The sequence below is a fragment of the Dama dama genome, chromosome 5, assembly GCF_033118175.1.
Source record: "Dama dama isolate Ldn47 chromosome 5, ASM3311817v1, whole genome shotgun sequence".
Lineage (NCBI taxonomy): Eukaryota > Metazoa > Chordata > Mammalia > Artiodactyla > Cervidae > Dama > Dama dama.
Window position 1 is genome coordinate 109,537,399 of NC_083685.1, and position 116,330 is coordinate 109,653,728.

Here is a 116,330-nt window from a genome sequence, read left to right on the forward strand (position 1 = left end):
GTACTTCTCTCATTTCCCGCTAGACCGTGAACTCCTAGAGGGCAGGTACTGGGTTTTGTTCAAGAAGGAATCTCCAATGTAAGTGTATTGGTTTCCCCAGACTGCTGTAACAAATTCCCACAACCTTGGTGACTTATAAGAGAAATGCATTCACTTACATTTCTGGAGGCCAGTGGTTCAACACCAGTTCCACTGGGCCAAAATCAAAGTGGAAGCTGAACTGACCTCTCTCTGTAGGTTCTCAGGGAGATTCTATTCTTTCAACTTCCAGTGGCTGCTGGCATTCCTTTGGTTGTGGGTGCATCATTCCAATTTCTGCCTCTGTCTCACATCGCCTTCTGCTCTTCTCTGTGTGTGTAATCTCCCCTGCCTCTCTCTTATAATGACACTGTGGCATTAGTGCCCACCCACGTGATCCTCCTGTTTCAAGATTCTTAGCTTAATCACACTTGCAAAAGACCCTTTTTCCAGATAAGGTGACATTCACAGTCACAGGTTTGAGGGACTAGGATGTGGACACATCTTTAGACTACCAAAATAAGTGAAGGTGGCTTTAAATGTACCATTTGATGAGCATTTTCCATGACACCAGATAGACATTTTTCTCATGCATTTAAGTCTCATGGTGAAGGTACTGTGAAAAGTAGATAGTAATGCCTCTACTCCACAAATAAGGAAACTGGATAAGGCTCAGAGAGACTGAATCCTCTGGCCAAACTCACATAGTTGATGACTGGACAGAGCAGGATTTAAAACCAGAGGGGCTTGGACTTCTTCCCTGGTGGCCCAGTGGTTAAGAATCAGCCTGCCAGTGCAGGGGACATAAGTTTGATCCCTGGTCTTGCCGCTGCGCCACAACACTGAGCCGGCGCTCTAGACCCCACGTGGCATAACTACTGAAGCATGCGCATCTCGAGCCCATGCTCCGAAACAAGAGAGGCCACCACAGTGAGCAGCCCCGGCACCACAGCTAGAGAAAGTCCACAAGCAGCAACAAAAACCCAGCGCAGCCAAAAATAAAACAAATTATTAATAGTTAATAATAATTTAAAAAAAAACAGATGAGCTTGGCTCCAAAGACAGCATGATTTTTGCCTCACCAACAGCTTCAGAGCCTACCTCAGGCCTGGCACAAACTTCTTCCCTGAAATGGATGTGCAGAAAGAGAAAGATAGGTGGGCAAGAGACAGGAAGATGAGGCCCAGCCTTCCTAATGATATTGACTCAGGTTTTCTTTTGCCAAAGATCCTTTACCTCCTCTTTAATCCTCCCCCATCACCCTTGACCCCTTGTTTCAGAAGCCTGGACTCTCCCCCAGTTTGTAGCCCCCTGCCAACTACTGCTGCCCAGAGGGGTGGCACAATGCCTGGACTTCAGGCAGGAGATATCAAATCACAGAATCAGAGGGACATCCGGAGGTCACCGCTTCTAGCCCTCTGCCCACACACAGGTCTACCCATGAGGACGGGGCAGACAGGGTCAGGGTAATGGGCAGCAGAAGTGAGAAGTAGCCATCTCTTATTTCAGGTACCCATTCTCCTCGCTTCTTACACGACTTGTGTGGGGAAGTCCTCACTCAAGTCTAACTTTCTAGACATCATGATGTATCGAAAAGTGGCCAGGGTAAGATGTCCTGTAAATCAGTCCTAGATTGTCCAAAACATAAAATGAGATTTTTACTAAGTCCCTTCACCTCTCTGAGCCTCTAATTCTTCATCTTTAAAATAGGATCGATAAGGATAATCACACCATCTCACAGAGCTGGTGGGGGGTGGGTAATAACAGAAAAGCAGCTAACCCACAGCTTGGAGCAAGGCAGGTGCTGTGAGAATATATTGTAACAGCCCCTCAGCCCTCCAGCGAAGCCGTTCATCCTAGGTAACACAAGGCTTTGCTCGCCTCAGCCAGTCTGGTCTGCCTTGCGCGCTAGACTGTGAACTCCTCTTGGCAGAACCTTGTTCAATTTTTAATCACTGCCCATTCCCCTCCCCAGTGTCTAGCCCGTGCTTGGGCGCATAGGCTCGATTTAAATTGGACGAACAAACGAGTGAGGGTATGAGTCGGACCCCCAAATTCCGAGAGGCACAGAGCTTGACTTCCACCACCAAGGGCACGACCCTTTCCCCTGGGACCCAGAAGGCGGCGGCGGCGGCGGCGGCGGCGGCGAGGAAAGAGGCTCTGCAGCTTTAAGATTTCTCTTGGGCGTCCCGGTTGTCAAGGCGCGGTTGCCAGGGGCCTGCGCAGGGCTGCGTCCGGCCTCCGCGCGCCGACTGCCGGCTCTCGTCTTCTGCGCCGCCACCGCCGCCGCAGCCGCCGCCGCCGCCGCCGGGCCGCGCAGGGCTCGGCTCCTCCGAACCGTCTGGCGGACTTGGCACCGGCCCCGGCTCTTCAGTGCCCCCGCGGTGCGTGGCAGGCTGCGGCTTCATTATCCTGATTGATTCCTCCTGCTCTCCGACACCGTGGGGGCCCCGGCCAAGGAAGGGGGGCCGAGGCGGCATCTGCGGGCCCCTTCCCCGGCCTTTGCCCCCAGTCGCTCCTCGGGCTGCCGGTTCCTCGATGCTCTGCTGCGACAGGCCAGGCAGGGCGGGGAGGGAGAGCCGGCCGGCCTTTGCCCCCTGGTGCGCCGGGAGGGCGAGGAGCGGAGCTGAGTCCGGCTCTGTACTCCCGCCCAAGGATCCAAGATGCCCTTTTTGGGCAACGAACAACGCTGCGCCGGCCTCCCGGCCTGCCCTCAGCAAAGGTTTTGCCCCTTCCCCAGGAGGGTGCAGATGGTTTGGGTGGGGAGGGAGCACAGTGATGGACTGAGAAATTCGGTAGAACAAACCTTGGCAAAATGGCAAAGGTGACATCTTCGAGGAGAACTGATCCATGGGCCAAGACAGGGTGGCACATGCCTTATCAGATATTTCCCTGGGTGCCTTACGTACTGTTCTTAGGGGAAGTGGGGACAGGGTCTGCACAAACCACACGGGACACTCAAGGATCTGAGCTCGAAGGAAGGCCAGGGGCGTCTAGAGAACCTGTTTCCACATCTAGCAGGAGGTGGTCTGGCTGTGAAATCTTCGCCCCAGGAAGCCAAGTGCTGAGGTGAGGCCTCCGTGGAAAGAGCATCTGGGGGCCAGACTTGAGATTAGAGGGTCTTCTTTGGTCAGCTACTTGATTTGTGACTTGGGCAAGTCACTTTACCTTTCTTAGCCTTTGTTTATTCATCTGTCCAATGGGGTTAAGACTTCCCTGACAGTTGTCAATGGCTGAATGGGATAATATGTTGATGGCCAGACCCTACTTAAATTCTCTGGCAAGAAAGAGAAAAGGAGAGGAAGGACTGGTTTCCCGTCCCTGTTGCTGTGTTGGGTGGATACCTGCTCTGTCCTTGAAGGAGGTAAGTTTCCCTTGAACCCATGTCTCTTACATCCCCTGCATTGGCAGGTGGGTTCTTTACCACTAGCACCACCTCATATGCTTAAATCCCTTTTTAATTTCAAGAACACCTGGAACATGCCAACCAGAGCTACTTCCTTGTCAGGGTAGAGGGGCAAAACTTCTCTCCACCTCACTGGCATGGCATGGCCTTAATTTCTTTCTCTCTCTTTACATTTACCAGTCTATTATAAAGAATGCAAAAGAATGGCAGAAAGCAAATGAAGAGGTACACAGTGCAAGGTCCAGAAGGGTCCCTGTGGAACTGGGGTGCACTACCTTCCCAGCACATGGATGCATTCATCAACCCAGAAGCTTGTCAGATCTTACTGTTGAGGAGCTTAATCCAGTGTAGACTTAATTTCTAAATTCACACCAGGCTCTCCACGCCTCTCTTGAGTGGGGCCTCTTTCCTGCAAACCATGACAGTCTCCCTCTAGTGCCTGGGCCCTGTCCTATCCAAGGGCCCAAACTGGAATATCTCTCATGCAGGAACTTACACTCCAGCCTTTAGCTTTCCTCAGCCCTGGGAAAGAGGAAGCTGGTGAAGGATTGGAGGCCAGTTTTTCCAGACCTGTGGCAGTCTCGTTTGTGAACCTGACCTGAGCCACTCTAGCAATGCAGTGTCTATCTCTGGGGGTGTTTCCTTGCCGGTGAGCTCATTAATTTATTCTTCCAGTTCATATGTCTTGGGTGACCACACTGTAGCACTCGGCAGGTGGGAGTGTGGGAGTAACACAGAGTGGGTGGGAAGAGCTCTACTCTGAAGCCGTTAATCTGGGGGGAAGACAGACAGACACACACATCAGCCTCTCCAGTACAGAGGTAGTTACTTCAAGTTTATAGAAGAGTCCACAGTGTCATGATGCTTCCCCCATCCTTCCCAAACACAGCAGATTCTTGCCCAGGACTCTTCAACCAAAGGCTGTTTGCCTTCCTTCAAAGGAAAAGACAGATCCTGAAATTTGAGCCTGGAGCTTTTATTTATTTTGTTTTATTGGGATAATCTTATTTCTATAACAATCATGTATTACTTTCATATTCAAGGTAAAAACACAATCAAAAACATTCCCAGTTTGGGGGAAAAAAAAAGATGTCAGGGAGGATTTTTTTCCCCTCAGGTGACCAGAGGCAGGTCAACACATGTATCAAGGCATGCCTGGCTGTCCAGGGCCTTGATCAGTGTGGCCCTGTGAGCGGCTGCCTCAGTCTACCTACTGACTGGCTGCTGAGCTGCCCCAGGCTGGCCCGCTCCATCCTCGGAGCTTATAGACCTGGGCTCACTTTCTATTCATACAAACCACGTGGGACCCTTGCTGTGGCGTCTGTTGTTGTCTCTAGGCAGAAGAGGGAGCCACAGCCGCCTAGTGGCTGCCAGGGAGGCTGGCAGGAAGGGGCATCTCCACCAGGCGTCTCCTGGGAAACCGCAAGTTCCCCAGAGAAGGGACATTTGGAAATAAAATTCTGCCTCTGTGTGTTTGTGTGTGTTGGGGTGGGAGAGTGAGTTAAGGAACCCCCCACCCAGCCTCTTCTGCCCTCCACTCTTCAGGGAAAGCCTCCCTCAGCCCCTGTCCTCACTAACTCCCAAAGCCCCAGTCCACTCCCCAGAAACAGGGTAGGTTCTGCTGGACAAGTGACCCAGAAAATGTCCCTTCAGACTCGCAATGTGGGTGGGGAAGATGAGTGGACTGAGCCAGAGGCCTGCATCCTCAGCTGCCCACCTCACCCTGTGGCCCTGGCCAGCTGTACCCCCTTTCTGAACCCTGGGTTCCTCCTCTGTAGAATGAGGGCACTGGATGAGATTTCCGGTCCTTCTTGGTCCCCACCTTGGAGCTCCTCCACAAAGCCCAAGAACACGTGAGGGCATTCTAGGCCATTCCTTCCTGTCTGTGGAGAAGGTACCTGACAGGAGCTAATGAGTCCTTGTGTGACCTTGGCTGTCACTTAAGGAAGCCTGCGCCCTTAATCTGCACATTTATTTATTCTCATATTTGTGGGTGTGTAACAGGAGTGAAGTCTACACTGAGAGGGTCCAGAAACAGCCCAGATTCCACAAGAAAGGCATCTCAGCCCCCTAGGCTGTTCTGCCCCAGGGAGCAGCGGCATGCTATGTTCCTTCCATGATTACCCCTTGACATGGAGAGGTCTGGAAACGTCTCCTCCCTCAGTGCCCCAAGTCAGCCAGAGGGGGGAGCCACGGTACCCCTTGGGGAACAGAGGTGGTGGCAGTGTCCTGCCCCCTCCCCTCTCTCACGTCCATCTGGCTCCCTTTGCCTTCCCTTGCTCTTGAGGGACCAAGCCCCCTCCTGACCCAATCTGCCCCTGCCCCAATAAATATGGGGTGCCCGGATCAGGGACACCCTTGGAGGAGCCCTTGGGAGTCCACAGGCAGAGGTCAGAGATGCCTGAGCAGAAGCAAGTGGCTCCCTCCCAGCTGGAGCGCCCCTCCTCCTGGCCTCACTTTCCAGAGAGCCCCTTCCTCAAGAGACCTTACCTTCCTGGCAGGGAGGGGATGGCCAAGAGAGCTCTCCATGCAGGCCTCAACCCCCACAACTTTTGGAGGAGACAGAGGAGCTCTGGGAAGGAGGAGGGCTGGGAGTCCTGCAGAGACCTGGGGACCCATTTGGGTGTCCTCTTAGGAGGAGATATTAACGCCCTCATGACCTGACCTGACCTTGTGGCTTCCCAGCCCCCTGCCTGCCTGAGGGAGGGGCCAGGGAGTTGGAGGTGGGAGAGAAGGATGGGGTTGGGGATGGGGGAGGGAGGAGGGGAAGCAGCAGAAGTGATCTGAGTTCTGAATTCTGACCGGCAGCTTTATTGAGCACCTACTGTGTGCCAGGCGATGGGCTCTGCCCCTGTTTTACCTGGATTGTCTCTTCCAGTCCCCACCCCAGCCCTGTGCCAGTGTTATTATCCTGCTCTGACAGAGAAGGAAACTGAGACTCAGAGGCGTTATGTAACTTGCCCAAGGTCACACAGCTCATCAGCAGTGAAGCCAGGATCCTAGCCCAGGTCTGTCGGCCTCCAGTGGGTTCTCTCTGCTGCCAGAAAGTCCTCCTCCTGGAAAAGCAGGTCTGGGGTTGGGGTTTTCAGTCACAGCTTATCAGGATCCCCAGAGGCAAATCTATTGTCATCTGCCCTCCTCCTCCTCACCCATCTGCCAGGCAAGTCGCAGGTGAGCCCCCTGCCACGGCCCCTGCCCCAGCCCCAGGTGCTCGCTCAGCTTTGCCTGGCTCCCTGCCTCTCCCTGGTGCCCCCAAGGTGGCTCTGAGGTCACCCCACACCCCAGTGCCTTCCATTCGGTGTTTCCAGATCTCAGGACACACAGGAAAAAGCAGGCAGATAGAGGAGGTTACTTGAAGGTTAGAAGCTGGGTTCTGGTCTTGGGCAAAAGATCGGGGGCCTGCTTATCTCCTTTGATTCAAATGAACCCTTTCCCCGACTCCCACCCTTCACCCCCAGAGGCAGCCAGAGCTTTGCTTAGTTAATGAAATACAAAGGAAGGAATCGGGGGGTGGGGGCGGCTGCAGAGCCCTGGAAAGCAAGGGAGAGAGGAAAAGTTGGGTCTTTTCCAAAGAGTTAATGTTCCACAGTATGATCGATTAGGTGTCAGATGTAATTTCAAACCAATACAAGATGAATGGCATAATTTTCCCTCTCTCATTTTAGACAGAATTAAGAATCCATTAGCTAACACAAATTTTTGGCAAGTTTAATAGGAGCTCAAATCTACATTTGGAGGAAACGCTCCCAAAAGCCTATTTCAAGCTTTTGCTCCTGAGGCCCGTGGCCTCCCACGTCCTCCGACCCTCACAGGCCCTCTGTTGTCTGTCCCCACGAGCAGTCCCCTCTCCCTTCTCCCTGTCCCCACTATGGGCCCTCCCCAGCCCAGCCCAAGATTAACTGGCCTGACCCCTCTCACAAAGGCTGGGCCTGCCCACCATTGTCTTCCAGTGGCAATGGGTTGGGGGGAAGGGGTGGAGGGGCTGGCAGTGGGCCCAGGAAAGAGGGAGGTTGTTGAATTGGCCCCAGGCTCCAGACAAACCCTAGGGAGAGAGGTGAACTGGGGCTTTGGGGCCTTTTGACTCATCTACTCCTCAGTTTCACCCCTAGAAAAGTTCTTGTTTTTATCCTAGACAAAGCATTATCCCATTCCTAATGGGGATTCCAACCTATTCTTCCTCAAGATCTCTCACATTTACTTATGTTGACCCACACCGTGAACCTGAGAGATGGGAAGAATAGCTATCACCCCATTTTAGAGATGAGGAAATTAAGGCTCAGAGGTGGGAGAAGGAGGGGTTGATTGGAATCAGCTGGGTACAAGAGTAGATCTTGATTCCACTGCTTCCTCACTTACTTGGGCCCCAAGGCATTTACCTCTGGGTCTCAATTTCCTCATCTGTAAAATGGGAAGAATATTAGTACCCAGCTCAGAATTACCCTAAGGGACAAACGAGAAAGTTCTTGATGAAGCAGAGCCTTCATGACTATCCATCCAAGTGAGGTGCCAAATGTCTCCTCTGTACCAGCCTATGATTGGTTTCCTGCCTTTATCCTATGAGCTCACAGTCTAGTGAGGGAGACACACATGTAGACCAAGCCTTGTCCCGAAAACAAGAGAGGCAGGAGTAATAATTATGACAACTTACCCTTACTGGGCACTTACTCTTTGCCACATGTGGGAGCAAATTCTTTGTACATAGTAACTCATTTGCTCCTCACACCATTATCAGAGAGGTACTGCTATCCTTACCCCACTTTTCAGATCAGGAAACTGAGGCCCAGACTGGTGAAGTAAGTTGCCTGAGGTCTCCCAGCTAAGAAGTGACAGAGCTAGAATTCCAACCCAGGCAACCTGGTCCTGGAGTATGTGATTCTAAACCCGACGCTGAGCAGAGGTCAGGCCTAGGATGGTGAAGCCCCAGAACGTGACTCAGCCTGCTCAGCAGCCTGGATAGTCTTCGCAGAGGGGCGAGGAGAGAAAGAGCATTCAAGACAGCGCGAACAGCATGGACAAAGGCCCTGAAGGACGTCTCAGCGTGGGGGATGGCAGCGCACTGTGCCAACCAAGACGTGGGGTTCATGGGGAGGATGGGGAGAAACAAGCTTGGACAGGCAGGTCAGCTGCTTCATCATGACAATCCTGCTCTATAAACTGGAAGTCTTTCCTATTGTCTAACTGGTTTAGACAACCTTGAGTGCCATTCTTAGGAGTTACAACTTTTTCATATTGTTAGAATAGGTGCAGTTAGCATCATCCATGGATCAAACACTTTATACCTATGCCTTGTTTCTTCATTCAAGCAGGTACTGTTATTTTATGTTTATGATGAGTAAACTGAGGCTCAGGGTTATTGAAAGTAACTTGCCCAAGAGGCACAGCTAGAAAGCAACAGAGCTGAGCAGCAAACCTAGTTCTGGGACTTCCCTGGTGATCCAGTAGTTAGGACTCCATGCTTCCAATACAGGGGACGCAGGTTTGATCCCTGGTCAGACAGGTAAGATCCCACCTGCCGCAGGGCAAGTGAGCCTGCACACTGTAGCTAGAGAAAGCCTGCCTGCCCCAATGAAGACCTAGCATAGCCAAAAGCAAACGGATAAACAAACAACCCCCGTCCCCCAGGTCTGGCCCCAGAGATCACACTCTTAATCCACTATGCTTCCTGTGTCCTGGTAGGCAGTGGGGAACTTGGGAGGAATTTTCAGAAGGGATTGATGGGTTTGGACTGAGGTTTAGAAACAGGATTCTGGCGGGGTGAAGAAACTGGATTGGAACAGAGTGAGACTGGAGACAGAGAAGCCAGTACTGAAATCGCTACTCTGGTCTAAATGGAGAGCAAGGGTGGGAACGGGGAGGCCTTCCCTCATCAATGGGGAGAAGATAAGGGCCTCTTGGAGCCTAAGTGATAAAAATTATAATAATTAAATGCCTACTCTGTGCCAGAAACTTCCCATGAGCCATCTCCAACTCATATAATGCCGTGGCTGTGGAGCAAATACTGTTAGTCCCATTTCACAGATGAGAAAACTGAGGCTCAGAGAGGTTGACCAACTTCTCTGGACAATACAGCTATGATCTGGAAGAGCTAGGACTGGCCTGAAGCCCTCCCTAGGCTTTCCTCCTGCCTCACTCCCAGAAGGTGGCTGGGCCACACGTCGGAAGTCATCTCTTCCCTCTTGACATGTCTTACTGTTCCCTGGGATACATAGGGAGCTGGCCCTCTGTTTTATCCCAGCAAGTGGCCTTGAGCTGAGGGATGCGGAAAAGGGGATGAGGAGGAGTAGAAAAGAGAAACTGGAGAGGGATGAGCTCTGGTGCTCTGAGGGGAGAGCTGGCAACCATATTTACCTGTGACTGGCCATTCAGGAAGATGTACAAGAAGGTATGCTGGGAGATGAGTGCATTTAATTCTCTGAGGCCTTAAGTGGGAAAGAGGTTTCATGCCTTTACTTCATTTCCTAACTTTCGGGGAGTCCTTCCTGCTATCTAACTCCCATCTCTCCTGATGGAGTCTGTTCTTGTTCAGTCACTCGGTCATGTCTGACTCTTTGCGACCCCGTGGACTGCAGCATGCCAGGCTTATCTGTCCTTCACCATCTCCCAGAGTGTGCCCATGTCCATTGAGTCAATGATGCCATCCAACCATCTCATCCTCTGTCACCCCCTTCTCCTCCTGCCCTCGATCTTTCTCAGCATCAGGGTCGTTTCCAATGAGTCAGAGTAGAGTGGGCCTCATGAATAACCCCAGTTGCCAGTTTTAGAGAAGTCCTGCACCTAGCCATGAGGATGTACCTCATCATCTTCCTCTTGGGGTGGGAGTCAGGGGATGGAGGAGGGAGGGTCTACCTACTTACCTTCGTGTCACTGCATCCCCAGAGGTGGGGTGGAGGTGGCTAGGCTCCCAGGATATCCCACTGAAAGGAAGAAATGACCAGGCCACCTGGTCCAACCCCTCCTCCTTAATGAGGAGTAGCAGTGTCTGATGAGGGAGAATTAAAGGAGAAGGGGAGACCTGCTGGGGCAACAGCCTAAAAAACAGACCTAAGGCTCCTGCCTTGAAGGGAGGAGGATCTCTGCATTTGGGTAAAAATTTAGTAAAATTCATGGGCATCATAGCCAAGTGCACATAAAAGAAGCCAGTTCTCTGCCTGGGCTAGAAATCACAGGAGCAGGGAATCCCTGGGTCAGCCCAGGGTCACCCTAAGGAAGAGAACTTTGGGAGGGGGCTGGAGAGAAAATGACAGGACTTCCCTGGTGGTCCAGCATGTAAGACCACACTCCCAAGGCAGGGGGGACCAGGTTCCATCTCTGGTCAGGCAACTAGAGCCCCCAAGCATGGTGCAACTAAGAGGCCATCATGCTACAACGAAGCTCCTGTGAGCTGCAACTAAGACCAGTGCAGCTGAAATAAATAATAATAGAGAGAGAATGACTTCAAGGGAAAGAACTTAGACTTTGGAAGCAAAGGGTCTCCAGTTAGAATCCAGCCCTACTCCTTCAGAGGCAGAAGTACCTGGAGCAGGTGTGCTCATTTATCCAACAGATTTTCACTGATATCCTGCCATGTGCCAGGTACTTCGTGAAGCTCTGGGATATTTCAGACAAAGACCCTTGCCTTCAGGGAACTTATATTCTGGCTGAGGAGACAGACATAATATATTAGTAAATAATACTTATGTTAATATTGCTGTTGTTCAGTCTCTAAGTCATGTCTGACTCTTTGCGACCCCATGGACTGCCGCACGCCAGGCTTCCCTGTCCTTCACTCTCTCCTGTAATTTGCTCAAACTCATGTCTGTTGAATTGATGATGCCATCCAACCATCTCATCCTGTGTCACCCCCTTCTCCTCCTGCCCTCAGTCTTTCCCAGCATCAGGGTCTTTTCCAATGAGTCAGCTCTTTGCATCAGGTGGCCAAAGCATTGGAGCTTCAGCTTCAGTATCAGTCCTTCCAATGAATATTCAGAATTTATTTCCTTTAAGATTGACTGGTGTGATGTATATTATCTATGGTGAAACAGGTCACCAGCCCAGGTGGGATGCATGAGACAAGTGCTCGGTCCTGGTGCACTGGGAAGACCCAGAGGAATCGGGTGGAGAGGGAGGTGGAAGGGGGGATCGGGATGGGGAATACGTGTAAATCTATTGCTGATTCATGTCAATGGATGACAAAACCCACTGAAAAAATAAATTAATTAATTAATTAAGATTGACTGGTGTGATCTCCTTGCTATCCAAAGGACTCTCAAGAGTCCTCTCTAGCACCACAATTCAAAAGCATTAGTTCTTTGGCACTCAGCCTTCTTTATTGTCCAACTCTCATATCCGTACATGACTACAGGAAAAACCACAGCTTTGACTATACAGACCTTTGTAGACAATGTGATGTCTCTGCTTTTTAATACACTAAGTTTGTCATAGTTTTCTTCCAAGGAGCAAGTGTCTTTTAATTTCATGGCTGCAGTCACCATCCACAGTGATTTTGGATCCTAAGAAAATAAAATCTGTCACTGTTTCCACTTTTTCCTCATCTTTGCCATGAAGTGATGGGACTGGATGCCATGATCTTCATTTTTGTTAATGTTGAGTGTTAAGCCAGCTTTTTTACTCTTCTCTTTCACCCTCATCAAGAGGCTCTTTAGTTCCTCCTTCCTTTCAGCCGTTAGAGTGGTATCATCTGCATATCTGTGGTTGTTGATATTTCTCCTGGCAATCTTGATTGCAGCTTGAGATTCATCCAGCCCAGCATTTTGCATGATGTACTCTGCATAGAAGTTAAATAAGCAGGGTAACAATATACAGTCTTGATGTATTCCTTTCCCAATTTTGAACCAGTCTGTTGTTCAAAATCCATGTCTGGTTCTAACTATTGCTTCTTGACCTGCATACCGGTTTTTCAGGAGACAGGTGAGGTAGTTTGGTATTCCAATCTCTTCGAGAATTTTTCACAGTTTGTTGTGATCCACGCAGTCAAAGGCTTTAGCATAGTCAAAGAAGCAGAAGTAGATGTCTTCCTGGAATTTCCCTGCTTTGTCTATAATCCAAAGTATGTTGGCAATTTGATCTCTGGTTCCTCTGCCTTTTCTAAATCCAGCTTGTACATCTGGAAGTTCTCCGTTCACATAACTGCTGAAGCCTACCTTGAAGGATTTTGATCATTACCTTGCCAGCATGTGAAATGAGGGCAATTGTACAGTAGTTTGAACATTCTTTGGCATTGCCTTTCTTTAGGATTGGAATAAAAAGTGACCTTTTCCAGTCCTGTGGCCAGTGCTGAGTTTTCCAAATTTGCTGACATATTGAGTGCAGCACTTTAGCAGCATCATCTTATAGATTTGATATAGTTCAGCTGGAATTCCATCACCTCCATTAGCTTTGTTCATGGTAATGCTTCCTAAGACCCACTTGACTTCACACTCCAGGATGCCTGGCTCTAAATGAGTGACTACCCCATCGTGATTATCCAGGTCATTAAGCCCTTTTTAGTGTAGTTCTGTGTATTCTTGCCATCTCTTCTTAATCTCTTCTGCTTCTGTTAAGTTCTTGCCATTTCTGTCCTTTATTGTGCCCATCTTTGCATGAAATGTTCCACTGGTATCTCCTATTTTCTTGAAGAGATCTCTAGACTTTGTCATTCTATTGTTTTTCTCTATTTCTTTACATTATTCACTTATCTTTCTTATCTCTCCTTGCTGTATATCTTTTCCTTTCTCCTTTGCCTTTTGCTTCTCTTCTTTTCTCAGCTATTTGTAAGGCCTCCTAAGAAAACCACTTGCCTTCTTGCATTTCTTTTTCTCTGGGATGGTTTTGGTCACTGCCTCCTGTATAATGTCACAAAACTCCATCCATAGTTCTTCAGACACTCTACCACATCTTATCCTTTGAATCTATTTGTCACCTCCACTGCATAATCATAAAGAATTTGATTTAGGTCATACATGAAAGGGCTAATGGTTTTCATTAGTTTCTTCAATTTAAGCCTGAATTTTGCATTAAGGAGTTCATGATCTGAGCCACAGTCCACTTCTGGTCTTGTTTTTGCTAACTGTATACAGCTTCTCTATCTTCAGCTGCAAAGAATATAATCAATCTGATTTTGGTAAAGACCATCTGATGATATCCATGTGTAGAGTCATCTCTTGTGTTGTTGGAAGAGGGTGTTTGCTATGATCAGTGTGTTCTCTTGGCAAAACTCTGTTAGCCTTTGCCCTGCTTCATTTTGTACTCCAAGGCCAAAGTTGCCTGTTATTCCAGGTATCTCTTGACTTCCTACTCTTGCATTCCAATCCCCTATGATGAAAAGGACATCTTTTTTGTATGTTAGTTCTAGATTTTAGGTCTGATTCGTAGAACCGTTCAGCTTCTTCTGCATTAGTGGTTGGGGCATAGACTTGAATTACTGTGATGCTGAATGGTTTGCCTTGGAAAAGAACTGAGATCATTCTATCGTTTTTGAGATTGCACCCAAGTACTGCATTTTGGACTCTTTTGTTGACTATGAGGGCTAGTTCTTTTCTTCTAAGGGATTCTTGCCCCAGCGGTAGACAAAATGGTCATCTGAATTAAATTTGTCCATTCCCATCCATTTTAGTTCACTGATTCCTGAGATGTCGATGTTCACTCTTGCCATCTCCTGCTTGACCACGTGCAATTTACCTTGATTTGTGGACCTCACATTCCGGTTCCTATGCAATGTTGTTCTTTACAGCATCAGACTTTATTTTCACCAGCAGACACATCCGCAACTGAGCATCATTTCCGCTTTGGCTCTGCCTCTTCATTCTTTCTGGAGCTATTTCTCCACTCTTTCTCAGTAGCATATTGGTTACCCACCAACCTGGGGGGGCTTATTTTCTGGGGTCATATTTTTTTGCCTTTTCATACTGTTTATGGGGTTCTCAAAGCAAGAATACTGGAGTGACTTGCCATTCTAATATTAATATTAGAAGGTAGTAAATGCTATGGTTGGGGGTGAGGTCATGAAAAGGTGATCTAGATTGAAGGGTAGGTCCCCCCAATGTGGGACTTTCCTTGTAGCTCACTTGATAAGGAATCTACATGCAATGCAGGAGGCCCAGGTTCGATCCCTGGGTTGGGAAGATCCCCTGGAGAAGGAAATGGCACCCCATTTCAGTATTCTTGCCTAGAGAATCCCATGGACAGAGGAGCCTGACAGGTTACAGTCCATGGGGTTGCAATAGTTGGACATGACCTAGCAACCAAACCACCACCACCACCACCCATTTTTAGCCACTCTTCATCTGTAAAATTGAGATGTTCTTACCTATTCCTCAAGATAATTGTAAGGATTAAATAAAATAACATGTTTTAACCCAATTGGAAGCCACTAACCACATGTGACTATTTAAACTTAAATAAATTAAAATTAAATAAAATTTATGGGACTCCCTTGGTGGTCCTGTGGTTAAGACTTTGCCTCCCAGTGCAGGGGATGGGAGTTTGATCCCTGGTCAGGAAGCTAAGATCCTACATGCCTCATGGCTAAAAAACCAAAACATAAAACCAAAGCAATATTGTAACACATTCAATAAAGACTTTAAAAAATGGACCATAAAAAAATCTTTAAAAAAAATTAGAAATAAAAGGGTCTTTAGGTTTTTTAAAAAATAAATAAATAAAATTAAATAAAATTTAAAATTTATTTCCTCAGTCACATTTAGCCACATTTAAAGTGGTTAATAATCTCATATAGCTGGTGACTACCATACTGAACAGAACAAAGATAGAGCATTTCCTAACAAATGCTGGAGAGGGTGTAGTGAAAAGGGTGTTGGTGGGAATGTAAATTGGTGTGACCACTATGGAAAACAGTATGGAGATTCCTTTAAAAACTAAAAATAGAGTTACCATTTAATCCAGCAATCCCACTCCTGGCCATAAATCCAGACTAAATGATAATTTTACAAGATACATGCACCCCTATGTTCATAGCAGCACCATCTACAATAGCCAACACATGGAAAAAAACCTAAATGTCCATCGATGGATGAATGGATAAAGATGTTGTGGTACATGTATACAATGGAATACTACTCACCTATAAGAAAAAAAATAAAATAATGCTATTTGCAGCAACATGGCTGGACCTAGAGATGATCATACTAAATGAAATATAAGTCATAAAGAGAAAGACAAATATCATATGATGTCACTTATATGGGGAATCTAAAATATTATACAAATGAACTTATCTACAAAATAGATTCATAGACCCTGAGAACAGATTTGGTTGCCAATGGGGAAAGGGTGTGGGGGAGGGATGGCACAGGAGTTTGGGATTAGCAGGTGGAAACTGTTATATACTGAATAGATAACCAACAAGGTCCTACTGTATAGCACAGGGAACTCTATTCAATATCCTGTGATAAGCCATAACTGAGCAATCACTTTGCTATACACAGAAATTAACACATAATTATAAATCAACCATGCTTGAAATAAATTTTAAGAAAAAGAAATAGAGCATTTCCATCATTGCAGAAAGTTCTATCTGAAAGCACTGGTCCAAAGTTCTCAACTCAGGGCCTGGCCCAAGTTGTGTGCAGAGTAAGTGAACCCTTACCGGAGGGTTCATCCCTCTTGAAAGACTCAAGCAATGAAACTGACTATTCTCCCAATAGCCTGCCAAAGAGTGTCCATTTGATGCTCTCCAGGATTGAGTCTGAAAACTGACATGGGGAAGAGCCAGGGGTTGGTCAGAGCAGAAAGACAGGAGGAGGAAGTTCAGATCTACAGTAGAGGGAATTTGTGTTAATTGCCCAGAGGGTGGAGGTGACGGGAATACGTGTCTGAGGCGGGAAAGAAAAGGAGGCAAGGAAGAGGGAGGAGAAAGAGAAATCCAGGCACCAAGAGCTGGCCCCCGTGAGTCGTTTTTTTTTCTTTTTGGATGACTCTTCACTGCCAGCCCCTAGAGAGAATTGAAGTCACTTTTGAAATCCTTGATCTCAACACCTGAATCACTGAGTTCATTCATTCATGCAACATTTGTTTACTGAGTACTATGTACCTGGTCCTAAGTGCTGGGAGTGCTACTGTGAATAAGGTCCCCACCCTCTGGGACCTTGTGTATGATGTGGAGTGGGGAAACTAGACAGTGAACATAATAAATGTGTAACATATGTAGTATTTTAGGTGGCAGAGTGTCCTAAAGGAAAAACAAAGCAAAGAAGGAAGAAAGGGAAAGGAGATGCAGTTTTGGATGTGGGGAGCTAGGAAAAGTTTCTTAGAGAAGGTGATGTTTTATTTTGGTTGCCTCGGTGGGAAATGGGGAGTGACTGCTAATGGGTATAGGTTTCTTTAGGGAGTGGTGAAAATGTTCAAAATTGATTGTGGTGATGGTCACATAGCTCTGTTAACACACTAAAAAACTATTGACTTGCATACTTTTAAGTAAGTAACTCATACCTTCATAAAGCTGTTATTTTGTTTGTTTGTTCAGGATCTTAATTCTCAGACCAGACCTGCAGTGGAACGGGGGCACCCTCCAGTGAAAGCATGGAGTCCTAACCACTGGACCAACAGATTCCCTAAAGCTTTTTTTTTTCCTTTGAAACTATTGTAATATTGTACACAACTGTATTTCAATTGAAAAAAAAATCGCTCTGGCTGCTACACCAAAAATAGACTGAAGGAGACCAAGGACAGAAGCTGTACACATCCAGGAGAGAGGGGCTGGCAGCTTGGCCCAGGGAGGTAGCAGAGGGGAGATGAGAGGTGCTCAGATTCTGGATTTATTTTGAAGGCAGAGCAGACAGATTTGCTTTTGAATCAGATGAGGGTGTAAAAGGGCGTTGTCAAGGATGACTCCAGAGTTTGGGGTTTGGGAAACCAGTACAGGTGAGGAACTAGAGTCCTGGAAAGGGAGAGGGGCTAGACAAAAGGCAGCACCAGGACTCTGGAAGGAGGCAATATTATGAGTTAGGTTCTAAGAACCTGGCCTTTTAATTTGGAATGTATCCCTACCGTATTGCAGAGCCTCTCGCAGCATCAGTTTTCTCAGCCTGTCTTCAGGGAGCTGCAAAGATGGATTTGGACAGACCTGACTCATGTAAGGTACTGGGAGAGCATTTGTTCCTTCTCTTTCCCTTTCCTTCCTCACCTGATACAGCTCTGAGCCAGGAGCCCAGGAAAGAATGAGGATGGGGAGTACTGCAGACCTCAGGCCCCCTGACACTAACCTGAAGGCAGTGTGTGTCCTGCACTTCCACCTTCTCTGGGGGCAGGAGAGCTGATGCTGACACATTTGGGATTGGCAGAGGATGCTCTCTGAGCCAGTTCTTCCCATGCCAGTGGGAGATCCTCAGAAGCCTTTAATTACTGCCTCAGAGTGGATGCTAGGTTAATGTGATGATTCGAAAGGTGTATTTTTCAATTACATTTAACGAAAAGATTTATAGTCAAGTAAAATATAATTAGGAGGCTGCCAGCAGACAGGCCCCCTGAGAGGAAGAAAGAGAAATGAGACAGACCCCTAATGGAGCAGGCCCCTAAGGGGGCAGGCTGGAGCCCAGGCTATAGGACCTGCTTACCCTCCCTGGCCCCTTTGAAGATGTCAAAGCACTCATCAGTTCAACCATTCAAACACATTGGCTAAGTACCTATTCCATGCTGTGCCCAGAGTTTCCCATGGGATCAGAACAGATACTTCAGTCCAGCCTGCCCTCAGAGAGTTTACAGGCCAACAGGAGAGACAGGCAGAAACCAACTCAAGAGTTAAGTGCTGCAAAGGAAATAACAAGATGCTGAACTAGAAAATAACCAGGGCACCATTTTGGATAAAGTCATCCAAAAAGGTTTTTCTAGGGAGTGAGGGGACAGTTAGAGACTTGAAGGGTGAAAGGGAGCCATTCAAAAAAAGAGTGGAAAGGAGGCAAGGAGATGGATGAGGCCAAGAAAGCAGCCAGTCCCTAGGGTGGGAAAGTGACCTTTCCAGTGCTTGCAGAGTGAAAAGAAAGGCCAATGAGGCTGGCTCATGAAGAGGGAGAGGCAAAAAACAACACTGGGGAGGGGAGCAGGGACCAGACCCAGCACGTAAGGAGTTTGGATTTTATTCTATGTGCTAAGAAAGTTGGTGGTGGTGATTTACTTGTGTCCGACTCTTGCAACCCCATGGACTATAGCCTACCAGGCTCCTCTGTCCATGGGATTCTCCAGGCAGGAATACTGGAGTGGGGTACCATTTCCTTCTCCAGGGAATCTTCCCAACCCGGGGATCAAACCCAGGACTCCTGCATTGCAGGCAGATTCTTTACCCTCTGAGCTATGAAGCTATTGCAGAGTTTAAGACAAGGAGGAGAAGGCCCAGCTTATGTTTTTAAAAGATTACCCTAGCTGCTCTGGGAGATTGGACTGCTGTGGGGCAAGGTGGGAGACAGGAGCAGAGACTCAGATGAGAAGTGACGTGACCTGGCTTAGTGGGGAAGCACTGAGGAAGGAGAGAAGAGTCTGGACTTTGAGTCTGTCAGTGGTTCTTGGTGAGAGTCTATATGGAGAATGAGAGGTAGGGAGAACTCGAGGATTCTGGCTTAGGCAACTAACTGGGTGGTGCCATCAACTGACGGTGAAGCCAAGAGAAGAAACAAGAGGGAAGGTACATGGACAGTGGATTCAGACTTGGAATGGAGACCCTCTAGAGGCTTCTGAAAATCTATGAAGAGCAGAGATCTGGATGCCCCACAACAAGGGGGTTCCCTCTCACTACCCTACTCCTTTGCTTCCTAGCTTGCCCTTCAACTTTTCTGCAGGTCTAACTTCCATTCCTCCCGCTGTGCTTTGGGAGTGCATGCCTCTCAAGTTTGGAGACAGAATACTGTCATTATCAATTCCCTTTAACTACCTAAATTCCTTGAATTCTGCCACTAAATCCATACTATATTTGTATTCATTGAGCACCCACTAAGGGTCAGATGCTGTGCTGGAAGCTTTAGCTACATTATTTCAACCAATCTGGCTTAACCATAGTATTAATATAATAATACTGACAGTGACCACTTAGTGACAGCTCTCTTGAGCTAAGCCTTTTACATAAACTGTCATTTTTAAACCTCACTGAGAAATAACCTGCCCAGGGTCACACAGCCAGTTAGTATTGAAATCAAGATGAGTCATCAAGGACTGTCTCCAATGCACCAGCCTCTCAGAGGGGGATGAAGACTGCATGACTGATGGGAAGGAGTTGCCATTTGGATGCCTTCCCCCTCCCTCTCACTCATTCTGTCCCAGCTGAAGCACAGAAGCAGTATTATCCTCCCAGACTTACCTGGGTGCAGAGGGCAGGTGCCCTTGATGACAACCCCAGGGCACCATTTGTTGGGGAAGGAGCAGTTGCTATAGGAGCTCCCAGACACTAAAAGTGGCTGCCTGGTGTCATTGGAAGGAAGTGCCCACCTACATGATGAGGGGTCCCATTCTTGACACAAAGGGGTGGTTCTTGCCTCCCCCTGCTGAGAATGGCTAAGGAGTTTGTGTCTGTGTGCGTGCCTTTGTACAGGACCTGGTACTAAAAGGGCCGGGGGATATGCACATGTGTGCAAGCGAGAAAAGGTCTGCCTCCCGTGCTTCAGGATATGTGTGTGTGAGATGGTTATCTGGCTCTCTAGGCACTCATGAAGGCAAATAATTTGTACATTTCTTCATTCCTGTAACTGTGAGTGGAGTTCACGCAGGATGGGAAGGGCCTGGCCCCAGAGTTGAGCTCTGAGCTCAGTTCCCCACCTCTTCTTGCTTGTCTGCAGCTCCCTGCTTCCCCCTCCACCTCCCCCCATTGCCGGGCAGAATGCCCTCAGCCTGTGCCGGCTGGCACACATGCCACATGGTGCCTGGCGCACGTCTGGGCAAGGATGACGCCCCCAGGCCCGGCTGGGATACCAAGCCACCCGCTGCCTCCCCCACCTCCAGAACAGAGCGTCCCCATCCCGTCCCCTTTCTCAACCAGGGACACAGGGAGCAGGCGGGGACACAGCACAGACAGATACAAACACACAGATGCACCCGGAGACGCCCACAGGCGTGTGCCCCAGAGAGGCACAGGCACAGGCATTCACGCAGGCTTGGGTACACACACACACACACGCACACACACACATGCACGCGCGCTCCCAAAGAAACTCTTGGGCAGTCGCCACTTGCACAGATCCCAGCAGGCAGAAGTAGACCCGCTGGGCTCTTGCCCGGGTCAGGCAAACCCACCCCGGGCCTCTGTCCGTGGTGCTGAAATCAGACTGCCCTCCTTACAGAAAGAAGAGAGGGAAATGAACCAGAAGGAAGAATGAAGGAGAGAGAAAAGAACGGAGAGAGAAATGCACATAAGGGGAAAGGGAGAAAGAGAAGTGGAGAGAGGTAGTTTAGAAAATACCAGGGGAACCAAAGTATTGTGAACACTGGCATTAGGACAGGGAGATGATAAACATAAGGTGATCTTAGCCTCCCCATTCCTGCCCAAGTGCAGTATCAGGCTCAAGTATTTATCTATCTTTGCCTTTCAGGGCCAAGAATGAGAAGAGTTTGGTAGAGGTACAATGGCATGTGAGGGATCCAGGATGTGTGGTTTCTGCTGACATCAACTTGTCCTTTTCAGGGTGCCTTCTTGCCCTGGAGGATCATAAAATAGAGGAAGGAGAAAGACACCAGGGAAACCTAATAATGACCCTGCAAATAGCTCCCTACATGATTCCTTATCCCAATTTGTGTTGGGCAAGTGGACAACAATGTTGATCTGGATTTGTTCTGGGGATTGCAGGGATTTAGTGACTGCTTAATGCTTATCCACAAGATTGGCTTATGGGTTCCTATCTCCCTCTCCAGAGATAAAAACTTCCCTCTGGTGGGATTGTCTAGTAAGAATGGATCTCCCACCAGCAGCATCTTAGTCATGAAATTTGTGGCACACGAATAATGTCCATGTTCCTGATTGGAAGGGAAGGATTTCAAGGGCCAAAATGTTTACCATATAATCTAGGCAAGAAAGAATGAAGGAGAAGATGAGAAAGAGAAAAAAGAGGGGAAGAGAAAGAATTGAGAATATGGACAGAAGGATGAAGGAAGGAAGGAAAGAGGATAGAGACTGGAGAAAGAGGAAGGAGGAGGGTGGAGATGCTGATGGCAGAAACGAAAGAGGGCATGAATGACCCAGACAGACTCCAGTATACAGGGAAAGGGCAGGGGAAGTATGCCAGGTGGAGCAAATTGCTTCCCTCAAGCTTCCCAGGGGCCCAGATTAGACTAGAAGTCCAGCCTGGTCCTGCAGCTGTTCACAATGGCGTCCTTCACCCAGGGCTTCAAGCAGAAATACCCCACGGACCAGGACTATGGATGTGAGGAGCAGCTGCCCTAGCAAAGAGGGTGGGTGGAGTCAGAGGCAATCAAATCTGCCTGTGTGGTTTCCCTGTGGGTGGGATGGGAAGGGCGGGTGCCTCCTTGGGAGTATTTCCACCTATTTGCACTAGTGGCAGGAAGAGAAAGCCACATGTGTGGATATTCACTGGAGAGTGGATACTTAACTGAGGGTGAGGAGCAGACAGAGGAAGAAGAGAGGCAGAAAGAGAGGAGTAAGTGGAAAAGAAAGGATACTGTATTCCTAAAATTTTTGGACTTCTTAATTATTGTTTCTTTTTTCCTATCAAAGGAAAAGCAGCAAAGGCTACGATTAAATCTGGGCCTATGTGCCCCAGTGTTCTTATTGTAGTATAGGTATAACAAGAGTCCCAACCTCATAGGGTGGTTGAGATGATCATCAGCTCATGTATAATGCTTGTCAGTTACTGATACATAATAGACTCCAAATATATGTTAGTTTCCATGTTGTTGTTTTATGTTGGTTTCATACTAGGATCAGCTGAGAAATCTTTCATGTTTGACTAGACCTTCTTGCTACAGTCTCAGGTCCAAACTTTAGGCATTGTGGAAGACTGTGATATTTCCAGCTATTCAACTTTACTCCTGAAGAGAAGGAGCCAGGATTATTTTCTGGGGTACCGGGGGGAACCTCATGGTCTTGGGAACAGGGTGCTCATCAGTGGCCATTGAGGATGTTTTCCTGGATTCCCGAAAAATCTGGCCCCTGGACCTACATCAGTGCCTCTCTGCCCAGGTTGGAGCCTCAGCACTCCACCCTCCTCAGTGCTGGTGCCCCAGCCCTGCTCAAGCCTGTTTGAATGTGGACATGTGGAGCATTTCTTCCAGCCTGCTCTTCCAACCCTGATCCCTTTGCCTTTTTTCTACCTACCCTCCTGCTTCTTTCTTGTCTCCCTCTTTCTTCTCAGGAATCTAGTTGGAGAAAAGGGATTCCCTCACTACCGAGAGGGGTGGGATTTCCCCACCCTTCACAGGCCGAATGGATGGTCTCATTCTGGAGGTCAAGGAAGCTTGTGGGGGCTGGCACAAGGAGAGGTGAGGGGTGGCAGGGCAGCCCCCATGTCCTCCCATTCCCCCCAGCTCCTGTCTCATCACTGTCACCATTCAATCATAGCAGATGGGCTGCAGCTGTGAGCGCCAGCCCGGCACACAGGCTGGTCCGTGCCACTTGGGAGAGAAGGAAGAGAAAGGGAGGGAGGGAGGGAAGGAGGAGGGATGAAGGGAGGAGGGAGAGAGGAAAGGGAAGAAGAGGAAGAGGAGGAGGAAAAGGAAGAGAGTGGAGGAGGAAAGAGATTACTTGAAAAGAGAAAAGACCTGGTATCTTTCATGCTTTTCCCTTCTCAGCAGGAGAGCAGAGGCCAGGGCTGGGCTCACAAGCTGGGCAGTGCCAGGCGAGATGGGCATATGCCCTTGATTACTACCAGGACTGCAGGCCAAGCCTCCGCCGCCGCCACGGCCTCATAAATCAGTTTTTAAGTAGCAACCACATGGACATTTCCCAGCTGAGAGGCCTGGCCTCTGCCGACCCAGTGAGGGCAGCCCTGGAGGAGGGGCAGGTGCCAGGCCAAGGCAGGAAAAGAGAGAGGTGGTCCTCAAGGCTTGATGGGAAATGGAGCTGACTCAGGGAAAATTTGGGTGCAGGGACTCCTGCCAATAAGGTGTAGGTAAGAAGATAACAAGTGCCTGTCATCAGTGAGTCTGGAACCCCAAACTCCACCCAGCTTTGGGGCTCCTAGACCCTGTCCTGGCTTCCCCTGGGGAAGCTGCTTATGAGGAGGAGGATGGTGCTGCCCCTGAAGCCTCCTCCCTCCAGGTGCCCCTCCCACTGAGAATCTGTGTGAATGTCAGAGCAGCACGTGCGCCTGTGCACTTGAGTATCTGAATGTGCTCACAGCTTCCGGTGGGTAAGAAGGTATGTCCCTAGTATCTAGCCCAGCCCCAGCACAGACCAAATATCTGTAAAACTGCTTGAATGAGTAAGTGATTGATTGAGTGTGAAGGAGGCCAGTTATGTGTGTTTTCAGGAATGGGAGCCTCAATATCCGAGTGTGTGTGTGTTTGTGGGGGGGGGGGGTGTCTGTGGGTGCTCTGGGAGATCTATTCTGACAGACGTGCCTCCCCCTTTTCAGGATCTCCCCCCTACTCAGCCCTCCCCTAGGCCCCGATTCTCCCCTTCTGGGGACCCGCCAGGAGGACAGCAGCTCCTGAATTCCACCCCCAGTCTGATCCCAAGCTTGGCGCCCCCTCCTTCCCGCTCTGCAGGCCAGCTTTGATAGCTGGGGGTAGGGGGCTTGGCTGAGGTTGGTGGGGAGTGAGGTGGGGACGGGAGTCCCGCCCTTGCCCCTGGAACCGCGGGCAGAGCCGGCGGGGTGGGGGCTCCCAGCCTTCTTGCGCCCGGTGTCTCCTCCGTGGGTGAACAGATGTCTCGGAATTTTCGATGTGCTCTCCGCCCCTCCTCGCAATACCCCCCCTCCAAGCTGGCACCGGCTGTGGCGCCCTCCCTTCCCCCACCTCCGACAGCAGAACCGGCTGATGGATCAGGGAGCGCGGCCGGAGGCCTGGGCCCGGGGCGGCGGAGGCCCGCGGGGTCGCGGCCGCGGGCTGGGCGGAGTCTCGGAGGCTCCCGGCGCCGGGGGAGCCGAGTCGGCGCTGCCCGGCCTCTCCGTTCCTCCCCTCCTGCCGCATCTCCTCAGCCCTGTTTCTCTTCGGCCCTCCGTCTCGATCTATGGTCTCTCTACCCAACCCCACCGCCCCGCCGCGTCTATGCAAACCCCCTCCACCCAGAACCTCACACTTCGCGACGGAAACTCCTCCTGGCAACTTCGGCGGAATTCTTCCCTCCAGAGACCCCTTTCTCTGCGTTCCGTGAGCCACCCCATCCCCAGCTGGCCGCCTGCCTGCCCTCAGTGGAAACCCGGAGTTTATCCGGAGAACATGGAGGAAGGGCAGGAGGGGAGCGCGGCTCGAGGTTAGGGAGGCCGAGGAGGCCGGTCGGCCCGGGCTGAGAGACACCCAAATTTTCTAATCACTGCTAATTAATGAGCAATCCAATTCCGTGGACCCTCAACTCAGGGAAGGGGGGCGGGGCCCGCTGAGGGCAGGAGGGGGCCTTGGCAGGGCTTGGCAGCCGGGTGGTGCCAGGCGCCCTCCCCCACCCCACCCCCACCCGCCAGCATTCCGAGGTAACAGGCATTTGTTACCCAGCTCGTGCCAGGAGCGATTGGCAGGTTCGAGTAGGCACAGTCATTCTGCACACAGATGTCCCTGCGCTCACTCTTCTGATATGAATTCTGTCAGCTCCAAATCTGAGGGAGATGAGCAGACAGCCACACAGACAGTTACAGACGGACACAGCACAATTGTCTGGAGGACACAGAACTCCATGGGTATTTATTTTTCTTCCCTGCGGGGGGGGGGGGGTGGGGGGGAGGAAATTGAATGAAAGAGAAATAAGAAAGGCTCCCACTAATTTGGGGAGACCTGTCTGAACGGAGAGTGGCCCTCACTCCTTCCATCCTCCGCTGGTTTTCCTCCCCTCCTCAAACTTTTCTGGTCTCCCTGAGGGCCCCACAACAGTATATCCGAACTTCAAATCACTGCAGCTAGAGTCAGTGCAACCAAAGCCAACCCAGTCTGGGAGGTCAGGGTCCTAACCCAGGACTCGGAATTTCTAAATCCCTGCAAGTTCTAGAATATCACCGAGGTGTAGGTTCCAGCCTTCTAGAAATGCTGGAATTCAAAATTCCAGAGCTCCTGCTCCAGGGCAATCTGTATCCACTGCCCAATCCCTGGATCATCTTCTCCATTAGAGAGGGGAGACCTGGGCTCTGTCTGGCACCCTGGAATGGAGGACCCCACATGTCTGGTACTCACCAGACAAAGCCCAACCTTGGCAACCAGCCCAAAACGCAGCCTGCCCTTTGAATGAGGAAGGTGGAAAGGTCAGATCAACGGACTCCTCCCCTTTCTGGCACGCTTTCCCAGCAACAGTTCCCATCCTGACCCTCCACATCTGACCTGGCTATCTCACCTCTGCCTGTCCTCCCTCCACCCTTACCCCGGCAACTGTGGGAGCAAGCTGGTTGGTCACTGGGCATCTGTGAGCAGGATGGGCATGAAGAGCCGCTGGGGTTTGGTTCTCCCGGGGCAGCTCATGCTGGTGGAAGAAGAGGCGGGCAAAGGGGGCAAAGAAACTCCACGATGTTGGAGGAGAGGGCACAGAAGGGTTTGGGTTGTGGTTTGTTGGATTGTGTTTTTTAATCTTTCTTTCTTTTTTAAAGAAAAAGCCCCCATCCTGTGTCATCATTTTTATGGGATCTGCAATTCTGGCAAAAATCTGTCTTTAATTTAGCTGTCCATATAAAAATCCTCACTGTATAATAATGAACAGATGCCATGGAATTTAAGCTGGAGCCTCGACTCCTCCCCGCTTTCCCCCCCGCGCCTGGCGCCGGGCACCGGCTGAGTGGCACAGACTGGCACCAACGCGCGGGCGAAGGGTGGGCAGGGGGCGACCTGGGCTCGTCGCCAGGGCGCTGGGGTAGTAAAGAGGTGTCCAGGCGCCGGGCTTGGCCAGTCGGGAGTTTTTCTCGTGGAAGCATCAAGGGAGAAGTGTCTGAGGAATTTTTCTGTCTTTTTCTACAAAATGATCAGTAGTTAAGGATTTTGTTTGGTTTTGCTTAGGTGCTGTGTGGTTCTCAGATAAAAAAAAAAAAAAAAAGCACATCCCTCCCCCCAGTATAAACCCAAATGTTTTCGATGTTTTAATTGAGTTGTTTTTAACCCACCCCCTGCGCCTCGCCCCGGCCTCTGCCTCAGAGCCCAGCCGAACGCTAGTTCGCTGCAAGCGGGATCCGTTCCGCACCCGGCCAGCCCGTGGTATCCTGGGCGCTGGCGCCTCCGGGGACTCCCCGGCACCTCCCGCGGGGCCGGAGTGCCCTGTTGCCCTCCAGGAGAGAGGCCAGATGTGGCATCTGATTAAGAAGCAGGACAGATGAAGGCAAAAGAGAAATCCGCACTTGCCCCTCACGATTCGCTCGCTTTTCCCAAGGGGAAAGAAAAAAACTCTGAGTCCAGTCCCTGCTGCCGCCGCCTGCGGTCGAGAAAGCAGGTATCGACTCGGGATTGAGGGGTTGGTTCTGAGCCCCACCACCCCCACCTCTCGCCTTTAATGCGACTCTGGCGAGAACAGATGTCCCAAGCCGGGCGGACTGCCCAGACCCCGCCCAGCTGTGCCCTTGGCGAAGACTTGGCTGAGGGTAGGAACTGGCACGCGGGTCCCCAAAGGGGCTCGGGGGGGCTCTCTCGGCCCTGGTGGGACCTGACCTCTCAGCCTTGCCCTCCTGGCTAGCCGCAGCCTCGGGCGAGAAGCGGAAGCGCCCCAGAAAGACCCGTTCCTAATTCAATTAATTTCGAAAAGAGGAATGAGACGCAGACAGAGGTGGAGAGAAGCCCAGAAAGGTCCGAATAACGGGACAGGCACACACTCGGCCGTGGAACTCTGCCGCCTTAGTCAACCCTGGGAGACTGTGCCGGGTTCCTGCGCTGGAGCGGGCAGGCGAGCTGGCTGCGCCAGAGCCACACCCAGGCGCGCATCTGGGCAGCGTCTCCACCCAACGCAGTGTCCCCGCTCCCTAGGCACAGCCAACATCCCTGGGGTTCCCTGGCTCTCTCCCCCTCGGAGCACCCCAGATTCCTCTCCCTGTACTAGGGGGCTGAGTTTCCCATCCCTTGGCATCTGCCCACAGGAAGCGGCTGCCTTCCTGCTTGTGAGCCCAGACTTGGTCAGGGCCTTCTCAGGCTGGCACTCCAGAGCAGGTGAGGTGCTCCTACCCTAGTGCTTGAGGGTGGAGAAAACTTGAGAGACCCTCCCAAGGTGTCTGCACCTTTTCTTACTGTTTCTCAAACAGGAAAACTTGGTCCAGAATTTTAAATGAATGTGGAATAGAAAGGCAGAAGCCACTTTTAGGATCTGGAAAAGCAGCAGTGTTTTAGGTTTTTTTTTTTTCACACCCCAGGTCGTCACGGGCCTGTGTGGCCAGTGCCTGGGCACCCAGTCCTAAAGAAAGAAAAGTGACCGTGTTTTGGGCTGTGAGCTGAGAAGCCTGTTGTGATGGCTGAACCCATTTGCCCCCTCCCACATCTCAGCAGAAGAAAAAGCTTTCTCCTTTAAGCACATAGGGGCAGGAATACTGGGCTGACCCCTGTTGTCACACGGTGAGCCTGAGAGTGGAGGTGAAGACCAAGGCTGGTCAGGCCTGGCCTCCACTGTCTCTTTCTTCCCACCTTCCTTGAGAATTAAACTGTGGAATCTAGAACTATCCCTCAGTCCCAATGTTCCCTCAAATCAACAGATTCCTCCAAGGAGCAGGTAACCTCAGGTTAAAGATTCTGGGGAAGAGGAAGAAGCAAAGTTGCCCAAGAGGGAATGAAATCTCTGACTTCTGTGAGAGATCCTTGCATCCCCAGCTTGTGGACTTCCCATAAAAGGGGAAAAAAGAAAAGTAAACACAAGCCAGTGGCATCTAGGGAGAGTCAGGACTTCCCTGTCTCTGACGCCAGTGGGGCTCGGTTTCCCTGGATTGTACTCAGTGATTTGTTGAGCTGTCCCTTTGGGTGATGAAACCAGAGCCAGGGGTTCACTGGGGCTTCACTGGGTGGGGGGGGGGGGTTCAGTGTTCAGATCCTGGGTGAAATAGGGTTAAACAGAGAGGAGACCATCAGCAGTGCTTTCCTCTCTGTTTCCCCTGATATACAAATGACCTGGACACAGAGACACTTCTATTTCCCAGTTGCTTCCAAACTCTGAACTTCGAACGGAGGTGAGAAAATCAAGGGGAGGACACCCTCCACATTGATCTCAGCTCCAGCCTCCAGTTTGGCTGCCCAGGAGCTGAGCCGAGCTGACTAGTTCCTGCTTGGAGATTCCTTTGCTCAGGTTAAGGCGTGAGGAAGGCGTCCTCTCTGCAACTTTTCCCCTTGCCCTCTCCCTCCCACTGCTCTGGCCCCTTTCTCCCCCGCCCCAACACACACACCTCCTTCTGTTCCTGGAGGTTCACTGTGTGTGCGTGCACAAGCGGGCCAGGAAAAGACCTACGAGGGGGAGTTTGGGGCCGCGTGTCGGCGTGCATCTTCTTCTCCTGCTCACCTCGCCATCTCACCAGAGAAGTTGAGTATTGGTGAGGGGGGCGATGGGAGGACAAATCGCAGCTAGAGAGCAGAGAGTGTGGGGGAAGGGTCAGTAATTGGGAAAGGGGCGGCTAGTGTGGATGTTGGATTCTCAGGAAGCAGAGGCACTAGGGATCCCCTCCCCCAAAGTGACCCCTCCCCCAAAGTGACCTGCCCAAAGTGACCACAGACACAGTGGCCCTAGAGTCATCAGCATCCTTGGAAGTGGGCTGGAATCCGGCTTCAAAAACAGAGTCAAGCTGCTTGGAGGAACCAGAGGAGCAAAGCGCTGGAGTCTGTGGTCTGCCCAGGGGAGCCAAGTAGAGGGATCTTTTGCCTCTGGTCCCAAGCCACTTGAATCCTGCCCAGACTGGGACTTCAGAGCAGGCTCTGGAAAACCAGCTTTGGGAGGGAAACCCAATTAACCTTGTTCTTAGAGCAGGATAAGACTCAGGTCTCGGGATGTGTACTGAGTTCCTTTTCTCTCCCATTTCCTGCCAGGCCATGCCCCATGCCATGAACAGATCTGACTCCTTCAGATTCGGGTCTGAGATGATCACTTTGGTCCATACTCCATGTAAGAAACGAGGGAGGTTGAAGGTGAACCGATTTCTTTCTCTCCCAAAGTAGGGGTGATTTTGAGGTCTATAAGACACCCACTCTTAGACCACTGAAAGGGGTGAATCCTCTGAACGAAAGGCCCAGTTCTAAATCTCACGCTAGAGAAGCAATCCTATGAGAATTCCAGAGAAGGAGGTGAAATGTTGAAAGGATTCCAGTGAAATTCTCCAAAAACTGCGGGAGAATTCTTTCCAGAATTCCGGCAGACCGGGCGTTGGGAAGGGGTCTCACGCTGTGCGGCGCTCCCCGGGGCCAGGGAACCTCGGCCTCCCTTTGGGGCGGGACAGCGAGAGGCTGAACGGGAGTCAGCACCCGGGAGTGGACAGCTCCCTGCCCGGTCCCAGCTCCGCCTCCAGCATTCTCGGGGCGGAGGAAGGAGAGCAAGGTCTCTACTGGGTTGGTCTTTTAGGGGAGCCGCGGAGCTCAAGGTCAGAGAGTATAATCCGATGGACCCTTTCGCGCCTAGTGAGTCCTTCAAGTGCCTTTCCCTTTCCTCCTTTGTCAGGGTGCTTGCATTTTGCGGTCTTGGGGCCAACCTTTAAAAGCCTCAGTGTGCCTGACTTCAAGCCCCAAACTCAACACTACAACCTCCATTTCAGCTCTAAAACGAGAAGTGTTTTTGAAAAAATAATTTAAATAAGCAGAGTCAGAAACAGGCCCATTGTGGTACTCCTAAGTGTGTTCAGGCTTTGGGATGGCCAGTGTTTGGGACTTAGACCCCTCTCCAAATATTCCAGTGAGCACTGGTGTCTGGATTGGAGTGGGGGGTACTGTTCTTTGCAGGGGAAGTCAGTTCAGAGCAGCCTCTGCTCCTGAGGCTCAGAGAAAGAGAACCCTGAGGTTACCTTGCCTGAGAGGAGGAAGAGGCTTGGGCCGTCTGCCTGAGGGCTTCCTTCGCCCGGGAGCAGCACCAGGCAGGAAGGGGGTTGTCCCGGTGTGGATCAGAAGGCTTCTCTCTGTCTGGTCAGGGGAAGCTAGTGGCTATGTCAGGCTCCACTCTATCTACCTCGCGGGCTCCTAGACTCATGCCCCTTCACAGAACTCTGGGGGTGTTCCATCAACTTCATCAACACCTCTACAAATTTCAATATTCTTGAGGTTGAAAATGGCTGATTCCCTTGAGTCCACTGAAATTTTAAATGTAAGACTGGAAAGACTTCTTCCATTAATATTTCATTCTCATAACCTGGTAGTTTTTCTATTTAAAAGCATCCCTGTCTGGCTCAAATGGTTGTCTCTTGATTTCTACACACTCATTTTTTTTGCAACAGTGGGCAAAGGATTGTAAAATGACCGACTGCTCTCATCTTGGTTATTTTTCAGTGATGAAAAGATATTTTGTTTTCAAAAGAGGTGCATGTGCATGTTGGGGAACTGAAGGAGTGTAATGAGTTTAGCGCAATGCTTTGTGCTGGGGGCGTGTGTGAGTCTGTGTAAGGTCTGTGAGGGGCAGCAAGTGCAGCTGTTTCGGTGCCCAGTGGGTGGGTGTGAGGGGGTTTGTAGTGTGGGAATCCTACCCAGGAATTTCCAGGGTTCCTCTACCTGGCCACCACACGGTCATTGACTCTGTTTTTTCATCACGCTGAGTCCCAGCTCAATGCCCGGAATGAAACGAGGCCACCGTGAAAAACCGGTCCGGCTTTGCATCTCATTTACATAAATATTTATTAATCGTCATTAAACTGAACAGAAACACGCAATGCACTTCGGGTGTCCGACGGGAGTTTCATCTTCGCTACAAGAGGAAGGTAAAATTGCGTGTGAGTGTGTGGGTGTTTCGCCTGTGGGTTTGCATTTTTGCATCGTGTGTTTGGATGTCTGATCTCCTGCCTCCGGTGGGGAGAGGTTCTCCTTTTGCCCCCTTTTTTTTGGGAAACCTCCAGGAGGAGTCCTCAGCCGTCTCCCTGCCCACCTGTCAGCCAGAGCCAAGAGGATGCCTCGGACAAAAACTCCCTCTCCAGCCACCGGAAATCGCCGGGCGCCTGAGGCCCAAAGAGGCACAGTCGGGAGGGGCTGCCTTCAGGTCTGGGTCTCCACCCTTGTCCCGGGAAGGGATAGAGTCGCCTGAGGAGGGTTGGGGGGCGGCGAGCTCTCCTCCCTCTGCCCCCCAACGCCGGCTCTGGGCCTGCGTGTGCGTGCGGTGTGGCGTGCGTGTGTGTCTTTCATGCAAACCCTCCCTCCCCAAACCGACCCCCCAACAGTTTGCCATTCCATACAAATTTGGAAACAGATTTTTAAAAAACAGCATGACGCACAACGGGGACGGGGCGGGGGAGGGCAGTGGCACTGGGGCCCCAAATCTCGGAGTCTCTGATTGTAAGAACCTGGGGAGGGGAGGGGGCAGCGCCGGCCCCCACTTCACCAAAGTGCACAGATCCGCGCTTGGGCGGCGCGGCCCGCGGGCCCGGAGGGGCATCCCGGGGCCGGGCCGGGCCGCTAGGCTCAGTCAGAACCTCCTTGCATAGATATTTGTGTCTTTTTATTATTGGTAGTAGTATTTTTTGCCTTTTATTGCTTCTAAAAGTTCTTACTGCGTTTTTTTCTGATCCGGACTCTGCGTTCGGCCTCCGTCGCCTCAGATTTTTTTTTTTTTTTTTGTATGTATGTTTGTTTAAAAAAGGAAAAGGGGGGAAATGGACTCTAGTTACAAATTATCTTGGCCTCTCTCTTTCCTCTCAATCCACATTCCCTCCCGCCAAAATTAAAATCACAAAACGCTGAGACTAGGGGTTGGGGGTGAGGGCTTCCAGGTCCAGGTTTGGCGCCCAGATTTATGCCCTTTTCAAGAAAGAGGGGGCGCCCAGCTCCTCGGCAGCTCGGTGACTGTTTCAATAATAATAATAATAATAATAGGAGGAAAACAGTATACCACAGCTCAGCTGCCCCCCTTACCAAAGCCTTTGGGCCTGCAGGGGGAAAGGGGAAGAGGAACAGTGCAGGAGTTGGGAATGGGGGGAGGGGTCTCCAGAGAGTGCCCGAAGACGGTCCCTGTAGAAGTATTCCCTGGGAAAGAGGAGGAGAGAACCCCTTGGGGAGAGAGAAGGCGAGTCCCCTGGGGGAAGCGAGGCCCCTAGGACGGGCACCCACAGATAAGAGGACCGCGCTGCCCAGGAGAGCGGCAGAACCGACGGCCCGCTCCCCGCACCCCGCGCTGGGGTAGGTGGGGGTGCCCCTGCGCTGGGGGGGTGGGGAGGTTGGGGGCAAGGGTGCGGGCAAAGGCCAAAAAAAAAAAAAAAAAAAGGAAGGGGCAGGCGCGAGGTCTCAGTTATGGAAAAACGCATTGAGCTCCTCGTACATGGGGCCCCGGTCGTGGTGAAGGTGCATATCGTAAGATAAGAGATTCTCCGAGTGGACGCCCCCGCGCACAGCCGACGAACCAAAGACCAGCCCGTGGCCCGTGGGCCGCGAGCCGGGCAGCGCCGAGTAGTGCATAGAGTAATGGTAGCTCTTCTCGTGGTCGGGCGACGAGTCCTGCTTGAGCGAGAAGTTGCCATTGAGGCAGAGCGGGGGGCTGAGCGGGCCCTCATACTCGGAGCTGTTGTAGTCCGGGCTCGCGCCGCCGCCGCCCGCCGCCGCGTACAGCGTCTCATAGGCGGCGCAGTAGCCGTGGGTCCGCAGGGCGTGCGCCGCGCCGCTGCCCAGGCCGCCCGCCGCCTGGCACTGTGCGCCCGCCAGGCGCGAGCACGGGTACGGGTAGGGGTGCATGGCGAACGGACCGCCCGAGCCGTGGAAGCGGCCCGTGCCGTCGGCGCCCTGCTCGGTGAGGAAGTTGCGCGAGTTGAGCTGCAGGCAGCCGGCCACCAGGTTGGTGGTGGGCTGCGACAGGCCCTTGCACAGCGTCTGCACGTAGGACACCAGGTCGGGCCGCTTGCCCGAGCGCAGGATCTCCGAGAGCGCCCAGATGTAGTTCTTGGCGAGGCGCAGCGTCTCGATCTTGGACAGCTTCTGGGTCTTGGAGTAGCAGGGCACCACCTTCCGCAGGTTGTCCAGCGCCGCGTTCAGGTCGTGCATGCGGTTGCGCTCCCGCGCGTTCGCCTTCTGCCGCCGCAGCTTGGAGCGCTCCAGGCGCGCCTTGGTCATCTTGCGCTTCTTGGGTCCGCGCTTCTTGGGCCGCTCGCCCTCGGCCTCGTCCAGCCCTTCCTCTTCCTCCTCTTCCTCCTCCTCCTCACCCCCCAGCTCGCCTTCCTCCTTGACCTCGGCCAGCGCGGCCTCCGGCACCTCGTCGGAACGGAGAGGGACGGGCTTGGCGGCCCGGGCGGGCCCCGGAGCCCCGGGCCCCGGCTGAGGCGGAGGCGGAGGCGGTGCGTCGCCCTTGTCGCTCCTCGGCTCGTCGTCGTCGCCGTCGCCCCAGCTGGCGAACTTGGGCACGTCCGAGAGGAGACCGGGCTCGCTGAACAGGCGGGTCAGCATGGTGCCTGAGGACGCCCGGCGGGCGGGAAGGGGAGACACAGAACACAGAGTTAGGGGCGCGCTGGGTTCATGCCGCGCCCCCTCCACCCGCCTCCACTCCCGAGTCCAGTGCGGATTCCTGCCCGGGGAGCCCTGGATGCCCACCTCCTCCGCCTGCCCCACCCCGAGCCTTCCCAACCCTGCCCCGGCCGCGCGCCCGGGATCTCGGCCCAGGCCCTTTCCCCAGCGCTGGGCCCCGGCTCCACCCCTCGCCTGAACGAGGGGCCGCTCCCCGCGCCGGGTCATCTCCGGGTGTGGTTGGGACGGAGCTGAGGCTTTAGGGAGCAGATCTCTTCGCCGGGGGGAGGCTGCACGATCACCCGGAAAGCCTGTTCTCTCCGGGTGTTGGAGGAAGGCTGGGCGGCCGCCGGTGGGGACAGCTGCCCCGCTCGGCGGCTCCGGCGGCCCGGGCCCCTCCGCCCTGCTCCCTCACCCTCCCGTGGCTCTCACCCCCACGCTCCCTAATCCAATTTGCAACTTGGCCGCGCGCCGCCCTCGGCTCGGCCCCCACCCCCGCAGCCCCAATTCTAGAGGCGGGAGGATCGTTTCCTCTAGCCGGGCGTCCCCAGCTCCCGGAGCCGGCTCGGGGCGGCGAGGGCTGAGAAACCCGGGCGTGGGGAGGAGACGGAGAGAAGCGAGCCCCGTCCGTCTCCCCTGCGGTCGGGGACCCCCTTCCCCCCTTTAAACTGCCTCCCTCCCACACGGCTCTTCAGATCTCGTTGTATTTCGGGATTGATAGGAAAAAAAAAAATCCAAATTTGTTTGTTTGCTTCTCTCTCTCTTTTTCCCGGTGGTAGGGAAAGGTCGAAGGTTCCTCCGGGACAACCATGGGGGGTTCCCATCTCAGGCTCTTCACGCCCCCCATGACCCTGCTTCCCCCTCCTCCCCAAGCCCAAGGCGGGCAGAGACGCCTCCCTCCGCAGCCCCCTGAGCTGCAGCCCCTTATGCGAGAGGAAACCTAGGGCTCCTCCGATGCCCACCCCATGAGGGGGCATCATCCCAGGAAGGGGGGATTTGGGGACCGTCCTGTCGGCCGAAGAAGCTGCCCCCCGCCCCCAATCAGCGGGTCAGATCTAGCTCCCTTTCGGACAACTTACCTCGGAGAGGAGTCAAGGGGAGAGGGGAGGGGAGGGGGGGGAGGGGGGCAAGAGAGAGAGGGGGGAGAAGAGGAATCTTCTCGCTTATTTCATTGTTCCCCCATCTTCAGGGAGCGGGGGCAGCGGCTCCTCAAGGCGGCAGGCGCCGGCGTCTTCAGAGCGCCATGCGAACCGCGGAGCGAGTGTGGCATCTCTACCAGGCGGGGTACCAGCCTCTATGCCAGGCCATATGGGCTTGGCACGTCACGGGCAGCAGCTATCACATGAGAGACGGTGATTGGCATGCGTCTGCATTGGGGGAGAGCCGGCTCCCCCGGGACCCGCCGCCATCTGTCACTCTCTACTCCAAAAAAAAAAAAAAAAAAAAAATTAAATAAATAAAGGAAATAAATAAATATCTCTGCCGCCCTCCCCTCCCCGCCCAACGCAGGGAAAGCAGGGATTGAGAGGGAGGTAGGAGGAGTTGCCCCCCTTGGATATAGAGTCCCCCACATGGGAACAATGGGGTGGCGAGGTTGGAAATTGGGGGGTTTTGATGTTCCCAATTCTGTGCTCCCTCCAGGGTCCTGCTCTGTCCATTTCTTTCCTTGCAGGCCCCCAAAGGTGGGTCAGGAACCAGAACCTAGGGTCTGGAGAGGGGACCTCTATGCTTGCCCCCACACCCCCCCAGGAGGATCCGCTTGACCACAAAGGGACAGCTGAGGCCTCCTCCCGGGGTGGGCGTGGGGGGCGTCCCTGGCCTAAGCCCCATAGGTAGATGTTGGCACCGTGCCATCCCTCATCCCTGTCTGCCCCTCCCCCACCCACCCTCACGCACACACAACATATGTGGCTGAACGAAATTCAAACCAAGGGAAAGACAGAGAAAAGGAAAGACTTGCCTGGATGTCTGTGCCTCTGCATGGGCGTGTGTGTGTGTGTCTGTGGGGACATGTGTGTATATCTGTGGAGTCAGCCGATGGGAAAGATTTCCTTGGGTGTTTGGGGGCACATGTAGGTTGGGATCTGGATGGAAAGCAGCCCCTGGGATAAGACTATGCACCCACCGTCTGGGGGTGGGGGAGAGGGTTGGGTCTGGATTCCTAACCCAGAAACCTCTCCCTCCTCTCCCCTCAATTCCCAGCCCCACATACCCTCCCCCTGCGAGACAAGTAGCCGTCCCACCAGTCTCTTTCTTTCCTGGCCTCTGACTTGGTTGTTTGAAGGAGGAGGGGGCTGGGCTGGGAATCGCCTCAAGTTCCTGAAGGAGATGCAAGCATTCCCCTCCCCCTTCAAAAAATCCTGAAAGTAGAGAAGCCAACTCCAGCAGTCCACCAGTGACCAGGGGGAGGTAGGTCAGACAGGTGCCTTGGTGAGGAAAGTAGGAAATTGCTGTTTTATCTTACAGCTCACCTTTCAACCCTCTCCCTGGGCCAGACACAGATGCATGGATTGAGGGAGGAAGCTTTACACACACACACACACACACACACACACACACACACACCTGTTCCTCACTCTGTGTGCAAAAAATGGATACACACCCCTACTCAGATAGAGTCTTGTGTGTAAGCAGGCAATCACAATCAGGTGTAGAGAGACCCTGGTCTACACCTTTATTCAGGAATTCATAGTGTGTTTCAGACCCACATTTCCTATCCCTCCCCATCCTCCAGCTTCCGTATGCTAAGACAACTTCAATTATACTTGACCACATTCACTTTGATGGCAACCGTGTGCCAAGTATTGGGTGGTGCAAAGACAGGGGTCTCATTCTCAGGCTGCACAGGAACACTTTTCTCCTTCTAGGACTTCAGGAAGGGGTCTTGGACTGGGAAGACACTGATTTGGTGTCTCGTAGAATGAATTAGGTTCTACACAGAGGCATACATGGTGGCGAAGGAGGCCTTGGGAGAGGGGGGCTGCATCTGTGTGAGGCTCAGAGGCACTGGACCAGGTACAGAAGGCATCTCGAAGAGTCCTGATGTGAAAGTGAAAGTGTTAGTCACTCAGTTGAGTCCGACTCTTTGGATTCCTGGACTGTAGCCTACCAGGCTTCTCTGTCCATGGGATTTCCCAGGCAAGAATACTGGAGTGGGTTGCAATTCCCTCCTCCAGGGGATCTTCCTGACCCAGGGACTGAACGCAGATCTCCTGCACTGCAGGCGGATTCTTGACTGTCTGAACCACCAGGGGATCCAAGTGTCCTTACACTGAGGCCCGTGGTGGGGGACTGACTTGCCCAGGGCTATGCAGTGGGTCACAGAACTGGATCTAGAACCAAGGGACTTGACTCCCAACCCAGTGCTCCTCCTATAGTCCCACAGTCTGCCTCAGGGGGCCCCAAGGATGAGAAGCCAATGTTAAGTCTTCCTCCATTCATACATCCTGGTCCTGGGAAGGCACATGATCTGGGGGCACTTGACATGGCAGAGGGGGCCAAAGGGTGGACCTCAGGTGGGGCAGAGATTCGGCAGTGCTGGCTAGGCCCCTGTCCGCTTCTGGGCACAGCCTCAAAGGTTTTCTTGTCTCTTCACTGAGGCTGGGGGTCTTCAATCCAGACACACGGCTCTTCTTGAGTCCTCCCAGTCATATGGTATTTTGATTCCATGCATATGCTTTAGGCTCTGATTCCTAGCCAACCCTATTTACCATCCTTAAAGAAAGCCGAATGCCTTGAACAAGTTACATAACAGCTCTCAGTCTTGATTTCCCCATCTGTAAAATGGGGACAGTTATGTTACACTTCATAGGGCTGTTGTTAGCACGAAATAGGATAATGGGTGTATTGAGTTGAGCAAGGGGCTAGCAATAGAGTGCACCTTCAGTAAATGCCAGCTCTCCTTTTCCTTAAAGCACTTTGTAAACTGTAACATGCTTTACACTAATAATTTCTTGCACATACCCCCTGATACATACATATTCAGAATGCTCTGTCTACATGGGAACTGAGTTTTTGTTGAATTAATGGGTGAATGAATGGATGAGTGCATGAATTAATGCTTCCTTGGGGTTGAAAGATACCCCCCTGCCCTCTCCTTTGGACACTGAGGCCTGGGTTAAGCCTCACAGGCCCCCACAGCTCTGCTTTCTACTCCAGCGGAGCCCTTTGGAGGGCTTCCATCCCTCCCCTATCTCCTTTCAGGAATGACCTCACCCCCCTTCAGCTCCCCCCACCACCACCAGGAGAATGAGGCCTGAGGGGTTGGGGGGATGTACCTGGGGGTATGGAAAACTTCATTCCTCTCAGTCTGTTTGCTGCCCCTGTCTTTTCTTCCTTCAGAAAAATGGAACAAGTTTTTCTCACTCGACACATTTCAACTTTTTTTTTAGAAGATACAATAAAAAACAGGGGAAAATTGGAACAGAGGGAGGTGTGGGATGGGCCCGCCTTAGACATGAGCTTGAAGGAGGTATAAAACACACGTGTCCACATACACATGAACAAGCATGAACAGACAGGGACGCCGTGCACCTCTCTGTCCACCCAGAGAGGCAGAGATGCGGGGATAGAGAGACAGAAAGCGCCAGAAATGGAAGGAAGGAGATGGAAGAAGAAGGACACCCAGAGATGCCATCTGTTCCTCCCCCTGGCATTGGGGGAAGGGAGTTGGTGAGGGGCCTGGTCCCCTCTGGGTCTCTGAGAGGGAAAGGGGAAGGGTAGGCATCTCAGGCAAGCCTGGAAGATTCCCATTTCTGTTACCCACCCCCATCCAGGGAGCCGGGAGCTGAGGGTCTGAGGTTCCCATGGAGACATAGCCCCATCCCAGGGGAGGCCACTGTCTGGGCACCTAAAATGGCTGCCTCAGAGGGGTGGCGGCCATTTTGTGCAGGCGTAGGTCCCGGGTTGGCGGGGGTGGGGCCTTGGGGGTGTAGAAGGGAGCGAGCCTGAGGGGATAGGTCATTCCTGAGCAGTCTAGGGAATCTTGCTCAGAGAACTGGAGAATGTTGTATAAAGCTGCTCTCATTACGCCCCCTGCTACACCAAAAAAAAAAAAAAAAAACACACCACACATAAATCTGTAAACCTCCATTCCATTCAGACACCCAGAAGGACACCTAGCCAGACACTTGCCACCAACATCACCATGCTCCAAATAAGACTGGTGGGGGCAAGTGTGCTGGGGAAGGGGACTTGATTTCCCACCAAAGGGCCAAACCGTGGGGGAGCAAGTGCGTTGGAGTCCAGGCCTCCATGCCCCTCAGCCATTTAACTCCATCTCCCGGGTGCTCCCAGGCTGAGGTGGTCTGGCAGGTGAAGAGTGAGGGCAGGAGCAGGACAAGGAGGGGACGGTCTCCTCGTCTCCCCCCCGCCCCGCCCCGGCTCTGATTTGAGGTGAAGGGCAGGAATGTGGGGGTCCTCGGAGGCCCGTGCTCCTGGCACTGCGTGTGCTGTGGCGCTGGAGCGCGGGGAGGGGGCCGGCTGGCACTGCCCACACGGTGACTCTGCCATCGGCCGGAGGCGTGAAGGGCCCTCCTGAAGCCCCGGAGAGCCCGCCGCCCTCCCCCCGCCCCCTGTGCACCCCCAGTCTGACGGGACGTGGGGGGCGGGGACCTGCCGCGTCCTCCCGGCTCTAGGGGGGCACCTGCCCCCTCCCCCCGCCCGCCGCAGTGTGCTGGGGAGCGGCGGGCACGCCAGATGGTGTGGCTGAGAATGCGGCGACGTTGCCGGGAGGTGAGGGCTGGCACGGGCGATGTGCGGCTGCGTGCCTCGTGGTGCCACCGGGGAGGGCGGGGGCGGACCGGTGAGGTGTAGCCCCCCATGCTCCGTGCTGACCTGTCCTGACCGCCAGCTCACCGCCAGCGTTTGCACTGACCCTTTGCCTGCTGCCCTGGGCTCCCGCGCCAGGCCCAGGCCCCACCCAAAGATAGGTGGGCACGTGCCCACAGCACCAGGCCTGATCTGAAAGTCCTGAGTCGGACCCCTGATGCACATCTCCCTAATCTGGGACAGAGGGCCATGAGGAGACCCACCGACCCTCCTGCAAAGCCAGCCCCCCGCAGGATTGTTGCCTTGCTCTAAGAGTACAGTGACCTGTGCCCAATAACCTTTGCCCTCTGGCATCTGGGCCCTGTTTTGTTTTGAAAAGAGCTCCTTCCCTAATGGGCTGTAGTCTCTGAGTCTCTTTTTTCTTCAAATTCATTCTCATGCCTCACCAAGAGCAGTCCTGCTTGGACACCTCCTCCTGGGTGTCTTCCCTGATCTCCTCCTGGCAATTTCAGTACTTACCACCCACTGTTAGGACAAACCATTCACTCATGTCTCCCTGACTTGACTGTGGTGGCTACTTACCTTATATCTCAGTAGTCTGGGGCTTCACACAGGTTGTATAGAGTTGATGTTCAATAAATGCTCCTTGTATTAATGCCTAGCTGACTTAGAGGAGTTGGGGTACTGGAGCCTGTCTCCAGAGAATCTCCTAAAGCAGTAAGTTCTAAGGTCGCAGGTCAAGCCCAGAGCCCTCAGACTCCTCCTGCTGCCTTCGGCACAGATTTGTCTGGGGAGGAGGACTTGGGATGGGGTGGTGAGTCACAGGTTTTCCTTCGAGTGGCTCTCAGAGAGGGGGCTCTGTGCATGGAGGCTGAGTCTGGGGGTGCTGGGCCCCCATTCCCTGGGCACGAAGCTCAGACTCAGGGCACATGAGGTCCCTCACTGCCTCCCCCTCCTGGGGGGTTCCTGGCCAGCTGCAGACCCCCTTCTTGGGCTTCATATCTCTCAGCAGGCTCAGCGCCCCTCTCCTACCCCTTGTCCTACCCCACACCTTCATTGCATGGGGTAAATGCAACTTGCCACAGGGATGGGAGATGAGGTCCAGGGACATCGCTGAGTTGTCCCGCTCCCACTGCCATTTCTTCTTTGCTGATGCTGCTCCCCAAAGCCACCCCCAATACCTCAACCCTCTTTTGTGGGTCTGGCTCAGCCTCTCCTCCCTGGAAAGTTCTGACTTCCCACAGGCCCTTGCTGCTCTGGCTTCCTCAGAAGGACTGGGGGTGTTCATCGTGCCCGTTCCATAGAAAAGTCAAATCTGAATGTAGTATTACCCTCATCGGGCACCTTCAGTGGCTCCCCATCACCCCTAGGGTCAGGCCTTGCTCCTTAGGGACAACTGGATCTGGTTGCTGTGCAGTTCTCTCTGTATGTTTGTCCTTGCCTTGAAATCTGCCCCTCAGCCACTCTAAGCTCCTCCAGCTTTCACCAGACTCCTGCCTGTGATCTTGCTCAGGCTGTCCCCTCTGAATGGAGCACCCTCCACTTTCTTCATCTTTTAAGCCTAAGCACCACCTCCTCCAGGAAGCCTCTCTGGGTTAGATGCCCTCCTCTGACTCCCCTCATGCCTTCTGCACACCTCTAGGGAGGCACGGGCTTCCCTGGTGGCTCAGCGGTAAAGAATGTGCCTGTCAATGCAGGAGACACAGGTTCGATCCCTGGGTCAGGAAGATCCACTGGAGAAGGAAATGGCAACCCACTCCAGTATTCTTGCCTGGAGAATCCCATGGACAGAGGAGCCTGGTGGGCTACAGTCCTTGGGATGGTAAAGAGTCAGACACAACTTAGCAACTAAATGATGATGACAGGGAGGCACAGGCCATGACCTTTGCCGCACAGGTCTCTCTCACCTGGTAGGCAGTAACTAGGTAAGGGGTCTGACACCCACGATATCCTCAATAAGTGGCTCAAAGGCCTGTCCCCTCATTGTCCAGAAACTGAATGCTGGAGCCAGGGCAGGACACCGGCCCATGGGCAGCTCCCCTTACTTTCCCCTCAGTCTCCCCCCAACCCCAGCACTGACATAGAACATCAGCCTTCCCCTCGGTAAAATGGGCGTGATCATTACAATAAGATTCCTGTGGAGCATCAAATGAACAAACAGGTGTGGAAGCACTGCCTCCAGGTATGGCTGCTCTGGCCTCAAGCCCCCAATCAACTGTATTTAAAAAAAAAAACAAAAAACTTTGTTCCTGAAGTTCTGTTCATCACCACATCTTTGTTCTGCTTTTCTTGTCACTTTTCCAAGTGAGCAGTTGGGATGTCCTGCCCCTGCCCCTGCATGGGTCCGGCCCGCAGAGGAAGGCAGTCAGATGAAGAGGGAGCTCAAGGTAGTCCAAAGAGCACCGGACTTAGCAGGGTCTCAACCTTGATCAAATCATGTAACCCTGCTTCCGCATCTGTAAAATGGGAATAGTGCCACGTGTCCACCTGCTGTCTCTCTCAGCGCTGATAGGAGGACAAAAAGACAGTGCTCGGGGTGGTTAAGTCCTGATTGATGGCGGATGGTGGGCACCCACGGGGCAGTGCAGGGCAGTGGGAAAAGCACAGGACAGCGTGCGTCCCAGGCTCTCTTTCCTCCGGGCGGGCTCTGCTTTGAACTTGCCCGTGACTTGGGCATGTCCTGATGTCCTCCCCTGAAAATCAGAACTCGGGAGCTGGGCTGGGGACTCCTGGGAGCCTGGCACTGGAAAGTTCTCAGATGCCTGAGCCCAGCGTTGGAGCATGGTGGCACCTGAGGCTGGCAGTGGTGCTGGCGCTCACAGGAGGGCAGCGTCCACAAGCCGTGCGTGGAGGGTGCACGTAGACAGCAGAGCCAGCAGAGCAGGAGATCATAATTTAACCTCCTGGTTTAGCCCCTGGGAAACTGGAGCCCAGGACAGTGTGCATGAGACTTAGCTGCTACTTCCTTAGTTCAGTACCCTGAGGAGTCAGGGGGCATGGGGAAGGAAGGGAACAGTTGAGGGGTAGGAGCCTCGAGGCCCAGTGCCCCACCTTACAGATTAAAAAAATCCCACATCACAGAAAGGGGACGCAACCTGCCCGGTGTCACACGAGTGGTGACAGAGCTGGGACGAGAAATGAGGACCTGATTACCTCTTGCGGGTCCTCCTGTCCCTCGGGCTTTAGAGCTCTCTGTAATAACGAAATATTTTATAATCCATAATAACGAAATGACAGCGGTAGTGTTATCGGCGCCGGGCCCTGGCTTCACTCACACACAGTCTTATTTCATTCTCACCATGACCTCAGATGTGGGATGACTGTTAACTCCACTTAAAGACAAGACGCTGAAGCCCAGAGCGGTTGAGGTTAAGGCTGCTGAACCCAGCTCTGTCTGACTGAGTCCAGCCGCTTACCCACTTTTACAAAATATGGTGTTCCTTTCTCTGAAACCCAGGTCATCTCTACACTGTGGGAGCAGTGGGCTTTCCAGGTGGCACTAGTGGTAAAGAACCCGCCTGCCAATGCAGGAGACATGAGACGAGATCCCCTGGAGGAGGACACGGAGACCCACTCCAGGATCCTTGCCTGGAGAATCCCATGGACAGAGGAGCCTGGAGGGGTACAGTTCATAGGGTCGCCGCAAAGAGTCGGGCACGACTGAGGCAGCTTAGCACATGGGACCAGGAGACTCTGAAGGACAGAGGGAAAGGCGGGGGCCCTTGGAAGATACAGTGCCAAGGCTTTGCCTGTAGTCCAGGCCCCCACATAATGGGAGCCAGTGTCCCTGCCTGGATCTCTGCAGTTCAATTCATGGGTAGGTGGGGGTGAGGGTGGGGTCCCTCTGAACAGTGAAACGTGCAGTCACTTCAAACGTGGGGTTTATCCATCCAGTATCCCTCTTCCTTCAGCTCCTTTAGGAGGTGCTCTCCTCAGCTTTGCAGGTTTGGTGAGATGCTTCCTTCACCAGGAAGTCCTCCCTGATGCCCTCTGGGGAAATGTCCCTCTTTCCTCTGGCCCTTGGCTCCAGCTTGAGCACTTGGGATGGACAAACCAGCTGGAACCATCAAGGTTTACAGCTCGATCACTAGCCACCTGCCAGGTCATTCTGTTTTTCCCTCTGTAAAGTGGGAATAAGGAGCCCTGCCGCACAGAATCTTTGAGAGGACTGGAAGCGAAGTGGTGTCTTATGAGGAAGCTCCTGGCACTCCTCCTCCTTGTCCTTCTCACTCCAGCTTTCTCCCGGATCTCTCCTCATCACCCCCGCCGCGTGCCCAGCAGAGGACCTGGCGCGCCCTGCCGCCGGTTCCCGGCTCGAAGCCTGCCCTGCCGCCGCCGGGCTCCCTCGGCACGTGGCCCGAGCCCCGTGGGGCCGCGTCACCTCCTGGGAAGCCTCGGCACGCGCCCTCTCGCCCCGAGCCCGGCTCCGGCCGCCAGTCGTCTCCGGGAAAGGGGTCAGACGGGCAGCCGGGAGGTGGGGTGGGCGGAGGCGGGAGCGGGCGGCTGCGGGAAGAGGACGCTGCCCCTTTAAGGTGCCACCGCCGCGTGGCAGGGAAACAGCTTGTGCCAGCCCCATTCCGCCCGGCTCCGCTCGCAACAAGAAACACAATGCATAACAATCAGGCGCGCGCTTGGAGCCGTGCCACGCGGCGGGGGCGGGGCGGGGCCGCGGGCGGGCCGGGGGGCGCCCAGGTCTCGACCCTCGACCGGCGTCCGGTGGCCGCGGGCGGGCCGGGACCCTGCGCTGCCCCGCGCGGCCGCTCCGCGCCCCGAGAGGTGGCCCAGCGCCCCGGCGTCCCCCCGCCTCGCCCCACTCGCCTCCCTCTCCCTCCCCGCCTTCGCGCTCCCTACAAAGTTCATTCCCACTAACTCTTTTCCAGGCCACTTCCCCCTCACATCTGACAATCCGGGGGCCCCTCATTCTCCCAGTAATCACTCCACTGCACTAATTGCACATGCAAATATGCAAATGCGTATTAATTAATTACTATACTAATTAGTTCTGTGGTATTTGCGAGTAATAAATCATTGGATGGGAGCGAGGAAGCTGGAGACCTGGCCCATTTTCATTCTGCATAAAATTTTAATGGTCTCTCTGGCTGATCCGGGACGGCTTCGCGCGGAGAGGCTCTTAAAGGGCCAGTGGAGGCGGGAAGGGGCGCGGGGCACAGAGCGCGGGGCGACCCCGGCCCTGGGCGGGTTTGCAGGTGCAGCCCTACGCCCTGCAGAGGCGGTCTAGGGCACGGGCTTGGCTTTTCTCCTCCCATCCCGGGCGAAGGGTCCTCCTGGGTGCCTTCTAAGGCGAGAATCCGGGCGAGGAGGAAGAGGAGAAGGCCGAGCTTGGCTGCTTTAAGAAAGGAAAGAGGGCAAGGAGCTGTGAGAGGCCAATGCCAAGGCCTTTGAGGCTCCAGGAAAACAGAAATGAAGACTCCATCTCCAGGATGGCTGAGTAAGCTAAGGCACGGACAGGCCAAGCTAAGCTCTCACCCCAGCGGATCCCCAGGGGGAGAAAGCCTCCAGGATGTCTTGGGTGCCCTAATCCTGTCTCATCCTGTCTCTGATGGGGGCCACCAAGGCTGGGGGTACCTCCAACTTTTCCTTTCCACACGATCAAGCTGCTGCCCCACCCCCATGGGCACCAGCTGGCACCCTGGCAGAGCAGTCCTAGACTTGAGTGGGCCCCTGGGACCCTCCTTTTTTTCTGGGAGGTAGTCAGGACCTGGGCACAGGGAGGGGGCTGGCAGCTTCACAGGACCATTGACTCAGGGAGGCAGACGGTTGTGCCTCCTGACCGAGCCCAAGCCAGGGTCTAGGGGGAGGTCAGAGGTGGGGACATAGAGGAAGTGGAGGCTTTGGGCCTGTCCTGAGCCGGGATCTCCAATACCAGAGTCTCCAGTCCTGGTTCTACTCACCCTCCAACCTTCATCCCGCATGGGCAAGCCCCTGGTGGGGCAAGGCTTAACAGAATCAGTGCTCTAATGGGGCCCATAATAGTGAGAGCAGCTCACCATACTGTTAATTTGGGGGAACATTTATTTAGCCGGAGACCTGTTCTGAGAATTCTAGGTGGCTCACAACCCTCCAGTGATGTAGTGTTTATCAAAGGCCCTTTCATGGATGGAGAAACACAAACGCAGGCACGAGACAGCTAAGCAATCTGCCCAAGGTCACTCAGCTGCGAGGAGTGGAGTGGGATTTCAGTCCAGTCCTGACACCCGGGTTCTTTTTGCCACCCTTTGCCACTTCTCTCTCCACCATCATGTCCCCTATGGTAAGGATAAGAACTTCATGGGTGGAGTCTCATATAACCCAAGAGGGAGGGACTGGGATTCTCCCCAGTCTAGAGCTGGGGAACCCAAGGCTCAGAGAGGGTGACTAAGTTGCTCTGGGTGCACAGGGGGGATGTAGCCAGCCAGGCTCACACCGGGCTGTGAGCCGCAGAGGCCAGCATGTCTCCGGGGGTCGGGCAGGAAAGGGTCCTGACAGCTACTAGAACAAGAGGAGAAATGGAAGGGATTTCAGTTAGGCGGACTGTGGGACAACTTGCTTTTTGAGAGGTGGGGGCTCCAGGAGTAGGGTGGGGTGGAAGCTCTTCCTTCTTTCCCAAGAAGCAGACTGGGGAAAGGCCATGGCTACCTGAGTCAGGAGGAGGTGGGGACAGAGGAATGTGAAGGAACAGAAGGGCCCAGAATGAGAGAGCCCAGTCAGAACCACAGAACTCAGAAATCCTGGTTAATTTTTCTGAATTTTGTCCCCAGACTGCCTATCTGCTCCCACCCCTGGAAATCTCCTGAGCACCCCCACCCCAAGATTTGCTATTTGTGGGGAGATAGGAGATCCAGTCTCTGCTCTCATCTCAGCGGAGGGATGAGAAAGCTAACGCTGTTACATGACTGTAAGCACCTACTATGTGCCAGGAACTTTGTATGCCTCTAATTTTCACAACAGTTGTGTAATTATTATCCCTATTTTATAAATGGAGACACTGAGGAAGGAAAGAGAAGTTATTTGCCCAAGGTCACACAGCTAGTAGGTGGGAGACAGGGATTTGAACTCCCAATCTGATGTGCTTTACCACACAATTCCCCATTTCCAACTGAGCTCCTTGTATCTATAGGGGCATGGCCAGATTGACCCTTTTGCCTAGCAGAGTCAGTAGCAGAACACAGTAGCAGCAGGCATTTCACCTGGAACTTGCAGATAAAAAGAACATGTCTCCTGTCTGCCATTCACAAGACCCCCCCCCCCCCATCCCACCCCATGTGGATTTTCATGGTGCCTTTTATATGCTAGTGGAAATTGGGCAAGGTGTATATTCTAAAGGCCCAGATCCCTCCTCTCATTATCCTGGGGCTGAGTGTGTGTAGGCATCTCCCCAGAACAGGGAGCTCTTCCAGCATTCCTCACCCCCCATCCCCCCCCCACCACCCCTTGAGAGAACAACAGGGTCAGTGAGTCTGTTAGCATCTGTCAGGGAGACCACCCTGAATTGGGAACTGAGATTCCAGTGCACTCAGGGATGAGTCCAGGGTCCCTTCACCTTCCAGTTGCTCAGGGTACTTCTCTAGGGAATAGGGACACTGCATCTCCCCAGGAACTAAGAAACTTCTGACACTACCCTCTGGGACAGGCAGTTGTGGGTTGGGGGTTAGAGGGTGTTGGAATGGCCTTTGGGCTGCATAAAAATCCTCCTCCCCTCTCCACTCCACTGAAGCCCAGGGAAGCTGGGGTTTCATCAGGGTTTCCCCCACACATGCCCAGTTCTTAGGAGATTGGGGGCAAGTTAGCGAGTTGGGGGAAGGAGGCAGGAGGGGCAGGCTGGCGGCTCTGAGCTTCTCCATGCAGCCCTCGGGGCCGGGTGCCTGGGCAGGAGGGGGGGCAGAGCAGCTGCTGGCGATTTATTAAGCAGTCACGGAAAAATTGGTTTATAAATTAACAGCTGTTTTAACTTTAGGGCCTCTTCTTCAGGGAATGGAAGCAGCCGACTGGACCGGGATTGGAGTGTGTGTGAGGCTGGTGGAGGGGGTGGGAGGCGGCAGGCTCCGGCAGCTGGCGTTCTTTGGGGGCAGCCTCAGCTGGCACCTCGGGGGGCACCAGGCAGTGGCCAGAGCAGGGGGTCTCCAGGTGCCAGGGGCCGAGGCTGCCCCTGCTGTGGGCTGTCGGCTTGCTCATTCTTCTCATCAGCATCCCACCTGGGGGCGCCAGAGGGCACAGATAACGCTGTACTCATATCTGCCACCAGAGGGCAGCCTCCACACATTGATTTTTGCTTCCCACCCAGATCCGTCCAACCTGGGCTGAGAGAGAGAGAAACTGGGACCAATATAGAGCAAGGGAGAAGCCCAGTTCAGTGCATGCAAGAGTTGTTCTACTCGCCCATCCCGAATGTATTAAAGACAGCAGTAAGAGTGGGAATTCTGGAGTCAGATGGTCTGCCTTTGAACCCAGGCTGGGGGCAGAAGTTCTGAGCCTCATTTCCCTCATCTGTTAAATGGAGTGAATCTACTGAGGATTAAATGAGCTAATACATATAAAAGGTCTAGCCCAGTGTCCACTACAGAGTAACACTCTCTATATGCCAATTATATGACTTATGTATTTATCTATTGATTCATTCTTCAAGCCATTGCCTCTACAGCATTTAGTGCTACTGTATTCTGGGCACTATAGCAGGAAGGTGATGATGCAAAGATAGATAATGGGTAGGACATGTCTCAAAATAGTGTGCTAAGAGTTAAGACACACCCAGTAAGGGGGGAGGGGAGATTGACTTGGATAGGGCAAAAGGGAACATTTGAGGATGATGGTAGTGGTCATGTGTTGAATAACATTTTCAAAAACTCATAGAAATGTATATATATATATTTTTTTTCATTGAAAATGTTTTATTGGCCTTTTGGATAGAAACGGGAATTTATTTGCCAGGAAGGATGATCCCATCATACTTCTGCTGGAACCAGCTCATGGCCCCCTCTTTGCTGATTCTGTGTTTGGCCCCAATGCAGCCTGTCCTGCGCTTCTTGTCTGCGATGCTGAAACCTGGCCTACCCAGCACCACGTAGAAGTCCAGGCCGTAGATACCGATGCTCGGGTCATACTTGATCCCCAGGTCGATGTGTTCTTGGATCCCAAAGCCAAAGTTTCCAGTATCTGAGAAGTTATTTTTTCTCAACTCGTACTCTCGCACCTTTAGACCTTTCTCCAGGATTTCTTCTGCCTTGGCCCCACGGACAGTGCAGTGGACGGCAATCTTTTCATTTCTCCTGATGCCGAAGGATCTGACAGTGTATCTAGCTTTGGAGAACACTGGGGTCTGGCCCGTGAGCTGCTCCAGCACCTTGGCCGCCCGGGTCAGCCTGTCTCCGCTCTCCCCAATGCAGATGTTGAGGCAGAGCTTGCGGATGCGAAGTTCCCGCATGGGGTTCTCCTTCTCACCTTGATCCTGCGCCATGACGGGAAACAGGAAGAGAGAAATGTATATTTTAATTTACATTTTATTGATACATTTTATAGCATATAAACTGTAATTCAATAGAGTTTTTTTAAAAAGCACTCAATGTGAATTTATTGAATGGGCTAAGGTTTGGATGATGGATGAATGAATGAATGTGTGTCAGTGAATGCTCAGAGATTGCCACCTGTCCTGGTGTCACCAGTGTCCCGACTGCGAGTGCCCTTGCTCTCTCCTCTCGGTGTCCAGGGGTTTTCTCAGAGGCGGGTCTTGGAGTCCCCAACATCCTCTTCCCCCTCCCCATTTCCCCCCTCCTCACCACCAGCAGTGGCAGGGAAAGATGCCCCAGTGTGCCCTGCTAACGCTCCCTGGCTTCTCTCAGATTGCTTCCCAGGACTTCTGGGGACCTCCTTTCCAGCTGCCACGTGTCAACCCAGCCAGCTAAACTCAGCTCCGCGGTGCCAAGGTCAGGAGTGTGATGCCCAGCCACGGACCCGCAATGCCAGCAGCTGGGCAGCCCAAACCCTGGTCAACTCTGCCACCTGCTGGCCACTTCAGGAACTGCATCCCTAGCGCTCTTGGGAAAGTGTTAGTTGCTCTGTCTTGTCCGACTTTTTGCGACCCCATCGGCCTTACGGGCCAGGCTCCTCTGTCCATGGGGATTCAAGAATACTGGAGTGGGTAGGCATTCCCTTCTCCAGGGGATCTTTCCGACCCAGGGATCGAACCCGAGTCTCCTGCATTGCAGGCAGACTCTCTACCATCCGAGCCAGCAGAGAAACCCTCTAGAGAAGCTGGAAACTTTACTGAATACTGACCAGGAGCCTTGCCTTGGGCTGGGGACTTTATTAATTTTATCTTTTTGAATCATCACAGGTACCATTGAGGTGGGTTTCGGGGCAGGAGGAAACAGGCATAGTGAGGCTAAAACATTTATTGTCTAAAATCACACAGTCCCCAGGTCTGTCCCACTCTGCAGTTTATGTTCTGTCCACGAGACTGTATCTTGCTTGGGAGAAGGGAGGGAATATTCACGATTGTCCACTCTCCCTGCCTCCCCAAAAGAGAGCAAAGGCTTCACGCTTCCAGAGAAGGTGAATGTAGAGCCTCCTGTATGCCGGGTGCTGTGGCAGGCAACAGGCAATGATGTGAGAGAACTGGTGTGCTCAAAATAGTGTGATCAGACCTGCTCTGTATGTTAACAGACACCCTATGGCAAACTTTTTTGGTTAGTCCAAGCAGAAAGACCCATTGCTCAATCAGAGTTAAGTCAAACAAGGTCTTGAATTTGTTCCTTGGACCCAACCGCCTGTGCTTCTAACTCAAGAATAATAACCAAGGAGTGGCACATTATTTTTACATCTCATTTGCATATGATTAATTCTAAGAGAGAAGGGAGGTCACCCTGGCCCCTTGCTTCTCAGCTACTCTGGGATATTCCTGACCCTGGCCACCTCTCCCAGCCCCAGCCGGACTCCCCCATCCTCGCCAGGCCCTCCCCACTCCTTGCCCCTGCCCACACTTCCCCCAGCCCCCAGAAGTCCCTGTCCCTCCCTCCTCTGTCACCCACGCAGCCCCCGCCACCTGGCCGCCCACCTGAAAAACTTTTCCCCAAGTTCTTGAGAAGTCGCGTAGGATCCAGGAGAGAAAAATCAAAGTAATAAAACCTCATTTAATTCCTAACGGAGGGCAGAGCTGTGAGCTGCAATTATCTTAATGTGGAGCTATTTTTACTCTCTCTCCATCTCTGTCTCCTGCCTCTCTCTGTCGTGAGGCTTCCTCTCTCTCCCTTTGTCTCCATCTCTCCCATGTGTTTTCTCGCTCTTTCTTGTCCACATTTCCTACCTCCCCCTCCTTTCTCTCTCACCTCTTGTCTCTGCCATCCTTCCTTCCTTCTCCTTCCTGTCTGTCCCTTGTGCCTGTACCCCTGTGAGCCAAGCTCCCCCATCCTGCTTGACCCCAGGGTTTAGCAGCCAGAGCTGTAGGTGCCTGGGTAAAGGCTGGAAGAAAGGGAAAAGACCCCCCCTCTCTAGGCCCAAAGACCCCGTCTTCCAGGTTACCCAGGAGAGGAGAGTCTCCCTTCCAGCTGTCCCAGCCTGGGTCTAGGGAGCTTTTCCTGATTCAGGGCCTCCCAGAACTCCAACCCTCTCGGCAGAACCTCTGTGAACAGGCCCTCCCTGGCCAAAGGAGCCTCATCAGCTATGGTCCCAAAGGCCCTCTCAGCTCCAATGGGCCCTGAGTTTCCCCTGGGAGTGATGTCTCCCTGTCCTTGTCCTCTCATTATCTGTCCAGCTGTCTTCTGTCCCCTTCACCCCACCCAGGACCTTCTTACCTCCCTAGCACTGGAAGCCACAGATCTCTCAGCCTCCTCTTGGCCCAGTGGCCACACAGGTTACTGCCTGGGCCGTGCCTTTCCCGTGCCCCTTCTGACCCTTGTGACCTCCTCATTTGCCTCCCAGGGCACTGCCAAATTGGTGTTTACCACCTCCCACCACAACCCATCTGACAGAGGGGTCTGGGCCAAGCCAGGGACTGCCAGAGAGGCCCACACCCCAGGGCCAGGGACCAGGCATCTGGCTGTTTCCCCACAAGCATAAAAGTCAACAAACACAGTGGGACTTGAGCCAGGCCTGAGGGTGGGGGAGCGGTGCCGCCCAGCGGCCAGGCCTTCCAGCGCCCATGGGCAAAGCTCTGCTCCCATTCCCTCTCCTCATCCCCAGAGTAGGCGCTGACTCTGGGGTGCTGCGCCGTGCCCCTGACCCCATTTTCACAAGACTCTGCTGGCCTTTTGCTTCCTTCTCACTCTGCCAAGGGCCCAGCGTGCTTGGCCTGGGAGTGGAAAAGTTGCTGGCTGGGGGAGGGGGGCTCCTGACTGTTCCAGGCCTGAGCGTGACCAGGAGAGAAGAGAGCCAAGGCACACACAGCCCCAGGAAGACACAAACACGTACAAGTCTACACACACACACCCTCTCAGAGCGGCACTCAGACCCTCGCCCCCGGGCCCGAAGAGGGAAACACCAGTTCCTGCCAAGGCACCCAGCACCAGATGATAAATAAACAGGGCCACTCCAAACCACAGGGCCATCTCCTCCCCTTTCCCCCCTTCAGAGACACATGCAAACACCTCTGCAGAGAAAGAGAGGCTCACACCTCCAAATGAGCACACACACACCTCTCCCCTTGCTCTATTCCTGCACCAAACTCACACGTGATGGCACGTGTAAACCCCAACTCCCCCAACTCTATCCCCCTGAGCTGGCTCTGTCTCCCCCACATCGTATCTGGGGAGAACAGGCAGGAGACACGTGAATCCGGGGTACCTCACAGCATGGACACATTCCCCCCGCCCCCACAAGAGCCCTCCCAGGATCACAACCTTACCCCCCTCCACTCTTCCTGCTGGACCTGTGCATATGCGCTCCCAACCCCCTGCGAGCTGGCACAGCCTGCCCATCACCTTGACAGCCTCTGACATCCTCCCCCCCGCGCACACACGGCCTTCCCACACCCTGCCACTCACACCTGCATCCCTGACACTCTCACACACTTACTCACGTAGACTCTCTCATCGCACGGACCCCCCACCCCACACACACACTCCCCAGCTTCAGGCGCCGCAGGGCCCCTGGCACTCACTTTCACACACTCCCCGCCATGATGACTGACATGTGTCCTCCCACGCACACCCCGCTCCTTCACTCTCACTCGCTTTCTAGGACACCCCCATTCACAGCGTGACACGCTGGTGCTATTCTCTCCACGACCTCACAGCCTCCCCGCGAAACTCCAAGCACCCAGGCCAGGAAGGGGTTAAAGTCAGAGTCCCAGGGCCCCGCGGCCCCTCTCCCCTCGGCTTCCCCCCATTATCCTCCCAGCTGGACTCCATCAATAATGCAGCTTCAAGTTCTGGGGAGTCGGCAGGGGGCCCCCAGGCCGCTCCCGCGGTCCTGGCTCACACTCCCCGCCCTCCTCCCGGCCCGGGAGAACACGCTCCTCGGCGCCCATTGGCCACGGTCTCCTGAGCCCTCCCACCAAGCGCCCGGGCGCCAGTCCCGGGCCGAGGGGACGGGCTGGGGACCCCAAGGCTGGGGCCGGAGGGCGAGACCCGGAGAGAAGGAGCGAAGCAGAGACAGAGGGAGACTCGCGGAGAGGGAGCAAGGGAGATCGAGGAAGGTTGGAGAGACACAGAGAGAGCGAGGGAAGGAGGGACAGAGACCAGACCCGCGAGCCCGAGGTGCGGGCGCCAGGGGACCGCGGCACCCAGGAGCCCCAGAGCCGCGAGCCGGCGGCCGCCCCCCACCCCCGCGCGCCCTCCCCTCGCCGGCGCGGTATTATTATCTGTGCGTGAACAGCCCTCCAGCTCCTCTCTGCCGCACTCAGCCCGCTGCCGCCGCGGCGCCCGAAGCAGCGCGGGGGAGCGGAGCCAGGATCGCAGCCCGAGACCCCACGACGCGCGCCCCGCCCGCCATGGACCCCAAGGACCGCAAGAAGATCCAGTTCTCCGTGCCCGCGCCCCCCAGCCAGCTCGACCCCCGCCAGGTGGAGATGGTAAGGGGGCTGCGCCCCACCCCTGGCAGCGCCCCCCTACCCTACCCCCCACCCCCCGACTCCTCTGCGCTCCGGGATCGGAACTGGCCTGGGGGACGCGGGCGCCCGGCCCGCCTCGGACGCAGCGGGGGCGCAGGGCAGCGCCTGAAGTTCGTCGGAGACTCCTGTAACTTTTTCCCTTTCCCGGGGCCTCGCACCTGATCCCGGGGCGGGAGAATCCCCGGCGGCCCCAGAGAGGGAGGACTGTCCTCTGGACCCTGCACAGTGTCCTCCTTCCCTGGGGTCCCTCGGGGACCACTGGTATGACAAACACGATCCACTGACCCATTACACAAAGCGGGCTTGCGCCTGCCTGCCCCACTCTCTGGCCATCTCTCTAGTCCCACCCTGCATACCTGGGCTGGGGTCACCCGAGCCTTGTCCTGACCTCTAGATAAAGCCACAACATGGGCGAGGCGGGGGCGGGTGGAGAGAGAAATGATGACCAGTCATCCCAGAAGCCGGAAGTCCTTACACAGACATCTGAGTCCTCTGGACAGCATTCCTGGGGACTGGGTACCAGAGGCCTCCAAAGGTGGGGATGAGATGTGGGGCCTGATGGCGAAAGAGACATGAGTTTTGTGCGGGCACCCCCCCCCCCCTCCACTTAGCCATTCACTTGTTGCTGTTTTTGAGAAGCAGCTAGCACCAGACAGAGCAGAGAGAGAGGGGGGCCAAGTCGTTTTGCTGAGAGACGGCGTTGGTGGGGCGGCGGGAGGGGGGACCGGTTTGGGCCCTGGCCCAAGCAGCTTTTGATCTGGAGGGCAGTGTTGGGAGATTGTCAGGGGGAGGTGGCAGTTTCAGCTTAATTCACCTGGTTCTCTTTGTGCATTTCCCTGGAGCTCAAAGAGGACCTAATTAACTGACAGTGGATCTGATTGCCAAGCTAGGGGGAAGGGTGGGGGAGTTACTGGGAGTACTGAGTGCCCCCCCCCCCCCCTTCAGCTTGGCTTATGTATCAAAGAGGGCGACTTTGGAGCTTTTATGAGGACCGGGTGAAGAGTTCCACAGCCTGAGTGATACTGCTAGAGGGGCCCAGACCCAGGCCCCAGGGAGTCCGGGGCTCAGGCGCATGCCTGAGCCTCAGGGTGAGGTTGGAGGTGCCTGCCATTGAGGCTCAGCCTCCCTCTGAAGCTGGGTCTGGTTTCTTTGGAGCCCTGAGCTGACCTTAGGTGGGCAGGGCCACGTGAGTGCCATCTTCCACAGCCAGCGTCGGGTCCTGAGGTCTGATGTCTTCATAAACGGGAGAGGGAGGGCCATGGCAGGGGAAGATACGGAGGGAGGTGGCAGTTCTGGAGTAGCCATGGAGAGAGACAGCCATTGGCTGGCAGCCAGAGGTGGGCTTTTCTTGCCCTTCTCTGCCTTGCCATGCTGTGTGGCTTTGAGCTCTTTGCTGAAACTCTCTGAGTCTTGGGTTTTCACCTTGGTAAAATGAGGGGGTTCGGTGAGCTCTGGAGTCCCTTTCAGCTCTGACAGTCTTTGATTCAAAGGTTCCCTGGAGACTCCAAAGCACAGTTTGTTCCCTGCTGCCTGGGTGGGGGGTGGGGAGTGGGCTGCAAGAGTCCTGCCCTCCCTTCTCCCCGTCTCTGTCTCCTTAGATCCGGCGCAGGAGACCAACCCCTGCCATGCTGTTCCGGCTCTCAGAGCACTCCTCACCAGGTGGGCCCCTTCCCTGCCCCCTAGTCCTGGCCCCACCCTAGCTGCGATGCCTTCTGGGGGCCCCTGCCAAAGTCCCTTGAGTAGGAGACTGAATGGAGGATGGGGGGTTAAGGTTCAGAAGCCCAACTCCACTGGGCTCATTTATTGACCAGGCACCTCCCAACCCCAGGAAGGAAAGGGCCCAGAGACTGACTGAACTTTGGGGGAAAGTACCAATAATTCGGATTCTTTCTCTCTTCTTTTTCCTGGCTCCCCAGAGGAGGAGGCCTCACCCCACCAGGTGAGTTTCCAGGGGCAGCTGGAAGGAGGGAGGCCAGGCCCTTTGTGATGGGGTGGACAGGATTACTTCCCAGCTAGCTCAGGGTGCCACCCAGGAGGACATTAGCATATCAATTGGCACCTTGGTGAGAATGCCTGGTGCCAGGAGGCAGATCCTCCTCTACCCTTGTCTTTGCTCTGCTCAGACTCAGGCTGGGTCTCCAGAATCCAGGGTCCCATCCTGAGCCAGGCCATGGCTACGGTGCCCCTCCCAAAACCACCAGGCGGCCTCAGCCTGGGTGTGGGGTGTGGGAGCAGCGCTCGGACCTAGAGCGAGCCGAGGCTGGACCAGTCAATGCAGTTGCCCTGGGCAGCTGGAGGGGGGCGGGGGGGGGGGGATGGAATGGAGGGAGGGTTACAGGAGCAGGGGTCTCTGTGAGTCCATTTAACCTGGCACTTCCCCGGCAGAGAGCCTCAGGAGAGGGGCACCACCTCAAGTCGAAGAGACCCAATCCCTGTGCCTACACACCCCCCTCGCTGAAAGGTACTCCCCCAACCCATGGTCTGCCTGTCCCCCTTGACCCCTGGAACTGGGCTGACACTGGGTGTGCAGGGCAGGGTAGGGGGGAGCGTTGAGCTTTTGTTGATGGGGAGGGATTGTCTTGTGCACCCACCCCAACCCCTACTTAGAGACCAATTCCTTCTTAATGTGGCCTTGGAAAAACAAGGCGCCCTGAGGCTGAAAAGGGTGGTGTGGGTCTGAAAATCAGGTTTCGGGCTTGAAAGAAAAGAGGTACATAACAAGTAGGCATCGACATAAAGAGACTCAGCTTTCTGCCGCCTCTGCAAGCATGCGCTGAACCACCTCCCCCGCCCGCCCCCCCAGGGCACCTTCTTAGGGTCGCACCCCTTGCTCTCCCCTCCCGTTCCCTGGCCTGTCACACAGGTCTGCACACCAATGCTTCTTCTGTTCCTGCTTTTCCTTTCAATCCCCAAAGGCAGGTCACTCCTATAGCACTCTCTTATGGAGTGCCTAGTGTATGCCAGGCCCCCCTGGTGGGGGTAGAATAAGGGTAAGATCTAGCCTCAGCCCTCCTGGGGCCCTTCACCTCAAAGCATCCAGGAGAGCTACAGAGGAGAGGGGACTTGAAGGATGGATAGGAATTCAACAGGTGAGCCAGGCACGGAGGGGTATTCCAGGAAGAGGGAGGAAGGTGTGTACGGAGGAGCAGGTGTGAAATCACAGGGGGTCTTCAGGGCTGCCTGGAGACTTGGCTTCCAGCGGGGGAGCTGAGGGAGAGACAAGTTGGTGGGCCAGGTTGGGGGTGTGGGGAGGGTCCTTTCCTCACTAAGCCTTAGGATGCCTTCCCACCCCAGCTCAGCTCCAGCTCTTCTGGCCTGGCCAGCCCCCTCCTCCCATGGAGGGAGAGAGGGAGGCCGGAAGGGGGCGCAGAAGGGTGTGCTGAGAGCTCGACTGGGTGGGTTTAGTGAGCTCCCAACCACCGGCCAAGGTCAACAGGTGCAGCTGTCAGCCTGCCTGCCTCAGTTGGGAGCAGAGAGAATTAGGAGAGGAGAGAAGATGCGGAGACAGCAAGTGGGCACTGGGTGTAGCTTTCAGAAGGCCTTCCGATCTGCGGGGATGTGGGGAAGGCCAGTTCTTGGAGCAGGCGTGAGGGAGGAGGTGCCGTCTTCTCAGGAGAGAACATGAGAAGTCTCTCTCCTCCACACCCTGGGCTGAGTAGTGGGCAAGTGGATGTGAGAGGGAAGAACCACCCTTCAACTCCTGATTGTGAGCAAGGGGCAGCGGGCGGGGGTGAATAGAACAGACCAGGGTGCTGCCCAGGCAGCCTGCCTTGGCCAGAATGTGCCCCCATCCCCACGGCTCCTTTGGGCTGCGACCTGGGAGGGGGCCAGGAGAGGGGCTCTGCTGGGGACCTTGGAGCTTCCAAAAGGGAGACTTGAGTAGGGGGGGAGTTCGGGGTCCCAGAGCTGGAGAGAGAGAGAGAGAGAAGGAGGCAATCGGGAGGCAGAGGGGGGAAGACCCCAGAGAGCCCTGAGAGGCACGAGGCAGGCGAGGCACGCGGGAGGCTCTCACGGGGCGCCGCACACACCTATTGTCGCTGTGGCTCACGAACTGAAGCACTGAACTCTCCTCCCCCGGCTGCTCGAGCTGCCACCTCCTCTCCTTCCTCCTTTCCCCAACCCTCAGAGGACCCTTCTGAACTTCCAGGGCACTGTGTGTTGTGGGTTTCGCCCTTTCTGGGCAAAGTAAAGCCCCTGGCAGTGTTGGGGGATTTGTCGGGGGAGAAGCCTAGAGTCCACGAGGAAGGGCGGACACCGAGTCTTGGCTTGAAGGGGGCTCTCCAAGGCCGAGCTCTTGCACTTGGCTCAAGGTGAAGCTTTGCTGAGTCCCCAAGGACAGGGAAGGGCGATTTATTGCGCTTTTATTGCCTGGGTAGTTTGCCCAGAGTTAGCAGGAGGCACTGGGTGGAGCTCGGGGCCAGACGGGGCAGCAGGCAAGCACAATACACCCTCTGTGCCTGTCCCTGAGTTGGCAGGAGCGCCGGGCCCTGCTCCCTGTACAGGTTTCCAGCCTGGATCTGCCCTCTCGGGCTTTCTGAGGGGAGGGGCCGCCTGCAGATTAGGAAGCAGCTGCAGCAACCCCAGCCCCTAGTCCATCAGCATCTGGTCTCTGGGCCTCTAGTTTAGTGACCCGAATGCTCTAAATCCCACCAGCTCCTGGCCCCCTGCTGCCTCTGCCCTGGCCACACTTCCCAGGGTCCCCTTCACCTCTGCCTTTCTCCCAGAGTCCTCCAGCCCTGGCCTTTATCTCTGAACCCCCTCGTCCTTTCCATCTTTTGGAAACTTCTCTCCAGCTGCCCACACTGTTCCCTTCCTAGGTCCTATCCCAGCAGGCCTTGGTGGTGTTGGGGGGGTGGGTGGTGTTTGCTGCTTTCTAGGTCACTGCAGAGGGAGCTGAAGCTTGGGGATGTGGGTCAAGATTGTGGGGGCCGTGTCTGAGCAGGCTGCATCCCCAGGCAAGGACGTCACTGGCTGCAGACTATTGTGTCCTCAGTCTCAGAACTGTTCCTGCCTCTTAGAGCCTGGGGCAGGGGTGTGTGGCGTAGCATCTATGATGGAGCGCTGCCAGGGAGTGGGGACCAAGCCCAGTATGGGGCAGCAGGCAGGATCCGGGTGAGCGGTGAGCAGGCTGGGCACTCCCCTAGAAACTGAAAGGGACAAATGCCTCAGGGCCCAGCCCACCAGTCCCGTGCCTTCTCCAGGGGCTGTAGCTGGTAGACAAGCTCCCCAGCCAGGAATGTTAAGCTGTTGCTGTGCCCGCCTTGTCTTGTCCAGCTTGGCACCCTACGGCGTGGGGAGATGCCTGGGGCTGGCCTCTGGGGCCCAGTATCTTTGGACAGCTTAAGAGCCAAACATGATCAAGAGTCTACCCCCTGCTGCTTCTGCCCTGGTCTGGCCCCCAGCAGGCTGACCAGCAGCCTGTAGTGTTTGAACGAGACCCCTGCGGGGGTCAGCTCTGCCCCAGGCCCCCAGGAAGGAGGCTGGGGTTGGGCCACGTGCCTCTCCTGCTCCCTGGGCTGCTTCTCGGGCCTGGCTGACCCGTGCCTTCCTGGCCCCCCGTGCCAGCCGTGCAACGCATTGCTGAGTCTCACCTGCAGTCCATCAGCAACCTGGGTGAGAACCAGGCCTCGGAGGAGGAGGATGAGCTGGGGGAGCTGCGGGAACTGGGTTACCCGAGAGAGGAAGAGGAGGAAGAAGAGGAGGAGGATGAAGAAGAGGAGGAGGACAGCCAGGTGGAAGTCCTGAAGGGCAGCAGGGGGTCTGGTAAGCGGAAGGGGCTGTGAAGCCTGAGTTTCACCGACCATGGGCTTGGGTGGGGTCCTCCTTGAGTGTCCTGGGACACCCCCTCCCAGTTTACAGTTTCTCCCACATGTAAAGGGCCTTCTTACTCTCTCACCCCACAGGATGCCTCGCACTCAGCTTTACCTGACACCTGGGCTGTTCCCATCCTTGATTCCGTCCTTCTCCCTATCAGGTTTTCCCTAGTAATTCCTCTCTTCCCTAAGAATTAAGGCAAGGCTACATGAGGTTTGGGGCTAGACCCAAGAAAGGACTTCCCATCCATGGCCACTGGGAGGTGTAAAGAGATGAGGGATAGAGGACTAAGAGTGTCCAGGGCCCCCATCGCCTGCATTTCTGGATACAGGATGTGGTCTCTGCTGGGAGACACAGGACTGGTTGATAAGTTCTCTCAGGAACCTGTGGTTCTCTCCTGCTTTTCTAATTTCCTAGGCTGGACGTAAGCACCCCACTCCAGGACTCTTGCCTGGAAAATTTCATGGATGGTCGCGAAAAGTCAGACATGACTGAGCGACTTCACTTTCACTTTTCACTTTCATGCACTGGAGAAGGAAATGGCAATCCACTCCAGTGCTCTTGCCTGGAGAATCCCAGGGACGGGGGAGCCTGGTGGGCTGCCGTCTATGGGGTCGCACAGAGTCGGACACGACTGAAGCGACTTAGCAGCAGCAGCAGCAGCAGGCTGGAGGTGAGAGGGTGCCCTCTAGTGTCTGGATGGAGAATCTAGGATTCAAGAACCAACCCGGTTGTCTGCACCTCCAACCCCAACTGCCTGGGAAGAGAGAGGCCAGAGAGGGGCCTAAGACCTACACAGAAGGCCTCAGAGCTAGAGACCCCAGATCCCAAAATCTACAGAGCCGGGTCCCAAGACCCAAAGAATTCCTAGGCAGGAAGATCTCAGCCCCTCCCAGGGCTATTTTTTCCATGCCTGGCCACTTCTAGCCCTCTGAATGCATATTCAATGTTTTGGTTCCATTATTTATGGGGATGAAAAATAACCAACCATCACTGCTTGCAGTGTCCACTCTTTTCACCCCGCCTCAAAATGGCATAGGCCTCTGCTCTGCATTGGTGCTGGGGGCATCAGATGTGGGAGCAAAAGCTTCAGCTGGAAGAGTTGAGTTGACTCCCACTGACACCCCCAGAACAGGTGCAGAGGAGGTGAGAGGAGACTGTTCTCTCAGGAAAGTGGCAGGGCAGTGGGTCAAATGGTAAGATGACCAAGGAACAAATATCAGTTGCCACCAAGCCTGGAGTGGCTCCTAGGTGCTGGCAGTGGGTGTTAACTATTATTTAAGGCAGTCTACAGAACTTCCCTCCTACCAGCCCCTTCAGAGAGGTAATAATGACTTATCTAAGACATGTGGTTAGTCACGGGAGGTACTTAGTCCAGTGCTCACTCCACTACACCATGACACCCTCAGAAAGCTTAGTCTCAGCCAGCGGCTGGACTTGGCTCATGTTCTGGGGCAGCTAGATGGATACTCAGAGCTCGTGTTTTTATCCCTTCTTTCCTGTCCTCAGCTGGGCAGAAGACAACTTATGGCCAAGGTCTGGAGGGTCTCTGGGAGCGCCCGCCTCCTCTGGATGGGCCCCAGAGAGACGGAAGCTCTGAGGACCAAGTGGAAGACCCAGCAGTGAATGGTGAGACTTGGGAGTCGGGGGCTAAGGAGGCAGGGCTGGGATCTTAGTGGGCATGGCCAGGCCCTAAGTCCCTCTGCTTGCTTTGCAGAACCCGGGGAGGAGCCACAGCGCCCTGCCCACCCTGAGCCTGGCACATAGGCACCCAGCCCTGCATCTCCTGGAAGGAAGTGGGGGGAGGCATTGATGTTCTCCAGAAACCCACTCTGTTCACACCCTATTTTGTACCCTGCCCCTCACTTGCTAGGGCTGCGGCTTCTGACTTTTAGAAGACTAAGGCTGGTCTGTGTTTGCTTGTCTGCCCACCTTTGGCTGATGCCCAGAGTCCCTGGGCACTTGCTGCCTTATGCCTATCCCTGCCAGTCATTCCCCCATACACCCAGCGGGAGGTGGGATGGGAGAGCTTGCATTGGGAAATCCAGTAAATGGGGGACAAAGATTCATCCTTCACAATTCTACTCCCTAGACCCTCTCCCCTGGGCGCAGGAAACCCACAGGGCAAGACCCTAAGATCTGGGGGAAAAGGATACTGAGAACTTCTAAGTGCCCACAGATCTTTCTCCATCCCTTGAGCAATTCCAAGTCATCACCCCTTCACTGCCTTCTACCAGGGCCCAAAATTCAGGCATCTTTTCCATGGCCTCAACTTTTGGTAAATCTTCCCCCTTATCACCTGCTCCCCAGCCTGGGTGCCTGGAAGATGGACTGGCAGAGACTGCTTTGTTGCATTTTATGTGTGCTTTGATGCCAGGAATGCCGCCTAGTATAAGTCCTTAGGGGGGCACATGGTGGGGGAGCCAAGCTCTCCTTGTCCTCCAACTGCTCTGTCCCCTTCCCCTCTTCCCTGACTCCTGGCCTGAACCTGTAATAAATCTTTGTAAGTAACTGTGCTGAGACTTCTCTTTCAGGGGAAAGGAGAGGGAGGAGGTAACAGTTTTCCCTATGTGGTAGTCATCCAAGAGTCAGGTCCTCGACCCTAGTGTCCAGTCCTCTAGCTTGGAGCCTTGACTGCAGACAAGCTCCAAACCCTCTTAGGAAAGACCTTAGGAGTTCTAGATCCCGCTAAGGATGGCTGAAAGGGGGTGGGGGAGAGGAGTCCTTCAAGAGTAATTGAACTCCTACAAAGGACCCGTCCCCACCCCCCACGCCTCCCCTCGGGAAGATCCTTTTTCTCCACAGTGCCAGGCTTTCGTGGCCCAACAAGGATGATGTCTCTGGGCTTCTTTCCAACTCCCTCTTCCGTTAGGAAGCTCTTTTCAAGCCCAACTTTGGCTGCAGTCCCCACTTCCGGATTTGGGGGGTGGGGCCCGAGGGCTTGGGGGCGGGGTTGAGGAGAAGGGGCGGGGCTGCAGTCCTACGCACGTCCCGGATTGCTCTCGGGGGCGGACTCAGTGGCGGAAGTGGCGACGGGAGCTCCTTTTCCGCTCGGAGGCGCTGCTGGGGCGGCGGAGTCCTATTGCGGTTGCGGGTAGGAAGAGCCGGGGTCGTGGCTGACATGGAGCAGGTGAGTCCGCAAGAGGTCACCTGGACCAGGTGGTACGAGGGTTACGTCTCGCCAGCGGATCCCGTCTCCATAGCGGGTGTCCGTTCGTGGTTCTGTCCGACCCTTCCCACACCCGCTGCGCCCCACGTTCCGCCCCCTTCCTCAGCTCGGCCCAGCTCCACCCCGGACGGGATTCAGGGGTCTCCGGCGCTGACAGTCCGCGGCTCCGCCCACTCGAAAGAGTCCGGGAAGGGCGTCCCGGATCGCCCTCCATAGCTTTCCGTTTCACTGTGAGGGGGTGGTGTCTGGGTATTAAGGGCAAGAACTGGATATGGGGAGGTGTCAGGGTTAAGAATGAGCAGGAAAATATCTACAAGTTCCTGTAGGTCTCCGTCTCACTGTCATCCGGGCTCCCTCAACTTCCTTTGGAAATGGCAGTGAATGACTTCTTAATGGACATCAGAAGGGCTCTTTGATATCTTTCTTGAGTTCTTAAAGGTGCATAACACCAATGACGCTAACTCGTAATTGAAATAGTGGATATGTGTCCCTTCCCCCCTCTTTTGGCTTCCTCCGCGTCAGCATCCCCTTATTTTCTTCCTACTACTCTGACTGCAGAAACACCGTTTCACAGTCCTCCTCTTGCCCAGCCCCTTACTCTATACACTGAATCTGGATGGTCTCATCTACTCTCATGGTTTCAGGTTTGCGTCCGTGTGTGTTCAGAGGCTCAGTCGTGTGTAACTGTGACCTCTTGGACTGTAGTCTTCCAGGCTCCTCTCTCAATGGGGTTATCCCAGCAAGAATACTGGAGTGGGTTGCCATTTCCTCCTCCAGGGATCGAACCTGTGTGTCCTGCGGCTCCTTTATTGGCAGGTGGATTCTTCTTTACCGCTGAGCCACCTGGGAAGCCTGGCTTCAACTTCAGGGTACCAGAAAGGCACCCAGATCTCCAGCTTCAGCCAAGCCCCTCCCTGGAGCCTCAGACTTGGCCGTCCAGCTACCAGTTGGACAGCTCTGCTTCAGCTGCCACTCAGGCTCTCTGAAGTCGACCTGCTCTTTTCCCCTGCAGATTCATTTGTTCTCAACTACTCCATCCCAGCCAGAAACCTGAGACTCATCTTATACTTCCTCTTCTTTCTGAGTTCTCATCTCTAAGAGGTGACCTGGTCCAGCTAACTTCCTTAACATGCTTCAGACCTGGTCCCATGCTTCTAACTCTGTTGTCAGCACCCTTGTTGATATGTTTCGCAACAGGATGATTGCGGTGACTTCCCAGCAACTTCCAGTTCATGGCTGCCTGCAACCCAGTCTCCCAACTGTAACTCTTGTGGTCCTTGAAAAAGATGTCTCATAACATCACTTCCTTGCTTAAAACCCTTGGATGGTTTCCCATTGCCTGTGGGAAAGGCTGAATCTTTAACACAGATTACACGGCTCTCTTTCCTACCCTATGTGTACCCTGAGGTCCAATAATATGACATTGCAGGATGCGCTTGCCCGCACTTTGCCATTTTGTGTCCCCATGGCTTTGCATGCACCAGCCCCACTGCCTAGAAAGCCCCTTCTCCTCTTACCTACTGCCTACCTTCTACTTGACCTTTAGTGCTCTGCTCAGGCTGCATCGCCTCTGGATCCCCGCCCCTGCCCAAGACTAAATATTGTCCCGTCTGAGTCCCTGCAGCACCCCGTCCAGGATAGTGTGATGATGGAGGATATAGACTCCTGAACTGCACTTCCTGGGTCCTAGTACTATCTTATGAAATTGATGAAGGCAGTGCTTCAGTTTCGTTTGTCAAATGGAGATAGTTCTGTGCCTACCTAGTACAGTTATCGTGAGGATTAAATGAAATAGTGTGTGTTTAGGGCTTAAAACGGTGAGCGAAGGCATGCTCAGTAAATCAGTGTTAACTGTTACTACTGTTTACATAAGAAGGATAAAGAACAGTGATTCTGACTTTTAATTTTATCAACTGCTTGAGAACAGTTGATATGGCTTCTCATTCTGTCTCAGAGCCCCAAAGCCTGACTCTTTGTCAGTAAATAAAATGCTGGGGTAGAGGGCATTAGGGGCAGGATCTGGATTTGACTGGTAAAGATTCAAAACAGTAGAAGACCTAGACCCCATGTCTTTCTGCTCAGGAAATGAATCTGGAAATGGATAAATGTTAGAGGCCAAGCATGAATTCTAGAGAAATGTACACAGAACTCTGGAAACCCAAGGAAGAAAAAGGCCAAAAGTGGCTTCCGGGAGGAGCTGACAGTTAGGGGCCCTGAGTGACAGAATGAGTACCAGCGGGAGGTGGAGCCCAGGGTGAGCTCAGAGAATGGAAAGCTACATCCTCCAGTTGGAGAGCTCTTTCGGGGGAGGGGGCTGAGGTGGCCACAAGGGCAGATTCCTTTCTTCACCTGGCCACGAAAGAGTATCCCCTTGGGTTAGGAGCCTGCAGGGACCATGCCCTGGGGAGGTCTGGAGGCTTGGTACCCATGTTTGGGGGCAGGTCCCTAGGGGTAAGGTCAGCACGCATGCCTGTGGGCTGGGCCTGTGTTTTAAACCAGATTCTGGGCTTTTGTTCAAGCCCGGAGTGCCCATCTTCCTTGCCTCCGGCTGATAGATGCGGAGGCCTGGGTCAGATGGCTCCTCCTCCCTGTGACTTTCCTGACCTCCCCCACTGTAGCCTGGGTCAGATGCTCCTTTCTCTGGGAGCCCACAGTCCTTTGTTCATCCCTCCCTGAAAGTGCTGATCGCAGCATGGCACGGTGCCTTTATCTGTCAGCCTCCCTTCTCAGACCGGGACCCCCTGAGTGAATATCCCCAGGGACCGACATGTGGCTGGCATGCTGTAGACTCTCAGTTTAGCTGCTGTGGTAAACCAAGCTCTCCAACACTCGGACTTGTTTGGGGGAAGGGGTGTGGGTGAGACCAAAAATTCTGTACATTTGACAGCTCACACTTGTTGCATTCAATGACAGAGATTGTTGGCCCCATTTTACAGACAAGGAAGCTGAGACTTGGGAGGTGCGGTCAGGTTCACTCAGCAGGAACTGTCTTCTGACTCCAGGTCTACAACTGTGTCCCAGAAACTGCCCTGGGCTCCCAGTCCCCAAAGGGACATTTGCCACATCAGTGGGACAAGGGACAAGGGAGGTATACCATTCTGCCTGTTTTATGTCCCTCTGAGCTTTTTCTGCCTGGGAAGGGGCTGGTCAGGGCCAGTGCTGGGAGGAGTCTGTTCTGCAGACCCCCACCCCTGCAGGGCTCTTCTGTCACCTAGGCTCATAGGACTGAGATGGCCCTGGAAGATGGACCAGCCCTTTCCAAACTGACCTTGAGAACTCGACCTCATTAGTCCTATTTTATCCAACAGCACCGAGGGGTGGAATGAGGCCTGGCTCACCAGCCCTAGAGTAGGCTGGGGTCATAGAGTCACAGAGCTGGGGACATCTCTGACATTTAATAGGGCCTGGCATGTGGAGGGAGCCGGAGGGCTGAGTAGATCTCAGTTTGATAGGATTTTCCAGTAAATGAAAGTGAAAGTCGCCCAATCACATCCTTGTGTCTGACTGTTTGCGACCGCATACAATCCATGGAATTCTCCAGGCCAGAATACTGGAGTGGGTAGCCTTTCCTCCTCCAGGGGATCTTCCCAACCCAGGGATCAAACCCAGGTCTCCTGCATTGCAGGTGGATTCTTTACCAGCTGAGCCACAAGGAAAGCCCAGTAAACTGTACTTCAGAACCTCCTGGGCTAGGGCAGGGTGGGAGCGTTCCGTGATGAATATGGTTTCTGTTTTGTCTTGACTGGGCCCTGTTCACTTCCTCAGAAGGAAGAGAGAAAGAGCCTGGCTTGGCCTCTGAGATCTTACTTGTCACTGCTGCTGTGTCCTGGGCTCTCCAGGGAACTTCCCAAGCCCTCTGGGTGGGGCAGAGTAGGGACCAGGAAGCCAACGTGCCAAGGCTGATGGCATAGGCCACCAATCTCTGAACTTCAGGAGAGCCTCATATGTACCATCCTGGGTCAGCTCCCTGAGATCAGGGCCTATCCTACCAGCCAGCAGTACTGATGGACCCTCAGTTTGGGCAGAGTGCCGTGCTGCATATGCCTGGCCCAGGGCCCTGCCTCTAACACTGTTCCCATGACCGCTGATAGTAGTCATGAAGTGAAGTGAAGTCACTCAGTCGTGTCCGACTCTTTGCAACCCCATGGACTGTAGCCTACCAGGCTCCTCTGGCCATGGGATTTTTCAGGCAAGAATCCTGGAGTGGGTTGCCATTTCCTTCTCCAGGGGATCTTCCCGACCCAGGGATCAATCCTGGGTCTCGGGTTGAACCTGGGTCTCCCGCATTGCAGGCAGATGCTTTACCCTCTAAGCCACCAGGGATTTCCCAATATAGTAGTCATAGCTGCTGTTAATTAAACACAGGCACATTGCAGCTGTTATTTCTTTCAACAGCTCTGTGATGTGGGCACTCTACCATCCCCGTTTTACAGATGACAAGACTGAGTTTCAGAGAGACTCAAAGGCACACAGCGTAATAAAGAACGGCCCTCGGCTTTTGACTCCAGGTCTCCTGACCAACCCCCAAATCTATGCCCTGTCCCTTATTCCAGGGTGATCCACAGGCCAGTGAACCTTCTTGCCATGTACATGGCCAGACGCTGTGACCTGGGCCTCACGGGCTCGAGGAGAGATGAGTTTGAGGCTCAAGTCTCAGAGTGTGGGGATTGAAGTGCTGAGCCAGTACCCCAAGATCTGGGCTTGGGGAAGCCTGAGCTGAGAGTGAGGTTTGTCCAGGAGGCAACTTTTGAACTAGTCTCTAAAGAGTTAAGAGGTCCCCCCAGGGGAACTGGAGGTATGAAGGGAGACCAACTGGCCATGGTGTGTCCTGGGAACAGCCAGTGATCTGGAGAGTATTGGGGGAGGGGTGTCAGCCCCGTCGCAAGAGTCGAGTGGTGGGGACCCTCGCTATCCGAGGGGTTTAAACCTGCCCCCAGGCCTTTTTCTGTGAGTCTGGGCTCAGAGAAGAGGAGGGGAGCCTCTACCCTGCCTGAGGCTGCCTGGGAAACCAGTCCTCCCCCTTGCCTGCTTGTGGAGGAAGTGCGTGGGCTCTGGGTAACACGAGATCCCAACTGAGGGTGGAGTCCAGTCCAGCAGAGGCTGGTCAGGTGGGGCCGCTCCTCCAGGACTGGGTGTGAGTGTGTGCACGAGCACCTGGACATGTGATGTTGCGGTCGTTTCAACACACTTCCTCAGTGTTTGCTGTGAGACCGGTGCCGGAACCGGGCAGGCAGCCGTGAGCAGGCAGGGCGTCCCTGACCCAGGGGGAGAAGACAGGCAGGAAGCAGACCAGTAAACAAATAATGTCTGGGGTGATGAGTGCTGGGAAGAAGGAAGTAGGGTGAGAAGATGCAGGCTGGGGCTGAATAGAGGGTCCAGGGAAGGCCTCTCCAGAGGGAGGGAACGTTGCAGAGACCAGGGGGAGGCGCTCCAGACATGCCAGAGGAGCAAGGGTCCTGGGGTAGGAGCGTGCTGGATGTGTCCACAGAGCCGTGTGGCTGAGGCAGAAGGTAGCAGGGGAAGAGGAGGCTTGTAGGCCAGGATGGGGACTTTGGCCTTTACTGTGGGGGAGCTGGAGGCTGCTGGAAGTTTGGGATGTCACGGAGGTGCGGCCTGACTTTGACCGTGGTCCCTCTGTCTGCTGTGTTGAGAACAGACTTGGGACCAGGGTAAGGAGGTGGTCAGGAAGCTGTTACACATGTGAGATGGTGGCTCAGGCAGGGTGCTGTTACTGGTGAGCAGTGGCGGATACTGGCTGGACTTGGAAGGATTTGTTCATGGTTCGGATATGGAGGGCAAGGCACTGAGCTCTCTACAGGCCCTGGCTGTTAAACTCTTTGCGGTCTTGTGACACCTCGCTCCCCACAGGCCCTGAAGGTGGCCACATTTGGATTTAGCCCAGCCCTGGGGGAAGCCCACGTGCCCCTGGGGTGAGCTCTGCCCTGTCCAGGGCAGGCTGTGGGCAGGCCTCTCAAGGCTTCAGTCTCGTCATCTCCACAGCTCCTGGCTGCGGATGCAGGAGTGAAGGAGAGGACGTCTGCAGGGGGCCGGCCGGGGCCACTGCCAGCCCGGATTGGTTCCTTCTGGCCCGTCTGGATGGTGCGCTGGTCTGCTGTTCTCCCTCCTGAGCCAACTTCCTCCTGGCTGGCCAGTGGCAGAACACAACCCGAGGCCAACCTCTTCTGCACACAGCGCCTCTGTCTCCTGCCCGGCTGTGGATTCTCCATTAACCTCGGTATTAACAGAGTCTCAATCCAGAGCAACCCCAGCCCTGGCCTGAAGCCGTCTCACAGAGGCTGTCAGAACTCAAGACTGTTTCCACCTAAGATGAGACAGGGGTCATGTCAGCTAACCCTTCCATAGTGGTCACTCTGTCGGGGGCTGTTCTGGGTCCTTACCTGTAATAAGTCACCTAAACCTTATAATACCTCTAAGAAGTAGATACTACCATTAACCCCCATTTTATAGAGAAGAACAGTGAGGCACAGAGAGGTTCAATGACTAGTAAGATGGGACTCCAGGCTTCCCCAGTGGCTCAGCAGTAGAGAATTCGCCTGCAATGCAGGAGTCACAGAAGACCCAGGTTCAATCCCTGGATGGGGAAGATCCCCTGGAGGAGGACATGACAACCTACTCTGGTATTCTTGCCTGGAGAATCCCATGGACAGGGAAGCATGGCATGCTGCAGTCCACAGGGTCACGAAGAGTTGGACATGACTGAAGCAATAGCAAGCTCGCGCGTACAAGGTGGGAATCCAGGCTTTGAACTGTCTCCTGGGTTGTCATCCACGTGTTTCTTGGCTTCACTGATTCCTCCTGATTTGTGCTTAGTTAGGGACCCCTCAGGGCTTCCCCAATGGCTCAGCAGGTAAAGAACCCGCTTGCAGTACAGGAGATGCAGGAGACTTGGGTTCGATCCCTGGGTCAGGAAGATCCCGGGAGGAGGGCGTGGCAACCAGTATTCTTGCCTGGAGAATTCCATGGACAAAGGAGCCTGGTGGACTACAGTCCGTGGGGTCACAGAAGGGTCAGACACGTCTGAAGTGCCTGAGCAGCAGTAGCAGGGACCCCTCAGGGAAAACCCCGTGGCCAGTGGGGCTGGGGCCCACATTTCCTGAGGGATGCAGCCTGGGGTACGTGTTGTGAGCCCATGTCGGCTGCCCCGCGGGCCTGGGGAGAGGGTTTGAGGAGCCACACTGCTCTGAGGTGAGAATCGTTTCTGGACATAGATGAGGTGTTGGTCTGCTCTGGGTCACAGAGCCTGGCTGGTGGAGGGAGCTCTGGCTGGAACTTGTGTAGGTTGGCCTGACCGTCGTGGGAAGCTGGGCAGAGGAGAGGGTGAGAGGCCCACAGAGGTGGCGGAGGCAGCCGTGGTTCCCATCTGCGGAGCCCTTCCTCCGTGGTGTCAGGGGCTGTTCTCCATGCTCCCCACGCACCGCTGTCTCCTCTGATCCACCAGGCGGCCCAGGGTCAATACAGGTATTCCCCCAGTCCCCGTTTCCAGGTGCAGCCTCGGAGTCTTGCCGAGTGAGTGACAGACATAGGTGCGTTGCAGACTTGCTTTGGTCAGGAGATGTCAGGCAGAGACTGGCAGAGAGCTGGTTGGAGCTTCTAGCCCAGGGTGTCACTGAGGCTTGGGAAGGGCCCTGTCTGTGCCCCAGCCACCTAAGAACTGGAAATCGGGCCCTTGGGGAGGCTGGGGGGTGGGGGGCAGGCACCAGTGGGAAGGGTAGCATCAGAGATCAGTCTGGGCTTCCCCCCAGAGCTGGTGCAGGAAGCCAGGACACCCCCACCTCCTGCCCTGCCCCTCCCCAGGAGTGCACGCTTGCCTGGAGCCTCTGTAACGTGGCCCATAGCGCGCACAAAGGGGAAACCTGGGCTGAAGCCTTGGACAGCTTGCTCTGGGTCACCCGGCGGGTGAATTGTGGAGCTCAGATTTGAAGTCAGGCCTTTGGGGGCAATTTATTCCACGTCACTGTTCTGTGTAAACCCCCACTCCCCCACACCTCTCACCTGAACGGCCTTGCCCACCTGCTTGCTCCATCTCCACCTGCACAGGCTAAACGCCAGCCATCCTTCCCCTGATGCATCCATAAACGCCCAATGGGGCCGCAATCATTGGTAGCAATCACAGATGGGAGATGATGCCTTTTTTATTGTGATAAAGCATACACAGCATAACATTTACCATTGTAGCCACTTTTAAGTGGACAGTTCTGTGGCACTGAGTAAATTATCATTCCCCTTATTTAATGCAGCTGAAGAAGCCGATTCTCAGAATGTTCTGTTTGCCCGTCGCAAGACTGGTGAGGGCAGACCGGGACTCAAATCCTGGCCTCAGAGGTACCAGCTGCCTGCTGTCGTCGGCTCAATGGGGACCCACCCAAAAGCTCCTGCTGCGCCTGGGCTAGCATTTCCTAGGGCCAGTCAGAGAAGGCCTGGGAGGGGACGTGAGGGGCCTCCAGAGCTTTCCCCATGCCCAGAGACCTGGCTGGCGTCCTCCTGCCGACCCCTCTTACCCTTCTGACCCAGGATGAGAAAAACCACCAGTTCCCCCCCAGCCACCACCACCCCACTCTGTCCAAGCCTCAGCAGCTGAGCTTCCACAGGCACATCCAGCGTCAAGTTTGCAGCCAGCCCAGGCCGACTTCTTCACACCACACGTGCTGCGCCCCTCCTGACACCTCTGAAGGTGCTGGGGAGCGGCTGGTGACAGCAGGCGGTGGGCTTGGCAGGGGCCGCTGCTCCCAGGAGGCCGGGTGGCAGCCCTGCCACCTCCAGCCTCCTGACGCTTGTTACTGCCTCCAGCCTGCTCTGCCGGCAGCCGCCTCCCTCCATCCTCCCGGCCAGTGTTCCGGGGACTGTTGAGAGCAGTTCTAGGCCAAGGTGGTTTTCATATCTGTAGCTGGCAGGTGGTCTCAGGGAACTCAGAACTTTCTGATGTCATCTGAGTGAGTTTTTCAAACCACACCCACGGACGTGCCTTAGGGTGACTTCAGATGGAGTTTGAGGGAAGGCTGACTGGTGGGGCTATCTGTGGCCACATCCTATGGCAGGACCTATACAGTCCTGTTTTTATTCATTTTATTTATTTACTGTCTGCACTGCGAAGCTTGTGGCATCTTGGTTCCCCGACCAGGGACTGAACGTGTGCCCTTGGCAGTGAAGATGTGGGGTCTTAACCCCTGAACCATCAGGGAATTCCCAGTTTTTACCTGTTTTCTTTTTTTTAATTAATATATTTTTTAACTGAAGGATAATTGCTTTACAGAATCGTGTTGGTTTCTGCCAAACATCAACATTTTTTTTAATTAAAAAATCATTTTATTTTTAATTGGAGGATAATTACTTTACAATATTTTGATGGTTCCTCCTATACATCAGTATGAGCCAGAAGTATAAACATGTCCCCTCCCTCTTAAACCTCCCTCCCACCTCCCTCCACATCCCACCCCTCTAGGATGTCACAGAGCACCAGCTTTCTGCTCCCTGCATCATGCAGCAAATTCCCACTGGCTATCTGTTTTACGTATCGTCACATATACGTTTCAATACTACTCTCTCAAGTCATGCCACCCTCTTCCTCCCTTGCTGTGACCATGAGTCTATTCCCTATGTTGGCATCTCCTTTGCTGCCCTGCAAATATATCTGTTTTATATATTGAGATTCTAGGTAAGGTTTTTTGGTTGATGTTATTTTAAGTTTCTCTTACTTAAAAGGGTTTTTTTTTTTTTTAATGGACCTTTTTCCTGGAGGTTCAAGAGGGAGGGTACATATGTATATCTATGGCTGTTTCATGTTGATGTTTGACAGAAAACAGCAAAATTCTGTAAAGCAATTATCCTTCAATTAAAAAATAAATACATTTTTTAAAAGAATGGACCTTTCTCCCAGATAGGGAAATGGAAGTTTGCTAGGAAGGATTTGCCCAAAGTTATTCAGGGCTAATGGACGCCCCCGAACTCATTCACCTCTTCCAGCTCTTGCCTATTTGGATGCGGAGTTTCTTTCGTGGAGGAGGGTGACGCAGAACCCTGCTCTCTCCGACTGTTGGCCGGAAGCCCCCACCCCCGCTCCAGAGCCCCCGGTGCTCGGCCCCCTCAGCCCCCCGTGTGGCAGCTCTCTCAGCTCCCCCAGCACCTCTGGTCTCAGCCCCCATCTGCGTCTCTCACTTCCACGTGGACGTCTGGGCGTGTGAGTGTCAGTGCTGTTGCCACTCCAAGTGTGTCTCACACCCAAGCTGCTGCCACCCAAGTCCTGTCCCCAGAGAGGGAGGGAGGAAGCTAGGGGGGAAGACTAGACAGACCCAGGAGCAGACTGGGAGTGGGGAAGCCACAGCGCCCTGCAGTGAGACCGGGGAGAGGGAGAAGGTGAAGGCAGGTAGGGGGGAGGAGAGAGAGAGACATAAAAAAACCGGAGAGAGACTAATCTGATGGGGGTGGAGAGACACTCGCAGATGGGAGAGAGGTGGAGAGGGAGACCCAGAGAGGGGGCGGAATAAAGACAGACGTAGGAGGGGGTACAGAGACACTTCCAAAGAATGGTGAAGAGGTAGCTTGTGAGAGAGACAGGAGAGAGGAGAGATGGAGACAGGTCTGGCAGAAGACAAGCGGGATATTAGAGATCAGGAAATGTCACCCGCCCTAGGGCTGCGGCTGTGTCACGGTGAAGGATGCGCCGACTGTGGGGTCTGACACTCAATCCGGCTGATAGATGTTGGGGGGTCCCGTTGCCAGCAGCCTGTCACTCCTCTCTGCTGGCCGCCACCTTCCAGAGCTGGTCCAGCTTTCCTTGAGTGTCCTCCAGATGAGCTTAGCATGGGCACCCCTAAAGAGTAGTAGAGGCTGGTGCTTCTGCTGAGAACAGTCCTGACTGTTGGGTTGGCACGGAGGTAGAGGGGTGGGTGAGCTGGCTTGCTCAGAACCCCTGCTGGCTACAGAACGGGGGCTTGTTTTCAACTTAGTAGTTGAAGGGGAGCATGGAAGAAAGCAGACAGCAAATGTGTGGAGGGGCCGGACGGCTGTGGTGGGGGAGCCGGTTAGATCTTGGCCTTCCCAGGATCAAGCACAGAGATCCAGGGCTCCCCTTCCAGTGGCCCCCAGACCTGCCCCCTGGTTCTGCATGTGAGAAGACTCAGGCCCCACCATGATGCTTCAGCACCACTCTGGTTCTAGACTAAACCTTCCCTTCTCCTGCCTGGGGGACAGGGCCTCTGAGGGCCCCTGCCAGCAGATTGGTAGAGCAAGGACCATGGGCCCGGGGGCTGCTCAGCAGGGAGGGAGTGCCCCACCGCCCACTTTGTCTCTGGGGTTTAAGAGAATTTCAACCTCATGGTCACATCCATTCACCTCCTGGAGCCTCGGCTGTCCTGTGTGAAGAATAGGAGGAACCATTCTGCCCTGGGTGGACTTGGAATGCAGTGAGATTACTGGAGGAGGTGAAGCCCGGTAAATTCACTGGGACTGGGGAAGGAGGGTGCGAGGCTCTGAGGAGAGGGCTTTGGAGCTGCCAGTTGAAAGGACTGGGGAGACCTGGGTGTAAGGCCCCCAAGGCAGGACCAGGCTGCCGCTTGAAGGGACCTAGAAGGCCAGGGTGGCCGTCATAGTGAGACGGGACCCCGCCTTGTGAGAGGAGCGGTAAGAGGAACCAGGCAGAGCCCCGTCCTGTGAGGGCCACCACTCGAGGAGGGTGTATTATCCTCACGCCAGCGGGGAGCCCTTGGAGGGTTGTGAACAGGGAATGGCAGGATCTGATTCATGTTCTGAAACGCTTTCTCTGGCTGTTGCATAGAAGTGGTTGCTGTGGGTGGGGGGAGAGAAAGCCTGGAGACGCGCCCACCCATTAGGAGCAGGAGCGGCTGGGAGAGAGCTGGTTGGGCCTGAGGTGGGGGTGGTGGAGAGAAGGGACCTAGATGTCATCCCACCATCCCTCCGGGGCTGGCCTGCCTGGAGACACTGCTCTAGGAAGTCCCTCCCAGTTGCCATGGATCAGGGGGTGGGAGGGTAGGGCTGGCTGCTGGGAGGGAATGTGGCTTTGTGCTTGGAAAACAAAGAACAGAGCTTGGGGCTGACTTCTCTTGGGGGTGGGGACCGGCCCAGAGGCTGTTGACAGGCCCAGAGGCTGAACTACAGGGCAGGGCTTGGCAGGAGCAGGCTGTGGCCCCAGACGTCAGGGAGGACCCAGGAGGCCCCCAAGGGTGACCGTGGGGCTGCAGGACTTTGCCTGGGGTGGGGGCGGGGTGACGAAGCAGGACAGAGGGAGAAGGATGCTCAGACCCCTCCAGCCTGCAAGTGAGGCCGCAGAGGGAAATGAGGCAGAGAGGGCCCTGGGCCACAGGGTTAGGCCGAGGTTGGGGGGCAACAAATAGGGGTCTGGGGCTGCATTCGAAGGGACGAAGGAGGTTCCCGGGCCCTCCTGGACCCTGACTCCAGGACCTGACCAGCCACCCTGCCTCCCCGCAGCCCTGCTGCTAAGGCCCAGCCCACCCCGGCTGGAGGTGGCGGCCCGCCAGGATGAGCAAGCTGTCCGGGGACCTGCTGGCCCGCGACCTGGAGCGCAGCCTGCCGGCCGTGGCCTCCCTCGGTTCATCGCTGTCCCACAGCCAGGGTCTCTCCTCGCACCTCCTCCCACCGCCGCTGCCAGAGAAGCGCCGGGCCATCTCCGACGTCCGCCGAACCTTCTGTCTCTTTGTCACCTTCGACCTGCTCTTCATCTCTCTGCTTTGGATCATTGAGCTGAACGTGAGTGGGGCCGAGGCTGGGGGCACAGGTCCGGTTGGGGGAGCGGTGTTGCCTGGGCCTTGGAGGGAGTTTTCTGGGGGCGTGTTGATTTCCAGGTGAAATGAAGAATGAGACTAGAATAGCTGTTCTCATCTTCCAGAGAGAGAAACACAGAGACGTTAAGTTGCTTATCCGAGGTCTCTCAGCAAGTGTATGAAGAAGGCAGGGTTTGAACCCAGACCTGCGCCTGAGAACTCAGCGCTTGACCTCTGCGCCACACTGGCCCCTAGTGGACACTCTTGAGAAAGGAGGCGGGATCCCAGAGGGCTCTGGTGGAGCTATCGGAACCTTTGTCTTCTTTCTGCTCTACATTGCTCTCTGGCTTAGTTCATTCATTCATTCAGCAAATATTTCTGAGTCCCTGCTGTGTCCCAGGCGCTGTGCCGAAGGCAGAGGGAACAGTGGGTGGCAATCTGTAAAGACTCCCAGTGACGCCCAGCTTTCCTTCCCTGTCTCGGGCCTCTTGGTTTTGGTGAGATTCTACCTAACAGTCTGGAGACAGAGCTGCCTGTCAGGGTGGAGTCTGCAACCCACCCCCGCCATGCAGCACTTGGCCAGCTGGTGGTGGGGCCTAATCTCCGGGTGCTGACAGGGCAGAGCAGGACCTGATGCAGAGGTAGGAGTGTGGAACCAGGGCATCCTGGGCTGGGTCCCCTGTCCCAGCTTCTGCTCCATAGGAACTGTGTGACCTCAGCAAGGGACTCAGCCTCTCCAGGCTTCCCCTTGTTCTCCTTGTGCAAAGTGGGTCAGAGTTCCGGATGGCAGGTGTCCTTCCCCCAGGTCTCAAGCTCAGTCAGTCAGTCGCTCAGTCGTGTCCGACTCTTTGCAACCCCATGGACTGCAGCACACCAGGCTTCCCTGTCCATCTCCAACTCCCAGAGCTTACTCAAACGCATGTCCATCAAGTCGGTGATGCCATCCAACCATCTCATCCTCTGTCGTCCCCTTCTCCTCCTGCCTTCAATCTTTCCCAACATCAGGGTCTTTTCCAGTGAGTCAGTTTTTCGCATCAGGTGGCCAAAGTACTGGAGTTCAGCTTCAGCATCAGTCCTTCCAATGAATATTCAGGACTGATTTCCTTTAGGATGGACTGGTTGGATCTCCTTGAAATCCTAGGGTCTCTCAAGAGTCTTCTCCAACACCACAGTTCAAAAGCATCAATTCTTCGGTGCTCAGATTTCTTTATAGTCCAACTCTCACATCCATACATGACCACTGGAAAAACCATAGCCTTGACTAGACGGACCTTTGTCGACAAAGTAATGTCTCTGCTCTTTAATATGCTGTCTAGGTTGATCATAGCTTTAATTCCAATGAGCAGGCGTCTTTTAGTTTCATGGTGGCAGTCACCATCTGCAGTGATTTTGAAGCTCAAAAAAATAAAGTCTCTCACTGTTTCCGTTGTTTCCCCATCTATTTGCCATGAAATGATGAGACCGGATGCCATGATCTTAGTTTTCTGAATGTTGAGTTTTAAGCCAACTTTTTCACTGTCTTCTTTCACTTTCATCAAGAGGCTCTTTAGTTCTTCTTTGCTATCTGCCATAAGGGTGGTGTCATCTGCATATCTGAGGTTATTGATATTTCTCCTAGCAATCTTGATTCTAACTTGTGCTTCATCCAGCCCAGCATTTCTCATGATGCACTCTGCATATAAGTTAAATAAGCAGGGTGACAGTATACAGCCTTGACATACTCCTTTCCCTATTTGGAACTAGTCTGTTGTTCCATGTCCGGTTCTAACTGTTGCTTCTTGACCTGCATACAGATTTCTCAGGTGGCAGGCAGGTATTCCCATCTCTTTAAGAATTTTCCACAGTTTATTGTGACCTACACAGTCAAAGGCTTTGGCATAGTCAATAAAGCAGAAATAGATGTTTTTCTGGAACTCTCTTGCTTTTTTGATGGATACCAACAAATGTTGGCAATTTGATCTCTGGTTCTTCTGCCTTTTCTAAATCCAGGTTGAGCATCTGGAAGTTCACAGTTCACGTACTGTTAAAGCCTGGCTTGGAGAATTTTGAGCATTACTTTGCTAGTGTGTGAGATGAGTGCAATTGTGTGGTAGTTTGAGCATTCTTTGGCAGTGCTTTTCTTTGGGATTGGAATAAAAATTGACCTTTTCCAGTCCTGTGGCCACTGCTGAGTTTTCCAAATTTGCTGGCATATTGAGTGCAGCACTTTCACAGCATCATCTTTTAGGATTTGAAATAGCTCAACTAGAATCCCATCACCTTGACTAGCTTTGTTCATGGTGATGCTTCCTAAGGCCCACTTGACTTTGCATTCCAGGATGTCTGGCTCTAGGTGAGTGATCACACCATCATAATTATCTGGGTCGTGAAGATCTTTTTTGTATAGTTCTGTGTATTCTTGCCACCTCTTCTTAATATCATCTGCTTCTGTTAGGTCCATACTGTTTGTCTTTTATTGTGCCTATCTTTGCATGAAATGTTTCCTTGGTATTTGTAGTTTTCTTGAAGAGATATCTGGTCTTTCCCACTCTATTGTTTTCCTCTATTTCTTTGCATTGAAGCAATTTCTTTGATTGCTGAGGAGGGCTTTCTTTTTTTTTTTTTTTTATTTTGAAGAGGGCTTTCTTATCTCTCCTTGCTACTCTTTGGAACTCTGCATTCAAATGGGTATATCTTTCCTTTTCTCATTTGCCTTTTGCATCTTTTCTTTTCTCAGCTATTTGTAAGGCCTCCTCAGACAGCCATTTTGCCTTTTTGCATTTCTTTTTCTTGGGGATGGTCTTGATCACTGCCTCCTGTACAATGTCACAAACCTCCGTCTCAAGCTCAGGGGTCAGGAAAACAGTGACTGTTGTTACAAAGGAGGAGCTTAGAAGAGGAGCTGGTTTAGGGGTGAGTTTGATTCTGGGCATGCTGAGCTGGACGGCAAGGCAGGGCTCTGAGGGTGATGCTCCTTTGTGCACAGAGGGGGGCTGGCAGCCTCAGCGAGAAGGAGCCACAGCCATGGGGGAGCTTAAGGACCATCTTACTGATGAGAGAGCTGAGGCTCAGCAAGCTTCAGGGTCATTTGAAGAGTTTCTGAGGTCTTAAACCTTCTTCCTTTGGACGATCCCCTCGGGCTTCCCTGGTGGCTGAGGCGGTAAAGGATCTGTCTGCCGTGAGGAGACCCAGGTTTGATCCCTGGGTTGGGAAGATCCCCTGAAGAACGAAATGGCAACACACTCCAGTATTCTTGCCTGGAGAATCCCATGGACAGAGGAGCCTAGCGGGTCCATGGGGTCACAAAGAATCGGACACAACTGAGCAACTAACACTTTCACTTTCCAGCATCAAAGCAGGCACTAAAATTCACCCACATCCTTCATTAAATGTATGTATAATATTTTCTTGACAGAAAAGAGCTGAAAAAAATGTTTGGCAATTTTACTTTGGAAACTGTATGGCTATACTGGCTATAATAGCTCAGCAGTCATCATGCAGACTTGAAAATTCTCATGGAGTGAGAACATCTAACCTCCAAATTATTTTCAAATTTGATGAAAAGTTTCAGAATGCTGAATTTAATTTAATTCATAGAATTAACATCATGTTTCTCTTGGTGGACAGTTAAATTTTTATTATTTTTTCAATTTTGCCATTTTCATACTTTGAAACATATGTATTTTTAGTTTTTTTAAAAATATTTATTTACTTAGTTTGACTTATTATTTACTTACTTGGAGAAGGAAATGGCAACCCACTCCAGTATTCTTGCCTGGAGAATTCCATGGACAGAGGAGCCTGGCGGGCTACGGTCCATGGGGTTGCAAAGAGTCGGACACGACTGAGCACACAGCACTTATATGACTGGGTCTGAGTTGTGGCACATGGGATCTAGTTCCTTGACCAGGGATTGAACCCAGGACCCCTGCATTAGGAGCACAGAGTCTTAGCCACTGGTCCTCAAGGACCATCTTACTGATGAGAGAGCTGAGGATTAGCGAGGTTCAGGGTCATTTGAAGAGTTTCTGAGGTCTTAAACCTTTCTTTGGACGATCCCCTTGGGCTTCCCTGTTTTTAGTTTTCTAACAGACTGTGTGTTGCCCAGTGTATGCAAGGACCCTGACCAGGCTGTAAGACCGGCGCCAAGGTCTTGCAGCCAGAGCTGGCAACACAGGGGCAGGAACTCGACTGTCCTGACTCCTGATGCGGTGGGCTGGCCGGGGGGTGTGCAGGCAGGGGAGAGTTCTCTGTAAAGAGAAATACCGTGGAAGAGAGAGCTCTATGGACAATGACTCTGGAGTCCAAGAGGGCGTAGTCTGAGGAGTAAGAGGAGGGTCAGGCTGGGGTGGGTTGTGATGTCAGCAAGGCGTTTGACTCAATGGGTTGCAGAGTGGTCTTGAGGCTGAGGCATTTGGTGGGGGATGCACCAGGGTGCAAGACTCAGTGAGGGGCTGTCCAGATGGCTGGCTTTTGCCCTGAGCATCAGAACCACTCAGGAGCTTTACAGCCATTCCAGATGCTTGGCTCACCCCGAGATTCAGACCAAGCATCTCAACATCTGTATCTTTAACACCTCATCCCCCACCACCGCCCCAATTCAGATCATCTTCCAGAGATCAGAGGCCCTGATCTAGGTAGTCGTGAAGGGTCTTCCCCTTCAGGGCCCCCAAACTCCATCCCCCGGAGTCCCCTTGTGCCACCCTTCTCTGGGGGCTGGCACCCGACCTGCGGAGGCATGGGCCTGCCACCCCATTCCGCCTGAGGCATCAGGCTGCAATCTAGGTCTCAGTGGGCATCCGGACTCCTTACTCCCCAGCCAGGCTCTCAGGGATCCCATTGAAAATGTGTGGGTGGCCAGGGCACGGGCAGAGGCAAGGACCAGTCTGCTCACTCTGCATGCCATCCTCTCTAGCAGCTTGATGGATTTTGCCCATTAAGCACAAACCTAATCAATCGATTTGCCACCTGGGGCTCTGTCTGACACCACTGCCCACCCCTGGCCCCTGTCACCCCAGATGGATGCTTGACTGGGAAGATGGAGCACCACTGTGGTGGGAGGGAGAGAAAGTTACGGGAGAGGCCGGCTCCCAGCTCCCTGTCTGCCACCATAGCGCCCGCATAGGGCCCATCACCTCCCAAGGCCCTCCAGGCTTGCCCCTTTCTAGGCAGTGTGCTCATGAGTGTCAGGAGGCTCAGCTCTGCCTGTTGGGACTGCCTGGACCCTTAGAGGAACAGTGTCAGCGCTGGGGTCTCAGGCCCCTGGCTGAGCTCGCCTGGTGCCTCAGCGCTCATCGGGTAGCAGCTGAGCATGTACAGCCTCTCCTCCAGGTTCCACCTGCCCCCTCTGGGAGGACGAAGGGCAGCCCTGGGGGCTTGGTCCGACCCACGTCTCTCTCTTCCAGACCAACACAGGCATCCAGAAGAACCTGGAGCAGGAGATCATCAACTACAGCTTTAAAACTTCCTTCTTTGACATCTTTGTGAGTGGCCTTGGAGATCCTGTGGGCAGAGAGGGAGCAGGGACAGGGTTCTTTGGTTGTATTTTCTTCTTCCTGCAGCATGCATCCTAATCTGGTCAGGGAGCTCTCAGTATTCAAGCCTGTTCCCAAACGAGGCCCCGCTTTCAGAGAGCCCCAAGTGGGAGGGGAAGACAAGACCCCCGTCCAAGGAGGTCACATGTAATCCCCAAAGAAGCACTGACTTGGCCTCAGCCATGCTCTTCCGGGGCGTGCACACCACGTGGGGAGCCTGGGGGAGCAGGGTGGAGGGGGCGGCCAGCCTTCGGCCGGGGTAGGGCCCACGGCTGCCTGTGATGGCTTCCCCACTCCCGTACCAGGTCCTGGCCTTCTTCCGCTTCTCCGGACTGCTCCTGGGCTATGCCGTGCTGCGGCTCCGGCACTGGTGGGTGATTGCGGTAAGATGCCACTTTCCTGGCAGCTCTCGGGCCCTGGCGGGGCTGGTTCATGGGATGGGATGGAGGAGGACTTACTCCCCAGGCTCCGTCTTCGCTCTGTCTGTCTGTCTCTCCCTCCCCTGGGCAGGTCACCACGCTGGTGTCCAGTGCATTCCTCATCGTCAAGGTCATCCTCTCTGAGGTCAGTGGCTCGGGGTCTGGCTGGTGTGGTGGGCATCTGGCCTGCAGGATGGGCTCGTCCCAAGAAGGGACTGCTTCTCTGACTTTGGGTTTCTATCCCTATTGTCAGGGTTGGGTGAGGGGGATTCCTGTCCTTGGCTTTTTCTAAGGGGTCATCTTTACTGGCTTTGCCCACTTGCCCTGCTGAAACCCTAAGAACAGAAAGTTCCTCCTCCAGCCTGACCTTAGTGTATCCTGCTGTAGAATTCATTAATCCCTCCGTCTCAGAGGCATGTGCCACAGGAGGGGGCCAAGCAGCTGGTACCAGGAGTGGGGTGTAGGCCAGAGTCATCAGCCACGGGGTGGGGCTCTGGGTCGGGGGTGATCCCTGGCTGTGGAGCTCAGCCCCCTCTCTCTGCAGCTGCTCAGCAAAGGGGCCTTCGGCTACTTGCTCCCCATCGTCTCCTTTGTCCTCGCCTGGTTGGAGACCTGGTTCCTTGACTTCAAAGTCCTACCTCAGGAGGCTGAGGAGGAGCGATGTGAGTGCTCGGGGATGAGGGGATGCAGCGAGGGTCACCCCTACCCGAGAGAGGAGAGTTTCTGGCATGAAGGCCAGTTCTGAGCTCTCTTGCCAACTTTGCCTCCAAGAGCCTTAAAGAGAGCCGGGGCTGGGGAACCCTAGGCTGCCAAGGCATGATTGTCCTTGGTCTGGGATGATGGCTGCCCATGTCTGCCCCCCAGGGTACCTTGCCGCCCAGGCTGCTGTCGCCCGAGGACCCCTGCTTTTCTCCGGTGCTCTGTCTGAGGGCCAGTTCTATTCACCCCCAGAGTCCTTTGCAGGTGAGGGTTGGTGGGTGAGGGAACTACCTCCAGGGAGGGGCTTTATGAGGAGCAGGATGGCTGGATCTGTGCTTTCTTGTCCTTCTATCAGCTCCCTGGGGAGAGCGAGCAGTCCTCTCACACACACAATCTTATCCCCCCCCACACCATTGCACTTGCACCCCAGCCCCTCACCTCCCCACCCCTTCTCCCCACCTCTTCCCATTGTCCCCCGTGCTTGTTTTTCTGCAGGGTCTGACAATGAATCCGATGAAGAAATTGTTGGGAAGAAAAGCTTCTCCGCCCAGGTATTTGGCTGCCTGCCCCTACCCAGGGTGGGCACCCCAGAGAAGAGCCAGCGCTAGGCTCAGCCGGGTAGGCAGGGGCTTCCCAGAGGAGGGCAGACCTTAGGCAGCCTGAAGGCCTGTCATTGTCTGTCTGAGTGTCTGGCTCACCATCAGTCAGGCCCAGTGGTCTTCGTCCTGCCTGGGTCCCGGGGTAACAACCACAGCCTCTGGTCCCCGGGAGCTCACAAGGCCCCGGAGACCAGCCCAGACCCTGCCTCTGGACATCTGGCTGAATCAGGCCTCCAGAAGAGACGTGTGCAGTGTCTAGAGAAACACCCAGAGGGGTGCAGCTCCCAGGCTGACCGCTTCCTGCCTCCCCTCCCTGGCCAGGAACGGGAGTACATCCTTCAGGGGAAGGAGGCCATGGCGGTGGTGGACCAGATCTTGGCCCAGGAAGAGAACTGGAAGTTTGAGAAGAATAATGTAAGAAACCTTTCTCCCACTGGACCCTGAGAGTTGGCTTGTAGGGAGATTCCCCTCCCTTTTCTGAGGCCTGAGAAAGCAGCCCAAAGATTGCACGGGTTGGAACCCTATTTCTGCCCCAGGGCAGAGGGCTGGGCCCTGGGGTCAGCCCCGCAGCCTGGATTGGACATTTCGAGTGCCCCTCCCCCTGCCCCCCCACGGCGCCCCGCCCCTGCTGTCTGCTGCCTCAGCTCCAGCTTTGAAGGGGAAGCCAGGCTTCTGTGCTGTGTCCGGTGTTTTGTTTCATGATCAAAACAATATTATCTAGAAAGATGGCAGAGAGCTTGGAAAACATCCCCGTCCCTCGCTCTGGCCAGTTCCCCTGGCAGCCTCGGCAGCCTGGAGACACAGGCCTTCGTAGCTGTAGCCGCAGCTGTGCGCCTGCCTTTTAACTTGATATCAAAAGCCTTTCTCTCCTCATGGCAGGATATTTGTCAGAACCACTGTTTTTTACTGGCTGCTCAAATATCCCAAACTCCTAAAGTTTTCTCCCCCGAGCTGTTAAAATCCTGCCCTGCCCGTCACCCATTCTTGCCCCCACCCCGGCTCTCTTCTGCCCTCCACTCACCTCCCCACTACCCTTCTCTCCCTGCCATAGGAATATGGGGACACTGTGTACACCATCGAGGTTCCCTTTCACGGCAAGACCTTCATTCTGAAGGTGGGTGATGGAAAGAGTGTTCTGGAGCCTCTTGCTCTGTCTGGGACTCCAGGAAGGGCCTGGTGGTGTGGGGACCCTCCGGCAGGTTTCTTCCACCCAGCAGGGAAGGGTTGGTGTGCCCAAGTACATCTGGCGCCATCCAGCCCCCTGCCTGCTCTGCCCCAGACCTTCCTGCCCTGCCCCGCGGAGCTGGTGTACCAGGAGGTGATCCTACAGCCTGAGAGGATGGTGTTATGGAACAAGACAGTGACCGCCTGCCAGGTGAGCTGAGCCGGCGGTCCAGGCCTGGCCCCCCTCGGGGCAGAGCCACCTGGCAGGTGAGGGCATGGTCCAGTGTGAACAGTGAACCCCCTGGGAACCTGGGTCGCATCACTTAACTACTGTGGGCCTCAGCTTCCCCATCTGTAAAATGGGGATGGTGGTAATGGTGCCTCCAAGAGAGGGTTGGGAAGATGGAAGGATGAAATGCTCAGAGAGCTGGGCCCAGCGCCGGTGAATGGAAGTGGCTCCTGGTTATGGGGCCTGAGCAAGGAGCCGGCTGACCTGAGGGCTTTCCTGCGATGCTAGGCCCTTCCCTTGGGGTTTTCCTGGGGTGGCTGCACCTTACCTCTGCCCTGATGCCTGCAGATCCTGCAGCGAGTAGAAGACAACACCCTCATCTCCTACGATGTGTCTTCAGGGGCCGCGGGTGGCGTGGTCTCCCCCAGGTGAGCCCCCCAACCCCCGCCTCAGGCAGACCTCCTGCCCTTGGACCTTCTTGGCACCCCCCTCATCTAATCATCCCCGTCCAGGGACTTTGTGAATGTCCGACGCATCGAGCGACGCCGAGACCGATACCTGTCCTCGGGCATCGCCACCACGCACTGCACCAAGCCCCCGACACACAAATACGTCAGGTGAGCCGACCCTCGCCTGGGGTCCTCCGCACCAGCTCCTCCCCTGGGGGCCGTGAGGACAGGGCGGGGCTGGTGTGCACAGCCGGGCACCTTCTCCTGCTGAGGCTGCCTTTGTGTCCCCAGTCCCACTGTCCCTAATCCTGGTTATCTGGAACCACCACCAGGCTTGGGGGAGCTCCAGGGTAGACGGAGGATGGCGATGAGTAGGGACCAGCCAGGAAGGGGGCTGGGAGCCATGAGGTGGCTGGTCTGGGGGATCAGCACAGCAGGAGGCTCTGTGTTCTGAAGCATCCCCTTCCTGCCTTTCATCCCCTTCTCTCTGTCCCGCGGCCTTGCCTCACCCCCGCAGTGCTTGGAGGTACCCAGAGGAAGAGGCCTGAGTCCTCTGCTGTCTGTTCCACGGCCTCCTCCAGCCCCCCTTGCTCTCTAGTCCTAGTGCTGTGGGTGGCCTCCCCCCAGACACCCCACACTTCCCCTTCTGTCCTGGGGTTCTGCAGAGAGCGCTGCTTTTCGTGTGTCAGCCCGGGGCTCTGGTCTCACCACCACCACGGTGTTTGCTGGGTGATGGGCAAGCTCGTTTCCCCTCCTGACGCCAGCTCTCTTATCTGTGGAGGCGGGGCAGCTGATGGGATGTGAATCCTATTGCTCAGGCCTGAGGACTCCCAAGAAGGCGCCCCCTCGTGGAGCCTCGCGGCTCTGCACTGCTCCCAGAGCTGGGCCCGGGGAGAAGTGCTCATCCCCGCACTACAGGCGTCCCTGGACAGACTAGATGAGGGCTGGAGGGTGGTACGCGCCCTGCCCCTGGGGCAAACATCGACAGGCTGTTGGAGGAGGATTCGAGCACCCCACAGCAGGTGGGGTGGGGGCTGTATCCTGTGGCGTCTGGGACACCCGTTCGGGCCCTGCTTAGACCAGCAGCTCCCTTCCTGCTCCCACCCCAGTCCAAGGTGGGTCGGGGCAGAGCGGGGGTCTGGGGTTTTGCCTGGCTCAAGGTCCCCCACCAGTGCCTCTCTCCTCAGGGGAGAGAATGGTCCTGGGGGCTTCATCGTGCTCAAGTCGGCCAGTAACCCCCGAGTCTGCACCTTCATCTGGATCCTTAACACAGATCTCAAGGTGGGCATGCTGGGGCTTCGAGGCAGGCTCTATGGAGGGGAGGGGACTAGCTGTGTGGCCTTGGGCGTCTCTGCTCCCGCCTTCCCTGCCCTCCACCTCCTTTCTTCCTCTGAAACCGGGGGGCAGGGTCCAGATGGTCTTCTCGCCCTGAGGCCCTCTGCCACCCCTCTTTACCTCTGACTCCTGAGGCCCGAGGAAGGGTGGCTGGTTGCCAGCCCACCCCCTCCCGGGTCTGTTTGTGCGACTCATGCCAGGACCCGGGCACGGCATGTTCTTCCTGCCAGGGGTGGGGGAGAGGGCGGCCTCGGCTGCATGCCAGAGCTGCACCTGCATTCGGGCGCCAGTTGTTGAGGGGGAGCCCCTGCCGAGGGCCGGCCTTCCTGGAACCTCTCGCCTCCCCCAGGGCCGCCTGCCCCGGTACCTCATCCACCAGAGCCTCGCAGCCACCATGTTCGAATTTGCCTTCCACCTGCGGCAGCGCATCGGAGAGCTGGGTGCCCGGGCATAAGGGTGCCTCCTCGCCACCCTGCGGGCCAGGGTCCTGTCGCCACGGCCTCCAGAGCCAGAGGGGGGCACTGCTTGGGCTTCCCGCTGCCCACTGAGGACTTGGCCTCAGCAGTGGGGAGGGAGGCGCTTCCTCCCCAGCAGCACTGTGACCTGAGCTACCCCCCGACACCGAGCTTCCTGCGCCTGCAGGCGGCCATGAGCCGGCTGAGGGCCCAAGCACGGGGACTCTGCCGCTGCGCCCGAATGGGCCTTTCCTGCCAGCAGTCACACGGCCTCCTGCCTCTGGGAAGAGCAGACCCGCCGTCCCCTACTTGGCCCGGGGCGGGGTCTGGAACGGGAGCCACAGACTCAGCGGGAGAGGACCCTGGGCAGGACTGAAGTTGGGGCAGCTCATCACCAGTGTGAAGGTGTGGGAGCCCCTTCTTCTGCCTGCTCTCGCATCACGGTTTTTTAGGATTATTTAAAGGGTCTGGGACCTTTCTCCACTTGCACTTCCACTTGTAGGGGTGTGGGTGGCAGGTGAGGGTGGTGGGCACTGCCGGGGAACCTGCCTCTCCCAGGTTCTCTCCAGGTTGCTGCCCTCCACCCCCACCCCCAGGGCCTCCTTGGGGACCTTTGTAATTTGAGCCAATTAAACTCAAAAAAAAAAAAAACCAGCCCCTGCAGCCTGGCCTCTTGAGAGTGAGAAAAAAGTGCAGCATGTCGTAGGGCATAGGGGAAGGAACCCTGCTCCAACCTACACATGACCCTCTCCTGCCCTCCCAGAGCCAGAATAGAGCCAGTGGGGGGGCCCAGTTCTCGAACCAACCCCCACCCCGGTTCAGCTGGGCAGATAAGTGGTCAGAGAAAAATTCCCTGCCTCCCGGCCAGGTCTCCTGCTAAGGAAGGTCAGGTTAAGGTCTCCAGCCCAGGATGGGGAGGCGGGAGGTAGCGGGGAGACCCGGAAGGACCCAGAGTAGGCCTCCGCTGATCCTGGGGTCCGAAGGTTTGGCGTGGAGGAGCCTGGAGGCAAGGCCTGGGCTTCTGGGTCACTGAGGCACCTCTGGGCTCTGCTCACCTCCTCTCTCTGCCCGTCACACTTGGGACCACCAGGAAACGGCCCTCCTTCCCTCCCTGCAGCCTTCCTGAGGGAATAACTTGCTTAGACTCAGGGGTGGGGGTGTTGCCTCTTGGTCCCGGCTAGGCAGGTGACCCCAGGCAAGTCTGCCTGCTCGAGCCTCCATTTCCTACTTTGTTAAAGCTGTGGCAAGATGAAAGGCACCAAGAATCAGGTGTCGTGCTCAGTAATCAAGAGGGTGCCCATGGGCCTGACTGCTGGTTCTCATCACGGCCTGTGTCCCTGGCCTTCCGGGTGCCCTTTGCTTTGCCCACTCAGCCACGCCCTCTCCTCCTCCCCCGCGCCCTCCTCCCTATGTGCCAGCCTCCTGTCGCAGGCGCTGCTGCTCTGGGGGCAGGGCTGTCCCCGCAAGCCCTTGGACTGGCCCGCTCGCTGGGGACGAGAGCCAGGCTCCGCCCGGTGGCACCTTGGAGCTGGCAGCCCCCAGAGCTCTATTGGTAAGGCCACTGTGAACAGAAAGTGAGGAAAACAAGGCCCAGAGTGGGTGGACACCGCCCCCTACCCACAGCCTCCTTATGGCTGATTTGGGGGCTGGAGCCAGAACTGGCTGCCACCCACTGGAACCGCTGGGGTCCCATCTCACCCCAGCTGAGGGGTGGGGTAGAGTCGGGGGCCGCCTCCCCCCTCGCTCGTGTCCAGGATTCCAGGGATGGAATTAACTTCTGGTGCCCCTGCCGGTGGGGTGGTGGCAGTTGGGAGCCAGACCTTTGGGGGCAGGTGCCCGAGGACACGGCACTGTCCCTTTTGCTTGAGGGTCACGGTCGGGGGTGTGACGTGCCCTTGAGCCCAGGCAGAGGAGAGCAGCGGGGACAGGACCTGACGGCCTGGTACAGCGCCCAGAGGGGCCTTGGTTCCTACTGTTTGCCGCTCTGTTTACAGACAAGCCGCTGTCCTCCCTGGGCGAGGGGAAGGGGTGGGGCAGACGGCGAGTGCCAAGGTGGCACGAGGCTGGGCATGTGCCTGGTCACGGATAGTGTCTGAGGAGTGTCTCACACCTGGAGGTGTCACTCTGAGGACCCCCGCCGCCACCGGAGCATCTTGATCTCTTCTGAAGCTGACCTCTGACCTGGGGGCAGCCAGAATCCGGGTACCCCCCCAGCCCCGCCCTGGGCCCAGAGTCCCCCATCAGTGAGTCTTGGCTCTGCTTATAGCATCTGACGGCAGAGGGGCTGAAAATAGCCCCTGAGAGAGGGGGAGGAGGGGGCTATTTAAAGGGCCTGGGAGGAGGAGAGCCCAGAGGGAGTGAGCAGTCATCATGGCCACTTCAGAGCTGAGCTGCCAGCTGGCGGAGGAGAACTGTGAGCGCCGAGAGGCCTTCTGGGCTGAGTGGAAGGATCTGACGCTGTCCACACGGCCTGAGGAGGGGTGAGTGCTGGCCAGCCAGGGGGTCCCCCATCCTCTCCCTCAGAGCACCCTTCCTGAGACTCATGAGGCCAGACCACAAAGCCCAGGGGAGGTTTTGGGGGGTGGGGGCCAGGAGAGTGCCTGCTGGGGGGAGTGGAGTCGCCCCTCCGGCACCCCAGGTCCTGGCAGCCCCAGGGAGCTTGCCGGCCAGCCGGTGCGTGGCGGGCAGCCGTTCTCGGCTTCAGTGTCCCTGCCCCTCTCCTTCCAGTTGCTCCCTGCATGAAGAGGATGCCCAGCGGCACGAGACCTACCACCGGCAGGGGCAGTGCCAGGCGCTGGTGCAGCGTTCCCCCTGGCTGGTGATGCGGATGGGCATCCTCGGCCGTGGGCTGCAGGAGTACCAGCTGCCCTACCAGCGGGTGCTGCCCCTGCCCATCTTCACCCCCGCCAAGGTGGGCGCCGCCAAGGAGGAGCGCGAGGAGACCCCCATCCAGCTGCGGGAGCTGCTGGCCCTGGAAACCGCCCTGGGAGGCCAGTGCGTGGACCGCCAGGACGTGGCCGAGATCACCAAGCAGCTGCCTCCCGTGGTGCCCGTCAGCAAGCCCGGCACCCTTCGTCGCTCCCTGTCTCGCTCCATGTCTCAGGAGGCACAGAGGGGCTGAGAGGGACGGTGACTTGGGCTCCACTGTGCCTGCCCTGGGCTGGGCCCTTCCTGGCTAGGACCATGGAGGGGAGCTGCTGGTCACGGATGCTTCGTAGTTTGCCCAGAGTTGGGGGCTAGGGGAGGAGGGAGCCAGAGGCCAGGAGGCCTGGATCTCCTGAGTTCCCGGAGGGAGGGGAGCGGACGATGGGCACAAAAGGTGAAGAGCTGGGGGCCAGCACAGCCAAGTACCCCCAGTCCCAGGAGGAAGGGCAGGAGAAGCTGATGAGGGCAAGAGGTCCCTGAGAGGAGTGACCCCAGTCCAGATTTCAGCTTCAGAGAAGGATGAAGAAAAACTGTAAGAGGATCTGGAGTGCTCTGGGAAGGAGACTGGAGGGAGGGGGACGTGAACAGGGCAGAGGCAGGGTGGAGCCCCCAGCACCCTCTGTTAGTGCTGCAATAAACGCTCAATCACATGCCAGAGTTTCGTCTCTTTCCTTCTGGTTGAGGGGCCCACCCATTGGTGTACACCTCCCCCCCCCATGCTCACTTCTAGGAACAGGCCCTGCATCTCAGCTAAATATGGCAGAATTAGTGGGTCACCCCATGCTTGCAGGGAGGGGCTGTCGGGACAGCAGTAAACGGCGGCTATGTGTCCAGTCCCCCTGACTGCCGTGGGCCCTGGCCTCTGCCTCTAGCCCTCTGGCACTGTGCAGTGCCCAGGAGGCCAGTTGGCATCCAGGGTTTGTTGAAATGATCTCATGGAGAATAAGGAGGGGGCTGGCACCAGGACTGTTCTTAGCTGTGCCAGGGTGTGGTTGGGGTCAGGGACCCCAGGGCTGACCTCTTTCTTGGTTCTGAATCCAGACGGAATCAGTCCTTGGCTGGGGTCAGGTGTTCCACCCTCCCTGGCCTAGGAGCCCAAGGTGGGTTGTTGGGAGCAGGGTGTGTGTGTAGGGGGTCAGGCTCCTGTCTGACCTCTGCAGCTGTTGTGGTAACTCATGCCTCAGACTGGCTGCCTGGCCCAACTGGAAGACACTTTCTCTTGGACAAGGTGTGGGGGGGCGGGTGGCACGGAGGAGGCCTGGGCCCCATCTTGGCAGGGGCTGGTAGCCTACCCAGGGTGGAGAGGCACTATACTTGGTCAGAGGGGGGTCCTACTTCAGGAAGACCATGGAGATGGCCTCCGCAGAATCCACTTGCTATTTGGGGGGATAGGAGGGGAGAACCTGGCATCTTGACAGTCTGGTACCTGGAGTGCCAAGCAATCTGCAGGCCTGGCCTGGTCCTGCTCGCCCAGAGCGGGCTGGAGTGTGGGCTGTGAGATGAGAGGGGTCAGACTCCAGACCAGGCGACACACCTAATCCCTTGGCGTCCGGGGCTGGGCTCGCGTCCCCTGGTAGCCCTGGCAGCCTGGAGAATGTACCCTGTGCCCTTCCGTCCTCACCTGGGCCCCTGGCCCTAGACGTGACGGGAACATCATGAGCCCGCAGGGCCTGCAGGGAGGCCGGGCTGTTCTCTCCGCTGCGCGCATTAGCCCCACTCGCCTCCCCTATCGTCACTGCCATCTGACGGGCGGGGTCTACCGAGACCGTGGGGAGGCCAGAACGGACTGTCCTTTCTGGAGTCAGGGTGGGGCGCGGGTGGGGCGGGGGTGGGGACGGAAGAGAGGCCTGGAGGAGGGGAGCTGGGGAGACCTTACTAAGAAAGGGGGTGGATGTTGGAAAGGGTGTCCCAGAGATGGGGAGCCTGGCGGGGAACTGGGCCCTTGGTGGAGAGCGCTGGGAGCTGGGAACTGGGGACAGGGCTAACTTGAACCCTGGCAAAAGAGAAGGGAAGGGATGCCAGGCAAAAGGGGTGAATGCGGGGCTGGAGAAGAGCAACGTGGAGGTGCTGGGACTGGTGGCTGCGAGGGTCTGTAGAGTCTGGGGGTAGGAAGCTGAGGGGCAGGGCGCAGGAGCTGGTCTTGGAGGGCAGGTGAGGCAAAGAGTGAAGGGCAGCCGGGAGCAATGGTGGAGCAGGGGCGGGGACGGATGCTCCCCTCCATCCCACCCCCGTGTGTCTGCTGCAGGGACACTAAAGGAGATGGATGGGATAGGGAAGACGCAGCGCGTGGCCCCAGGCAGCTCATCGCTCAGCCGCCGCCCCCGCACCGGAGGGGCCAGGGCGGGCGAGCGGGGGTCGCGCCGCAGATAAAGGCGAGCGGGGCTCAAGGGCGGCCGCGGCAGCAGCATGAGCGGGACAGACTGGAGCCAGGCGGCGGGCGCGGTGCCCAACTCAGACCCAGGCCTGGCGGCGGTCGCCTCGGCCTACCAGCGCTTTGAGCCCCGCTCCTACCTTCGCAACAACTACGCGCCGCCGAGGGGGGACCTGAGCTGCCCCGACGGCGTCGGGCCTTGGAAGCTGCGCTGCTTGGCTCAGACCTTCGCCACCGGTGAGCGCGGGGGAAACAAGACAAAAGGTCATCAGGGAACCAGAGGGGCAGCACGCGAGAACTCTCAGAACTGAGAGGAAAGGTGGGAAAGGCGGAACGCTGGGGGCAGGGGGAGGAGAGGCGCTGCCAGGCCTCTGAGATTTCCCCCAACTTAATCCTCACTGGTAGGCAGAGTTTATGGTTGTGGAACCTGAGTCTCAGAGAGGTTAAGTTCATTTCCCAAGCTAAGTCAGCCGAAGCTGGAGCCAGGACTCAGACCCGGGTCCGTCTAACTCCAGAACTAGTGCTTTTTCCAGATAGAGACCCACTTAACACCAGGAGAAAGAACAGAGAGAAGGGGCAAAGAAGCAGGAAAGGGAGGCAGTGACTGAGGCTGGGGGCTGCAGGCCTAGCACCAGGGCTCGCTTCCTCTGCCCACCCAGGGGAGGTGTCTGGCCGCAGCCTCATTGACGTCGGTTCAGGCCCCACTATATACCAGCTGCTCAGCGCCTGTGCCCACTTTGAGGACATCACCATGACAGATTTCCTAGAGGTGAACCGCCAGGAGCTGAGGCTCTGGCTGCGAGAAGAGCCTGGGGCTTTCGACTGGAGCGTGTACAGCCAGCATGTCTGTCTCATCGAGGGCAAGGGGTAAGGGCTGAGGGTGAGGGTTGGTAGGGGGTTTCCCGGGAGTGACTGGTGGGAGGCAACAGAGAACTGCCTCTGGACCCGGAACCCTGGTCCTGACCCTGCCTTCTGCCCCTCAAACAGGGAATCCTGGCAGGAGAAGGAGCACCAGCTGAGAGCCAGGGTGAAGAGGATCCTGCCCATCGACGTGCACCAGCCCCAGCCCTTGGGCGCTGGAAGCCTGGCACCCCTGCCTGCCGATGCCCTGGTCTCTGCCTTCTGCCTGGAGGCTGTGAGTCCGGACCTGGCCAGCTTCCAGCGGGCCCTGGACCACATCACCACACTGCTGAGGCCTGGGGGGCACCTCCTCCTTATTGGGGCCCTGGAGGAGTCATGGTACCTGGCTGGGGAGGCCAGGCTGGCGGTGGTGCCCGTGCGTGAGGAGGAGGTGAGGCAGGCCCTGGTGCGGAGTGGCTATGAGGTGAGGGATCTGCTCACCTACACCATGCCTGCCCACCTTCGGACGGGTGTAGATGATGTCAAGGGCATCTTCTTCACCTGGGCCCAGAAGAAGGTGGGGGTGTGAGGCCCCTGTGCACACAGGGCCAGTGGCCCTCACCCACCTAGATTCCCCGTTGTCTGCAGCGCCTCTAATAAAGAAATAAGTCCCTGTCAGTTGGTGTAGGTGCAATCTGTGGCTCCCCGGGGAAGGGCTCTGTCTCGTGCTGTGGGGGTATGGGAGGCATCGGCCCTGGTCTTTTCCTCCCAGAAGCTTCCAGAAAGGTCAGTTTCTGTACACTCGTTCTTCCCAAACTAAGGCAGGCCAGGGTCACAGGGAGCTCTTTCAGCATCTGCTGTGTGCCCTGCACCTGCTCGGTCCCTTCCGTCCCCACACTCAGCAGTACCCTCCTTGCAGGTGAAGCTCAGAAAGGTTAAGAACCAATAAACAGTAGTGGAGCTCAGTGGAACCCAGAAGGGGAGGCAGATGTAAATGGAACTTGTGGCCAGTGGAGTTACCATCCAGTCACAAAGACCCAGAGATGGGAGGGGAGAAAAACAGGCACCAGTGGGACAGGAGCTCCATCCATATCTGCTGTTGCCCTGAATCGAGTTCCTGCCATCCCAACTCCCATGTTCCTAGCTAGAGACCCCCCTGCCCCACTGCTGCTTCCAGCCAGCTCTGTCTTCTTCCCTCCAGCCCATCCTACTCACAGAAATGAGCTGGAAAACAGCAGGTGAGGCTGAGAGTTGGTTTATTAAGAATGTCCCTTGCCACCCTCCTCACCTTAAAATAGTTCTTAGTATCAAAAGAAGTTAACGCAGGCCACCCAAGTCCCTGAGGTTGGAGTCCTAGCTCAGTGCCCTTATCCCCACAGAGGGAAGAGGAGCAGACTCCCTGCTCCAATCAGAGACGGCCGTAGGATGGAAAGTTTCTGGAGCTCCACGGTCTATCCGCGTGGAGCAGGAATGTGCTATGGCTGCTGGCAGCTGGCAGGGGTCACCTTTACCACGGCATAGGCACAGCAATGCCCCTGCCTGCTTCTGGGAAGACCAGAGACCACAGCCAGCCACGGTCTTCTCCCCCCTTCCCCCAGATTGCCCCTTACTACCCCCCTCACCCTGGGTCAGGAAGTGGGAAAGGGGCTTAGCAGGCAGGGCGCTGCAGTAGGGGATGGCGAACTATGTCTAGGCAAGGAGGATCCCCATTTTCCTTCCTCCCTCTGCCTCCCAAGGGGCTGCTTCTGGGGGTGATTGAGTTCTTGAGTTGTGTGGCAGCCCTATGAGGTTTGTAAAGAGAGGGAGTGCAAAAGAAAGGAACACATATACACACATGCAGCCTGGACACCCTTACCCCTGCCAGCGCTTGAGGACATCCTGGCTCTCTGCCTGGCCTGCGCCGTGTGCAGAGCTGGTGTTCGGCCAATGGTTGCCCACATGATTTGGTCCCCCCCACCCCTACTCACACTCCCTTGCACTCACGTTCAGTCTCTGCACAGTCCCCTAACCCACACTAACCACCTGCCCTCCAACACACACACTTCAGAACCACTCACACACATCCACACTTTCTGCCCTGCGACAAGGCCAGTGCTCACCACCCCACCCGGCATCCCACACACCCCAGATCTGTGTCTACCACCCCATCAACCTACACACTCGGTCTCCCTCACACATTCATGTGTGGGCTCCCAACCAGAACAGCAGCTCAGGGGCCACAGGGATTCCTGTCCTACGCTCTCTGGGGTCCTGGCTCCAAAGAGGGAGCGTGGTGAGGCCTCCCGGGGGTCTGACTGGGGCAAGGCTGAGTGAGACTGCCCCCCAATCCCTACAGCTTACTTCCTCTAGATCCCATGAGATCTGCTGGGAAACTTGGGCAGCCGAAGAGCAAGCGTCTACTGCCACCTAGCGGTGCCCCGAGGGAGGCATGGGGGTAACAGAAGGGGCCTCACTGTATCCCCAAAGGCTGTGGTACCTGCTCTCCCAACCAGGCAGAGGGTGCTGGGAACCACCCTGGCAGTGAGGGGTTGTGAGGAGGAGGCTGACAGGGACGGAGAGACAGCCTCCTCTCGGTGGAGCTAAGAACACAGTTCCAGTCCAGCTCAGCTCCAGGGACCAGAGGGGTTGCCCATTTTCTAGCCCCAGATATTATAAGGCCAGGTCTGCTGGGAGGCCAAGACCTGTAGAGGTCATGTGGGGGCTGAGCAAGGGGTGGGCAGGTTACATGATTCTGGCCCCACACCCTTCATGTCCAAGTTCAAGATGCTGAAAGGAAAACAAATCATCTCAAGGACTTCGGGGGAGAAGGGGAGCCAGCAGGGACAGAAAGGATTCTCAAGAGGGCAGATCCGCTTCTGAGACCTTCAGTCCAGCTTGACCTTGGCCTCTGACTCCTTCAGCAGGTAGAGGCTGTCATCTTCTAGAAAGCTAAGGGCGGAGGGCGGAGAGGGGAGCCCACTGAGGTAAGGCACAGCTCGAGAGCGTCCCCTGGGGGCAGGGGCGCGTGATGCAGGCAAGCTGGCCTGGTGGGGGGGGTGACAGGTGCAGAGAGGCCTCTGAGAAGCAGGAAAGGGAGGGCACAGAGGAGGTGAGTGCTGGGCAAGGAGAGGCACCCACCTGAAGAAGAGGACGTGAACGGGGATGGTGCTGATGTGCCAGATGGCATGGGCATCCAGGACCCAGAAGAGAGGCGGGAAGTCCAGCAGCTCGAGCAGGGACAGCCCCTGCAGCAGCAGGACCACCGCCACGCACTTGTGCACGTGCGGCAGCCGGTGGTTCCGCAGGCACCAGGCTAGCCACCATGCTGCATTCACCAGGCCTGGGCGCGGGCAGGGGTGGGGGGAGGCTCACTCCCTGGACCTCCTTCCCTCCTCCCCAAGTCTCCCCTCTGTGACCCCAGAGCCACCCTCAGGAGCCTCCCCCGCAACCACCCCTCTCTCCCACCCCCAATTCTTCCCTCTTCCTTCACCCTCAGGGTCTCTCTAGAACCTCCTTCTCTGGAGACAGCACCAAGGCCCACCTCCACCCCGAGCCAGCAGTTCCGCAGGCGGCCCAGCCCTCCCCAGAGCCCGTCCTGCTCACCCATCGCCACGTTGACGGCCATATTGTAGCCGTAGTCGAAGCGGACGAGACTCAGGTAGGAGACGTGCGCCGTCAGCATGAGCAGCAGGAGGGCCCGGAAGGCACTGGCCACGGCCGGGCGCTGCAGTCCCACGGTCCTGCCCCGCCACCCAGAGCTGCTCAGACCGAGTGACCAGTCCCCACGGCAGCATGCTCTGAGGCACCCCCTCACCCCAGCAGCCATGCAGGGGAGCCAGGCCAGCAGGGCAGGCTTCCAATCCCCGGGGGGGCAGCCTGTGACCATGTGCTACATATAGCTCCTTGGAAAGAGCCAGGGCGCCCCCCATCCCATCACGGAGTCCCCTCCAGACCCATCTGGATGCTCTGTGCATGCGTGATGAAAGCCCTGGGGGAACAGCACCCCCAGGGAGGAGACTGGTGACCCCATTCCGCCCCCAGGGCCTGATTCTGCCCCCAGAGCAGCCAGGACGGACGGGCTCACCTGACACAACAGAGATAGACTGAGTGCAGGATGACGGAGGAGGCACAGAAGTAGTCCATTTTCTGAGGGCAAGGAGAGCTGGATGAGGGACCAGCGTGAGGGGGGCAGGCCGCGGACAAGGCTTCACGGAAGGCAGGGCCCGGAGAAGACCCACCAGGGATGGGGGTGGTGAACAGCCAGCCAGAGTCTAATGTGGGAGTCCCAGGCCTATGGCCAGTGGGGATGTCTCATGCTCCTTTCCTCTATCGCTGTTTTATGTCTGAATTCAATAGACTAACCCTTGTATTCACATTATACAATTAAAAAAAAAAAATGTACTCAGCAGCAAGGGTTTAGAGGTGTGCCGGCCAAGACTCCAGAATGGAAGAGCGTGTGCAGGCTTCAGAGTGCAGTCTGGGTTCAACAGCTGTGGGCTTGAGTCTAGATTGCCCCCCTTCGGTGGCTGAGTGATTCTGGGCAAGTGATCTCACCTGTCAAAGGCTCAGCTGCCACATCAGCTAAGAAGAGCCAGTAATCACACCTGCCTCACAAGGGTCAAGTGAGGCTCAAGTGCACTAGTATGCTGAATAAAGCTCTGCACAAAGCAATGTTCGGTGAACCCAGTCAGTATGAGAACTAACAGCCAGGTCTGCCCCACCGCTGTCCCTGGTCCTCCGGGACTGTCCCCAGCAGAAGACGGAGTGGGAGGGCGCTCACCTCTGTGAGGTCGGTGTCCCTGGTGTGGAAGACTGTGGACCAGAACCAAGCATTGAGGGAGACCTGAGGAGAGAGGCGGCCGGTGAGCGTGGCTCCCAGGGGCGGGGAAGACCCCCCAGAGGGTTTACCTCCATCTCACTTTGGGGAAGGGGAGCTGAGAAACATGCTTCCCTGGGCCCTGAACAAACCCATGCCCCTCCACCCCCACCCAGTCTGGTCCCTCAGACTCAAGCTTCCCACCCCTGAACCCCCCCAAGGCTGCGACGCTGCAGCCTCCACAGGTTCCGGCCTGGCCTGGGAACCAGTTCCGGCAGTCAAGTTCCCTCGTTACTCAATGGCTAAGACAACAGCCCCCGGGGAACCTCACCTCCTCCCCCAACTGGCAGGTGATGACAGCCCCACCCGGGCCAGGGGAGCCAGTGACCTCAGCCTCTGGGGGCGGGAATGAAGTGGGTGGGGTGGAGGGGCTTGAGCCAGCTTGGGGTGTGTCTGGAGCAAGCAAGCAAGCAAAGGAGGGAGATCAAGCAGATCCCACTGGGGCCAAGTCTCGGAGGAGGAAGCCCAGCCTTCCCCTGGCTGGGCCGGCCCAACTCGCCAGGCCAGTGGCTGCTGCTGGGATCTGGGAGGAGCAAAGGAGCAGGGCTGGAGGGGCTGTGGTGGGCAAGGGCCCAAGGGAACGCTGGAGGCCTTTCTCCTGGAAATTAACTGCAAGGAGACAGTACAAATCATCTTGCAAATGAGCCCTCACCCTGGTGGGAGTTGGTGGTGGCATTTTTTTGCAGGGACTGCTGAAACCCAACTATCTGAAAGAAGGGTGGGCTGGGGTGGAGACACAACGCTGGGCTGGGTGGAAGGGCTGGGAAACCAGTCAAAGGAAGAAACGGCCAAGGTCTGGCCTGGAAGGCCCTGGGGATGGGGAGGGAGGCACTAGGGTGGTACAGGCCTGCCAGAGATGGGTAAAGGCCAGGAGCTGCTCACTTGGGTCCAGTGTACCAGGAAAACTGACCAGGCAGGGGCCAGAAGGAGCAGGGTGAAAAACCACTTTCCCCCTGGTATGCAGCAGGAAGGCCAGGTGGTAGGATGAGTTCCCTAACACAGGCTTGAGGGGTTTGTGAGGAAAGGGGGAGAGCAATGGGGTGGAGGCCTAAGCTCCACTGCAAAGCTTCTCAAGCCTAGAAGTCTCTGGAGGCTCAGGGAGCCTGGTGAGCCTGTCTGGCCTGGGTTCAGGGCTGACTCTTGCTGCTTCTGCTCCTCAAGACCTGGGCACAGGCCCTGCCTTTCTGGGTCCAAGCTCCCCCCGGGGACAAATCAGGGGGCCACTCCAAGTGATCCTTTGTCCCCTTTCCAGCCCTGATGTCAGGTGATTAGTCCAGGTCTTTTGAGGCCAGCCATCCTGTCCCATCCCTGGAGACTGGACCCCTTCCCCAGAGACGGTAATGGGGCTGGTCTGGAGGCTGGAAAATGGAACAGGACGAAGTCCTTCCTCAGACTCTGCTTCTGCGAAGTCTGTGATGCTCGGGTCAGAGTAGGGAGAGAAGCAGGCTCAGTGCTGGAGACGGGGCCCAGACGATCACTTGGGCCAGATCTCCCGGGCAGGCCAGACCCAGGGACACCGTTGGGGCGGGAAGTGGCCCTGAAAGCCAACGTGACGGGGAGGCAGAGGGGAGGCCGCAGGCAATGGCAGCCAGCCAGGTCTCCTCGTCACCCATGGCAGGAAGGGGGAGGTGACAGAATAAGCGCCAGCTGGAGGGCTGTGGGGGAACGCACAGGGCTTCGCTCTACGGGGCAGGGACTGGGGTTGTTTGGTCCCCTGTCCAACTGCCTCCCCGGGGTGCCTTCCACTTACGGAGACCCACCTGAAGCCTGGACTCTGCACCCTTAAAGATCCCCTTTCCCCTGGGGAGTGTCTCATTATGGGGGACTCCTCTTCTGACCCTCTCCTCAGACTTGGGAGACTGTCATTAAGAGTGCAGGCCCTAGGGTCAGACTGCCAAGGTTCAAATCCTGCCTCTGCATTTCCTGTGTGTCCTTGGGTAAGTTATTTAGCCTTGTTGGGCCTCAGTTTCCTCATCTGTAAAATGGGAACAATCATAGTATTGGTAAGGATTTAACGAACAAAACAAGTACAGTGTACAACGCAGTGCTCAGGGCAGGCAGGGCCACACATTGGGACTGACTTCTCCCTGCTCTGCTGACCAGTGTCGGATCCGCACACCCCTTCACAGAACCAAGGCCAAAGAGCCCACGTCTGTCTCCCACTCTCCGTGGTGGCCAGGGACGTCTAGGCTGAGAAAGGGTGGTCTCCCCAAATCTGCCTTGGCCCAGCCACAGTTCCAGGCTGGGGGCAGGATGTCTGGAGCCTCCATCATGAGATGGACTCTGGGTTCAAGTTCTGTCTCAATCCCTAAACAGCTGTGTGATCTGAAGCAAATAATAGCTTCTCTGAGCCTTAGTTGCCTCACGTACACAGCAGGGTTCAGAATAGCACCCGCTGCGTAAGAGGGTCCTAAGGACGATGTCTGCAAGATCCCAGGCACAGCGAAACCACTCAGTAAGTGGTGGCTATTCCTGGGCCTGGCACACAGTAGGTAGCCCAGAAATATCTGTTTTTCCTTCATCATGTCCAGGGACTGACCCCCACCACCACCCTTCCTCACAGGTCACAATGTTCCAGGGAAAACCACGGAGCCCCAGGGTCTCTTGGTCCCAGAACACAGACGCCACAGTTGTAGGAAGAGCCCCCTCCTCCCTGCTCCTGAGCGATGACCCCACCAGGATGCACTGAAGGGAGGTTACTTCTCTTCGCTCAGAGTTTGTCATTAAGACTCAAGGTTAGGAACAGAAGGATGTGAAGGACAGGAGGGCCCAAGTGTACGGCTGCTCCCAGGCTCCTCGGCCAAGCCTGAGTAGAATGGGGGAGCCGGGGGTGGGGGGTGGTAACTGGCCAATCAGACAGGCCAGGAGGGCCATGGGCGCCAAGAACTTTGCATAAACACTGGGGAAAGGGGGAGGCCAGGGGCAGGGTGCCAACGGGGGTGGAACTGGAGGGGGACACGGCAGGCTGGGTGGAGGAGAGCAGGAGGCTGTTTCAGTCTGTTGGAAAATAAGAAAATTGAGACAAAAATATCACAGCCGTGAAACTGGTTGGATGCCAAGTGAGCCAGATCTGTCAAGAATTCGACCCCAGTGCTAAGCCCCAGTGCTCGGGGCTGTCATTGACACCGCCGCGGTGGGGACAAGTGGGTCTTTAAATAGCTCACTGTCTCAGAAGTGGGGGAGGCAGAATGTTAAATATGATGCCTGCTGCCATCCTGCCCCCCCCCAATCCCAGAGGCCTCAGGCAGGGCAAGCCAGCCCCAGTTCACTCCTGAGAGAGAAGTGGGCAAGAAGTGGATGGAGACCGGAAGAAGGGGACTTTTTCCACCATCAAAAAGGATTCCTTGATTTCCTGCTATTGCCTGTTCCACTGGTGCTTGTCTGACCGTAGGGACGTCCTTCCTGAAGTCTAGCCATCATTCTGCTGTCTCTTCTCCCAGTTTCCTCAGCAGAGGTGGGGTACAGTTAGTCCCCACCACCATAAATCATCCTGAAGAGACAGTCTGGCCTTTCCTGGCACCCCATCCTCACTCTACCCCAAGGACCTTTCCTTGTTGGATGAAGGGACAGAGAATCGGTTTAGCCTCACAGCTTTGGCAGAGAGCAGGGGTCCCCGGTTCCATGAAGTCAAAGGTCTGTGGTGGGCTCCTCCAAAGCCTGGCCGCTGCCCAGCCCAAGTCCAGGTCTAAATGTCAAGGCAAGGGTTGACTTCTTATGCCAAAGCTTCGTCAGCCCTGCTAAGTGCCAGAGAAAAAGCCGCTGAGACCCTTCCCCCTCCCCAAGACCTCACCTGGAGCAGGTGGGGGGCCTTCCCACTCCAACTCACCAAAAGGCAGGAGCCCCAGTCACTCCAGAAAACCCAGCCCACAACAAAGTCCACAGTCACAACCTCCATACAGCTTGGGATTTTTCCCTCTTGCAAATAAACACAGGACTAAAGATAGAGTGTAAAATCCACACTGGATCATCAAAGACAGTGTGGACACTGAGACTCTGTCCCTCGAGGGCCTCCTGGTGGCACAAAGTGGGGGCCCCATATCCTCAGGGTGTCCTAAGACACAGGCCGCAGGTATCTGTCCTCTCCCAACCCAGCATCACCTGCTGTATCCCTAAGGGCCCTTGTCCTGCTGGACTGCAGGACACACCTGGGAGGTATGATCCTCACCAAGACAGAAGCTGAGTGGCAGATGCCAGTGAGACGAAAGACCCCAGAATCAGGGGGGATCAAGGCGAGAGCTGTGAAGTGACCACTGGCCTCTGGGACGCGTTATGAAGATGAAGGCGGGGACTCTCTGAGGTCCCTTCAGACCAGCGTGTCTACCCAAGGAGGCTCTGAGTTTGGTTCAGAGAGTTCAGGCAGGACTGTCCTGTGATAACAGGGGCAGGGACGAGGGGGCAGTAAGGGCAGACCTCAGTGTCCCTGGAAGAACGAACACCAAGAGGAAGGGGACAAGTGAGCTCTCCTCCGTTTCCCCACCTTTCCTGCTTGCACAGCCAGGACCAAATTCGCTTCTCTGTGTGAGGCCAAAAACAGGGAGTGATGGCTCTGTCCCACCCAGTGACAGGCTGGGATGATGCCAGGCCCCAGTCTACACAAGCATTCTGGCCCCTCAGTCCGGCGCTCAGAGCCCTCTCTGCTCCATCTTTACTCCCTCATCTGCCCTTCAGCCAGCCACAGCGGCCAGGATGACCTTCCCAAGGATGCCGGTCCAGGCCCCATACTGACCAGCTTCTGCACCTTCACTCCTGCTGGGTCCGCAGCCCAGGAGGCGGGAATCCAACATCCTCTCCCTTCTGGGCACGTGTCTAAGCCTGACCAGGCCTACGGATCCCGTAGAAGGAGGTGCAGGGTCCCCTCCTCCTCGGCTTCCCCGAGAGACTCCTCACCCAGACCATGTGGTCTCCAGCTCACAGCTCGCCAGGCTCGCCCCCTGAGCCCACTTCGCCTCGGCCTCTATCCTGCCTCCCAGACTGGCCGGAGCTGCACCTCCCACCCAGCTGAGCTCCTTGGGATGGGGGCTTCAGCCACCACAAGCGCTAACCCCTGTCTCTACCCACAGCAGATACCCACTAAACATGCAGCACCTCACGTGGAGACAGCCCAGAGGGGGCGAGGTGCTCAGGCCCTGGAGTCAGACAGCCCCGGGGGCCAGCCTGTCTCCACTAGTCACCATCCTGTGAGCTGACAACTCTGGGCATGTTTCCCTGCTCTGAGCCTTCCACAGGGCTTGCAGTGGTATCACGAGGATTAAATGAGAAAATGTACGTACAGAACTTAGGACCATGCCCATCATGTGATCTGAGTCCCGTAACTAATAAAGATTATGAATGTTATGGAATGGAAAGTATTAGGGAGGAGCACCATTTCCCAGAGGTTCCACAGCCTTCTTCTGGCCCTCCTTCCAGGCCCCATCCCTGAAGTCTGAGGTTTGGCCTAGACGGCCGGCACCCGACACGATCCGCTTCCCCAAGGCCCTCAGAGACCTTCAGTCTCATCTTATTTGACAGAAGCAGAATTCAGGAGAACGGCCTACTCCTTCCTATCCTTGTCCCAGGGCTCCCCCAACCACACGATGGCCTTGTGGTTTTCCACCTGTGCCTCCTTCTGTCTGCATTGCTGCCTCCTCCTCGTCTATCCAGCCATTAAGTTTTGGGGTTTCTCGGGTCTCCACTCCAGATCCCTTCTCTTCTCACGGAGCTCCCCCCGGTGATGACATCCACACTCACAGTTTCTATCACTGTCTTCTAAGCAGAAGCACAGGGCTTGTCCTTGATTCCTCATTTCTCATCTTAGGTCACCTCACAGCCAAGATGGTGTGAGTGGAAACTCTGGAGCCAGATGTCTAGATTCAAACCCTGGCTCCTGGGGCAGGTAACTTAAACTTTCCAGTCCTTGGTTTCCTTGACTGTAAACTGAGGACAATAATACTGCCTACCTCATAAGCTTTTTATGGGATTAACAAGGTTAATATTTATAAAGTGCTTAGAATGATACCTGGCACAGAGTAAGAGCTGTATATGGGTTTGTTAAAGAAATACATTAAAAATTTTTAATAATAATAAAAAAAAAAAAAGAAAAAGAAAAAAAAAAAATTTTAATGTTACCTCCAAAACATACCTCAAACACACTTCTCTTTAATACCCCTCCTTCCCCAGACCTGTGCCCCCTCTAGAGAGGGGGCCTAGCTACTGTGCCCTACACTAAAATTACCAAATAGCCCTATCATCCACTCCTGCCTCCTCCAACCTGGCGTCTACACAGAGGCAGGAACAGCAAATGTATTCCCGAAGCCCCTTCTCTGCAACCCTCATTGCTTCCTGAGGTTTTGGGAGTCAAGATCTAAAGTGTTACTATGAGGTTTTGAGAGTCAAGATCTAAAGTGTTACTATGCCTGCAGGCTCTCCACCTCTATCCATCTCCAGGCTCCACCTGCTGCCCACCCGCTTACCTGCCTCACACCCCATCCCAGCTTCTTGCCTGGTTGGCCTCCTGACGTTCATGTCCTCATATAACCTGCACTCTGCCCTGCCAGTGCGCCTTCTTCCATCATTCTGATTTGACCTCACATACCCCTTCCTCACGGAAGCCTTCTTGGATTGCCCCGTACTGGTCTAGACCCCACCACAACCCCCACAGCACTGATCTAGGCTTCACTGCACTTGTTCATAACTGACCTTTTACATTCAATAGTGTACTTATGTGACTGGTACCGGAGGGCGGGGACCCATGTGTTTTTATATGCTTTTGGATCTCTCGCACATAGTAGGTACTCAACACTTGAACACATGGCTGCTCTGATGGAAGCAAGGTGAGTGAGTGGGGGCTGTTTCCCTAAGGTTTACCGTGGTAGCTCTGATCCAGAGACATCTATTGCAACCTCTCCTGCCCTCCCCAGGGTGATTGTGGTTCATATCTGTACCACAGTCCCTGTTTCTCTCACACAGCTCCAGGCCCCAGATGCTGGCTCTTCTGACCAGCCACTCTGTGAAGCTCAGAGACCTCTCTGGATACTCAGATGGACCATATTTCAGCTTCTCCAGGGATGGTCTAAGCTCCAGATGGACTGCTGTTGCTGCCACGGCCTCTAGGCCTCGGCTGGGGTTGACAGGGCTTTGAACCCTCCACAGGGGTCCTGGAAAGACCTGTGGTCCCAGAATGCTTCTACCACCCTTCTCCCTTCTGTGTCTATAAACTGTCCTACTGGGTGTTTGAGCGGCTTCCTGCTTCAGGACGAGATCAAGGTCTCTTTCCTCTCCCCCTCCTTCTCAGACAGCCTGACCCAGGATCTTCTAGAAAGCGAAGGCCTGTTTCAGCACCTTCCCGGCTCTCCCCAGGCTGGACCACCCCACAGCTGCAGGTTTATCCCTGGAAAATTGAGGGGAAGCTAGGTGGGTAAGAATGGGGATCTAAGGCTTCCTTGTTCTTGTTTGAGGGTATAGAACAGGAATCCTGCCAGGTTACTTACCCAAGCGAAGACCACGCAGGTGGGGTACATAGGTGAGGAGGCTGGCACGGAGGTGCGGTAGCGACAGAGCATCACCAGGTTGGCCAGGCCATTGAGGAAAGAGGCCACAGCAGAAGCTGGCTCTTGGAAGCACAGGAACCGGGAGAAGGGCCACTGAAAAAGGAGCACATGGATGCGGCCTGAGGGTCAGGCAACGCCCAGTTGGCCCCACCCATCTCTGCTTGACCTGCTGCATCCCCAGGTCCCCAGCTGGCTCCTCAGCTCTGGACCTTGGCCAAAGCCTCAGGTGCGGTCCCTCTTCAGGTCAATGAGCTCCCCTGCAGTCCCTGGCTGAGAGTCATCCCTCCATCCTGGCCAGCACTCACAGCACTGGGATGACCAGGCGGGCCAGTGCTGATGGCTCAGTATGGTTGGTGGAAGCAGCACAGACCTGCCATCTAGAAGACACAAGAACTAATCCATCCTCTACCACTGACCACAGCCCTCTGAGCTTCACCTTCCTCTGTGACAAGCTGGGGAGAATAATTCTTACCAACCACAACAGTCTAGAATAAGATCTTATTGGATCAAAGGGTATCAGCAAGCTGAGCCTCTGTGCCTCACTGGGCAATCTGAGGGGGTATTTTTATTTTAAATCCAGACCCCTACTGAAGAAGCAACAGACAGCATACCAAGGGGACACTCTGGGAATTTGTCCTTGTAGAAAGGTGGGCATCTCAACCACTCTAAGCAGCCCAGCACCACTCCCTGAGGAGACCCCAAAACCTCCTAGATCTTGTTACCTCAAACCAAGAGGCAGGGACACATTTTTCCCATCTGATGATAGGAAAACCAGCATATTTTGAGAACAGGAAACACACACTCATCACCCCACACTTTGGCTTGCTTCAACAGCATGGTCCAACTAGAGGCATCTAACTCCCACCATATACTTAACCTGACGCTCCAGCTCACCTTGCCATGGAACTGAGGCACTTTGTGACCTTCCCGGAGGTAGAGGCCAACGGTGACCCACATACACTCATACTTACAGTCGTCCCGACAGGTCCAACCTGAAACAGATAAATATGGCCTGGTGAATTCCCCAGCACAGGGAGGCACAGAGATAGCCTGAAAGGGGCTCAAACCCAAACACAAGCCAAGAGGGCCTACAGGTTGGGGAAAACCAGAAGAAATCTGAAAATTCTAACTTTCTGCTTGGATGGATGAGTGATGGTGCAACATACACACAAGGGAAAGGTGCGTGTGTGCGTGTATGTGTGTGTGTGTTAGAGTGTATACTGAGCAAATAGAGATGTCTCTTCTCCTTTAACCCAAGATGGAGATTTTGGCATCTGATGGACTCATCTGTGGACATCTGGGTTCATGTTTGCTCTTCCTGAATACAGGATTTGCTTTCACTCCCCAGGGAGAAACCCTTGTTATCTTAACCCCCGCCTATGAAAATGAAGCTCAGGTTCTTCACTCTGACTTTGGAGGCCCCACATTGCCTTTTAAACTTTATTTCCCACCACTCCTTTTCAGGCACCCTGCTCCCTGAGTAAACCAAGCTGCAGGATGTGTCCATATCTACCCGGGGCCTCCACTCTCTGTTCTTTCTGTCCGGTAAACAAAGGACAGTAAAGAGAACAAACTTGCAGTCAAACAGGCCAGAACTGAAAACTCTACTAGTTACTGGCTGTGTCACTTTGAGCAGGATACCTAACCTCTCTGAGTCTCCTCATTTGTAAAAATCAGGTTAAGAGAATCAATCTCACAGGGTTGTTGTGAAAAATAACTATTTTGACACGTGTCACACAGTAAGTGCCCACTATGGCCACAGGCCTCAATTTAATGCACCTATCGGGAAGACCTTCCTCTCAGGAATGTCCAAGATAACCAGTGCCCCCAACTCTTCAAAGTCAGAAACGATTCCTTCCTCCCCTACATGCTGCTTAATCTAAGAATCCTTTGGGGCTTGAATTACCGTCTCCTTGCATTACAAGCCCCCAATGGTAGGACCCTGGTCTGATTTCAGTGTCATTCCAGTACTTTGTACCCAGAAGGCAGTAAATGCCCATTTGACTGAATAAATAAAAAGTAAACGAAGCTCCTGGCTGACAGGCTATCATCACTCTGGGGCTCCACTCACTCACACCCATAATGGACCTCAGGGAGGAAATAAGGTGCATCATTACAGAGTGGTATTAGGGGGCGGGGCCAAGATCGTTGGGCGGGGCCTACCGCGGGGGTGTGTCTTACCTGCTAGACTCATGTAGATTGGCTGGCGGGAGCGGAAGTGCTTCAGTGCACCCCCCGAGCAGTTCCGTTCTTCGCACCGGAGCAAGCAGTCGCGGTACACTGGCTCGCGGTCGCCCTGGGAGCCGCTTGCTAGCGCGGCTGCTCCAGCCAGCAGTACCAGCCGCGCAGTCCGCCCGGCCATCCTTCCACCCTGGCCCTCCGCCGGCGGAGGAGCTTAGGGGCTTTCACTTCCGGAATAAGCGGAAGTGCCTTGTGTTCTTTCATCTGCTCTCCGCCGACGTCCACCCCAGTTTAAATAAAAGTTCCCGGGTTTTTGCCGGCGCCTGCCCCGCTCTTCGCCTAAATGTTATCTGCATATAACATAGGCGACAGGGTTAGGGTAAGGGAGACACCGGGTAGGTTAAGAAGCAAAATAAAATGGTATTTTATCAACATTTGTCTTCTTCTCCAGGGTCTTTTTGTTTGAGCTAGGGCTATTTTTCTGTCCCCAGTTTAATCGGATTTCCGCACTCTAATGTACCTGGAAATGTCTATTTATCTTCCAACTCCACTGGCACCAACACTCTAGTTAAATCATCATCTGTTGTCCAGGCATCCAAAGTAGCCTCTTAACACATCCCCCTACTTCTACTTACACCCCTCCAGCCCATACTCCCATTTCCAAGCATTGACATTTGACCATATCATTCTCCTTAAAATTCTTTACTGGTTCCTACTTGCCTCAAGATAAAATCATAATTCCACAAGCCCTGCATAATCTGACTCTTGCCTGCTGATCTCCCTCATTTCTCTGCTCCAGACTTCCCTCAAGAGGCCATGGCCCTTGACCTTACCTCATCCCCTTGTCCGTATCATTCTTACTCCAGCTGATTCTTTTAGTTTCAACTGAAACACCGCTTCTAGGAGTAAATAACACGTGGAGGGTGATATAACATATGGTGGTCTCTGTTCCCAGGCAAGATTGTGGAGGGATCTTGCTGTCTTGTTTACTACTATACTGCCAGCACTAGTACAGAATTTGCCTCAGGGTAGGCCTAGCATAGATGCAAAGGAGATCACATCTATCATCAACAAATGCTAAAAAAAGAAAAATGACATTTAAGTTGAAAGAAGCCATACTAAGACTTGCAGTTGACTTTCAGTAGAAATAAAATTCAGAAGACAGTGGAGCCACATATTTAAAACACAGAAGGAAAATTAACTGTTAAAACCTAGGATTTGATATATAAAAATATATATGACTCAAAAATGAAGACTAATTATGTTTTCTGACAAACAGAAACAAAGAGAATTTGTCACTGCAGACCTTCAGTGACAGGGATACTGAAAGGTATTTTTCAAATAGAAGGAACACGTCCTCCAGTGGGAAGCATACAAAGGCAGGACGTGATAGAGTGAAGGCAGATATGTGCGTCATCTAGATGACTATGGACCACACAAAGTGATAATGAGAAAACTTTTGGGGTCATTTCTTTTGAATTTTATTAAAACTGGTTTATGGCTTCCCAGGTGGCTTAGTGGTAAAGAATTGGCCTGCCAGTGCAGGAGACACAGGTTTGATCCCTGGATCGGGAAGATCCCCTGGAGAAGGGAATGGCAACCCACTCCAGCATTTGTGCCTGGAAAATTCCATAGACAGAAGAGCCTGGCGGACTACAGTCCATGGGGTTGCAAAGAGTTGGACACGACTGAGTACACACACACACACACACACACACACACACACACACTCACAGGGGCACTTGCTAAGACCGAACATGGAGTTTTTTGGTGTTTTTGTTTGTTTAAGTGAACGAACAATATAATTCATCATAAGAATTTGGGTGCCAAAGCTGGGCTATCAAATCACCAGCATGATTCAGACTATGCTGAGATAAGAGAGATATCCTATTTCTAGAAAAATTAAGAGGAGGATCTTTGGGAATAGGAAGTGAAAGTGAAAGTGTTAGTTGCTCAGTCCTGTCCAACTCTTTCCAATCCCATGGATTGTATAACCCACTAGGCTCCTCTGTTCATGGAATTCTCCATGCAAGAATACTGTAGTGGGTAGCCATTCCTTCTTCAGGGGATCTTCCCAACCCAAGGATTGAAGCATAATTAGTGTGTGTGTACTGACTGCCTTTTCTCCTCCACTCCACTCTCTGAATTCTATTTTCTCTTTTTTAAAATTAATCAATTTATTTGGCTGAACTGGGTCTTAGTTTTGGCATGTGGGATCTAGTGCCCTGACCAGGGATTGAACCCACGGCCCCTGCACCGGGAGCTCAGAGTCTTAGCCACTGGACCACCAGGGAAGTCCCTGAATTCTACACTTTCACTCTGTCAGCAAACATTTCCTGAGCCCCTAGCCCTAGCTCCAAGGTAAGGCCCAGCTCCAGGAGGCACCATTCATATTTTATGTTCTGTGAATGGCGCTCAGGGGTGCCCCATTCACATTATATTTTCTGCAAATGGTACCTTTTTCAGTTCAATATGACATGAATAGTGTCCCCTGGAGTTGGGCACCCAGTTTGATACTGAATGGGAAACTGAAATGAACAAAACAACCACTCAGCCCTCCAGGAGCTGAATGAAAATAATGGAGTGCTAATACTATTTTGCATCTGATGGATCAGTTCTTTCTTTTTTCTCGTTCTCTTTAAAAGTTAAAACTAGTTGGAGTATAGTTTATTTACAATGTGTGATAGACTAGTTCTTTTATAATACAATATTTTATTTTGTCCTTACTATAATGCTTGGATGAATATTTTTATTAAGATTCCCACTTAAAAATGAGGAAATTTAGGATCAAAGAAGATGAAATACTGACAGAGTAAGGATTCTCCTTTTGAGAAATAGAGCTCTTAAAACTTTCAAGTTTCCAATTTAGGAAGCCTCATCCTATATTATATCAAACATCCTAAAATGTGGCAGCACGCACATTAAATAAAATTTGTAAATATATATAGCTGAATTGAGTTTCTGTAAATAGTTGACAAATTGCTTTGTTTTTAATATAGCAATTTTAATAAAATATAGCATCTTTAATAAAATATTAATTGTTTTTCTGCAGTTTTCTTATCATATTTTGGAGCTAGCATTGAAAATTTTTTCATGCCTCAAACATTTTTTGGGTCCTTGAAAATTCATGGCTATCCAATGGAGAAAACAATCCTAGATTAAAGGTGGAGAGGTCTGTCATGTTGTCCTGATGGGAGATGAGGTGTTGTTTCTTTAGGACATCTCTTTTATTTGGGGGGGGACATCTCTTGAGAATATTTCCTGCCAGAAGAAACAATTACCAGGCTTCTCCATCTCCCCACTTTTCAGCCCAGAGACCCTCCTTTCCTTGCTCAAGAGCTCTCTCACCTTAATCTGTTTCCTAACTTGGATTTGGTTTTTCATGTGAGTCACAGCCTGCAAGTCATTGATTCATTCCTTCAACTCAGGCTTATTGAGCCCTATTGGGTGTTAGCAATTGCACAGGGGAAAAAAATAGATGAATCAGAAATCCTTCCAAGTCTAGGGAAGAGAAATACAAAAGCAAACAGCAAACTGACCATATTCTTAGAATGAAAAATTTAGGGATAGCCTACAATGAGGATTTCTTTTAATTTATCAAATAGGTATTGCAGTTTACCATGTGCAAGTCTCTGGGGACAGAACAATGAACAAGGTGTCATCTTTCTCATGGTCAGAGGAGGAAGACAGGCAATAAATGAATACTAAACAAAACACCAGGATAATTTAACTGCTAATGCAAGAGCACATTGGTATGATCACGATATAGGACTGTTTAGCACTGTGCAAAATATACATACCTTTTAATCCAATAATTTGCACAGATTCTCTAACCAGCAATTTCTCTCCTAGGTATATCTACATCTACACAATCTCTAGGTATACCTGCACAAGTGCAAATGGGGTAAAGTACAAAGCTATTCAAGGCAGCATTGTTCATTATTTTCAATAGCAGAAAAAAAAGAAAAAACTAAATGTCCAGCTATAGGGAATGAATTACATAAATTGAGGGAGATCCAGATAATTACCACAGAATGCAAAATAGAAATTAATAAGAACGGGGCAGATTTATAATATCCTGACATGGAAAAACCATCATGATATTTTTGGTAAGTATAAAAAAGCAAGATACAGAACAATATGTGTGTGTCTACACATTACCTCGTGTGAGGAAAAATAAGAGTATATATATTATGTTTGTTATTTTTAGAGACTATACCTAGAAAGTGGAAATAATTGCTGCTTCTGGGGAGAGGTGGAACTGTGTATCTGGGTGACAAGGAAGTGAGAGATGTTTTTTATTCTTGTACTTTGAAAACTTTGTGCCATTTGTATGTCATCAGTTAGAAAACAGAAATAATGCAAAAACTCAGTTTCACATAGTCACAAGCACTGAGTAATATAATTGGAAAACAACCTGAATGAGGGAAGGAAGGCAAAGGAGGGAGGAGGAGGAGGCCACTTTGGATTAGGTGGTCAGAGACGTTTCTGAGAAAGTGACATTTGAGCTGAAACCCGCTTGACCAGAAGAAACCAGCCCTGGTAACACCTGGGGGCAGATTGTTCTAGGCTGAGGGAACAGCCAGTGCAAAGGCCCTAAGGCAGGAACAAGCTTGGCATCTTTGAAAAACAGAAAAGAAAGCTGCATGACTGGAAGGCTCTGAGACCGAAGTGAAGACCAGAGACCAGGTTCTGGCAGGTCTCAGGTCAAGGTGAAGAGTTTAGGCAACAGGAAGTCATTAGGAGGTGTTTTAGCACTGGAGCTAATGAAATGATCTGATTTATGTCGAAAACATTTACTTTGGTATTGTGTGGGAGAAAGGAAGGATTGAAAGGGGGCAAGATCCAAGATCAGAGACCCATGCTTTTGCCTATGGAACTGATGGAAGCTTAGACCAGCTGGTGCTGGCATTGGGAAAAGCTTAGATGAATTGGAAGAGGAATTGATGGATTTTAAAAGATGATTGTATGGGAAGTGCAAGGAAAGAGAGGCATGGGTTCAGTTGATGAAATCATATGAAACTGGAATTATCTCCCCCATATCTAGACTTCATGATTGCCATAGCTTTATGCTTCTGAAAGCTTCCTAGTCTCTTCTTTCCCAAACCAAAAGCCAGAGGCAAGAATGTCCTCATTCACACCCCAGTCGTCTGTATCTACAGCAGCAAGTGGGGTGAACATGGGGTCCTCAAGGCTTGAATGGAGCAGGAGGACCCAGTGCTTGTGAAAAAAGGAATCTGGAATCTGCCAAAAAAGATGACTCAATGGGGCTTTCAAGGGACAAGTGTAGGGGTTGAAAGGGTCACTACTCCCACACCAAACCCTAAAACACTGTGACCAGGAACCATTCAGGGCAACTCTCATATTTCAGATGGCAAAGTGAAGCCTTATTCAAGGCCACACAGCCGAGTTACCATGTGAGGACAGCCCCTCAGATGCACTTAAGGCACATGGTAAGCAGTTAGCACAAACACACCGACAGCATAGGACACAGGATCACAAGCCGAGATGGCTATGCGTGCCCAGGCAAAGATGGAAGCCACAGGTGCTCCATGCACCTGCATCAAAGCCAGATGAGAGCCCAGGCAGCCTAGAGAGGGAGGAAGGCCAACTCTCCAGGCCTTTCCCTGCATTCCTGAAAGGAGCTGAGGGGCTGAGGGAGGCGATCAACATGCCCAGGGTCTCACGTGTCTGGTGTGTCCCTCTGGGCTCTGCTCTTTTGCTAACCTGGGGACTGGGGTTAACAGACTGGCCTCCCAGAGGTTAGGTTGCAAGTTAAGGATAGATTTTCTGACCAGAAACTTCCAAATTACTCTCCCATGGCCCCAGAAAGGCCTTGTGCCCACTTTTGGGGGACTCCTTCCAACCAACTAATTCATGCAGACACTTCCCCAGCAGACCTTGCCCCAGACTAGAGGCCCTGTGGGGTAGGCCCCAGTTTGTGACCTGGACCTCGGACTGTGGCCTGCATCTCCTCCCTTTTTCTGTTTGTTTTCAATCCTCTGACCCCAGGCTGCCTGTTGAGGTAGCCAGAGAGGAGGAGACTCTGGTGCCAACACAGGCATACACACACACACACACTCACACACACTCACACACACACACACACACACACACACACACACACACACACACACACACACACACACACATGGCCTCCTGTGCCCCCAGTGTCAGCGACTGGTGCCAACACAGGCATACACACACACACACACACACACTCACACACACACACACACACACACACACACACACACACACACACACACACACACACACACGGCCTCCTGTGCCCCCAGTGTCAGCGACTGGTGCCAACACAGGCATACACACACACACACACACACACACACACACACACACACACACGGCCTCCTGTGCCCCCAGTGTCAGCGACTGGTCAATGATTGACTGGTATTTCACAGGCTGCTGGTTCCAGCCCCCAGCCTGTTGACCCTTCGAGGTCACCTCCCCGAGCCAGAGCCCCTTCCTGCCTCTTCCTGCTGGTGGTCACCTCCACTGCCTGCAGACCCAGGACCTGCCGCCAAAGACCTGCTCAGGCAGATCTGAGGTGCTGCCCTCTGTCCTTCAGTCACCCTCTTCCTCTGCAATTGTCTCTGACTTCCCAGGCCCCTCACCGGACCCTTCTGGCAAACTCTCAGGTTCCTCCAGCAACCCCGGCAGTCCCCAGCCCCGCCCCCCCACCCCGGCTCCCCTCCGAGGGCGCCCCCCCCCCACGTCTTTGTCCCTCAGACATCCCCTTTCCTTGGCTGTCCTGCCAGGCCCTGCTGGAGGGGCAGTTGAGGGGAGAAGCAAATCAGCAGCGCCCACCCCTGCCCCCCTTCCTCTCCTCTTGTCAAACACCAGACAAGGTTTTCTCCCCTTCCTTCCTGGCTCTGAATGGGCTCTTTCTCTTTGGGAAACTCAGCCCCTCTGGAGCCTCCTCCCGGGGCGTGAAGTTCTGACCCCCGCTCCTCCCCCGTCCCCACTCCGGCTCCCACCCCCCCACACCCCCGGTGGCTCCGCCCTCCCCCAGCAGCCCTCCAGGACCGAGCATTGTCTCCAGCCCAAGTTTCCCCCTGAGATCTGAGAGGGTGGGCTTGTGAGGCCAGAGCAGGAGTAGGGGGTGGGGAGGTGAATTTTAGTGGAGGGAGGGACCAGTTGTTCCCCGGATTTCTTGGAGGATCCTCCTCTGACTCCTTTGTGGGGACTCATAGGGAGAGTGGGTTCAAGCATCCTTGATTCCAGGCTCTGGAGCTGAATGGATAAGGCCAAAGTCTCAGGGCTCCTCTTCTGCAAAATGGGGAAGGACAACATCTCCTCTCCTGGTGCCTGAGGGCTCAGAGAGATGAGGAGTGTGGCTCTGAGACAGAGGGTGGCACACAGTGGGGATTGAGTGAAGGCGGCCCCACAGCAATTTTGCTGGCCGGACGAACCCTCCACCATGGCAGGGAGCATGGGGCCCGGGGAACAGGGGGCGTCTTCAACCCTGACTCTTAACACCCTGATGCTCTCTTGAAGCCACAAGCTTGGATGCCTGGTGCAGGTGCAAGTCCTCCAGCATGTGGCCGGCAAATGACTCTTGGAGCCAGAGCAGCGCATCCTCTCTCTGAAGGGCTGAGAGGCCACAGGTCTGAGAAGTTCCTTCACTAGATCCTGGGCTGGGTGACGCGGTGAGAATGAAGGGCTGTTGTGATGGCTGTTCCACTTTTCCCTCGTTAGCCCTGATAGTGTCTTGGGCAAATTTGTTAACGTGTTTGAGCCACCATTTCCTCACCTCTAGAGAAAACAGGGATATTATTGAAGCCCATTATGAAGGGTCACTGTGTCCCCCCACACAGCAGTATTTCTTGAACATATGTGACTATATTCCAAAGAATAAATCCATTATACCTCATCACCCAGGACATACTTGACTTACCCCACTTACCTGTAGTGAACCTTTTTGATTGCATTCCATTTCTCAACAACAAAAAAAGTTTTGTCCTGATTATTGAAATTAGTTTCACAACCAACCCAGTGTTTACTGATCTATAGTTTGAACATTACTGGTTAGTGCCGGAGGTGGACTTACTATGGTCTTAAAGAGGACTAAGGGGATTTTCCTGGTGGTCCAGTGGCTAAAAGTCCTTGATTCCACTGCAGGCAGCATGGGTTCCATCCCTGTTTGCTACAGGGAATGGCCAAAAAATAAATAAACTAAAGTAGGGTAAGTTTCAGGTTCCTCATTTGCATGTATGTGTCTAATTTTGTACTTATAACTTTGTTTTCCTTTTCTTAAAGAGAGTTCCTCAAATTTCATAACTTCAGGCCCCACAAAACCTAGATTTTCCCCAGTATAACTAAACCTGAGACCACTTATTGGGCAGTTTTGTTGTTGTTCAGTCACTAAGTCGTGTCTGACTCTTTGCCACCCCATGAATTGCAGCATGCCAGGCTTGCCTGTTCTTCATGATCTCCTGGAGTTTGCTCAAACTCATGTCCATTGAGTCCGTGGTGCCATCCAACCATCTCATCTTCTGTCGCCCTCTTCTCCTTCTGCCCTCAATCTTTCCCAACATCACAGTCTTTTCCAATGAGTTGGCTCTTTGCATCAAGTGGCCAAAGTATTGGAGCTTCAGCATCAGTCCTTCCAGTGAATATTTAGGGTTGATTTCCTTTTACTATGTGCTAGATACTGTGCTGAGAGCTTTAGGAGTATTATCTCCTTTAACCTTTAGCAGTCTGCAAGATGCTATTTTACAAGTGAGCCAGCTGAGACACAGAGAGGTTCAGTCACTTGCCCAAGGTCACACAGCTAACACGTGGTGGAGTTGAGATTTGAACTGAGGTCATCCTGATCCCAGACTGCCCTGTTTTCTGGACCTTACCATGAAAGTGGTTGCCTAGAACCATGCTAGGAATAAGGAAGCAGTTTAAGAGATGCTAATGTCCTTCTTTGGCCACCCCCACCCAGTAGGTGCCTCTGATCCCCTCTGAGCAGCACAGTCCTGCTTTAGGCTGAACATTTCAGCATTCCAACTAGAGTTGCCAGGTTTGGTTTTTGTTTTTTTTTTTTTGAGTTGCCAGTTTTAGCAAATAAAAATAAGGCTGCCCAGTTAAATTTGAATTTCAGATAAACAACAAGTCATTTGTTAGGGTAGGTATATCTCGTGCAATATTTTGTTGGCATTC

At 54.4% G+C, this 116,330-nt stretch overlaps 7 protein-coding genes across 10 annotated transcripts; 4 read left to right on the top strand and 3 right to left on the bottom strand.

The window, feature by feature from the left end:
* Positions 1 to 32,845: 32,845 nt before the first annotated feature.
* NEUROD2 (neuronal differentiation 2) lies at positions 32,846 to 33,994 on the bottom strand. The gene has a single exon (XM_061141126.1). It carries the CDS (start codon positions 33,992 to 33,994, stop codon positions 32,846 to 32,848), a length of 1,149 nt encoding a protein of 382 aa, XP_060997109.1.
* A 14,690-nt stretch (positions 33,995 to 48,684) lies between these two features.
* Positions 48,685 to 49,303, bottom strand: LOC133056045 (large ribosomal subunit protein uL5-like). The gene has a single exon (XM_061141127.1). The coding sequence runs from the start codon at positions 49,269 to 49,271 to the stop codon at positions 48,735 to 48,737; it is 537 nt and encodes a 178-aa protein (XP_060997110.1). The 5' UTR covers positions 49,272 to 49,303; the 3' UTR covers positions 48,685 to 48,734.
* Positions 49,304 to 53,387: 4,084 nt separating this feature from the next.
* On the top strand, positions 53,388 to 62,184 carry PPP1R1B (protein phosphatase 1 regulatory inhibitor subunit 1B). 3 transcript variants are annotated; one of them, XM_061143905.1, is made up of 8 exons: positions 53,388 to 53,505; positions 53,624 to 53,819; positions 55,457 to 55,517; positions 55,775 to 55,797; positions 56,244 to 56,319; positions 59,424 to 59,621; positions 61,182 to 61,301; positions 61,390 to 62,184. In XM_061143905.1, exons 2-8 carry the CDS (start codon positions 53,739 to 53,741, stop codon positions 61,437 to 61,439), a joined length of 609 nt encoding a protein of 202 aa, XP_060999888.1. In that variant the 5' UTR covers positions 53,388 to 53,505; positions 53,624 to 53,738; the 3' UTR covers positions 61,440 to 62,184. The 3 variants fall into 3 exon arrangements, with proteins under 3 accessions (XP_060999888.1, XP_060999887.1, XP_060999889.1); XM_061143906.1 differs by lacking the exons at positions 53,388 to 53,505; positions 53,624 to 53,819 and adding exons at positions 54,334 to 54,393; positions 60,206 to 60,345; XM_061143904.1 differs by lacking the exons at positions 53,388 to 53,505; positions 53,624 to 53,819; positions 56,244 to 56,319 and adding exons at positions 53,898 to 54,393; positions 60,206 to 60,345.
* Positions 62,185 to 62,644: 460 nt separating this feature from the next.
* STARD3 (StAR related lipid transfer domain containing 3) lies at positions 62,645 to 87,081 on the top strand. 2 transcript variants are annotated; one of them, XM_061143909.1, is made up of 16 exons: positions 62,677 to 62,802; positions 68,842 to 69,076; positions 75,304 to 75,582; positions 80,981 to 81,058; positions 81,415 to 81,492; positions 81,620 to 81,673; positions 82,073 to 82,190; positions 82,393 to 82,491; positions 82,723 to 82,778; positions 83,148 to 83,240; positions 83,878 to 83,940; positions 84,106 to 84,201; positions 84,568 to 84,647; positions 84,732 to 84,836; positions 85,856 to 85,949; positions 86,353 to 87,081. In XM_061143909.1, the coding sequence occupies exons 3-16, from the start codon at positions 75,355 to 75,357 to the stop codon at positions 86,455 to 86,457; spliced, it is 1,347 nt and encodes a 448-aa protein (XP_060999892.1). In that variant the 5' UTR covers positions 62,677 to 62,802; positions 68,842 to 69,076; positions 75,304 to 75,354; the 3' UTR covers positions 86,458 to 87,081. The 2 variants fall into 2 exon arrangements, with proteins under 2 accessions (XP_060999891.1, XP_060999892.1); XM_061143908.1 differs by lacking the exon at positions 68,842 to 69,076 and having other exon boundaries at positions 62,645 to 62,802; positions 86,353 to 87,079.
* A 203-nt stretch (positions 87,082 to 87,284) lies between these two features.
* Positions 87,285 to 90,023, top strand: TCAP (titin-cap). The gene is made up of 2 exons (XM_061143910.1): positions 87,285 to 88,938; positions 89,186 to 90,023. Exons 1-2 carry the CDS (start codon positions 88,829 to 88,831, stop codon positions 89,577 to 89,579), a joined length of 504 nt encoding a protein of 167 aa, XP_060999893.1. The 5' UTR covers positions 87,285 to 88,828; the 3' UTR covers positions 89,580 to 90,023.
* Positions 90,024 to 91,789: 1,766 nt separating this feature from the next.
* Positions 91,790 to 93,225, top strand: PNMT (phenylethanolamine N-methyltransferase). The gene is made up of 3 exons (XM_061141128.1): positions 91,790 to 91,991; positions 92,414 to 92,621; positions 92,742 to 93,225. Exons 1-3 carry the CDS (start codon positions 91,790 to 91,792, stop codon positions 93,181 to 93,183), a joined length of 852 nt encoding a protein of 283 aa, XP_060997111.1. The 3' UTR covers positions 93,184 to 93,225.
* A 608-nt stretch (positions 93,226 to 93,833) lies between these two features.
* Positions 93,834 to 107,401, bottom strand: PGAP3 (post-GPI attachment to proteins phospholipase 3). Its single transcript, XM_061143911.1, has 8 exons — positions 107,157 to 107,401; positions 105,870 to 105,967; positions 104,916 to 105,068; positions 97,354 to 97,416; positions 96,658 to 96,719; positions 96,177 to 96,313; positions 95,712 to 95,913; positions 93,834 to 95,522 (listed from the first exon to the last, which is right to left on the bottom strand). The coding sequence occupies exons 1-8, from the start codon at positions 107,335 to 107,337 to the stop codon at positions 95,459 to 95,461; spliced, it is 960 nt and encodes a 319-aa protein (XP_060999894.1). The 5' UTR covers positions 107,338 to 107,401; the 3' UTR covers positions 93,834 to 95,458.
* Positions 107,402 to 116,330: the final 8,929 nt, after the last annotated feature.

Coding starts and splice junctions, on each gene's coding strand:
- NEUROD2 (XM_061141126.1), bottom strand. CDS start 33,994: ATGCTGACCCGCCTGTTCAGCGAGCCCGGTCTCCTCTCGGACGTGCCC.
- LOC133056045 (XM_061141127.1), bottom strand. CDS start 49,271: ATGGCGCAGGATCAAGGTGAGAAGGAGAACCCCATGCGGGAACTTCGC.
- PPP1R1B (XM_061143904.1), top strand. CDS start 54,297: ATGATGACCAGTCATCCCAGAAGCCGGAAGTCCTTACACAGACATCTG. Junction 54,394..55,456: donor GGTACCAGAGGCCTCCAAAG/GTGGGGATGAGA, acceptor CTGTCTCCTTAG/ATCCGGCGCAGGAGACCAAC. Junction 59,622..60,205: donor GAAGGGCAGCAGGGGGTCTG/GTAAGCGGAAGG, acceptor CATGCACTGGAG/AAGGAAATGGCAATCCACTC.
- STARD3 (XM_061143908.1), top strand. CDS start 75,355: ATGAGCAAGCTGTCCGGGGACCTGCTGGCCCGCGACCTGGAGCGCAGC. Junction 82,779..83,147: donor AGAAAAGCTTCTCCGCCCAG/GTATTTGGCTGC, acceptor CTCCCTGGCCAG/GAACGGGAGTACATCCTTCA. Junction 85,950..86,352: donor TCCTTAACACAGATCTCAAG/GTGGGCATGCTG, acceptor CGCCTCCCCCAG/GGCCGCCTGCCCCGGTACCT.
- TCAP (XM_061143910.1), top strand. CDS start 88,829: ATGGCCACTTCAGAGCTGAGCTGCCAGCTGGCGGAGGAGAACTGTGAG. Junction 88,939..89,185: donor TCCACACGGCCTGAGGAGGG/GTGAGTGCTGGC, acceptor CTCTCCTTCCAG/TTGCTCCCTGCATGAAGAGG.
- PNMT (XM_061141128.1), top strand. CDS start 91,790: ATGAGCGGGACAGACTGGAGCCAGGCGGCGGGCGCGGTGCCCAACTCA. Junction 91,992..92,413: donor GGCTCAGACCTTCGCCACCG/GTGAGCGCGGGG, acceptor CTGCCCACCCAG/GGGAGGTGTCTGGCCGCAGC. Junction 92,622..92,741: donor TGTCTCATCGAGGGCAAGGG/GTAAGGGCTGAG, acceptor CCCCTCAAACAG/GGAATCCTGGCAGGAGAAGG.
- PGAP3 (XM_061143911.1), bottom strand. CDS start 107,337: ATGGCCGGGCGGACTGCGCGGCTGGTACTGCTGGCTGGAGCAGCCGCG. Junction 105,968..107,156: donor AATCTACATGAGTCTAGCAG/GTAAGACACACC, acceptor TATCTGTTTCAG/GTTGGACCTGTCGGGACGAC. Junction 97,417..104,915: donor CCTGCGTGGTCTTCGCTTGG/GTAAGTAACCTG, acceptor CTCTCTCCTCAG/GTCTCCCTCAATGCTTGGTT.